The following is a 144,179-nucleotide window of genomic DNA, read 5'->3' as shown; positions in this document are numbered from 1 at the left end:
TAATGTTATTTATAGAAAACTCTAAAGAGATAACCAAATAGCCATTACAACTAATAAATTCAGTAAGTTGCAGAATACAAAATCAATGCACAAAAATCTGTTGTTTCTATATACTAATAATGAAGTATCAGAAAGAGAAATTTTAAAAAAATTCCAGCCAGCTGGAGTGGCTCAGTTGGTTGATCATCCTCTTGTCCACCAAAAGACTGCCCATTCAATTCCTGGTCAGGGAGCATACCTGGGTGGCAGGTTCCATCCCTGGTCAAGGCATGTACACAAGGCAACCAATCAATGTTTCTCTCTTACATCAGTGTTTCTCTCTCTCTCCCTTCTCTCTAAGCATATACTCAGGTGAGGATTAAAAAAAAATTTTTTTTTAAAAAAAGGAAAAACAATCCCATTTACAACCGCATCAAAGAGAATAAAATACCTGGAAATAAATTTAAGGAGGTGAAAAACCTGTATATTAAAAAAACTCTAAGACATTAATGAAATAAATTGGAGGCACAAATAAATGAAAAGATATTCCATGCTCATGGATTAAAAGAATATTGTTAAAATGTCCATATTACCCAAAGCAATCTACAGATTCAATGTAATCCTTATCTAAATTCCAATGGCATTTTTCAATGAAATAGAACTAATAATCCTAAAATTTGTATGAAACCACATAAAAGCCCAAATAACCAAAAAAATCTTGAGAAAGAAAGGAGAACAAAGCTGAAAGCATGATCCTTGATTTCAAACTATATTACAAAGCTATAGTAATTAAAACAGCATGATATTGGCATAAAAAGAGACACATAGGTCAATGGAACAGGACAGAGAGCCCCAAAATAAACCCATGCTTATATGGTCAATTAATATATGATAAGGGAGGCAAGAATACACAATGGGGAAACAACAGTCTCTTCAGTAATTGATGTTGAGAAAACAGGACAGCCACATGCAAAAGAATGAACCTGAAATACTATCTTACACCATACACAAAAATTAACTTGAAATGGGTAAGCAGGACTACATCATACTAAAAACTTCTGCAAAGAAAAGGAAATCATCAACAAAATGAAAAGACAACTTACTGAATGGAAGAAAATATTTGCAAATCTATCTGATAAGGGGTTAGTATCCAAAATATATAAGTAACAACTCAATAGCAAAAAGCAAACAATCCAATTAAAAATGGGCAGAGATATGAATAGACATTTTTAAAAAAAAATATATCTTTATTGATTTCAGAGAGAGGAAGGGAGAGGGAGAGAGAGAGATAGAAACATCAATGATGAGAGAGTCATTGATCAGCTGCAGCCCGCAACCCGGGCATGTGCCCTGACCGGGAATCGAACCCTGATCGCCTGGATCCTAGGTCGATGCTCAACTGTTGAGCCACGCCCGGCCGGGCATGAATAGAATTTTTCCAAAGAATATATACAAATGACCCATAGACACATGAAAAAATGCTTGACATCTTTCATCATCAGGGAAATGCAAAAATAAATAAATAGCTCACCAGAAAAACACACACAAGGCAAATCAAAACTCATTCACAACTGTTAGAATGGCTATTCTAAAAAATACAAGAAGTAACAAGTGCTGGTGAGGACGTGGAGAAGAGGGAACCTTTATATGCTATTGGTGGGAATGTATATTGCTGCAGCCACTATGGAAAATAGTATGGAGGCTCCTCAAAAAATTAAAAATAGAACTACCATATGATCCAGCAATTTCACTTTGGATGTTTATCTGAAGAGTTGAAAAGATATCTGCCCCCTCTACCCCCCCGTTCATTGCAACATTATTTACAATAGCCAAGATGTGGGAAAAAACCTAATATATATATGTATATATACACATACATATGTGTGTATATATATGTGTGTATATATATATTTGTGTGTATATATATATACTTGTGGCATTTCTACAACTTGCACATTTATATATATATATTATTCAGCCACAAAAAAAGAATGAAACCTTGCCATTTGCAACAGCGTGGATGGACCTCAAAGGGAATTATGCTAAGTGAATTAAGTAAGAGTAAGACAAATACCATATGATCTCTCTTATATGTGGAATCTAAAAACAAACAACCCATAGATATAGAGAACAGAATGGTGATGGCCAGAGATGGGGGGTGGGGTGAGGTGAGAAATGGGTAAAGGTGGTATACATTTATTTTTAAAAAAGAATCTAACTGCTACAAATGTATAACATAACTTCACCAAAGGAAGTGGGAAAAAATTACCTACTGAGGAAATGAGTAGGGACTATAAGACTAAGTACTAAAGGAACTGTACATAAGCACTGTACTGTAGTTAAAAAAAATTGTTTCTCATTAAAGTACAGGTTAACAATTCTGATGCCACTGTATATGTATTCTGGGACTGAGCAAATGAGCAAATAGATAATGGATAGTTATATTAAAAAAGAGATAAAATTTAAAAATTAAAATATGTATACTTTGAATAAAATACTAAGAGTAACTTAAAACTGCAAAGTGCAACATAGGAAAATAGTATTTTTTAAAAATAAGGTCATGTAGCCCAATGTTACAGTCAAACATGCATATATTTAAATATGTATACAGATATGAATGTATAAAATAGTTATATCAATATATAAACCTATCATGTGGCATTTCTACAACTTGCACATGTATATGGTTAATTTACATGTATATTTTGTATGGGTGGGTCTTTTGCAGCATGTTTTTGAGGTCCACAGCGGCAGGGGATGGGAAAGGGCAGGCGGCCACAGCCCGACTGTGTATTTCAGATGGTCTGTGGTGCTGCTGGTGCCATCCCTCTTAGACAAACCCCCTACCTGGTCTGCCAGCCTGCCAGCCTTCTGAGGCCCATGCTTGCTTTGCTGAGGGTTCTCCATGAGGCCCATGACCCTTAGGCCCCATAACAACCTGAAGAGGTGACTCAAGCTTTGCCTCTGTTGTGCTCCTGCGTGGTGGATAATGGTGTGTCAGGTAATAAAGCCGAGACCGTCATGTTGGTGGTCACAGTGCGCAGGGCTGACTCAGACCGATTCGGTAAGAGTGTGCAGGGGAAGAATAGCCCCTCTCCCCACTCCCATCCACAGCACTCAGCTTGTTCAAGCCAGAGGGGCTGAGGGGCTTCTGCTTCTATCCCCTAGAAACAGAAGGGGTCGAGGGGGGAGGGAGGAGGCCTGCTCTAGTCAGGGGGACGTGGTCAGCAGGGGACCTCCTTCTTGTAGGAGGTCTCTGTGTGCCTGGAGATTCTCGTCTGCCAGGCAGATAAGCCTCGGTTCATTTGAACTATAATAAGTAGGCTGTGTAATATGTGTGTGGTGTGCACACATGCATGTATGAAAGTAATTCTTTGGGAATATAACCTGATCTGTTTACATGGAATATGATTAATTTTGCCTCTGACTTTTAAATACATTTCCAGGAAATCAAACATGGAAGAAAATATTTGCAAATCTATCTGATAAGGGGTTAGATCCAAAATATATAAGTAGCAACTCAACAGCAAAAAAACAAACAATCCAATTAAAAAATGGGCAGAGGACTCGAATAGACATTTCTCCAAAGAATACATACAAATGACCCACAGACATATGAAAAGATACTCGACATCTTTCATCATCAGGGAAATGCAAAGATAAATAAATAAATTGCACACCAAGACACATACATATTACACTTAGAGGACTTCCTGGATATGCATAGAGAAAAACAAAAACAAAAAAAACCTGAAGGGATATATAGTAAAATGCAATAGTTTGTTTCTGAGCATTATAAATGCTTATGATTATTTTTTCTTTCTTTTACTCTTTCTGGTTTTCCAAATATAAAATAAATAATCCTCAAGTATTATTTTTATAGTAAGTCTATTTGTGCTGGGATCTGTGGCCTCTAGTCTGCAATACCTAGTAACTAATTGATTTTGTAGTAGCAATAATAATTATGAGAAAAACTAGAGCTTTAACCAACCATTACTAAGATTTGTTTCGCTAATCTCCTTTAACTAGTCACTTGCTGAATTTTTGCAGGATTTGTTTTTAAAATAAAAATTTTACAGTCAAATACTTTGGGTATTGCTCAGTCAGAACACTTTATTCCATCAAACACTCAAGCTGTTAACCAAAGAATGAAATCACGATGAGATCATTAATAAAGGCAATTTGGCGCTTTAGAAACCATTCCACACACTATTTTAAAAAGACTCTTATCGATGCCAGTGAAATAACAATGACTAATAGTTTTAACATTGATATGATTATGATGCATTAAAGTCCCTATCTAGTTATAATATGTCAACATTTGAGCATGATTTACAAACTCTATCTTGTCAGAGAATTTATTGTCTTCATTTACTAGAATAAGAAAAATAAAGAAAGTTAAATGATTTACCCAAAGATCACATCATCATTCTAAACGTCGGCAAATGGAAATTTGTTCCCTGACATCTAATTAAGTGCTCTATTTATTAGTGAGCATTTCCCATCAGTGATGCCATTCTCAGTAAATAATCCTTATAGAATCAACTTATTTACCAATATGCTCTGTGAATAGTAACAGTAATTTGGCTTTATATGTACACTTCAGTTTGAATTTTGAAAATTATCCAAATATTTTTTTGGAGGGGTCATAATAAGAGAAATTTGGAGTATGGAGAGATATCATATAATGCTAAGAAATAAATGTAAAACTGTTTGAAATAAAACTTTCATTATAAGATTTTTTTCTCAAAGTTCAATTCCATCTAAATCTAATTCCTCAAATTTTGTAGCAAGTGAGGCAGATACAGAGGACCTTTCTCCCAGGCCTTTCCCATTTGCTTCCGATTTGAGCTGTCAGTGCTGCAAACTTTCTGCCTTACAATTTTTTGTTTCCTTTTGTTTTAGTCCTCTTGAAACCATGAGGGAAGTAAAAAAAAATAGAATATTTTAATATTTTTAATTTGGGGGGTAAAGTTTGGGCTACATGGAAGTCTCATTTTATTTTTGGTTTGAGTTACTTTGTTCTCTTTTAGTTTTAATAAAATGTGAAACAAGACAAACTCTCTAGTGTATAAGCTTGTTTATTTTATTGTGCTCTGTTTAGTTATTCAAGAAAAAAAAGTTACAAAAGTGTAATCGTTGCCATCTGTTGTATTTGAAGTAGAATCTAACCCAAAAGTCAAAAAAGTCATAGCAACAACTTATAAAAACAACTGCAATAATATCAACTCACTATGGTTACTGGTGAAACTTTATTTTTCTCCCAAATGAAGTAAGTTTCCTTAGAGGATTATTCTAACATTTGATTTATATCATTATTAAATTTGCCTCCAAAATCATCAAAGTCTCTAATAACACTGTTTTTTAACTCTGCCTGATAGGAGATTAGTAGATTTTTTTTGTCACTCTGACTCAAGGCTCATCAGAATTCCCTCTTTGGAGACTATTATTTTTAAGAACTTCGTAGGATACGATTTTAAGGAGCAATGTTTGTACATATGTGTGTACATTTTCCCATAGTAGTAAATGGCTACTGTTACTAGCTAATACCAAAGCATGCAAATTTGGTCAAGTGTAGGATTTGCATTATGGCTGAAGATATTTGTTCATGTGATGGTACAGCCTTAGGCCATGTTTGTATGTGTGTGGTTTTTTTGTGGTTTTCTTTTTTAGAAATTGTAGTTATAGAACACGGTGTGGTCTTTAAGGTAAACATGTCTTATACATACAATATTGCTATCTCTTGAGAGAATAAAGGCTTAATAAGGCATCGATTGGTTTCTTTTGAAGTCAGCAGAGCTAATATTTAATGCTACTCATTGGACTCGCCAGTGTACCTACTTGCTTTTTTATCTTTCAAAAGGGAACTCTAATCACTCCATCAAAGGAAAGGAGGACCTTCCACTGTGTGTATACATATAGCTTTTAAAGTCATAGATTTAATACCTCTACATATTTTTCAAAGGAAGCATAATCCAAATTAATGTGGACATTCAAGAACATAACATACTTTACAGAAATTAGCACAAAACAGTGTCAAATTATTTAATTTTTTCTCTACTTCAATTTCAGGAGTAAAATAACTATTATATAAATAAATAAAATAATTAAAATGGCCAATACCAAATTTTCATTTGTAATATAAAATTTACAATCAGTATACTTTTACTATCTAAGAAAAGTATTGTGAATTATACATAAGAAAATAAATTTAAATGTCCTCTGAATTTTTTCAGGACAAAATTTTTAAAAATCCTATTGTTGCAATTTCTACATGAGTAAAATTTGAATTAATGTGATGTACGGTGTTGGCAGGGTTTGTGCATGTGTGTGAGTGTTTGGTAGAAAAGAAAATGGGTAGAAGAAAAAAGTATTCACTTATTTAATATGTACCATGCTTAACTGTTATGTATTAGGTATTATGTGGGATTCATCACAGCTTTGAGGAGTTTACAGGCTAGGGTAGCTGGGGAAAATCACATGCATTCATATCACTGCCTGCCACCCATTACTCGTACAATCTTAATGCCAGGCCACATGAGCTTGGAAATAAATGTAGATCATATTTTTCATAACAAACCTTATTCCTTTGGCTGTATTCCCCATCACTAAACTATTTTCCCTAGCTATTTTTAGGATTCCTTAGATGGCACTCATATGTGTTTAGGGTATGGTGTTTTGGCTACAGTAACCACGTGCCATTTTTTCTTTTAAATTTTTTCTTTTTCTTCTGAAAAGATTTGGCTATATGTGGTCCAGAATGTTGGTAGGCAACTTACATGAGCCGCTGCATGCCATCCAAAGCTTTATTTGTGTGTGTGTGTGTGTGAGTGTATGTGTGCACGTGTGCGAGTGCACCCTATTGCCTCGTTTCATTTTCAAAGGCACCAGAGTCAGTTCTACAGGGTTTTTCTTGGGCCTGCCAAACTTGCTATTTAACCACCTACTGAAAACTTAGTGTCAAAGAGATGTCATGGCTAAAGCTGAACTGTGTGGAAGGCCCCCACTGCTGGGAGAGTTGACGGTCCTCAGGCTCTGTAGCTGGGATATACAACTAAAATAAGAGAAATTCTTTCTCTTTACCATTTATGGTATGGACACCAGCGATATTCAGAATTTTAGTGAAGCAATCATTCATTTTTGCTTGCTGGTCACTCCTTCTCTCCATGGGAATCAGACATAAATTCGTAGAGACAGGGAAGGAAGGTCGTACCCAAATCACACAATCCTCTAATGAAAAGGAGGTTGTAATTGGGCCCATCTTGTGTGCCTACCCCTGTTTCCCTTAAAGTTTTCCCCACAGTCTATTGTCTATTTGCAAATATACTACTTGTGTCTACCTCACCTGTCCTAAACTTGTCTAAATGCTGAACACAATTTATATGCATAGCTGGGATTCCTGTAGCATAAGAATGAGCAAACAAGGAGTTATAGGGCTTCTGAGAAGGAAAAGAAAACCTTTATTAAGACGATTTTATAAATTAACACTTGAGCCGATATTTGCACAGTTGAGGAGATATGCCCGATATGCAGAGTTAAGAAAATTCAAGTTGTACATGGGAACTAACAACAACAACAAAAAATCCAGTTATATGGCAACTTTTAAGCATAAAGGATTCAACATAGGGGAATCAGGGCTTATGAATTCATGGAAGGAGCGGAGGACTGTTGGTCCTTCAGGAAAATCTCTCAGAGCATCACAGAACTGACACCAGAATCTCCTCGTGCTTCACGAGGCTGCTATGGGTTTTGTTACGTTTATGAACATCCCAGAGGCGTTGCTGTCCAGGGATTAGAAAGCAGTGCCTGCTGCCGCCACAGTAGACACTGGGCATCCAGCTACCTGGAGAGGGAACAGTGAAATGATTCGCAGGGACATGTCACTTTCTTACAACTTTGCTTTCCCGCAGAGAAAATTAGCCTCTGGTTCAGTTTTCCCATTCTAAGTATTATGCAAATGCATCTGATTGGAGAAATTTTTTTTTTTTTTCCAGCTGAAAGATGGAAAAATTTACACCATAGAATTTGGGCAAACAATACACACAGGGCTCTCCCCTCCCCTCCCCCTACAGAACTGGTTTTTAAACATTAATTAGCACATCACTGGCACATTGACTCAATCCACAGACTCTTCCGTGTTTTGATCAAGATAGGTAATATATAAATAAAAGTGTGAAATAAGATTAGAATTTTCATAAAATATTTGATGTTGACAATTATAAAGCCATTTCTTTTGTTATTTATTTATATTTTTTTTTGGTAAAAGTTTCTCACAAATGAAAGCACAGGACCTCATAATACCACTCTGACATCATATATTAAGGAACTAGAGAGAAGTAAAGTAAAAGCTGGTACTGTTAGCCTACTCACATTTATTAAAATATTGATTCTATGGTTTCTGTCCTGACCCAATTTTACAGTTCAAAGCTGTCTAGATATGAAGATACCTTTTAGATGTCACATGATATAATGACTCATTTTTTTCTACTATCCAAACATCATAGATATTATGTCCAATTGGAATAAAAAATATCACTAACAACTGAGATAGTTCATTTGCATCAGTATAAATATTTTCAGTTTATATCAAAATGAAAATCAATATCAATCTTTTTAAAAAGTTGTATGTAAGTTGGAAGAAAAGATTTCAATATACCCTTGACTTTTTCTTGATAATAGTAATCACATTCATTTTGATTCAAGCCAGAGTAGTCCTTTTTGTTTTTCTTTTAAATTTCTAAATGTTCCTAAGTGCCATACTGGTATAAACAGAAGAAAAATCTAAATTCTTAGTTGTCATAGAATCAAAGTTAGACCTTGGATGGGAATATATTCTACCTTCTTAAACCGCATATAATGACACTAAGAAGGTATAACTTTTAAGAAGTTTTAAGAAGAATGGAATTAACTATGTCTTATGTAAAATTAACAACAGGAAGTAGTTGTGATTATGTGGGCTCTGTATGTTTACTGAGCACTCAAAAGGAGTCTGATATTATAGTAGATTCTACAGCTACACAGATGAAAATGTTACACAATTTTGAGGAGATTACATTTGTCTTTTTGGGTCTAAAGGTGACTGACACAACTGCTAAAAATTGAGCTTCCCTCAGATAGGAGCAGCCTTTATGGATTATGATGAGAAATGTTTGAATTAAAGGAAAAATGGCTCATTTGTCAATAAAGATCTGAGGTTACTTTTAAATCTAAAGGAGAACATTCTGGATGTCAGTCGTAGGATCAGCCTAAGTGACAGGAGTGCAGGCAGTCTTCCTGCTGGATACACAGTGGTGAGCAGGCCCTATGAGAAGGGACTTAGCGCTGCACATTTTTATACCAGGAAATAAAGTGAGCCCTACAAGAGAAGGTTCTGTAGCCAAAGACTGTATGTGACTTTGGGGACCTTACTTCCCTTTTCACCAGTGAAAGCAGAGAGACTTGCCTGTCAAATGTTAATACATATTTGCTTGGCTTGTTCTTGTTACCATCACGCCAAATGGGAGAGATGGAGCTTGTTTAGATGGGCTGATTTCCCAAGTTTCCCAAGTGAGAACCTTAGCCAAGACAGGACTGATACCCCTAAAAATAACAAATTCTTGGTGACATTGTCCTTTTTTGATGCTAGTGTTACAAGAATAAGCAAAATAGACCATTGTCAGTGACATGAAATCCCCATAAAATTAATTTTACTTTTCCCTGCTTTTAAAATGTTTCATTGAAAATCTGTTTGAAGGACTATCCAATGAAATGATTCCCTGAACACTAACTTTTAGCTTCCCCTATTACATTCTGATTGTAATGACAAAATAACTACAGCAAATTTACAGCAATTTCTCCTAGTTGCCAGCATTAATTCTGGGTTTCTCTATTATTTTGTTCACTACAAGTAGTTAATTACATAAAGTCTCTGCTCTTAAAAAAAATCCTTCACTCTTCACTCCTGACAGGTTAAACATTCTTGCACAGAGCCCAAGATTATCTACATCTTGGCATTGTCCAATTTTCCTGCCTGCCTTTTCCTCTACTCTTCAGAACAGGCCCAGCAATTTAGCTGCTCAACATTTCTAGGGGCACAAAGTGAATTCCCTTGTCTTCTACTTTTGTGCAAGTGCTGGGAACTCCTTCCCATACCTGCTTTACCTTTTCAAATTCTTACTGATCATTTTTGATAGACAGGAAAACTAGTCTGCAGAATCTGTTGTGGCAATTCCTTTATCTCAGTGATTTTCAACCCATGTGCCCCAAGAATTTACAAAACATGCAATACCTGACATTTAGTCAGGGGCGCTGACCTCTTTTCCCTTAGATTGCCGAATAAAAAAGTGACAACAGCCCACACAACAGTAGCTGTCCGGTGTGAGTGAATCAAAATTATACCTATTTTTTTGGTCCACTCAGCAAAAAATATAGTGTGTTTTGGTGTGCTGCAGAATTTTAGCAATTAGCTTATGAGTGCCATGAGATGAAAAAAGTTGAAAATCGCTGCTGTATCTAATGGTTAAGTTGATTTATTGGTTATCCTCCCCGTTTCAATTGTAGCTGAAGCTCAAGGATGACGTGAGTGACCTTTTCAGCTACAGGAAGACCATTCCATAATAAAGAATAAGGTCATCCTTGAGGATCCAGATCAGATGTCACCATGTCCAAAATCGTCTCAAGTTCACCCTTCCATCCCTTGGTCCCATGCACAGTCTGTCCTTACCATACATTTTCCTCCCGCTTGTGCCAATGCCAATGATGAATAGGTAATATTATATTATCTGATTGCACTGCTTACAAATTCTATCCCTGCTCTTTGGCCTGGTGAGGATTCCTTCTGTGCATGTTAGTGATGATTAAAATGAGGGAAATAATTTTTGAAGTGAAGTTAATGAAGAAAAATATAAACTTGAGTTCCTGGAGGAGGCAGAGACAAAGATTTTAAGTAAGGAAACAAAAATAGCGTCATTCCCCCTTTTTACCCTTCTTGTAACCGGATACTAGGAAAATTTATTAATGATATATTTGAGTTCCAACAATCATTGGTGTGGTATTGGCTTCCTTTTTAACACATGAATGAAACAACACAAAGAAAGTGTTCTCCAAATTTCATCCCCCCCCCCCCACAAAAGGTAACAGAACAGAAAAAAACAGAGAATCTAGAGAAGAGTTGAAATGTACCTGCTTTTTCATATTAGCCATGACCCTATAGACCTGGGTTGCTCCCAAGGTCATTGCCCTTCATTAGTTCATGGAGACTAATTGAGCCCCAGACTGGGATTTTTCTAAGGGAGAAAAAAAAGAATAGGTTTTTGGCATTGGTAAGATGTTTAAATTTTTCTTTGTAAATAAATTATTTCTATATCTGTGGGAAATACTCTATTTCCAATTTCGGTTGGCACATGATTAACTAAATAAGAAATCATCTCCTTTAGGTTCTTTAATAAATTGCTTTTAAAAATTAACGCTGGGTAAACTGTTTTAATTTTATCACAATTCCTTATGAACTAGACATTAAAGGAACGTGTCCTAAAATCAGAAGTGTTGGCGTCATCCCTTCATTAATTATACTTATTTTCTGACTCTCATTTGCTTGCCCTTCTGCAGATAGATACTTTGTTTTAAAACTTCATTTTTATTGTTGACACTATTACAGATGCCCCCGTTTTCCCACCTTTGCCCACCTCCACCCAGACCCTGTCTTCCTTCCCCTTGGCCATCACCACACTGTTTTCCGTGTGCATGGGCTATGCATGTATGTTCTTTGGCTAATCCCTTCACCTTCTTTCACCCAGTCCCACTCCCCCCTGCCTCCTTTCCCTTTCCCTCTGACAGCTGTTGTCAGTCTGTAGAGTAGCGTGGCGATATAGCTTTGCTTTTGTCCTGTGGCTTTCCTTTTTTTTTAATTACCTCAAGAGACCACAAATATTTTTATCTTAAATACTGTTTATTTTGGTTTATGTACTTTTAAAACTTGAATCTTAATATTTTTTCACAGAAAGTTGAATACTCAAGTTTGGTTTCTGTCTAGTCAGGAAATAAGACTGTCCTTCTCTGCTATTATAGGCTTCCTGAGTTATTAGTAACAATTCTGAATTACTACTTGGTTGATAATTCAAGCTCTCTTTGCCATCAGAATCTCGAACCTGGCTCTTCTGATCTAATAGACACTTGCTTCCATATCTCTTCAAAAGCCTGACCCAGCCTGGGCCCCCCTTCCACTGCGCGCTTCTCAAGGGTGCTCCTGTCCCATTATCTGTTTGGAACTCGACCTCTTTCTCTGAAAAAATGAGTCACATTTATCTAAACCTTACCTTTCAATTCTTTTTTTTTGCTTATGTTTGGGGCCTCTGGAAATCTGAGCCTGGGGAAAAGAAAAACAAATACTCCTAACTTTTCCCTCCTCAGAATGCCTTGGCTCTTACCCTTTCTGTGTCTCTGCAGCAGACACAGAGCCTCTGTATCCATTTCACATAGATTCGTCTCCCCAGAGCTCTTTTATTCCAAAGTCAAGCGAAGAATTTATAGTCATCTGGTGAATTCCAACACAGTAATTCAATTTTTTAAATAGAAATTTTACTGCTTGATATTTTGCTAAGGCTTATCTTATGAATCAATAATATGAATTATATTAGTAATAATGACCAGTATCAACTGATTGTTTTTTCATGTGCCTAATATTGAGCTAAGAAATTTATAGACATAGTTATATAACAAATCTAGATTTATCAAATAACAATTACCCCTTCACTTTGTCAATATTGTGTTTTATGATCCATGCTGCAGACAGTCAATAAAACATGTTTAGGATCATGGTCCTTGGATCAGAGATCTGGGTTCAATTTTGTGTCTGCCAAGTAGCACCTGTATAACTTTGTATAAGTTATTAAACATTGTTTTATCCAACAAATATTTTTGAAAATATATGTCATTTATTTTAAATTAATTTCCTATTGAATTTATTGGGGTGACATTGGTTAATAAAGTCATACAGGTTTCAAGTGTACAACTCAATAAAACATCATCTGCATTCGCTCACCACCCAAAGTAAATTTTTAAATTAATTTTAAAATTCAAAATTATTTGTTGAATATATATATTTCATAACCAAAGCCACACCATTAATAAAAATGAAAAAAATATCTAGCTCATAGGGTTTTGTGAGGAATAAATAAGGCATATTTGCAAAAAAACTTAGCCTAGTGCTTGGTGCATTCCAGTAGTCAATCAACTGTATCTGTCTGCCCTACTCCAGTGGTTTTTAAGCTGCTAACTTGTGAATTTCTGGGGCCAGAAGTTGGTCATGATCTCATTCTTTATTTGTGTAAAACAATATTTTATAACAATTTCTAGGATTAAGCTGGCTAGGATAGAAATAATGTAAAGTTATAATGAAATGAAAAATTATAATTTAAATGTATACTCAATCCATTTTAAAACAACTAAAATTTTACACTTTACCATTTTATTTCCCAGATAAAATTATTATTTCTTCTAGGGAATAAGTGGTTAATCTTGGGCCTGGTTCTGTCCTCTCAGATAAAATTTAAAAGGCAAAGGCACTGAGAATGGGATATAGCTATTTACATTCTTAGAACACAATAGAAGACCAGTACAATACATCAATACAAGATGATTCATAATGATATTAGGCATCCCTAATCTGTCAAAGGACAAAGATAAAGAAACAGTTCTATTTTTTTTTTTTTTTTCACTTCTTACATATAATTATCAAAGTCAGGTCGAAACACCTAAGCACTGAAATTCAAATTTCCAGCCTGTTTCTCTATATTTTCCCATGTAGCACATCCAGGCTGGACCACTTGCTCCTCTGTGAATATATTATGCAAATTGATGCTTTTGAAACTTTGTTCTTGTGATATACTTGGCAGGAGTTTTCCCTCTCCCACCCTACCCCAGTTCTCCTCTGTGAACATTCCACTCATCTTTCAGATTTCAGGTCAGGGCCTACAACCTCTTCTTTCCCATTTCTCCTCTGCAGTCTTGATCTTGATATCCCCATAGCAGTTAGATCTGCATCTTCAGTATGACATTTATTTGAGTCTCTCTCTTCTTATGATTTTTTAAGTAGAAAATTTGGGTGCTATATAATATTTATGGAAATCGAATTATATTAGTTAATCTCCCCATTGTGTTGAGAATCTTTTCCTACCCCAGTCTCCCTATGGATAGCAAATGTCTACAACTGTGTTTTGTAATATGGTAGCAACTATGTACAGGTGGCTATTCAGCACTTGAAATGTGGCTAGTCTGCATTGAAATGCACTGTAAGCATAAAATACTACACTGTTTTTCAAAGATTTAATGTAAAAAAATTCAAAATATCTTAATTTTTGATGACATTGCGATGTTAATATGTTGACCATATTGGGTTAAATGAGTATATTATTAAAGTTAATTTTACTAGTTTCATTCTACCTTTTAAAATTGTGGCTACTAGAAAATTTAATATTTCATATGTGGCTTATTGAGTTGCATTATATTTATACTAGACACTTCTGGTCTAAGTTAAATTCAAGTTGAAGGGTATTAGTCCCAAATGGGAGGCGTGGAGACGGCACAAATGCTGGTAGGGTGGGTCCATCTGGCTCTTCCTTTGTAGGGGCTGCAGCTATCATGCCTGAGCTCTACAGAGTGAAAGGCCGGGGCTGGAGGCTGAAGGCACAGGAGGTGTCCAATGGGCGATTGCAGGTTTTTGTGTGTGGAGGCTGAGGTGCTGCCACCATGGCTGCCTCAGATGGGCGCCAGATGGGGACTGTGATCCCTGGCGACTGCTGTGGACATCTTATGTTTGGTGCCGGGCCTTTGAGGCTGGAGCAGTAATCTCCTGCTATTAACACCTTTCTGTCACTCTCATTGGGCTATAAGATTCTTGAGAAGGTCCTGCATCTTATCATCTACTTCACACAATGTTAACCCAAGTGTTTAGTACATAAAAGACACTTCAAATCTTAGCTGAATCAAATTAGAATTATTTCTTAGTTCAAAACGTTTCATGGGACTATATTCTTAGTGTTCTTGATTCACTACTGCACTTTTCAAGACAATGAACAAACATAGGACCCTTTCTTTAGCTCCCCAGCACTTCCCAAGAGGCATAGGATCCTGTCACAGTGCAGTTCCATGGTGTGTTTAATGTATGCTATTAGTATCATCATTATTTGTGTGTATTGAATTCATTTTTAAACCGATTTATCACAACCCTAATTAAGAAGGCTTTGTACATATTATGACGCATATAATAATAACGGAGGCATTTGAATGTCTTAGTTACTGAACAGTAAGTCATTTTGTCTCAGTCTTTTACACCGGTTCTTTTTCTTGACTCTTTTGCACTAACATTGTTGAATTCACATATTTACTGGTGTTATCGGACATCTACTATATAAAGCTGCACGAGGGCTGAGATACACTAGACATTCTCTGTCTTCCAGCTGTTTGCTTTCTCATAGGAGAGTTAAACACACAACTTTTGCACACAGCGTGTAAAAAGTGTGACAGAAGCCTTCAAAATGGACTGTCAGATTGCTCAGGAAAGGGTAATGATCTCTTCTACTTAAGATCAAAGCCAACAGCATTGTTGAGATGACATCTGAACTGAGTCTGAGATGGTAAGTGGAATTTGGATAAGTGGAGAAAGCGAAGAGGGTATCTGTCGGCAGAAACAAGGACATGAAAAATGGTATACTTTTAGAAAAATGGAGTTTATTTGAGCTGAGCAACAATTTCGAGGTACTTTTCTCTTTGTAAATAAAAGTAGTGTTTGCTTTATTTGTTAGACAGTAGAGAAGGACTGAAAAATGTGACGGTGTGTGACATGATCAAGGCAACACTTTGGTAAGATAATGTAAAATTGTGGTGGGTGACTTACGGAGTTTAAGTTTATTTCAGTGGAGTGGCCATAGGAGAATGAAAGAAACAAGTGGGACAAACAGGAAAACTACTACCCTGAAAGAATCCACATCATTTAGAAAATGATTTTGATATTGGTGAGGTAGAGAGTGAAGAGAAGATTATAACCACAGATCTGATACTAATAAACGGTGAAAAAATTGTTTTTCAATTCTAACTGTGGCCAAGTTTCCAAACATATTTCAACACTGATTTTACCTTTAGTGGGAAACCTCTTTCTCTTTCTCTCCTTCCTTTTCCGAGTTTTTGTAAAATAGTTGTCTTCATTTATTATTTCCATTATTTCGCTTTCCATACGCTTCAAAATATGGTTTCCATCAAGGCTACACCATCAAAAATTTTAGGTAAAGATCTTTGATGATCTCTCTGTGGCTTAATAAGGAAGACAATTCCTGTTTCTTACCTTCCTTGACCTCACTGAGCTATTTGAGAATGATAATTAGCTCACGCTTTGGAACTGTCCCCTATCTTGGTTTCTGTGGCACTCTTCTCTCTTTGTTTCTTTTTTCCTACACTGGCTCTTTCAAGAACAGCGCTTCCTTAACTAGTTTCACACATGTTTCCTAACCTGTTTTCAGCCATTATATATCATTATTCTATATCTGTATTCCCATGGTTCAACCATCATTTCTAAAATGGTTTCTTTCTTTTGGACAAGTATTTATTGAGCACCCATCTTTGCCAGAAATGTGTTGATGCCCCAAATCACCATCTCCAGCTCAGCTCTTTCTTCTGAGCGCCAAATCCCAGACGCCCATCTGCCTGCTTGTGTTAATCTCCTGATTGGCTCCCGGGCCCTGCAAAGATAGCATCTCCATTCTGACCCCTGTTCTTATTCTTCTACCTTTCATTTTAGTGAATGGTAATATCATCCACCCAGTTGACCTAATTAGAATCTCAGGAGCCTTGCTTGACTCTGCATTTAAGTAGATGACAGCAAAAACTAATACCAATGGCCACAGACCAGAGGCCTTCCTTTCATGGCATGGAGTTAAATAACTCCTGAGGAGAAAGGGGAGTGGAAGGAAAGAAATTTTTAAGTAGAAAGCATTTAAATTAGGAAGAATCATTTTCTATAGAATTGACTGAAGTATAATAATGGAGATTAAAAATTGATATTGAAGTGAATTTCAGAAAAAGAATGTTACATTTTTGCTTAACTGAATTAAACTTATGACTTAAATTTGTTGAATTACAATATAATTCTTTTTTTATTAAGCTTATTGGGATGACATTCGTTACTAAAATTATATAGGTTTCATGTGTACAGTTCTATGATACATCATCTGTATATTACATTGTGTGCCCACCACCCAAAGTCAAATCTTCTGTCACTATATATTTGGCCCCCTTTACACTTTACTACCCTCCCACCTCCCTTCCCTCTGGTAAGCACTAGTCTGTGTCTGTGAATTTTTGTTTGTTTATTTTTCTTGTATGTTCATTTGTTGCTTTCAGTTTTATATCCCACATATAACTGAAATTGTATGGTTCTTAACTTTTTCTGGCTGGCTTACTTTGCATAGCATTATATTCTTAAGGTCCATCCATGTTGTCACAAATGGCAGTATTTTATCTTTCTTATGACTGAGTAGTAGTCCATTGTGTATACATACCACGTCTTCTTTATCCAATCACCTACCAAAGGACACTTCAGTTGTTTCCATGTCTTGGCCATTGTGAATAATGCTGCAATGAACACAGGGGTGCATATATCTTTGCAAATAAGTGTTTTTTAAAATTTTGGGTAGATGTCCAGAAGAGGGATTTTTGGGTCATATGGTAACTCTATTCTCAATTTTTTTAAGGAACCTCCCTACTGTTTTCCACAGTGGCTGTACCAGTCTACATTCCCATCAGCAGTGAATGAGGGTTCCTTTTTCTCCACAACCTCTCCATCATCTGTTATTACTTGTCTTGTTGATCATAGCCATTTTAACAGGTGTGAGGTGGTCCTTAATATACTTCTAAACATTTTTCAGAGGTTTCTCCTAACATTTAGAATAATGTCTCAGAACCAAAGAGATCCAAAACCCTTTGTGCTTACCTCTCCAGCTTTATCCCTATATTCAATCATCCTTTCATCCTACCCTTAAGTACACATGCTTTTTCTGACCTTCAGGACCATATATTTGCTCTTATATTTTCCTAGAATATTCCTTAGCCAGTGTTCATTGTGTTAATTTCTATTAATTAATTCATAATCATTTATAAGATATCTAACCTTGTGCCTAGCATTATCTAGCACTGAAGTCCTATAGATGAAAAAGCAAAAATCCCTACTTTTAAGTATTACATTATGTTTTGAGGTTCAGCAGAAGAGATAAGTGTATTGAAAGAGAGGACATTGATAGAGAAACATAATAGGTGGTGTTTCAGGAATTGAGGGGAAGGCCTGGGTAGACTTATTTGAAGAGGGCACATATAAGAGCAGCCCATGGCATTTTCCCAAGTTTTAATGATCAGCAAGTGTTTTCTGCATACACAAAGGGAAGGAGAATCAGTGCCATATATTCAGGAGAAGAAAAATTTCATAGTGAAATAATGGGTTGACCTTGATAAATATTGGAACTACAGTGTCAAATGCTGTTGGAATATATAAAAAAGTCAAGAATGGGAATAATTTATTTTATAATATAATTAGGATATCAGACTTGATATGTAAGAGAACAGTTTCAGCTAAAGTGGTTAAGACAAAATCTTAATACTAGTAGTTGACAAATGCATAGTGATAAAATGATGGAAGTTTGAGTAGGAGAAAGATGTAATAATAATTTGCCAGAATGGCAGGCAAAACCAGATAGTTTGTGATTTTCAGACTAATGTGTATTTGGAAAAAAATGTATCTTTATTTCAGATGACTGACAATAACACATGGTAGGAAACATTAAAAAAGGAGAGTGCTGGAGGCTGATCTTGGGCAAAGTGGAGCTGTATGAAATCCTTGCAAGTGTAAGAGATTGGAGAGATTCAAGGCATCTTTTTGTATGGCATAGAGGAGAAAAAAAATAAATGAGGATGCCGAATAATTTTTAGGTAGAAAGGGAATTAATTTAAAGTTTGTTAAATGATCCCCATAAATTCTAGAATAAGCTGAAGATGGGTAAAGTGAGTATAGAATTGGAGTGGGAGGTTGAAATGACTAGGCTAGGTTGGAGGAGCCACTGTAAAGATATTAAATACAGAGCCAACAAAGGAGTAATAATAATAAATGACTTGTGGTGCAGTGATGAGGGCCCAGCTGATCCAGTGTGACTATGAACAGCAGCGGAAAATAGTCAATGGGAAGCAGCTTGGTTAGGTGGGAATGTTCAAAATCTAAGGAGATGTGGAATTCAGAGACCTGACGAAGGGAGGCACTGAATTAAGTAATAATTTAGACTATGATGAGGAAGTCATCAGTGAGTGAATGAATTGAGAAGTATGGTATAGGGATCAATGGCAAATATAGGAATAAAAACAAGCTTAGTAGCTGTGAGGGTAACAGTAAAAAATAGAATGAAGGCAATTATAGTTAGTGAAAAAAGAGTACCTTTATTATCTGGTATTTTTCCACATTTTTGTTTCTCTAATGGCCCATATGAAAGTTGTATCATTAGATTCTCTGTGATTCTCAGACTTCTGGATTTCATAAGCCAATAAAATTTCAATTTTTTTTTAGCTTTATAGTTTATTATTTATCTTTGACAATTAACAACAATAAAAGAAAGAACTGCCGTCTGCTATCACTATAATATGCTAACATAAAATGCATTTAAATATTAAAGAGCAAGAAAGGCAAAATCTCAGAATAAAAAAAAGAAAAATATTTTCCAAAAAAGCACAGCCTGCAATTATATTAGTGCTTGAGCTTAAATTTATATATACATGCATATGCATTGATCTATCCATCTGTTCATCTTTATTATTGTATCATTATTACTATAACTTATTTTTGCTTATTTTATCATAAAAGCTTTGCCACGGATGGATAACTAGCATTTGGGTACTGCCCCCAGAGCCTTCAGAGAGAGCATGGCCCTGCTGACACCTTAATTTCAGATCTCCAGCACCTAGGACTGTGCTGTGTGTTGTGGTCATTTGTTACAGCAGCCTTAGGAGACTAATGCAGGGAGGTAAAAGCGCAGACTGTTTCTTATTTGCACATTTTCATGTGCTTGCTTTGTATTCTCTTGGCCCATAGATGTTCAACACTGACCCTTTCGTAAAGTACTTATGTGGATTCTTTGGACCCACTGCTGCTTTCCACCATTAAGGACCTCGCATGTATTGTCTTGATGTAGGTAATATATTCCCTTGTAGTTGATTGATTTGGGGGCTCTAGGAATCCAGAGGGTGCTTTTAACTTCTCTCTACTGCAGCCAGTTCACTCTTTAGATAGCCTTTGTGGGCAAGGCCCTAACATGACTCAACATACTGACTTTTTAAATTTGTGGTCCAAATCTGGTCTCTGGAAAGTCCTCAGGTGTCCTTTGCTTTACTAAATTCTGGAACGACAGGCCCGTCTCAACTATGCCACCTCCCTTGACCCACCATCAGAGCGATTAGCCTAAGGTTTTATGCCTGTAACATTTTCTAGGTGGGAGTAAAACACTGTCCATTGCAGCTCCCAACTTTAGGGTGCATGGGTCAGGTTCTCTGCAGAGACTTGTTGAAACCCTTGTCATTAAGTTTGATGTTAGAGGCAGACACCCTCCCCAAACTCTTTCCTCTGAAAACAAGGAGGGACTCACAACACATCAGCAGTATTCTCTACTTTCGATCTCTTTCTACTCAAGAGGTAAAGGACTTATGTATTGTTTAATTGGTTTTTATAAATCCCCTTTGAAAATTTTTATATTTGTCTAGCATTTCACTTTGACATCTGATACCTGACGTTTTGGGGTATTGGTTCAAGCTTTCACCTACTTGGTATCAGTCGTTTAATATTTTCTTCTTCCCTAGATGTTACTTCTATGAAAGCAGAGATACTTTTTTTCCCTAATAAATGTATTCCCAATATTATTCTAAATGCCTAATTTATGATAAGCCAATAAATATTTATGGAATGAATGAATGAATGAAATTGCAGAAGAAACATGTTTCCCTGGTACTGAGTTTTAAAATAAAAATTTCATGTGATGCTTTAAGAGGGATATATTTAGAGATGGATAATAGTCTCAACATCAGTACTTTAGAAAAGCTAATATAGCTCATTTCTCATCCTTAGATCAAGTTTTTCAAGCAGTGCGTGGATGGTATGTCCATTACATTATCTTTTCTGCATCGCTTCTCAGCCATGTTTTTTTAAAAATCAGAAACAGATTTTGATATTCATTTACTCTGATGAGTAAAAACTGTTGATATCTGTAAATGTACTTGATGGCAGGTCCATATTTAGCAACTGGACTGTCTGGTGATATTCTTTTTTCTTCTTTTTTTAATATATTTTTATTGATTTCAGAGAGAGAGGAAGGGAGAGGGAAAGAGAGGGAGAAACATTAATGATGAGAGAGAGCCACTGATGGGCTACCTCCTGCACGCCCCCTGCTGGTGATCCATCCAGCAAGCCCGACGTGCCCTGCCCGGGAATCGAACCTCGATCTTCTGGATCATAGGTAGATGCTCAACAGCTGAGCCACACCGGCAGGACTCCTGTGATATTTTTTAACATTCCATTATGAATGTTGAGATACTGAAACCAATAATTATCCTGAATTAAAGGACAACTTACTCTTGTAAAAAACTTTCCATTATTGCATGACAAGTAACCACCAAACTTAGAAGCTTAAAACAACAAACATTTATTATTTCCTGCTTTCTGTGGGCCAAGGACCTGGCCCCAGAATAAATAGATGCCTGTGGCTCAAGATCTCCCATGAGACTACAGTGAAGCTGTTCACTGTGGCCGTGGTAGCATCGGATGGTGTGATAAGGGTGCATGGGGGGAGAGATTTGCTTGCAAGTTCACTTATGTGGCTGTTAACAGGTCTCAGAAGATCTGCTTCTGAGTTCACTTATGGGGTTGCTAGTAGGCCTCAGGTCCTTACCTGTGGGCCTGTCTATAGGCTGTTGGAATGTCCTCACAGCAGGACAGCTGGTGACTCAAAAGAGAGAGCCAGCCAAGCTGAGCATAGCTCAGTCATTGAGCGTCAACCTAGGATCTGGGGATCATGATTCGATTCCCGGTCAGGGCAAATGCCTGGGTTGCGGGCTCGATCCCCAGTCGGGGGCGTGCAGGAGGCAGCTGATCAATGATGACTCTCTCATCATTGATATTTCTCTTTCTTCTTCTCTTTGAAATCAACAGATATATTAAAAACAAAAGAGAGAAAGAGTAAAAAAGAGAAAGCATCTGAGATGGAAGCCTTTTTATAACCTAAATTAGAATTAATATCTTGTTACTGCTGTATTTTCCCCCGTTGGAATACTAGATAGACCCTAGGTTGTTGAAGTGATGTTGTTTGTTTAATTAGTTTAGGATTAGTTTTTCATTTCTAGGCTTAGAGATTCTACTGTTATCCTGAAAGACAGTATAGTGTCATGCAGACTTTTAATTAAAAAAAAAGAATTTTATGTTTTCCACTTGGATTCTCAGGCCACATCAAATATCCTTCTTAATCCCCCAGACTTTCCCAAGTAGAGTGATTTTATCCCCTCTGTCACTCAGGTCACTTCTCATTCTTCTAGTTCTCTATGCGGACCTCAGGTTTTACATATAAACTCATATATGTCCAAGGTCACCTTCATATGACAAATGGACATTTAATCTGCAGCCTCTAGAAACAGGGCTTTACCTGAATCTGATAAGCCCCTGAACATCTACCGAGTCACTTTACAAATCTCTGTTTTTTTACATTTCTTCTTGGTTGCCAGCACCTAGGAATTACTCTCTCTTTTCTTTAAGTTCATCTATGTATTTTTTCTTATTTCATTTTGATTATATATTATTTACTGTTTCTCTACTTTTATAGCTACAGGGGCTCTTTGTTAGGATAATCGGCCAGGTTGCAGGAACTGAACTGGAAAAAAAAAAATAGTGTAATTTGCTGTTCGACCAGTTCCTTTATTTACCTTACTTATTAATGCTTATCTACTCTCCCATTCTTACTTAGCCTTATTTTGTTTTATTCCTATGCTTAGGCAGCCTCATAATTTCAGGTTCTGTCCTAAATAAAATCTCTGTCTATATTTAGCCCATTATTTCTCCTCACACTCCAATTAGTCTCTGTATGTACGTAGGCACCTACTGTGTCATTTCTTTTGCCCTATGATTTAAAATTGTATACATAAAACACTTAGGAGTGAGAAGGCATAAATCCTTCCAGCTGAAAGAAATGCAATTAGTACTTTGGGGAATTTGAGTGTGTCATTGCAAAATACTGTTCTGTAGGGTAGTGGCATGGTTTGGTATAAAGGGAAGTCATAGAAAGGCTCCTAACAGAGCCCAGGATATAAAAGTCCTTTGTGTTTTTCATTACTAGGTCATTACTTGCCATTCTTTACAAAATAAACAGGAAGAATCATTTCCAGGTTCTAAAGTTCAAGAGTTTGGCGACAAACTTGCAAAATGGAAACTGAAATACTTAAAAATAAAGGACTACAACTGAGAAACAAAACTTAAGATGGGTACTTTCGTGTCAACAGAGATAGGATTCCTGTTTCTAAAAGCTGAAAGTATGTCTACACATTTTCATTCAAAAAGGCTACATACACTTTGCAACTTTACATGTTGTGTAACCAAAAGGTGGCAGTGTTCCATTGGATTTCCTTTGGAACCTAATTTTCTAGAGCTAAAATTTTCAGATGTATTCTGCCTCTAATTTACTTTTAAAACAAATACTAAGCAATATTACTATTGTCGCATGTGCCAAAAGATAATAAGGATTGAAAATAAAAACTTTTGACAATAGGAGCTTTAATGCTTTGATCCGAACAGCCAAAAGAAATACATTTTCAAGATCAGCATATGGGTGTTTCACATCTAAGATGTTTTATGTTTTATTAGATGATCTCTTTGGTGTTCTACTCTGTCTTGAATATTGATTGAGTCATTTTATAGTACTATGCAAACAGTGATTTATTTTCAGGTCTAACTAGTAAAATGAGGAAAACAGTTTGGCTTTTGTGTTCATAGCAGACAATATATTTTCATCAGTCTGATTAAAAATTTTCTTCAAGAAGCAAATAATAAATATTTATGACCATTGATGAGTAGGTTGAACATATAGGCAAATATGTTAAGCTACTGGCATTATAATGAAAGCAACAAAAATAAATAATTGAAAAGGATTCCATCCCAAATCCTAACTCTGTTCCAAAATCTTAAACGAAAGCTCACTTGAGGCAAAAATTCTTTTTTACAAGTATATCCTGGCAAGAATTGACCTAACAGCCAATTATTATAAACAAAGTCCAGGTTTCTTAATTAAAATACAAAATATTGGCTCTCCTACTTAGCCTGAAATAAGTTATGTCTTAAGGAGACTGCAATTATGGTGGCGCCTTCTAATGCCACTGATGGTCAGAGCCTGTCAGTGTTTGTATAAAACCCCATTTTTTTTAGAGCTTTGCAACAGTGCTGCAGATTGTTACTTCATTAGCTAAGGCTTGGCATCGAAATTCTAAAACAGAAGTTCAGGAATTTTGTTTTGAGTTTGGTCGGAACACCAGAAGACTCATTTTCATTCTCATAAATGTGGGAAAAAGTAAACTCTTCCATTTATTATGGTTACATATTTGGACTTGGGAATTTTATCTCTGTCCATCTACTATATATAAATGTTATAATTGGCAATATTTGGCAAGTAATACCAAATAGAAATTAATGAATCTTTCATAGCCCTTCTTAAACAACTTCTAAAGAAAGCCTTTATTGAATGATAGTTGTTTTCCTTTGGTGAAGCAAAATTAGTTTTATAACTGATTTTATCAAAATGAATAAACATTTATTTTCAGTTATCTGTGTTAGTTAGTGACAAAGTCCTTTTAAATGCTTTTACTCATTATTTTAAAACTTTTTTACCACCTAACCTAAGAAAAATTTCTAGGACAGAGCAGATTTGACTAGTTTTAATATTATCTTTCTTCTCCTTCCTTGCCACCCTATTGAAAGAACGAAAATGACAGTGAAATAGTCTATACTTGGTCAGTGAGAGGAAGTGAAACAGTAATCATGAGCTGATTTTTATACCTTGGACTCATACTATGTTCACTTCTATGTAGTATTTCTCAAGGTATTTATATAATTTGAAAAAGTGACAGTGTATCATTTCAGCTCAAGAAAGCTACTGTTAAAACCCTTTTTTTTAAAGACTTTTAAATTAATTTTAGATAGAGAGGAAGGGAGAGGAAGAGAGAGAGACACATTGATGTGAGAAAGAAACATCGATCAGCTGCCTCCTGCACCCCCAGACCTGGGGTGGGCCTGCAACTGGGGCATGTGCCCTGACCGGGAATCGAACCAGCAACTTTTCCATGCACGGGATGACACCCACCGACTGAGCCGCACCGGCCAGGGCAAAAGCACATATTCTTTTATTCTTATTTGTTATAGTTCATCAGGTGTACTTGGCTAAGTTATAGGTCACATTGACATAAGAAAACACTTTTTAGGAGATAAGCATTTTGACCTTTCTGCGTATTAAATTGCAGGATGCACTTTGTTGAGCTGTGTTATCAATGTGATAGCAGTTTATATGGACCAGTCACAATCATGACCTCCATTTCTTTAGGCTTGAATGCTATCTTAGTAATTTAAGATGTGTCAATACTTATTAATGTATGTTTAATAATTGCTACTATTTAGCTACAGGTAGATGCTTAGTAGATATTTTTAAACAAATTCATTCCATTGGGCATCTGTGTGCCAAACACTGCTAGGCATGAGGATCTAGTGATATGTAAGAAGGTCCTGTCCTCCAGGAATTGGTCATCAAGTAGTGAACTCTCATAGTACCTGACATTTATTATTATGTGCCAGGCTCTGTGCTAAGTCTTTTTACATTTATTAGTTCATTTAATCCTCATAAAACCCTATGTGGTAGGAACTGCTATTACCCCCATTTACTAAGCAGGAAACTGAGGCAGAGTAGGGTTACACAGCTGTGAAACAATGGAGCCAGGATTGAAATTCAGTCTGGTTCATGAACATAGACTTTTAATCACCATTTTATGTTGCTGCTTCAATCATAACAAGACACAGATTCATTCTTTCCCAAAATGTGCTGGGTAAAAACCAATCCTAGGATGTGTTGTGCAAAACAGCCATCAGCTTCTTAAATAAATGACTTTCTGGTAAAATTTTTTTTGGAAAATACGGCGTACTATAACTGCCCTTCATCACCACCACCATCAAAGTATCTTTGTTTATTCTAAATGTACACTAGTATCCTAAATGCTTTGGGCAGTCTCTCTATAAAGGTATGGAAATTACTCAGTACACGTCTCAACGAAAGGGTGCTGAATAATAAATGTGGCAAATGCTCTCGTAATGATTGCTTTACACTTAGGAAAGAATGTTCACAAATTGTGTCATTTAAGAATCATAACGGTCCTCTAAAATAAATATTATTAATATCCCATTTTTTTAAGGTGAAGAAATTGAGGCAAAGGTGTTAAGTAACCTTTCTCGTGTGTAATAAAGTAGTCAGTACCAGAACCACTACTTGACTCAGTTCTTCTAATACGAAACCAACGCTGTAAACTGTGTAGTATAAATGTCTCAGTTTGGGGAAACCACATCTTTGCAGGCATGTTTTGGATAATTCTCGTTCCCGGCCCTTAGTCATAGGTTGCTTACTTGAGTCAAAGCTGAGCAACCATCGCTTCCTCTCCTTCACTCACCAGGTTCGGAAGCAGACTGTCTCCTTAACACTAATGGAAAGCCCTCGGGCTAGATACGCATTTGACATTTTCTCCCTGGTGTGGTAGAGAAGCAGTTACTCAAACCTAGGATAAAAATAAGCGATTTGAGATGGGCCGATAGAACAGGGAGGGGTATCACCGAGGAGAGAGGTGCTTTATGTCCTTCAAGATGTTAGGAGATTGTGCATAAAGATAACAGCGTACAATCCCTGGCTTTGTCTAACTTTGTCCGTCTGTAGACATAACAGCCTTCTTTTGAAGAATGATCTTTTCATAGTAATTCTCAAATGTTTTTTCTCTCCATCAAGTGATTAAATAGGAATACAAACATTGAGTCCAAGTCATCATTGTGCATTAAACGATGGAAAAGCTTACAATAATCTGAATTCTACCGGGCCACGTGCCCATGACAGTAAGTTATGAAACGCATTGCCTATTATGAAGCATTTTCTCATACACTCTCTCATTTTAATGGGTTCAGCAACCCCATGGTGAGGTATTGTTTTTTTTCCCTTCCACTTCACAGATAAAGAAACTAAGGTGACCCCTTCCTATTACTCTCTATTTATGTGATTCCACGGTGACTTCTCCAAGGTCGTTCAGACAGTAAGTAGCAAAAGCAAAGATAAATCTAGCTCCCTGGCTGACGTTCTTGAACACATGTTAAGTAATGAGAAGTAGTGAGTACCTATCAGAAGATTTAAGCATCCAACATCATTTGGATACTTACAAAGAAAATAGAATACATATGCTAAGGCAATGACTTTTAAGCTATAGTTATTAATTTTAGTTATTAATTTTATAGTTATTAATTTTATAATTATTAATTTTATAGTTATTAATCTTATCCTAAATTCTGATTCCATTGTTTATGAATGATTCAGTGGTTCTGTTTGGTAGAGGTATCATGACAGAATATTTTGGATTTATAATTGTAGAACCAAGCACCCATCAGCATCTGTAGATTTAGAACAGAAATAGCTCAGAAAAATCGAACTGCTCCAGAGTTCCATGGAAATAACTTTTGCCACCTAGAGGTTGCTTGAATGCTTGACCAGTTGTGAATGTCGGCATTTAAACCATCCTAAGAGACATTAGCAAATCGTCTTTGTCTCATGATAATGAGTGAGTCTTTCTCATGGATTTAAGAAGCATGTCTGAAAATATATGTCAGTGAGTAGGATACCTCAGTATGAGGAATTCCTGGATTACGTTAGAAACTGTAGACACTGTGGCTTAATTTATTCCTTAAAAATGGTTGGAAGATAACACACAATTAATAAGCATTATATCCAGGGAATTTTTTAGGAAAAGTCTAAAAGGACCCTTTAGAAGACTGTGTTGAATGATATTGCATATTGGATAAGAACCTCCTTATAAGGGATATACCTGATGTCAAAATATAAAAATATTGAGAGTAAGTCATTATGCTAGGTGTGGACTGTCGTCAGGATTTAATTTCAGTAGCTATTTAGATTATTTCATTGTATTTGAACTGTAGTCTGTATATCTCATTAAAATGCAGTGATTATTGCTGTTATTATTAAAAGTTGTGGGTGTTTCAAAAGGATTTATAACTGCCTTTGAAAACACTGCCCTGGAGCTCGGTTGGTAGGCTCCAAAATTTGCATCCCTCTCTACAGAAGCAGCTTCAGGGTAAAATGCATTTATCAGAAAAATATTATTATACTGCAAGTTGATGGTATCACCGCCTTGCTAATGAACATGCAATTATAGAAAATACAACACTTCTAGAAGGAAGAAGAAAGAACTAGAGATTAGGGGGGCAGAAGGGTAGGATTACCCTGCAGGAAGAGAGGGGTGGTGAAAGGTGAGAGATAAAGAAAACAGCTACACACTTGAAAGAGAGTTCTAGATAAGAACACGAGGAGGGATAAAGCTTTTAAAAACGGAGACGGCTAGATAAAGAGTTTATTGTGAAATGGAGGGACAGGAGATATCAAGAGAATGCCAGGCTTGAGAAGAGAAAATCAATAGCTTTTAAATATAGAAAGTAACTGGGAAAGGAAGATGGAACTTCAGAAACGCGTGTACATCTGAGGAATGTATGTGCGTGTAACCCCCACACATATACACAGTCACACACACACACGTCTAAAAACCATGAAGGCAGAAAAATTTCAGAACTGAACACATCTAGTGTAGGCATAAAGAGAACCTGTTATGTGAATTTCAATGACTATTTTTTTAATTGAATTTTAAAGAGTGATGTCACGGAGCAGGCCTTGTGATTCACATTATATTATAATCAAAGAAAGAACTACAAAGGAGGGTCAAGAAGACTGTGTGATAAACAGATGCCATTTTGAGTAACATATTCTTAATTATTCTGCGATACAATAGCATTTTGGTTATTTTAAAAACTGCATTTTAACCTCTGCATTCAAATACAAATCTCTAAGGAAATCCTTGGAGAATTGTTCTAGAAATAACTGACCTCTAAATTTGGGAAGAGCTGGGCCTATCTGCTTTATTTATTGCTATAGCAGGTGTTGAATAAGCTGTATTTAGTATATAAATGGGTACAAAAGGTTTTCTGGATGCAAGCATTGTGTACTTGTTTAAACAACAATATACTATATACCAAATAAGGTCTTGTAATTTGGAAACTCTATTTTGATACTGGAACATACTCTTATTATGTGTGTAGTGGTTTAGATACTGTCAAGAATATTTGTTAGGGCTCTCAACTTTGGTTACCTATTAATGAGTATTTAAAAATACTAATGTCTGGGCTCCTTCTCAAGAGTTCTGATCTAGCCCGGAGGTGTGGCTCAGTTGGTTGAGTGTCCTCCCAGGCACCAAGCTGATTCCAGGGCACATGCCCGGGATTCAGGCTCAATCCCCAGTAGGAGGCACGCAGGGGGCAGCTGATCCATGTTCCTATCTCTCCCTCTCCCTTCCTCTCTCAATAAAAACATATTTTAAAATTATCTTAAAGAGTTATGATTTAATTGGTCTTTGGTGTGGTCCAATCATTTGTGTTTCTTTAAAGTTCTCCCTGTTCCCCATTTGTGATTATAATGCACAACATGATTGGAGAAACTTTGGGTTAGTGTAATATTATGTGCTTACAGCTAGAATATTATTAATAATTATTGTCCGTCATCTTCATCGTTAGTTGTATTTGGCCAGGGTATTATGTATTAGGATACAGAATTCATATCATCCATGTCATGTCACAGGGCATTAGTGGGTCTTGAGTGACATATACACATGTTTTTCTTCTGTTGCTGATGGACAATTTTTGTGATATAGTTGGGGCTAATTTGTTAGGCTTTAAACTTATCCTAAAGCATTTGATGATGATTCTATGAAATATTGAATGTTTCCTGAGGGGAAAAAAAGTGCTATGGAAAAGTAGGGCCATTTAATTAAAGCATTACAGGTAATACTATGCCTGCTACTGAGGCAATTTTGCATTAGGTAATTTTTAAATTTCTTTCAAATTGTCTCATTATGAGCGTATCATGATTAGTATTGTGTATAGATTTTATTTTCCACTGAGACTTAACTTGCTGTTCATGGGAATTTGGGATAAATTAGCAGTTTTTGTCTTTCACTGAATTATAACATTTCTATAGATTTTTGAATTGGTCAACATGCTGGTAAAATAACTTGTAGAGTCTTCTATCTGCAAAAGTGTGAAGTATAAAAAGTGTGGTTTAAAGGCTTTTACTTTGACTCTCCAACTTGCCTCACCTAGTACCTTTCCCCCCACTTTAGGCATTTTCAGACCTCACTTCATCCCTGTGTTTACTGTGTATCTCAACTCTGTATACAGTAGTCCCCCTTATCTGTGGTTTCACTTTCCACATTTTCAGTTACACACAGTCAGCCACGATTGAAAAATGGAAAATTCCAGAAATAAGCAAATCATGAGTTTTAAATTGTGCACCGTTCTGATTAGCATGATAAAATCTCATGTTTTCCTTTTCCATCCTGCCTGGGACATGAATCATCCCTTTGTCCAGCGTGTCCACACTGTATATGTTAGCGGCCTCTCAGTGACTTAGTAGCTGTCTCCATTATCAGGTCCACTGATGTGACATCATTGTGTGCTTGTGTTCAAGTAACCCTTATTTTTCTTAGTAATGGTCCCAAAGTACACGAGTAGTGATGCTGGCAATTCAGACATGCCAAAGAGAAGCTGTAAGTGCTTCTTTTAAGCGAAAAGTTGAGTACAGTACAAGATATTTGGAGAGAGACCACATTCATATAACCTCTATTATGGTATATTTTTATGATTGCTCTATTTTAATATTAGTTATCCTCTTACTGTGCCTAATTTATAATTAAGCTTTACCATAGGAAAAATATAGTATATATAGGGTTCAGTACTGTCTGTGGCTATAGACATCCACTGAGGGTCTTGGAACAAAGCCCCACAGAGAACAGGGGACTACTGTCTACCTGCAGGAGCCTTAGCAGGTATGGTGTTAATTGCTATTGTTTGTTAAACAAAGAGTGGTCACTTTCAGGGCTTCTTGCATTGTAATATGGGCCATAAAAACAGCACCAAAAACATAAAAACAAAACATGTAAGCCAATCCAACTCAAAGAAATGAGGTATTAATCAATTAGAACAGAAGTTGCTCTTTTGGGTCAAGAACCACTTTAATTCTTTAGGCAGTCACCTAATCAGCTTTCCCTATAATGATAGACTAACGTATTTTGCAAGTGCTAATCTGATTCATTACATGATACTTTTCCTTCTAGGTCATTATAATTATCTAGTAATGACCAAATTTAGTGCTTGGGTTCGTAACTGTGGGATTAGGCATGCAATAGGCAAATTTCCTTGTAAAAAGAAGGCAAAGTGAGCCAACCTAATAAGAAATACAGCAATTCATCAACTAGTGTGCCTAAAGAATCTTTACAGCCATGCATTCAGAGAGTACTGACCTTAAAAAAAAAAATCTTTGGAGTTTTGTTCATCTTTGTTAAGAAAATCGATTGTTCACCAAATATTAATTGAGCTGCTAATATGACCTGTTTGACACTGGTGAACAAAATAAACTCACCTTCTACTTTTATGCTGTTTGCATTCTCGCTAATCTCTCAAGAAAAAAGTAGAACTATCTCAATTATAACCACGTTTAAATAATTTTATAATCATATATATAAACACTATAAGGACAAGAGCCTTATTTGAATTTTTTGTTGTATCTAAAGCATATAAACATAGTAGTTCCGTAGCAGGTATTCAATAAATATTTGTTAATTGAATAAATATTTCTAAGGGCTCAATTGTTGTGAATGAGTTTTTAAAATTATAAGCTGCTCTACAAATGAAGAATTTCTTTCATGGTTAACGACACGATGGCTTAAGGGTCAACCTACCTATTTAAAATATTCTATCAATTTGGATGATGATAAAGCATCTGCTCTAATAATCTCACTAACCAAATGTTTTGAGTTCAGATAACTGGAATCTATTTTTCAAATACAATCCTTAGACTGGTAATTTATTAACGGAATTTGATTTTTAATGATTAAATGTTGCTTTATTCTCCCTTAAGTAACTATTAGAATACCCACTCTCTTGAAATAATATGAAACAATCTTAGGAACATATAATAATACAAAACATATTGAAAAATCCTCTGTTCCTTAAAAATATTCAATAATGTCATCATTCATTAAAAATAATACCAAACATTTCAAAAGAATTCTGGCGACTGTATTTTGTTATTCATTTCTTAGTTTTCCTTAACAAGTATTAATTAGATAAACAAAAAATGCAGACTGCTTATGATTGCAATCCCTTTCAGGTTACGGCAGGCAAATTTAAGTCAGATGGTGGTGTTATAGCACCACTCTGCTCTGCTTGGGACCACTACTGCGCACACCACATTCTCTATGCTATGTTTTGGCTCAAAAAAAAAAAAAAAAAAAAGTGAACTGAAGGCAATTTAATATCACAGATGCTGCTCTGTTCTGCACTTGTGCATGTACTCACCAAAAAGATTCTAGACAGAGATGACTTCCCTCGCTTTTCCCTCTACCGCCAGCCTCTTCAGTTTCCCAACTGGTCCCCTTCCTACCCTTTTCCCTGACTCCCTCCAACACAATCTCACATAGCTTTTGCCTAGGAAGGGTACGATCATATATTCAAGTGATTTGGGATTGTTTTCCAAGCTTGAGAGGTGATTTAGGAGTGCAGATACCATTTATGTTGGACATCTGCCTTTCACTGCCGTCACATCTTTCCATGAGAAATTGTGTTTTGTGAAGAAACCAATGTAACAACAGAAAAAAAATACACCCTAGAAATGAAACAGGCAGACCCAGAACAACAGATTTGCAAATGCTGCAACTTTCTGTTGAACAAGTTTTAAAAGAAACTTTTGCAGCCTTGAAAGGCTAGGAAAAAATGAAGTCAGTCTATTGGACATAGCGAGGTTACATACTCATGGGCTAAGTGTGTCAAATTTTAGGAAGGAAAAGACAAAAATGAATAGAAAAAATGACAGTGGAGAAATATTTCTACTTGGATTCAATTGTTCTTTTCCTCTCCAAAAGGTCACTTATTTTAGTATAGACCCGAGTCAAACGGTACATTCTGTGAATTAAGTTCTTACTGAAATGTACTTCTATTTAGAAACAATTCTTGCGATGCCCTGGATGCTTCTCCTTTCTCAGCTTCTTCCTCAGCAGATATTTACTCGGCATGTTCAATGACTTCCACACCTTTAAATACATGCTCTGAAATTTAAAATGTTTATAACACACGGTTGCAAAATACTTTATCTTTCAAACCGCTCTCCTATACTTAGATACAAATCTACCTGGGAAGCCAAATGATGTGGTAAAATACATTTATTTTTAATTGAAAAATGAATCTGACTTTTCCTTTGGTGCTTAGCATTTCCTCTTTATTCCTGGCAGGTTTTTGTCTTCCTTATTTTCTTTCTCTCATTGCACATGTTGATCCTTTTGAAAAATGAATGTTTGCCAAATCTAGTCTGAGTTGGAAGGGAAGGTAGGGGGCGGGTGGATACTAAAAATTCTGACCAAGATTATTAACAACTGATTTCCAATATAGAGGTAGGCTATGTGCCTGATTAAGTAATTAAACTACAATCACAATGGTTCATATTATGAATCATGCTTTGGGAAAATGAGTTTTTGAGACTCGTGACACTTAGACTCACTTTATTTTTCACTTGTACCTTAAGGGAAAAAGAAGCACATGTGGAAGATGATAAGAGTTGCTCCTTCCTCTAGTGTGGCCAGTTCCTACTTGTCACTCTATGCTGTGTTCTAGAGACAGAAAGCAAATTCACCACCTGGATAACTTATTTTAACATGGAGAAGAAAACGACCATATATTTTATCGGGGATGTGTTTTATAAATGCCGAGGAGAAGCTTTTTGTCTCAAACTGCTTGATTTGAATTTGCACCAATGCCCAAAAAACTTCATTTGGTTTGGATCTGAAATAAACAATTTCAAGAATTTTCGTGGTTTAAACCATATCTTATTGAAATGTATTTCTCCCCTTACTTCCAAAATGTACTGCTATTTACATGATGCCAATTTTGTAGAAGTGTTCCCTGTATGTCAGTGTTTGGCTCTGCTACTGTGGCATCCTCCATGGATTTAACAAAGGGCTTTCAGTAAGGCAGATAGTAAACAGCACCCTCAAATCTTAGTGCCGTGAGTTTGTGGAAGGAAAAAAAATGACACGTACAATAAGACCCTGCAAGCCTTTTCAGTACCTTGCCTTTACCCATAAACTGAAGACTTGTAAGAAATATGGCTTTGATTTAGACACACACAGGAAATATTTTAAAAGACATTAAACAAGAAAGCGGGTGCTTCTAGGCAGAGTAAAGGAAAAACATTAAAATTTCATAATGGTTCTAGAATTTGCTTGATAAATCAACACTGGTATCAGAGTACTATTCCGGACAATGAAAGTACTGTGAGCCCTAAGGTTAAGTAGGAGCTTGTAAGGAAAATTATCGCTGCACAAAAACACTGTAGACTTCCAAATTTTAAAGGCATTAAACATTAAGGATAAACACGTACTTTGCTCATTTCCTCGGATTAAGCATGGTATTTTAGAAAGGTGTGCACTTTCCCCGTTATACCCATCAACTTTTAAAAAGGCAAATTTCGATCTGCACGTGGTCATGAGGAATATTTCACTTGGTCCTATTTGCATGGGTTAAAACCAATCAAAGTCCTGAGCACAATTAATGGGAAGTACCTGATTTGTAAGTCTGTTTGCATTTCAACTAAAAGGACTTAAGAATTATGACACTACATCTTAGGGTTTTTGTATTTCAGCTGTACTGACTTAATGAGAGAGATATGAATATACTTTTCTGCTTTAAATTTTGATATTTAAAGACCATTAAAGCTGGGCTATTTAATTACCATTATTGAATTATTATAACTACTGCTTTGATACCTAAAATATAATTGCCTGTGATTAATTCTCTACTGTATTTTATTCGAAAAAGATCTGGCTGTAATTAAGAAACAACAAATTAACCTCAATTTCCAACCCCTCCTCTTATTTTCTAAGAAGTGAACTTTAATAACTTATAAAAGCCAGAACTAAGCTCAAATACAGAGCTGAAACATATCATGTTAATTTAGCCACAACCTGAGACTTAACATAGAAGTGTATTAAATGCGTACTATTAAAAGAAGGATCTAAAAGAGTACTATATAAAATTGGTGGCAACATTTTCAACGTGCTGCTTGAAAATTTGGCTTCTTTCCCCCCCTAGAATTTATATGCCACATTCATCACTGCTCTGTGTTAGATGCGTGGCTATAAAATTGCGAAAATGGAGGCTTTTCTGGTAGCCAAAGGGTTAAGTTCTTTTTGCTTTACCAGTTTCAAATTACAATGAGAAGCCTCTTCTTTCCCAGCAGGGTTGTGCTTACATTACTCTTTAGATCTCCCTTGAAGAGGGCTGGTATATTTGTGCCTGCTGGAGGTGGAATTAACAGTCAGAAGGAGAAAGCAATTGAATGGACTTACAGCAAGGTTTTCAAGTAAATACAGGGACACACATTTACTTGAACAGTACAACCTTGAGTTGTACTTTACACTAAGACGACACAAAAGATGTTAAAGTTATCACCAAGCTGCCGGACAAATATATATTCCAACACCAAGGTGCAGATCAGCCTAGATCTGTGACTCAGGAATCAGGATCTGCCTTGGAAAGAGCCTCAGGGTTGAGAAGAACTGAAGAGCAAGTGAAGATAACTTTGGGAACTGCAGCTTATCAGAAGATCAGCTTCCGTTCACTCAGATACCAACAGGCCTGATTATCATAAATTCATATAGGAATGCCTAGGTCATCTGATCAAATCATATTAGCCGTCTCCTGCTACATCAATGCAGCAAAAACTCTTAACAACTGTGGATAATTGGAAATTTGCGTTTCAGCTTTCTTAGAAATAACTACTCCTGACATATTCCAAAATATTTAAAATAGGGCAGGAAAATCAGTGAGGGTGTTGTGTTCAGAAGTGTCACTGTCATGAAGAATAGGTAAATTTGTTCTTTCTGCTACTGGGAAATTGTACCTCCTAGAAACTTAGATTTTTTTTTTTTTTTTTTTTTTAAGAGGACAAGAAGAGCTAAAAACATCAACTTTGCTTTTGGACAAAAATGCATCTGAGTGTATTTTTATTTAGGGGTATTGTGGGTTTCCTCTGGAGCTGCTGGGTTCTACTGGGTTATGCCAAAGGAGGTCTGGGAGACAATCATGTTCACTCCAGTTTTATTTATAGAAGACTACGGAACCATGAAAGACGGGAAATACAGAGGGAGATCCTCTCTATCTTGGGGCTGCCTCACAGACCCAGGCCATTCTCCCCTGGAAAACAAGCTTCCTCTGCACCCCTCTTTATGCTCGACCTGTACAACGCTATGGCCAGTGAAGACAACCCCGAGGAGCCGGAGTACTCGGCGAGGGCATCCCTGGCAGGGGAGGCCAGGGCGGCGAGGAAGGGCTACCCGGCCTCTCCCAATGGGTACCCTCGCCGCATCCAGCTCTCGCGGACGGCTCCCCTCACCACCCAGAGCCCCCCTCTCGCCAGCCTGCACGACACCAACTTTCTCAATGATGCTGACATGGTCATGAGCTTTGTCAACTTAGGTATGTTGGTCGTTTATTTGTTAATCTGTGTTATTACAGGGTGGAAGTTTTTCTAATGGTAAAGTAGCTGCCTGGTAGGTGGTCATGTTTATATAAAGTCATTTTCTATAACTCTCCTCTCCAGCTCCTGTTTCCTTTCTTTCATTGGTGCAGTGTAAGGTTTTTGCCTTAGGCAACGAAGTCGTATATAGCTTTTATTTTTAATACATAAAAGCTAAAATGAAACAATTATGGTTGCGGTAGATTGGGTCTTTTCAGATCTTGTTAAAATATCAACCTTGCTTCATGTATAAATGTATGAATAGCCAGGCAGTAGTCTAAAGAAAAGGAGAATTTACGAGGATAGCTGTGCTATGAGCAAACAAATAAGAATAATAAAAATATTTTTAAAAAGCATTTACGGGCAGAAAAATAAAAGTGACATTCTCAACTATTTTTTAGTTAGTAATTTAGGAAACATATAGATATATATTTATATGCTACCTAAAAGCTCTCATTCAGGGGAGGCAACTACTGCAAAAATATTGATATGAAATTAACTAAGATCAAATAATATTATAAAAGATGACTATCAAATAGCTTCAGGGAGAGATTCTGTTCTCTGGAAAATATTTTAGAAACCAAGTTTCAATCTAACTGCAATGATTAAAATATATCATAGACCTATTTGATTTTTTCTCAGAAGCAAGGGAAATGTAAATCATGCCATGATGGTCTTTATTACCTATAAAAAATTTCTTTTTATTTGAGATACAAATTAATTGCAATTCTTTAATTAGTAACATTATTATAGAATAATTTTTAAAATTATGTTTTACTGAGTGCTGATACTCTCAAGGCAGTTTTGAAAGATTGGCAATATCAAATAGTAAATTAATGCCTTATACTCTATCTTGCAGTAATATTAAAGAGTTTCCTAATTTAAAATGATTTTTACAAGTGCTGTAGTTTTATTTAAATGTTTTAATAGATATTGAAGGTGAAAATTTACTATTCTTCAGACATTCAAAATAACAAAAACATAGAATATGTTTATTTTTGAAGACTAGAAATTGTATCAACAAAATTAATCAACTTGAAAGAATTGAGAGCATTTTAATGTAAGAACTTTTAAAACTTTGTTTTAAAAATGCAATCTGCTTTGAGTTAAAATTGACATATTTGATTATACACCTAATTAAAAACTTCCCCATATATCTCAAAAATATTCTTTGAAAGGTCTGCTAGCAGCAACTCCTAATAACACATGATACTTTTATATATGTTGCTTAATGTGCTCTGCTCATTTGCTCTCAGCAGTCCTAGCATGAAGGATAAGGTGCTTCATAAATCATATGTTTCATGTTACTAGAGACAAAGCTCTCATTATTGAGTTTTACTAAGTCATCATTGGGTCCCCTAATCAGGTGTCCTGGATACCTTTTCTCTGACATATAATTAACAGGTTTCATTTGGAACTCTCAAGACATTAAAATATAGCTTAATTCTAAATAAGTTTGATTGCTTTTCCTCCTGTAAGTGGCATGCAGATGAGGCTTATGATATAGTTTTACTCTGTAGCAATTTCTAAAGCTTTTTTCAACAATTTAATGTTAATATTTTAATAGAAAATTGTCACTCTAGCACGATTTACATAATCACAAAACAAATCACTGAATAAATCAGTTCGGATCACCTCAAATCTGTCACGGAAGAATGTGTTATGTAAGGTGCTTTAAGAAACAATAGCTCAGTCAGAAATCTGTTCTAATAAGATATTTTATTATGTTTGAATATCTTGATCATTCACGAAAGAAGTGTATTTGTGTTTTGAAAAGGAATTAAATTTGATTTTGAAGCTGTATGCCGTTACTTTTTATAAATCTACATAAAATAAGAAAACCCAAAAACAACAATAAACAGTTTTATTCAGTGACTTCTAGGACCATTTTTAACATTTAAGAATGATTATACTTTTAAATCAATGAAATTTCAGTTATATTGTTTGGATTATAACAAACTAGTTCATTAACCATATCATGAAATATAATTATTCATTTTACTCTGGAGAAACAATTGGATGTAAACTTCAGAACATTTTTATTTATTTTTATCATGCTTGAACTGCTGAGTCATGATTTATCTTCAATAATAAACCATACTGGTTTTTAAAAAATGTAATATTCCAAACTAAATGTCTCACATTAAATTACAGATAAATTAATTCTCATATTGAATTTCTTCTAGTAGTCTCTGAGGAAAATTGAACCACAATTTTATTTTATTATCTTCAGACCATGCCTTCTAATATATCCAAAAGTTGCAACCTACCATTACTGAGTAAAAAGTTTCTCTGTATTTCTTCCATGATAAAATAGGTCAAAGTGTACTTAGAAAAGGTGGCACTATAATATCATTGTTAACTGCACTGAGAATTTGAGCGTCCTTAGTAACATTCACTAGCAATTATCTGCAACGTGTTTCATGTTCTTATAAGACTCAAGATAATTTAATTTAATTTTTTATTATCTTAAAATATATGTATATTGTAGGGACTAAGGACAAATGATCAAATTAGCAATAGGCAAGGGATTTATACTGAGGGAGTCACCTGGATATTTAAATATGTGAAAAGAATCTGTTGACATATCCCATAACAAGACAAATTATATTAAAAGGATCTAGTAACATCCTTTTTATGAATGCTTGCCTGTGTCATTTCGAGTCAAATAATAGATTTTCTACAATTATCTTGTCATTCAGGAAGACATTTTTTTCCAACATAAGTTTTGCTCATCAAGAACAATTAAACTTAATTCAAACCCCGAATCATATTTAACAAAATATCTATTTTTAAAATTTCAGATGAGAAAAATTTTTTGTCCATAAGTGAAAAATTGTTTAGAATTTACTAAGTGAAAAAAATAAAAATGTAAATAAACTGTGTTACGGTCAATATAAACAGCTAACTATGAAACTAAACACATTATTTTGACCTTTAAATTATTTTAGTGATTTGTTTATTTTTAAGAAACAAATGTTAATTATTTGAAGAGAAACTTTCCACTCTATTCCATTCGTTATTCTTATGCCAACATTTGTCAGTCTCATAGTACGTAGCTTTTACAGGTTGACTTCTCTGATTTGTCCTGTAAACTACTGAATATCAGTGGAATTTTTTCTTAGCCAATGCTATAGTACTTTGTTAGAAACAAAAATGTATTTCTGGTAAATTGTTTCCTTTTTAACCTTGTCTTTATCAAAAATGTTAAGGGTTACATATCAAAAACCTACGCAAATAAAAGTAGTTACTAGGTAATTTTTTTGCAATATTTAAGTATATCTCCTGTTTATATAAACATAAACATGTAGTGCATTTCTAAGATCTTTTAGTTAGAAGCCAATATTTGATTACTTGGTGGTAGTATAATTAAAGTGACACATGTTGTAGATGTTTTAGAGGAATTACAAAACACAGGAAATACAGGAAATTTACGTTTATATTATTCTTAGTCTACATGTATTTTCTGATAAAGAAGAACTTTGGGTTTATTAATGGTTTTTGATTCACTGATCATATTTGGCTTGGAGTCAAATACTTCTTAGATATATCTTAAGAATATATAGTGATTCTCAAGCAGAAAAATATATAAATGTAATGCTTATATTTATTTATGTTATAACAATATATTTAGCATGCTAAGATATGAAATAGAAAAAAAATGCTTTCAAAACTTTAAATTAAACCCTTATCTTCCTACTTCCTCAAATTATTAAACTCTCCTGGTACTAGAAGAAAAAGATTTGAAAGACATCATTGATATTTATTGTTGTTTTTGGCTGACTCAAGTGCCCAGTGGAGAGGAATTTATATACAGATCTACCTAAAGATGCCTATCTATGTAGTTTCTCCAACAGGGTTATTAACACTTGTGTAACATAAACACAACCATAAACACATGCAAGATTTTTTTCTTTTGAGGAGGGAGGAATGGGATGGGAGGAAAGATCATCTAAATCCATTATAATACATACTCATGGATTATGTCTAGAATCACAAATGCTAATACTGGGCAAAAATATTCTTTAAGACTCTTAACTTCTGAAGAAAAGAGAAGTTGATGTGGGTGGGGAGATTTCTCGCTCTTCTTCAACAACCCTTCCCATTCATAAATGTGACCAACGGGGTTCTTGTTTTCCTTTAAAGCTATTTTATTGTCCAGCAATGGGCATGGCTGCAGAGACAGTTATCATAGTTTAAGTCCAAGTTTTTTTGCAGGTTTTAATGGTCACTCACAAAGAGCCAGTTTTGAAAAGTTAATGAAAAGTAACAGCTGGAAATAGGAAGGTATGGTAACATCCTCTAGAAAGGCTTGGGACTACTTCACCCACCTCTTTCAATCCTTCCCTTTTATTCTCCCCTTTTTAAAAATATCATCTTCCTTTCCCCTCCCCCTTCTCCCCCTCCCCTTTTTTGGCCTTTCCTCTTTAGTTCTGTGGTCCCTCTAGCCCCAGGCTCTCTTGGCACCCTTCTTCTCACTGCCCCCACCCTTCCCGGGGTCTGCCTTTGGTCCTAGTTTCTTCATAGCTGGAGGCTTAGATTAGCTGAAAATCAATTAGTTACAGCGTGATCAGTTAGGTACAGTCTCCTGTTTTCTCTTTAGTTGAGAAGGAAAAGGTCATGATGTGCCAATTACAGCCTCCACCCATCAGGAGAAAAGCTCCCCAGGGCAGCAGAACCTGCTCTGTCGCCATCCCTTGAAACTGTGGCCTCCACCTTTGCCTCCTCACTGCTCCCTGAGGACCCCACTGACAGAATTTAATTGTTTTTGCCTTTACTATTTTATAACATAAATTAACATTTAAAATGGGGGGGGGGGAGATTTAAGTGAAAGTAAAAAAAAAAAAAAAAAAGGGTGTGTGTGTGTGGAAATGCGACATTAATCAAAAATTCCAAAACAAAAACCCTAATCACAAATGTGATTCTCTTTTAGTTGTTAAAGCACTTTTGCTTATATTATTTTCATTTAACATTCATGTCCCTTCTGTGAAGAAACTGCCTTTTCTCAAGTGGAGAAGAGATGGTGAGAAGGATAGAGGGATCAAGAGTAGCAGGCAGAGCACAGTGAGAAGGAGACAGAGACAGAAATGAGTATTTTTGAAAAAGCCCTTGGAAGAGAGACACTGAAGGCAAGTGGTTAGAGGCCGGCCTTGGGGCGCGCAGGTGGAGGATGGCTGGGAACCCCTCAGTCTACCTCATCCTGACACAGCAGCTCATTCAACATCCCCGCCACGTCAGCTCCAGGGAAAACCCTTTCATCCTTCCACCCAAAATACCGGCGTGGGGAGGAGGGAGGGGGCTCCCAGTGTCTGTGTACAAGGAGCCTACAGACGGGCCGCTCGCATCTACAGTCATAAATAATGTAGTAGCTCAGCTTGAAAAAACCACAGGTTAAAGGAAGAGGCTTTCCTGACGCACAGAGAGGGGCTGAGATCACAGGAACCACTGCGAGGGTTGGCTCCAAACAATGAGTCCCTTGTCCTAAGCAATGTTTATGAGTGCTTCTTTGCACCTCAAGTTCATATTTTATTGGCTCAGCTGTGGGGTTTCCCCATTTGCTCATCTCTTAAAATAATGCCCTTGGCCAAGATATCCTTCAAAGCACACCAGTCAGCCCTGACAACCGGCTCATTTATTTGGGAGGAGAAGGGATCCGTTGTGATTCTGATGTCACATTGGGATGTTTAAGATTCAGTTATGGATCTTGACATTATGACAGTAAGCTAAAAACAACAGTGGGAGTATTCACCTGCTTTTTTAGAGATGTTTACAAGGATCCATGTAACCAAATGGTAGCCCCCGAGTTGTCTGTCTTGTCTAAATGGTTGTGGTAAATCATAATCTACAAAGGTGGAAACATAGTTAAAGTGTGGAATGTTTAAAATGAGGGAAAACCATTTGTAGATTGGTAAGAAGGACTGTTAGTAGTTTGGGGAGAAAAGAAAACAACAACAAACTCTCGTAACTAAAAAAGTGAATATCTTCTACTTGGAAGGCAGTGAATTGCATAAAACTTAGAAACCAAGACGTTGTGTGATGTTAAATAGTTTGGTATAAAAATTAAACTAGGGTATATGTTATTTTAAAATGTCTAAGACGATGAAGACCTCTGTCTTCACAATGATGTGCCCTTTCATTTTTCTTTTCACAAACAATGGAGTATAGTGCTTGCATTAGAAGAAACGACTGTGTATTTTAAACATGAGTGAATATAATTAGATTATCTCTTAGATATTTTTGTTTATTTATCTTCTTCCTGCAGGCAAATGACAACTTTATTTTTGTTCTTGCTGTTGAAAAGCTTTCCTGGAGTTGTTAGGAATAAAGAAAAAAAACGGTTTAAAGTGTTAGGATTAACACAAATAAATCTCATTTAGATTTTATTCAAGACTATGGGGCAGTCAAAATCAAGATTCATTATCATTCACAAACACCTTTGGCCATTCTCATGCTGTCATGATATGAGAAATTCAATATTATTTGTTTTGCACAGATTTTCTGTCCTTATTGGAACTGTGGTTAGCCTTTCGATATAGGGCACAGAATATTTTCAGAATTTTAAGTCCCTGCTGTAATACTGCTCAAGTGGCTTTAAGGTTTAATTATAAATTAAACCTAATGGTTTTTCTTTCTGTGCATCCCTCAGAGAAGCATAGAGGAAGCCAGAATGTCTGAATTGGAATCCCATATTCTCTGCTTTCTAGCGTTGTGATCTTTGGGAAGTGACCTCAATTTTCTCTGTGCCTCTGGTTCCTTATCTAAAAAGTGCCAATAATAATAGCACCCTCCTCATTGAGTGCTGAAAGAATTAAATGAGTTAATATGCACACAGTTTTAAGAACAGTATTTGGAACAGAGTGAGACCTCAATAAATAGCCATTTTTGTTGTAAGAGTTGCATTTGTGTCCAACATCTGTACCATATTTGCAGGAGTGGCTAAGTAATTTGTGAAGCCTGATGCAAAATGAAAATGTGGGGCCCCTTGTTCAGAAATTATCAAGACTTCCAAGGTGATGGCAGCAGAACATTCGACCAAGCACGGGCCCTTCGGAGTGTAGGGCTTTGTGTAGCTGCAGGGAGGGCAGCCTGCATATTTGATTACAGGTTGCGAGGGCAGGAACCATGACCTATTCATCTTTTTTAATCCCCCAGTGGTGTATCAGGGTCCCAGAAGGAAAGAGACAGCATGAGTAAAATGAATAATTTGAAGAGGGTTTAACTAATGTAATTTTTTAAACATTGTGGGCAGGGTTTTCTGGCAAAGTGAGATAATGCAGCACCTGGAGCAGCAGGGAAGCCTTCCTTCCCCACTCCTGCGCAAGGGGGCCGAGAACTCCCAGGAGAGCCTTATGAAGAAGGTCCTGGACGGGAACTGTGGCCTTTCTGAGGGAGACGCCACGCAGCCAACCCCTAGATACTCAGCAGGGAGGGAGATTGAGGAATAAATACCTGGGCCTTATTTTTCTGTCATGTTTCCCATTGGAGAGAGAATTCCAGAGATAATGATAAGTTAATGTGAGCGTTAATTCACGTGTTGGTGAAATAAAGTGGCAAAAGCACATATGGCATGCTGAAAAAAAATGTTAAATTGTATATCGCTCAGTAATTTCATAGGATATATTAAAACTATTTTAGAGCAAACTGAACTCTAAAACAAAAACCTGGAGAAGTAGCACTCTCAGATTACAGCACCAACAGTAGACTGCAATTGCCAATCAAAAAACTCAATATGGAAAGCACTAGAGTGTATGCAAATGTGTAGAGCAAACACAAAGAGCAATATATTTTCTATAATCTTTACTCCTGTTTATTCTCAATCCTATGCCATTCTTTCTGCAGTGACCCATGACTATGTGTTAAAAGTTTTGGAGTTCTGCTTGGAATCACATGAGATTCTCCACAGTTAATGTGGCCTGCAGAAATAATGTTAGGATGAGGTAAATTGAGATTATTATCTTTGTTCTCGTTACCTTTCCTCTCCTCTGGCAGAGTTCCTGGGATTTACAGAGGCAGAATTTAGTGGAGGAGCAGGTATGTCTGCTATTTAGTTCTCATAAATAACCAACCACTAAGCCTTGAGGCCAGAGCCATGCCCCAGCCCTTTAATCACAGACAGCATTGAATAGAGCAGCCCCTTTCCAGTGGAGTCTATGTTCCCTTTCAAAGCCACTAAGGATGGTAATTTTAAACTGATTTTACTTCTATAATTATCAAAAGCAGAGGGAGGGAGGATTCAACTTGGAAACTGTATAGGCTCTGCTACAAATAATCTTGATGCAGGCACCAAAGGTTTATTTAGTAGAGAAGAAGTGAAGGTCATCAATTAAATAACTTTTATAGTTAATGTGTTTTTAGTAGTAAACATATTTTTTTAATTTTTAAATTACAGTTGATGTACAATATTATATTAGTTTCAGGCATACAACTTAGTGATTAGACATTTATATAACTTATGAAGTGATCACTCTGATAAATCTAGTACCCATCTGACACCACACATAGTTATCACATCATTGGCTATATTCCCTATACTGCATTTTACATCCCCATGACTGTTCTGTAACTACCAATTTGTACTTTTAAATCCCTTCACTTTTTTACCCATCCCCCTCTCCCCCTCCCATCTGGCAACCATCAAAATGTTCTCTGTATCTATGAGTCTGTTTCTGTTCTGCTTGTTCATTTATTTTGTTTTTTAGATTTCACATATAAGTGAAATCATCTGGCATTTGTCTTTCTCTGTCAGACTTGTTTCACTTAGCATAACACCCTCTAGGTCCATTCATGTTTTTTGCAGATGGCAAGATTTCATTCTTTTTTATGGCTGAATCATATTCCACTGTGTATATGCTCAGGTTCTTCTTTATCCATCCATTTATTGATAGACACTTAGGTTGCTTCCATATCTTGGCTATTGTAAACAGTGCTGCAATAAATATATGAATGTATATATCTTTTCAATTTAGTGTTTCATTTTCTTCAGATACATAACCAGAAGTGGAGTTACTGAGCCCTTCTTTGTCCCTTGTTACAGCCTTGGTTTTAAAGTCTATTTTGTCTGGTATAAGTATTACTACCCCAGCTGTGTTTGTTTGTTCATTTCCATTTTCATGAAATGTCTTTTTCCATCCCTTTAGTTTCATTCTCTGTGTGTCTTTTGACATGAAATGAGTCTCTTGTAGACAGAATATGTGAAGGTCTTGTTTTGTTATCCATTTAGTCACCATATTTTTAATTGGAACATTTAATCCATTTTCATTTAAAGTAATTATTGATAAATACATATTTATTATAATTTTATTATTCATATTTTTTATCTGTTTTTTCTTCTGGTTCTTAAAAAAGACCCTTTAACATTTCTTGTAATACTGATTTGGTGGTGATAAACTCCTTTAGCTTTTTCTTGTCTGGGAAAATCTTGACCTGTTCTTTGATTCTAAATGATAACTTTGCTGGTTAGAGTAATCTTGGATGTAGGTCCTTGCCTTGTATCACTTTGAATAATTTCATGCCCATCCCTTCTGGCTGCAAAGTTTCTGTTAAGAAATCAGGTGATAGTCTTATGGGAGCTCCCTTGTAGGTAAACAACTGCTTTTCCTTTGCTGGTTTTAAGATTCTCTCTTTGTCTTTAACCTTTGGCATTTTAATTATGATGCGTCTTGGTGTGGGCCTTTTTGGATTTATCTTGTTTGGGACTCTGTGGTTTCTGGACTTGTATGTCTATTTCCTTCACCAAGTTAGTGAAGTTCTCCTTCATTTTTTTCAGATAGGTTTTCAATTTCTTGCTCTCTCTTCTCCTCTCAGTACTCCCATGATGCAAATATTGGTTTGGCTGATGTTGTCCTAGAGGCCCCTTAACCAATCCTAACCAATCCTCATTTTTAAAAAATTCTTTTTGCTGTTCTGATTGGGGTTTCCATGTCATTTTTTATGCTGTTGAGGTTCTCATGAAGTTTCTTGAATATCCTTGTAACCATTTTTTTTAACTCTATATCTGGTAGTTTGCTTGCCTCCATTTAATTTCATTCTTCTTCTGAAGAGTCCTCCTGTTCTTTCACTTGGGACCTATTTTTTTATCTCCTCATTTTGGCTGTGTTTGTTTTTACATATTAGGTAGAACTGCTATATCTCCTGGTCTTGGTAGAGTGGCCTTATGTAGTAGGTGTCCTGTAGGGTCCAGTGGCATAGCTTCTCTAGCCACCAAAGCCAGGTGCTCCAGGTGTGCCCTCCTGTGTGGGCTGTGTGTACCCTCCTGTTGTAGTTGAGCCTTGATTACTGTTGGCTTGTCACTCGGAGGGATTTACCCCCAGACCAACTGGCTAGGAGGATTGGCTGTAACTAAAGTGGAGGAGATGCTGTGCAGGGGCTGGCTCAATGGAACAAGGCTCGTTTCACTGGGGCTTTGGTGCCTACCATCTATCCCTTGAGTGTGTCCCTTGTGGAGGTGATTGGGTGGTGCTTTGATGTGGTCTGAAGTGATCCACTGGATGTACTGGCTTTGGTGCCTCCTGGAAAGTAGACCAAGGTCAGCCACAACCTATATGCCGCCCACGGCCATCCAGCATGAACTACAGAGTGATCTGCAGATGGCCACAATTTGTGCTGGGTTTGGAGGTGTCCAGGTGAGGCTAAGCTTTGAACCAAGGCTGGCTGCCACTATTACCTGGCCTGGGCCACTTAGCAAGAGCCAGGTGCTGCTTGTTGGAGAGATTTTAGGACAGTCCAAAGCATGAGCCAAGAGAGGAGGTTTGTATGGAGAAGCTACTGGAAAAGGCTTGGGTGGGCCCGCCAGTTAACTGGGGCAGGGTCTCAGGGAATCACCAGGGTGGGGTGAACAGTGTTAGCCAGGTCTCAGATATGGTGCTCGCCTGCCAGCTCTATAGACGAGGGCTCAGCAAAGGAACAATGGCTTCTTCCAGCACTTCCTTCTTAGAGAAAGCTGCCCCTGCAGCCCTCATCCTGAAGCCAGACAATTCAGTTCCTCCCCATATGTCCCTGGCATTTTTCAAGCTGTTGTCCCAGAGCTGGAGCTCAGAATGAGTGAATCCAAGTAAGTCAGTGTGTGAGCCCTTTAAGAGGCACCCCTGGAACTCTAGGAGCACTCCAGGAGCACTCCATCTCACTCAGCCACAATCTCTGTTGATTTTCACCGTCAAAAGTTATGGGAACTTCTCTTCCTAGCACTGGAAACTTGGGCTAGAGGTTCTGGTGTGAGGTTTGGACTTGTGGCTCCTCAGGGGGGATCTCCACAGCAGAGATCTTCCTCCCAATTTTTAACCACCACACATAGCATGGGAACAGCCCCTTTCAGTCTTTGCCCCTCCTACCAGTCTTACTGTGGCTTCTTCTTTGTATCCTTAGTTATAGGACTTCTGTTCAGCTAGATTTCAGGCAGTTCTGAATGAAGGTTGTTGTACAGTTTAATTGTCATTTTGATGTGGTTATGAGAAGCTTTGAGTATTGCATTCAACTACAATGTTTTCTTGCATGGAAGTTCGTATGGTTGATGTTCTGTAGATGTTTTCCTTGTTCAGAGAGTGAAGGAATTAATTTTTAAAATTTAATTACAGTTGACATACAATGTTATCATAGTTTCAGGTGTGTAGCAAAGTGATTCAATATTTTTCTGCATTGCCAAGTGATAACCACAATAAGTCTAGTTATCATTAATCATTACACATTTATTACAATATTATTGACTATATTTCCTTTTCTGTACATTAAATATTTGTGACTCTTTTTTTTATAACTGAAAGTTTGTCGCTCTTAATCCCCTTTATCTATTTTTACCCATTCCCCATGCCCTCCACTCTGGAAACCATCAGTTTGTTCTTTCTGTCTGAGTTTGTTTTTGTTTCTTAGACTCCACATATAAGGGAATCATGCTGTATTTGCTTTCTCTGTCTGACTTGTTTCTCAGTATGATACCCTCAGGTTCTTCCATGTTGCTGCAAATGGTAAGACTTCATTCTTTTTTATGGCTGATTAATTTTTTATTGTATATATGTACCAGGTTTTCTTTATCCATTTATTTACCAATGGACACTTAGGTTGCTTCTGTATCATGGCCACTGTAAATAATACTGCAATGAACATAGAAGTGCAGATATCTTTTTGAATTTGTGTTTTTGCTTTCTTTAGATAATATACCCAGCAGTGGAATTGCTGGATCATATAGTAGTTCTATTTTTAATTTTTTGAGGAATTTTCTTACTATTTTCCATAATGACTCCACAGATGTATATTTTCACCAACAATGCACGAGGGTTCCATTTCTCCATATTCTCACTAACACTTGTTATTTGTTGTCCTTTTGATAATAGCCATTCTGACAAGTGTGAGGTGGTATCTCCTTGCGGTTTTAATTTTCATTTTCCTGATGATTAGTGATGTTGAGCATCTTTTCTTATGCCTGTTGGTCATCTTTATATCTTTAAAAAAATGTCTAGTCAGGTTTTCTGTTCATTTTTTAATCAGATTATTTTTTGATATTAAGTTGTTTGAGTTCTTTATATATTATGGAAATCTACCTCTTATTTAACATATCATTTGCAAATATCTTCTCTCATTTAGTAGGATTCCTTTTCATTTTGTTGATGGTTTCCTTTACTGTGTAAAAGCTTTTAATTTGATATAGTACCATTCATTTGTTTTTGCTTTTGTTGCCCTTCCCTTGGGAAACATATTCAAAAAAAGATTGTTAAGATCAATGTTCAAGAGTTTTTGCCTATGTTTTCTTTTAGGAGTTTATGGTTTGGGGTATTATATTTAAATCTTTAATACATTATGAGTTTATTTTTTATTATGCTGTAGGAAAGCGGTCCAGTTTTATTCTTTTGCCTGCAATTGTCTGGTTTTTCCCAGCACCATTTATTTAAGAGACTGTCTTTTCCCCATTGTGTATTTTTGCCTCCTTTGTCATAGGTTAATTGGCCATATAAACATGGGTTTATTTCTGGAATCTCTATTCTTTTACATTGATCTGTGTTTTTGTGTCAGTACTATGCTGTTTTGATTACTATAGCTTTGTGATACATTTTGAAATCAGGTAGTGTGATATCTAGAGCTTTGTTCTTCTTTCTCAAAATGTCTTTGGTTGTTCGGGGTCTTTCATATAAATTTTAGAATTATTTGTTGTAGATCTTTGAAAAACACCATTAGAATTTTGATAGGGATTGCATTTAATCTATAGGTTGCTTGGGATAGTGTGGACATGCTACCATACTCAACAGTAAAAAGCTTTTTCTCTAAGATCAGGAACAAGACAAGGATGCTCACTCTCACCACTTTTATTTGACATAGCATTAGGAGTCCTAGCTACAAAATTAGGCATCAAAAAGTAGTAAAACATCCAAATCGCAAAGAAAAAGTAAAACTCTCACTATTTGCAGATGACATGGCACTCTATATAGTAAATCCTAAAGACTCTACCAAAAAATTCTATTAGTACTAATAAATTAACTCAGTAATGTGCAGAATATAAAATTAATATACACAAATCTGTTGCATTTCTATATACTATTAATGAACTATATCAGAAAGAGAAATTAAGAAAACATTTTCATTTTCAATTGCATAAAAAAAGAATAAAATATTCAGGAATAAGTTTAAGCAGGTAAAAGATCTGTACACTGGAAACTCTAAGGCGAGGAATTATTTGGTTCTTTATCTCAGTAAGGTTTAAGTATAAGGGCTGTGGAGTCACACTGGTTTGAATAACAACTTTGAATTAACAGCTGCATATTCTCCAGCAAATTATTTCACTTCATTGAAACTGTTTTCTTATCTGTAAGGAAAACATAATAGAGAATTGTAGTTAGGAATTACTAAGGTAAGATTATAGGCCTTTAAATCATCATGAGAAAGGTACTCAGTGGTTTCTAGAGCTACTATAACTACTTCTACCAGAGTCTAATCTATGGCATTCTAATGTTAGAGGAGAGCCATACCCAGTCAGTCCCCCAGGCTTTGTCAAATCCATGCCTTTGCTAATATTGTGGAAAATTAACACATGACTTTTTCTTTTTCCAAAATTAAATGAACCCTTGGATTTCATTGACTCTGTCTTCAAGTTGGATTGTTGATGGACTGTATGTATTTCCCCATCAGGGTGTCCTGGAAAAAGTCAGTCTATAACGGAGCCTTCAGGAGACTGCGGGGCTTCCATTTGAGCACCCAAAGGCAACATTTTCTGTGATTGCTGCTGAAAGGTGCTATTCATATTACATTTGGTCAGATTCCTAGAACGAACCCATGGTTTCACTTTAGTTCCAGATATTACCAATTCCATTTCCTTGCTTGTTATGGAGAAGGGAAACTGATTGCAGGCCAAAGTAATAATATACAATTAGAAAATATTTGGTTGTGAAGACATGGGCACTCTCTAAAAGACCCTTTGAATGAAGGGGAAAATGTGGAAGAATTTTAATACTTATTTTCATAAGCCAACTTGTTTTTTTTGAGTTTTAATTTTTTTAAGAATTGATTCATGATGAAAATCTTGGTGAATAAACTCCTGAATTCTAAATAGGACAGCCACTCTGTTCAAATAATCATTCAATCTTGGGCTTTTGTATTGTATGCAACTTAAATCATGTTTAAGCTTATGATTTCCCAATTTGTAGCTATTCTCATTACTATTGGTATTATTAATTATAATTCTGTTTCTATTTAATGCCATTCAACCTTAAGTATTTTGACTTTCCTAGACTATTTGTTTGGGCTGCAGTTTTTTTTTTGTTTTTTGTTTTTTTTTTCAGATGACAGGCTTTTTTTGTTAATTTTCTTTGAATTGCTTTCTGTTATAATATTTTGAAGCAGGATGAGAATTATAGGTTTGATTCAAAAAGTCACACAAAAGGCCATACATGCACTGTGGACATCTTCTATTTATAGTATCCATATTGTAAAGTATTGACTTTTGATACTTCATAATCTATTGAGTGGGGAAATATGAATTTATTGGTTTTTAATTATTTAATAACATGCTGAAAGATAATTCATTAAGTTGATCTTTGCTAAATTTTTAATTATGTTGAGTAAAGTTTGTAAAATATAGATTCCAACTATATATATTGACATAGTCAAATGAATATTTAAGATTTTTCTCTTTTATACTGCTGTGTCAAAACAGTTATTATTTTACAGTTATTTACTTTGTGGAAGAATTTGTCAGAATTAAGTGAAACATTATTTTTGTGTGTATGTGATACTTTTAAAGTATATGACATTGTCAGGTGTATATAATCTTAAATTATAGTATATTTGTAGCTGTCGTAATTAAAGCAACCCTAAAAACAATACATATAATTCCTGTGCTAGAAACTGGACTAAGTGATTTGCATGCATCATTTCAATTAATTTGTGTCTCATTTGTATGAGTATTTTTAAATTCCCATTTTATTGATGTGGAAATTGAGGCTTATCAGAGGTTAAATAACTTACAAAGATCACCCAACTGGTAAGTGGCAGACAGAGTCAGTCCTGGATCCATGCATGGTCTGTCTGGACACAGATTTTTTTTGTTGTTCTTTGCCACTACTATAACTTGGTAATCCATTTTTGAAAAACAGGTTAAAATGTGCAAGTTTTAACAATAATAATGATTAATACTTTTTGAAAGCATCTTTATGTGCATTACATGCTTTCATCTACATTACTGCAATATATTGCACTCAAGGAAGTAAATATGGTTCCACAGTATACATCTGTGGATACTCGAAGTCCGAAAGGTCATTCATTCAGTCATTTGACAAATATAGGTTGATTACCTACTATTGGGCCAGGCACTGTGCAAAAGACTGTGCCTGTTTTACTGCCAAAATTACAGCGCAAGAAGAGCCAAGCCTAGGCCCAGTATCCCTGATTCTTGTGCCAGGATTTTTCTTGCTCAATATCCCATACTTTTCAGAAATCACACAAAAATTCCAGCACCAAATAAAATTAAAAGTATTAACAAACATTATATAAAATAACTTGGCCTTTTGTTATTTAAATAACCAGGTAAGATTAATGTCCTGTGTATAGAGAAAATGTTTTTCAAGCCTCAATCCCTTAAAAAAAAATCATGTTACCAGTAAATAGAAGCTAAGGAAGCCATTTATCCCAAAGTAAAACCCAGCTTTAGCAAATCTTAGGGCCTCTGTTGGAAACCTGCTTGTGTAGCTGTAGGGCCTTACTGATATGGAGGCTCCAGTGGTTTTAAAGGAAATATCTACAGAGAAGCTTTCCATTGTACGCTGGACACCTACTGCACATTCCAGAGCATAAGTGTGGCTTGAACACTCATTATTTATTTGTGTTGTACTCAGGAAATAAGGGTAAGAGGTCATACAATTTTTCAAAATTAAGTTGTTTGATCTGTCTAAATATTGACCCCTGACCCTGTCTTCCTTCTTCAATTGTGTGCTAACAAGGTTGTGTTCAGGGTTTACTTTGTTCCTGTGCACACTGAACATGATGTGGATACAGGTTATAATAAGAGTCAATAGAGACACATTTTACAACGTGGAAAATAACAGGGAACTCCAAGAAATGGAATAAAGAGCCCTTTGATACAGTGCTTCGAATCTACTCAGGATATTAGGCATTAAGCAATTATTCCTTCAAGTTGATTGTTGAGAAAAATTGACCAATATTTTACAGCTGCTTTGCTTTTTACCAACAATCTGCTGTGATTGTGAAATGAATATTACAGCAAAAGGTGGATCTAAGTCTCCTGGTTCATCACCACATTTATTCATGTTTACCTATCAAGTTATATCAACAAAACACCAAACTGTCAAAGTGAACTAATAAAAGTAAAAGAATTTAAGACTTGTAATGATTGCTCTACTGGAAATTCACTATCTTCCACAGCTGGCATGTATTCAGTGCTTATGAAGTACACGATAGTGTGCTAACAGCATTTCAAGTGCCAACTTATTTAATTCTCACGAAGTGACCCTATTTTACAGATGAGCAAAATGAGACCCAGAGATGTCAGGTCATTTCATCTTGTAAGAGGAGGAATTGGATTAAGGGAAGGAACTGGATTAGGCCAGGCTATTCACTGCTGCGCTAGGGAGTCTTTGTAAATGCTATTGGGAAAGTGGTCATTGGACATTGTTTGGACTTTTTGTAAAGTTCTCTATATTTTTCCAATATTTTATGTATTGGATTTGGAATGTTTTCACCTCATCAGTAATGCTTTGCATTTTAGAAAAACATCTCTATTAATGGGTAACCAAGAGCCTTACCTTTGGAGTTGGGCTCTTATAAGCCTTCTGAATTGCGATGCTGTGGCTTTTTGAAGGAGGCAAATATAATACTCATAAGGCAGAGGGAAAGAAGCACTTTACAGACACTAAGGGTAATGACCTTTGTGCCGTGCAACCTAACTGGTCATTAATGAGGAATGTAAAGGTGACTTGTGCTGATTTTACCTTAAAAGACTTGGCATGAACAGGAGTAACCTTTGGCAAAATAGAAAAGAGGAAGACCATCAGAGCTGCAAACAGTAGAAGGCCTCAAAGGCTGTGATTAGAGATTGGAACAAATAGTGAGTTCATTTAGATACTGGAAAACTACCAACCTGCTGGCCAGTATAGAAGGCCACACAAGCAGGCAGGGCCGCCCTGCAGTTAAATATGAGTCCTTGCCCCAGCTTTCCTGACCCAGCTCGGGACTGACCGGTGAATCTCATGAGAAACCTACTAAAGTGGAAGTTTGGGCTGCAGGACCATCTACAACCTACAAGTTAGAAAATTCCTGCTGCTGCAGATAAAACGTCTGGCAGATAGCCTCTGCTCCATCCTGTTAGTTATGGTTGAAATCTCCTCTGTGTTCTGTATAACACTGAACACTCCACATTTAATACACATCTCGTGATTTGTAGCAGCTACAGCCCTAATCTCTTGCATGTGTAAAGTGAGTTCCTTTCGTATGGCTCACTCTTTGCTCCTATACCACACAAGCTAAATATATTATTGCTGTTCCTTCAGTATCTTATGAATTGAAGGCTAAGGCCTTTGGAAAATTCTTTTTTTTTTTTTCCCCAAAAGAAAATATTTCTGAGACGACAATATTTCTTAAAGCAAAAAGCTCAAGTACATGAGGACAATTCAATTTCAACTCCCAACTGCTTCAAAATCAAGCAAGGGGACTCAAAAGAGGTGTTGTAAAAAGTAGGTATTATTGTTAAAATACCAACCTTTAGCTAACCACCTGAGGACAAATGTCTGCTTTGGAAAGCAAGCTAAGAGGTAGCTGCAGAACAAAGTAAGCATTGAGGATGTCACCTGTGGCTTTTTAAAAATTCTACTTTTTTATCTTTCTTTTCTTTATCTAAACTCTCCTACACAGTCTACCTACAGGCCAACTATAATCTAAAGAGAAAAGTAAACAATCTCAGTAACTGATTTCTAATTATTTAGACTGAAATCTACCTAGGAAGTCAGATGATAAAATTATTATTTACAAATAGGTCAAAAATTATATTTAATTTTAATTCCACTAACTTCATGGACGTACAGTAACCAAAGCACATGCTGAATCATAATTATTTAAATCTCTCGGGCACTGTCAATCATTTACTTTTTTTACTCAGAGTTCTCTGTCATTATTTCCTAACTTGTATTTCATTGGAAGCATTTCTACGTCCTTTTAAGAGGTGTTATCTGAAATTTTGTAGTCAAATAAACCTGAACACCGCAGTGAGCAGTAATGAAATAGGTTTTAATATTTCCAAGACGAGACTTCTCAGTATCTTTATTATGCAGATGGGCATCGTGAATCCCTGCAAGGAGGAATATTTCATATGGTTTCACATGCACATTGGGTCTGGAACTCTCCGAACAGAGCACCGCAGGTACCTAGTGTTACAGGAAACTCACTCTGCGAATCATTCTTCCATGTGGACAGACTATTTTATAAGCGTCACGTTGGAAACATTGCAAGCAGAGCATAATCTAATTTGTTGACATTGTGGTCTCTTTGTATCCAAAATTAAAAGGAAGCAGGAAATCAAGTTTTAATTCCATTTTCTAGAACCAACCATTGTTGATATTTTTATATATTCTCTTCCGGACTTTTAAAAATATACTTTTTCATAGAGTTTAGCAATGTTCATGCACTGTCGTCTCCTTATATTGTTTTTTACTTTTTAGTGTATGACTTTTCTCATTTGTTCATTTGCTCTTTGGGAAAACATTTTTAATGACAATACTATTTCAGTTGAATAATTAATTAATCATTTAGTTAAACATTCTCTTATTGTGGGGCATGCAATTTTTCCAGTTTTTACCCTTATATACTCTGTTTCAATGGATATCTTTATGCATAAGTATTTGTACAAATTTCTGACAATTTCCTTAGAATCTGTTCTTTGAAAACTAATTAGGGTAAAAGGTATGATTGTTTTTTAAATCTGGAAAATATTGCTAAATTGTTTTTCACTAAAGTTTTAATTTTTATTTGCACCAAAGTAAATGCTAGTGCTATTTTATCATACTGAAATATAAAATAAATGTAAATACATAGTCTTGAGAATCAAAACTTTATTTTTTTTAGATGTGTATTTCTTCTGAAATTGATATTTTTATGCATCTATTGGCCACATATTTTCTCTTTGGGAAGTTTTATGTTGATGTTTTTTGTTCTTTTTTTCTGTTTGCCTTATTTCATTGTTGCTTATTATAAATTCCTCTCAGGACTAGATATTTAATAATTATTCACGCCTATCTTTTTCCATTTTTACTTTGATTTTTTTTTTTTTTTTTACTTTAACAGCCATGAGAAAACACTTTCAGATATTTAAGAGTTTCGAAAAACACCAGCCATATCCCATTTTAGAAAGAATGCTAAAAGATGCAGTGTTGCTGGGTTAAAAATTAAGATGAATGAGGAATTCAGAGCCTTCAACGAGCCACAGGCTTAGAATTCAAGTCAAGTGAGGGAATGGTTTTGGGCTAAATAACCTTATGCCCAGGTGATCTTCTGTAATTTGATTACAAAACGTAAATTTACATATGAACTAAAAAAAGTTGGGGTGGGATAGGTTTAATGAACATCACAATTACTATACTACTTAAAGGTGGCATTTTCACATTGGAGGAGAGAACACTAAGTAAATAAGCGCATTATTTTTTAATTGACGAGCAATTGTTAACATTTACCCACAACTTACATACTTTCTAGTTTAGTATCAAGTTTGATTTTTGAATCTAAGCCCTTTTTCACAGAATCCCAGGATATTTTGGAATTACTTTTTGTCATCAGCAGTTATTTAATCACTGTGAAGCGGAGTATTAACAACTCACTTTCATCACCGTGATCTCTAGGCACCTTCTAGGTTGATAGCTGCATCTGAGATTATGGGAGAGTACCAGGCTACACACTGTTTTTTTTTGTTTGTTTTTTTAAAATATGTCTTTATTGATTTCAGAGAGATGAAGGGAGAGGGAGAGAGAGAGACAGAAACATCAATGATGAGAGAGTCATTGATCGGCTGCCTCTTGCACGCCCCCTACAGGGGATCGAGCCTGACTGGGAATTGAACTGTGATCTGGATCATGAGTCAACGTTCAACTGCTGAGCCACACCAGCCGGGCAGGCTATACATTTTTGTTTTGGCTAAATGGAGTCTCTAAATCTTGGTTTTTCCTTATACATGTTCATCATTGTATCAACCTGTCTTAGCTTTGAAAAGTTTTGAATCATGCATAACTTTTTGAGTTTCAATACTATATCATAGTGTAATTTTATGAAAAAACACTTAAATAAAAGTTAGAAACCCACGTTTTAGTATAATAGCGTACTAACTGCAAAAATAACTCAAGTGAAATAATCAAATAATTCAATAAATTCTGAATCAAGGAGTAAGGTATTTCAGGACAATACAAGCAAAAAAAAGCATGAGTCAGAATTTTATTAGTCTAGGATTTGAGGGAAAATAAATGATATGGAACAGAACAAGTCCCTATGCTCATGAACTATTTAAAACTCAGCAAAGCTCCAGCATTGCTAACTCCTTGTATGGAAGGTAGTAAGTCAAAATGCATAAAACAAAAATTAAGAGCGTAAATAAAAATTGGTAGAAATAAAATTATAGTATGAAATCTTATTATAATTAAAACTACATAATAGAGCCCCCCAAATGTAATGTACTTAAATGATACAATTAATAAAGTTGAATTATTTGACACATCTCAAGATCATACTTTGAAATATATTGACATGAATCAGATTGCATAGAGAATATGTATATATATTTTTTGAGATTGTGGAACATTTAAATGCTAATCAGATGATATATAAATTTTAAAATCTTATGCAAGATGTAGGTAGTCAACAAGCAAATAAAACCATGTTCAACATTATCAATCGGTCTTCATTCCTACTTGATCAAAAAATAATTTTTAAAAGTTTTAATTTCAAGAAATTCTTTTCATGTACAGCAATAGATATACTAAGTAGTTAAGGAAAGTCTTAAATATAAGGATAAATTAGTTTGAGATTCATAAAAATTTTATTTTACCGTTCCAGACTTTGAAATACTGCCTGTCTGTGTTTCTTTGAATTACTTCTAATGGCTTTCAAGAGTTTTAATATTTGAAAAATTTCTGCTAAAATGCCCTTACCACAAAACTTATAATGAAATTATGTTACATTTGGTAAAAACTTCTGAAGTTCACAAGGGTTAGGAATTTTTCCAGCCTGCTCTGGGTGCTATTTGTGTCTCCAAGTCATGTGGTACTACATACATATTCCTGCATTTAAACAGTAGATTTGGTATAAATAATGATAGCACAGTGATTGTTAAGAAAAAAATATTGGCTAAAGTTCCTACTGGGTTTGTGCACTGGGGTTGAATGTAAAACCATCAGTTCTCCATGTTAACTTCCAACTAATGCAATGGTTATTACAGGATAACTAATAAAAATGTGCTAATTTGAAACTTACATATGTATTATGAAAATATGACCATAACAACAGTATAATTTTGAACTTTGTTTAACAACATTTTTTTTTCTGGGAGGAGGATTTTTGTCATGGACACTATTTAGAATGGCTGAGACATAGTAATGATAAAAGGCAGAATAAATTTATAGTTGGTTTTGTTACTGGCCTTAATGAATCCCTTTCTTTCCTGGACCTAGCCTGGATTGCTCAAACTGCCTGCTATTTGTACACCAACAATCTTGATAAAATTTAATAGCATATAATAAAACTCAATTCCTGATCCTGTGAGGGGGTGGGGAGGAGAGAGAGGGAGTAGAAGACGGAGAGAGAGAAAACTAGGAATAGAAAGCTATTTCACTCACACTGTAAAAACTTTCATAAATCCACAGCAAACATTTCAACACTAAAAACCTATATATTAAAAATAAATAAATAAAAGAAAAAGAACAAACTAAACAACAAAATCATAACAGCAAAAACAAGTGTGCTGATCATCACCATCAGGAATTGACATAGGTCTGGAAATTCTGAAAAGTGCAACAAATATTAACTATACACAGTTAATATTATTGTTTATTTGAGGAATCAACTGTAAAGGTACTAAAATAAATTGGTTTGGCTAAATGAACAAAAACAAAAACATAGATTTCTTGAATATAAAAAACAACCAGCTAGAAACTGTGATAAAAAAATTACATCCCAATGACAGTAGAAGCAAAATGAAACACCAGTATAATAGTGTAAAATGTTAATTGGACCCCTAGCAAGAATGTACAACCTTTAGGACGAAACTTTATATAAATAAAAGATAAATTCGGAGATAAACCAATCTGAACGAAAAGAGATGTAAAATATTATCTTTCTAAATGAATTTACTATTCCAATTAAAACTCTTAATTGTATCTCTATTGGATCTTGACAAATATATAAAAATTCATTTTGAAATAAAACTTAGTTTAGGTCTAGTTGAACAGGAAGTTTAGAAATCTTTCTACCAAATCTTATTGTACATGGTAAAGCCCTACCAAGTATTATAACATATTACAAGGCTATAACAGTAGAAGCAGTATAGTATTTGTATATATGGTAGTCCTCCCTCATCTGCATGGGATAGATTTCAAGACCCCAGTGGAGGCCTGAAATAGCAGATGGTACCAAACCACATATATACTATGTTTTTACCTATGTATATATACTTTTTCACTTAAAGGAAGAATTTTACTTCTCTTTGGCATATCTGAATTGCCCAGCATCACTAGTCTAGCATTTTGGGGCAATTATTAAGTAAAATAAGGGTGACTTGAGCACAAGCACTGAGTGACTGTGACAGTCAATCTGATAACCAACATGGCTTCTAAGTGGCTAACAGGTGGGCCTGCAGCATTTTTAATGTTGATAAACTGGACAAAGGGATAATTCATGTGCTGGGTGAGATAGAGCAGGATGGCATTAGATTTCATCAGGCTCCTTAGAATGGTGTGTACTTTAAAACAGATAAATTGTTTATTTCTAGAATTTTCCATTTAATATTTTTGGACCACAGTTGACCATGAATAACTGAAACTGTGGAAAGCAAAACCTCAGATAAGCGGGAACTGCTATAACAGGGTATATATCCATGAATCAGGAGAGCTAAGAAAGAAATACTACCATATATGATAATTTAATGTACACTAAATGCATACTTACAAATCAGAATGAAATTAATATTTATTAGTTAATTAACTTATTAATGTTTGTTTATTTTTGACATATCGGTTTTAGTTTTAAAACATAATAATGTGATATATGTATATATTGTAAAATGATTACCATAATACATTTAGTTAATATCCATCACCCCACATAGTTATAAAATTTTTTTCTTGTGATGAGAACTTTTAAGATCTATTCTCTTAGCAACTTTCAAATATATAATAGAGTGCTGTTAACTGCAGTCATCGTGCTGTACATATTCATGTTGATTTTGATGCAGTCATTGGGGGAAGACATTCTGCTATCAGTGAAAATGGAAAAAAGCTTAGAAAAAAATAGCTAGATTTAACTATATCACATATGAGCAATTAGTTTCTCCACCTAAGAAAAGGAGAATAGAATTGGAACAACAATTAATTGGATAAAAAATTAAAATAAATATAAAATATAAACATTACATTCTAAATGTATAATGATTTTCTGTAAATTACATAAGCCCTAAGATTCTACAAGATAAAAAGAATAGGGACTATAATACAGATATGGGCCAAACTCCTGTTGAGGAATATACAACTACTTATGCATTTGTTTTGAAAATGTATCTGAAAATGCCTGAGAAGAAATGTACCAACCTACTAATTAGCTTAATATTTGGGAACTAAATTTATAGTAATTTTATAATTTTATTCTTTACTTTCTGAATTTTATATAAGTTGCAAAGTTTTCTGCTTGACCTTCTTCCTGTTTTTCTTTTTTATTAGCACCTGTTATTTGTAAGACAAGTTTTTTTATAGCACACTCCCTGAATTGGATCAATTTCAATATAGTGAGGGCAGATAGATATATCAACAGAAATACTTCCTAAAATTTTTAATAAGAAATGCTTGGTACACACAAAAAAGGTTTATCTTTAAAATTTTTTTTGGTAATGAGAGGCATGAAATTTTGGGTCAATGCCATTTTCCCCCCTGAATTTACTGGAAAATTATAGAACCTTTAACTCTCTTGTCGACTCACACACTCATGATATTTTTGCAATGAATATACTTCTTAAAATCTAACAACCCAAACTTACGGAAGGCTTTTTATACTTTTGAAGGCATATTTTTGTCATTTACTAGAGGAAACAGGTAGATTTCTTCTTATCAAACGCTTCCTGTGATATTTGATCTGAGCACTGACACAATAGCCGTGACAAGTACTTTTTGTAGTATTTCATTCTTTAAGATTGATTTTTATTTGTATCAAAATTATACATGTACTTGTTAAAAAGAAAAACTATGCTCTATTTTCCAAATTCACAGATTCCTTTAAAGTCCAGTGACTCTGCCGCCCGTCTCCCTCTCCAGAAATATTCCATTAATATTCCCTAGGATTGGAAGCCCACTTTCCATACCCCTCCAGCGGTACCGCCATTCTCTCCCTCCGTGAAGGAACTGGCCTGGCCCCCTCCTTTTCCCAGGGTCTCGGGAAGCCTTTCTGCTCTTGCTACTCCTCCCTCCTGCTCCCCCTCAAAAGTGTTAGCCTCTCCCTCCTCAGCCCCGACAGGCCTGGCACAATCCCCTCAATGACACTAACTTAGAGGCCAGGGGGGAAGGTTGCCTGCAGGCACCCTCTGGTTTCTGTCATGAAACACCATCATCCCCGGAAGGAAAGGTAGCACAGAGGCCTGTCTAGCTGCTTGGCATGGGGAAAGGGAAATTCTCTAAGGGAAGAAAATTATAAACAGCTTTCCTTTCCTTATTCTATTATACTAGTGAACGATGCGAACAAAACACAACACTGACAGTTCACGCCACTGTGCTCTGCGCCCTGAGAACTATAAGGGAGACTGGGACACGAAACCGCCTTCAGGCTTAGAGTCTGTTAGAAAGGCCCAAGCAACAACTTTGTGATAACAACTGTTATCATGTACCTGCTTCGCAATTCACAAATACCAGATGCTGTACATATATTTTATCATTAAACCACCCTATACCCTGCAAGTTTATCATATATAATTAAAATTTTATACACACACACACACTTATACTGTTTGTTATATCCCATTTGCAAACGAGGATGTTGAAACTTAGGGAGGTACAATAAAATGCACAAAGTCACACAACTAATAAGTTAAGAAGATGAGGTTGGAACTTAATCCACTAACCACCATGCCAAACAGCCTACAGATATAGGTTTAGGAGATGCTAAGTCAGTATCTGATGAAAGAATTTATAAGAACAAATACATAGCTTATAATATATGACAGGGCTGCTGTCAAATAAGTATCACGAGTGCTTTTGTTGGAAAACAGCACCATCTCTGTGAATAGAGGGAGAAGGGGACGTGGAAATGTGAACAGAATAAGGCTTGGGCTGCGTAAGGTTTATACTGGATGGCACTTGGGACAGGAGCGCCCAGGGACAGGATAATGACTTGAGAGTAGAGATGTAGGAGTATGCATGCGTCACTCGGGCCCAGCACCCCTAGTGAGGAATTTGCAGTGTTAAATATACATATAAAATCAATAATGTATATAAGTGATGTATAAATGTTTGTAAAAATATGTATGTATAGGCTTCATGTCAGATGAAAATAGTTTACTTTTAGATACTGCTTTCCATTCACCAGGCATATTCTAAATAATTTGTATCTATTATCTCATTTAATCCTCAACAACAAAATATTTATAATGTAAATATTATTATTAACCCCCATTTACAGGTAAATAAAATGAAAGACAGAAAAGTTAACTAATTGGTCAAGGTCACACAACTAATAAATGGCAGCTGGGATTTGAGAAAAGATGGTATGTTAGAGAGAAACTTTGTTCCAGGTCAGAAACAAGAAGAGTAATACAGCACTGACATGACAGCACTGACATGAGTCTTGACAGTTACCATGTGTGCTGTGGAAAACTCCAAAATGTTCTTTGACTATAATTTTAAGAGAAAACAAATTGATAGGCCTACCAATAAATGTAATGCAAATGTAGATTTTATTATTAGAGGAGATCATCAAGAGTAGGGTGGAAACAGTCCTATTGTAATTGTTGATCAGACAAATCTAGGATACTTTTCATTAACTTCTGGTCCCCGTGATTTAAATGACATGTAGATAAAAATTGACTAAGTTCATAGGAGGTGAATACAGGTTCTGAGGTTATTCTAAATCATTTAATTCATTCAGAAGTATTTGAAGAAAACCTCAAAGCTTTCCATCACACAGAAAAAAATTCAAACTTTTTATTCTGTTCTACAAGGCCCTAAATAATCTAGTTTCCACAAACTCTCCTGCATTTTTCCTTAACTCCTCCTGCAGCTCACTGGACTGTAGATTGCTTATCTTACTTGTTAAACAGGCCAAACACCATCCTGTTCCAAGGCCTTTGCATCAGCCATCCACACTGCCTAAATGTTCCTTCCAAATACACAAGGTTGTGCAAAAGTCAGTTTACAGTTGGAAAATAATATAATAATTAATAAATACAAATACAAGACAAACTGTTTCTCGTACTCACGACTGTAAAACTCCTTTTGCCAACCCTGTATGAATGTGGCTTACTCTCATTTTTCTAAATTTCACTTTCAGAGAGAGCCTCTCCTTAGCTATCTTATCTAAAATAGCACCCTTATTACTCTCTATCCTCTTATCCTGATATGAACACATGCATGTATGCATGCATATATGAATATACTTAGGCATGTACATACATAAGATGGCAGTTACCATCTGATATTATTTATCTATGTGTAAATTCTTAGTTATTGTTATTTTAGTTTTCACCAGTAGAATATAAACCCCATAAGGACAGGGACTTTGTCAATTTTGTTCATTGCGATGCACCCAATCCCCAGAACTGTGGCTGGTACACAGTAGGCTCACGATAAATATTTATTAGCCTGGAGAAGGGAAAAATGTAGTGAGGCTAATCATTATCCTCAAATATTTGAATTGCATTTACACAGAGGTGTGATTAGGAAGAATCTGGAATAGCGCTAAATTATTGGTAATCACATCTGAGCTCAAGATGAGGAAGGATTTTGTGACAGTCCCAGCTGTTCAAAATGAAGTGGACTGTTGCAGGTAATTCCCTATTACCAAAGATATTTAAGCAGTGTCCACATTATGTCTCAGTTACAACTTAGAGGGGATCATGCTCAGACTGGATTAAGAGCTGATTTAACTCTGCACTCTTTTATGATTAAAAAGGAGAAAAAAATGACTCCTGCAGGATCTTTTTTCACATTTGGTAGCATGGCTCACATTTAGAATCACAACACTTTAGAGCTGAGAAATGAGATCTTCTAGAAAATGAAGTTGAAAACTAGAAAAATACTATTATCCCCTTCAATGAAGCCCTCTGTGGACATTCACAGAGCACAGCATAAAGTCTCAGCTCTTCAGTTATCAACAAGTATTTATATTTATATTAAGCTCCAGTTCTGTACCAGGCACTGTTGTCAACCCTGGGTTACATCAGGACATGAGATAAACAAGGAATTTCTTCTCGCTGTGATTCTATCCATCATCTGAGAGCTGGACTTTCACATATATATTTATATATTGACTTTTTGAATAGCATGAATATATTGAATTATGAGCAGTATACCAATCAGCTAAGCTTTGTGTGTTATTTCTAAATGACAAAGATAGAGAATAAAATGCAGTGACAGGGATGCAGTGTTTCCTTTGTTTAAAACTTTGCATTCTTTTGGCCTTTGAATGATTACACAAAGTGCCAGCAACTGGTCAACCAGAACCAGGACTCAGCCAATTATTTGCAGGATATTTATTCCTACATTAGGGTGGCCTTCCAGGAAACAGAACCACAAACAGAACATTTTACAAGCACTGTTATAGAAATATACACAAAGAACCATTCTGGTTGAAAGTAGAAACTTTGGGCCTCACACAGGGAAGTCTACATGTAAGTTAGGCTACACCAGCAGTTTTGATAAAGGTAAGTAAATTGGAGTCTTTTAAAAGTTGTTTTTAAAATAATGGCTTAAGAGTTAAACTGCATATGTTAGAATCATTTATCCTTCTGAGGAAAATTAACTGTAATCGAATTAAAAATCACTCTCACTGAGAATATTAGTGAGCTCTATGAAAAAACTACAGGAGTGATGTGATTTGCCCTAAAAGTCCCTTTTGAACTGTTGGAGTGCAGTCTTTATTTTCACAATCTTGAAATATATCACTGATATTTTGTACATGGGGTGCTAGACACCCTATAATAATGGACATTCTACATAAAGAATTTTCTGTTTCTTTCACAAATTTCTAATCCACTATTGAGCATTCAATAGGTGAAAAATAAAAATCTAGATTATAAACCCAGTTCACCTAAAAAGACAAAATATTTTTACATTTTTATCTACATTGATTTCTCCATTAATGTATCTATCTTGTAAGCTAAAGGATGATTGTACTGTTTGTATTTGCGTGGGATTTTAAAAAGCACCATTTTCTATTTTTTCCCCCCCACAGCAAAGATTTAAAAGTTTTCTTTTTTTTAACACAACAAATTTTTATGAAAGACAATATACAATTATACTGAAAAGCACACTAATCTTAAGTGTACAAATCAAAAATCTGTCTTTCCCATATTAATACACCATTTTCCATTTTTATAAATAATATGGCTGATGGCCATGCAACTGTATCATCCTACAGTTGAGGCTTTTGTGTTCTTGGTGGTGTAACATTCTGACTGTTTCTACTGTACCTATACATTACTTTATAATAATGATTTTATATTAATGTTTTGGAAATTATGAGGATAGGTAGTATACATTAAGAGTTTTATTTCATAATAGAAAAAGGACACATTACAAAATATTTAACATGACAGGAAGTGTGGGGTCTGCCTGGGCTGAGAATGAAAGAATGAGATGAGAATTCATAGATTTCACCTTGGGTCTGGCACAGATAACCAGAGAGTGTTCAGTGTACTTTTAGAATGCATTGACTTTGAATCTCAGTTCCACTACTTTCTAGCTGCACAAACTTGAGTAAGTAAATCTCATGGAACATCAGATTCCACCTGTATAAAATAGGAACTGTAATTCCCACTATATGAGATAATGGAATTGTGGGTCTATAATGCTTGAGACAGGTCTGGTCCACAGTTAGCCCTCCATGGTTACTACCTTCTCTTGCCTTACAGCTGTGATTTCATATTGAAATGATCTTTAACTATAAACATTTACTTTCTGAAATGAAAGTCATGAAAAATCTAATCTACTTATATATAATTATAAAATATGAGCTATTGCTTAAATGTAATATAAAGGAAGAATAAAAAGAACAACTTATTTTTAAACATTACATATTTAAATGTATAAATACTTGGGTTTTACTTCAGTAGATGAAACAATAAGATAAGTGCTCATACCTACTAGAAATAAAAATATTTGAATTTAAGAAATGTGATGTAGGAAGCCATTCTGTTAAAAAACGCATTGAAAGAGCAGACAGTCAGGGAAATATATAAAGTAGTGTTAGGATAAGTACTAAGAAACTGGGCCATTTGCACATGATAAGAGAAAGAGAATATCAATAAGTGTATGAATAAAAGTGCAAGTTTAATTGAAGGCAGGATGCCTGCCAAATAAATGATCAACTATTGAAGTGGAAAAACTGAGGGACTAGTATAGTTTCTCAAATGAGGGTGTAAATAATACTATCACAACCCCTTCAGGGTGCCATTCTTCTAAAACTATTTTGGGCACCATTTCTCTCTAATATGTAAAGAGAACCATCCCAAGCAACTACCATGTGTTTCAGTAATAATAAGTAAAATACTAACAAAATGAAAATTATCCAATCAGTACTGGCATTTCCCTTTCCATTTTATTTACTATTGGCACATGGCATTTACAATCTACATTGACTCTAGTATAGAGTAGCAAGTAAATCATTCAACAATTTCAAGAGAATGCCTTTGTTCCACTTAAACTTCCCCCTCCCTGTTGAGTTTTGCTGAACTACTGGTACTTCATGTAAATTCTTGTAAAAATTCTTCAGTATTATTACAATGTACTAAAGAATGACCAGTTTATATTTATGGAGGTTTTGTCTGGTGGCTACTCAAAGGCAATATGTGGCCCCAGACAACTCTTCCCTGAGGGGGATTCTTGTGTTGCTTTTCCTGCTGAATATCAAGGCTCTGTGAATTTGCAAAACACTCTCTAGGGACCACATTTGGGGTGAGGGGTGGGGTTCAGGAGAAGAGGAAATTGGATTTGGTGTCCTTCTCTCCAAATACTTTGTTCTATAAAAATATGAGAATCGGGAGCTAAAATAGCTGCCTAAAGGTATAATATGTGTTTTCCAAGAAGATGACACAGGGAAATTTGAAAAAGCCCGGAGTTCTCATGGCATACTCTCCAAAACACTGAGGGACAGAACACCAGAGCCTCTCGTGTATGAGAGGAAACCAATTCCCACCTCCCTGTGTTTCTCTGAAAGGCTTCTTTGCTGTGGTTTAATGAGAGTTCAACCTCATATTTTAACCCAGTTAAGTATATTGACTATTCAAGTAATTTTAAATTAACAGTACAGCCATCCTCTGTATTTTGGGATGGGGGGGGGGATTAGTTTCAGGACCCCCGCACCTCCATAATACCAGAATCCACACATGCAGATGCTCAAGTCTGTTAGTAGTGTTTGCATATAACTAGTGCATGTCCTCCCTTACAGTTCATATCATTTCTAGATTACTCATGAAACCTAATACAATGCAAATGCTACGTGAATAGTGGGGGATGGGGTCAGGGAGAAGAGGAAATTGGATTTGGTGTCCTTTCCAAATACTTTATATTGTACTGTTTAAGAAGGAATATGACAAGAAAAATAGTCTGTATGTGTTCAGTGCAGACTCAGCCATCCCGGGCTTAACTATATAGCATACGTCAGCAACAAAGTAACATTTAAAAATATATATTTTTTCAACCCATGTCCCTTGAATGGGAGAAAACGAGAATACAGGGGGCCCACTGTACATTATTGCTACCACCCATAGATCTGTATAATAAGTAAAAAAAAATCTTAAAGCTAGTAGGAGACACTCACTTTTACAATAAATGAAGTGTTGCACATTCACACATTCTGTGGAAATCCCTGCACCTTCTGATTATATCACTACCACAAATCACCCAGACATGATTTTGTTTCAAGAGTTACTCCACAGATCTATTTTAGGTTTCAGGTGAACTTGCTACAGTGATTTAGTTACTTGCAGATGTCAAGTAATTTGAATGGTAAAATCATATCTTGGAATAGTTCATAAAGTTCCATGTTTATTTTTCATTGTCTCAGCATATCTGATTCGTAGTGAAACTCGAATTTCTGGGCAAAAATATAAATCTCATTATAAACGTAGAATGAAGTAAATATGACAGCTCTGTTTCCTATTATGTGCATGTGCAGTGTAAAGATATTAGCCATGAAATTTGGTGAATGTCCTCTAGGGGATTTCAAACTTTAGTATGTTTCAAATAACTTGTAGAATAGCATTTGTTTATGATTTTTCATGTGTGTAGGAAATAATAAATACAACTGACAGTCATGTACATGGTGAATTAAACTGAAGCTATATGATATATACAAGGTGTCATTTTTTTTGCTTTTGAAATGAACTTAAAATGAATTGAACATGTCAAAGTCAATATTTCAAAATGTACATTTTTAGCTAAACATCTAAAAATATTTAGATGTTTTTTAGAAAATATTTTGGTAGGTGTTATGCAGAATTATTACTTTTTTCTTAGATAAGTTTATGTCTTGAATATTTCATTTGGTATGAAAACCTAACTGTTCCTCTCTAGAATTTCAAAATTACTTACAGCAAGAGTTAAACTGTACATTTACTAGATTTTGAAGGGCAAGAATCAAGTTTTTAGTAGACCATGTGATTTATAAAATTATTCATAAAAGTTTTGGTATTTTTTTTATTGAATACTCATTGAATTTTAATTTTAAAGACCTGCTGTGAGTCTGAAGTTTGGGAAACAATGTAACCTGCTTATTTGTAGAACTCAAAAAATAGCTCTCAAGGAAAAAAGTATATTATAAAAAGAAATTTACTTCTAGTTTAAACATAACATTAAAAATGAGTTCACAAATACGTATGATCTCTTGTAGCTATAAAATTGTGTAACTTCATGATAATATATCTCCTCTCTGCTGATAGCTTTTATTTTTAATTTAAAAAAATGTTTGCTGTCTTTAGATTGATGTTGAAGAAAAGAAAACCTGACAATATTTTTATTCAGCTATCACAATTAAAATTGGATTAATGAGGCATGATGACAGGATGACAGCAGTACAGTTTTAAAAATTGATAAATTATAAGTGGACCATCTCCAAACTCTGCCTGCTACTCCTCTGCAGAATACAATATCTTAGTGGGGGAAAAGGCTTAATTGAGAAGATAGAACAACCAAATCCTAGGCTCCAGCTGTGCTCTCATAAATAATACGATGCTTTATCCAGAGAATGGTGGGTGAAGACATCATAATCTCACTTTTAAAATTATCTTTAAAATTTGTTTCTTTGCAGAATATTAAAGGATGTTGCTCAGAGTAGGTAATTAAAAGCACCAATTTTATAGTCAGACAGAGAAGCCTGCATCCGAATCTTGCTCAGGCAGTATTGGGAAGCTTGTTTGTTTATTCAACATCCACTTATTACGTGAATTCTGTTTCAAAATTGCATTTGATTTGATAGCATACCATATAAGTCTTTTCTGCTTTTTCAGATTAGTTATTTTTTCTCTCTGAATATCAAATTACTCCACTGTACAGTGTGAAGAATAATTTCTCCATTTTATTATGTAAATACTTATATAAAGCCGGGCCTCAAAAGACAGTGTGCAAGTTTTTGAAGTTTTTGCTCCAAATGTTATCATACAGATGTATGTTTATGCTTTAGTTGGTGATATTTCTTGACTTCGGAAAAGTATTAATTTGCATAGTTTAGAAAATGCTTAAATATTTAAAGGTAACTTGTTAAAATTTTATACTTGTACCAAACAATCTAATGAACAAACCAGTCTGCTTTAAAAGCTAGTCATTTATCAGTAAGTGTAAAAATCATATATCCTAATGGGTGATACTTAGAAAATAAAAACGTATTTTTACATGGCGGAATGTAGCCATGCAAATTGCATTTTTGTTTGATAAGCCTATGGAAAAAGGAAATTTAGAAAAGCTTTATTTATTTATTTTGGCCTTACAGTTTTCATAAGACTCAGCATCAATGGCCAGGGATAGATTTAACGATGTTTATTCTTAGGAGACTTCCTCTGGTCCAGGCAAGCAATTAGTTTATTTTTAGTTTCATAGCAAAGAAGAAGTCAGTAGATGAGTGAGGGAAAATATTTCTTTAAAGTTGATATATATTATTTTAGCTCAAACATTTAAGTAATATATAAATAATATTTTTCTTCTGATCATGGCAGACTAATTAACTGCCTTAGGCTTGTATATTTAATGTTAAAAAACACAATAGAACCAAACAAAATAGCTATGAAAGTGGGAAATATATATGAGGCAGTTTTTTTAGGCATTGAACAGTAGGCAGTGAAAGCTTACAATTTTTAATAGAAAGTGAGACCCATACTTGCCCAGATTTTCTGGATGGAGTGATTTTGGGGGGGCCACAATGCAAGAGGTGGATCTAAGCTGAGAGCACTAGGCACTTCTGAGGCAGCTGGAATTTTCAGGGAAAGGTACTGTAAGAGAGAACTCGGTTAAAGGTTGGACTCTCCATGTGCAGGCTGAGACACTGTGAGGCCTAGCAAAGAGCAGGTACCACAGGGATGACTACTGAGTCATGGTAAACGTGGGAAATCTAGCCCGCCAGAGTGCCCAGGGTGGAGAGGCCTTGCTGACTCCTTGGACTTTCAATTAGAACATCAGAAAGACTGTCACTCAGGAATAAGGATACCTAGGTTAGGGCTGATAATCTAGAACTGAAGACAAACTAAAATAGGTCTACACAAAGAAATCACAATTTCATTATAATAAAACCTAGCAGGATTAAGAGGATTCATGACAATTTAATTGCCTATCAAAATAAAACTCGACAGCTTTTAAAGAATGAAACTGTACAGACTCTCTACAAGATATTATTCACAGTGGTGGCTAAAATAATGATGTATTTTAGGTAAAAGAAAGTGGAGATATTTCAAAGGAAAGCAACCTGCATTCTAAGAAATGCTAGAAGAAAATTTTCAGTTTCAGGCAAATACATCAGTATTATAAAAGACATCTGCCTAAACTCTACAGTTAACGTTACACTGAAAGGTGAAATGTCAAATGGTTTCCCTCTAAGATCAGAAATAATGTAAATATATATCTGCTTATCATGTCTATTCAACATTATAGGGGAGTTCTTAGCCAGTAAAGTAGTCAGGAGGAATAAAAGGCATGAAGATTAAAAAAAGAAGTAATAAAAGACAATTACAAATTGAAAAATTAGAGGCTTTAGCAAACTCACTGATACAAAGTCAATATAAACAGTAATTGCAATTTTATATCCTGGCATCAAACAATTAGAAAATAAAAATTTAAAACACTATTTGCTATAGCATCAAAATAAATTTAAGAAAGGATATTTAAGACATCTATACTGAAAATTATAAAACATAGCTGGGATAAATTAAAGAAATTTAAACAAATGGAGGAATAAATTGACGTCATGGATTGGAAAGCTCAATATTGTTAAGATGACAGTCTTCTCTAACTTGATTTATACATCAATGTTATGACAATTTAAATACCAATGGTCTTTTTAAAAAATCTAAATTACAAGAGACCTAGAAGAGCCAAACTAATCTTGAAAAAAAAACAAAACAAAATAGGAAGACTTGTACTGTCTATTTTCAGAATTTAGTGTAATGTTACAATGATCAAGACAATGTGATATTGGAGAAAGAACAGACACATAGATCAAGGAGAGTGCTGAAATAAACCCACAGAATTACACTCAAAGAATTTTTGACAAAGTTCCCAAGAAGGAAAGAAATTCAATGGAAAAGGATTGTCTTCTCAACAAATGGTGATGAAACAATGGTTAAACATATAGGAAAAAATGAACCTTAACTTCTACCTCATACTGTACACATACTAATGCATCACTAGAGATGGATCATATAATTAAATGAAAAAGTTAAAATTATAATGCTAAAAGACAAAAATAGGATAACATCTTCTGAAAGAACTAAGTAACTCCCTTTCTCTGTCTTCATAGATAATTGAACTTCATTAAATGAAAAATTTCTGTTCATAACACACAATTAAGAAAATGCTAAGTTATTATTTACAATAGTCCAGACATGGAAACAACCCAACTGTCTTTCAATGGATGGTTAGATAAAGAAGTAGGACATATGTACTATGGAATACTACTCAACCATAAAAAGATGAAATACTGCCATTTGAGACAGCATGGAAGGATCTTGAGAATATTAGGCTAACTGAAATAACCAACAAAACCCAACAAGAACCATATAATTTCACTCATGTGTTTTATAAAACAAAAAGCAACAAATGAACAAACAAAACAAAAAACTCATAAAGAAAACAATGGTGATTCTGAAATGGAAAGGGCATTTGGGGAGTGTGAAGAAGGTAAAGGGGCTCAAATATATGACGATGGAAGAAAATTAGGCTTCAGGTGGTGGGCAAACAATAGAGTGAAAATGGTACAACTACTTTGGAACACAATATGGCTGTTTTCCAAAAAATTAAAAGTACGTGTATCCTATGACCCAGCACTTATGCTCCTACGTACTTATTCAAGAGACTTTAAAAATCTGTGGTCACAAAAAGACTTTTACTGGACTATTTGTAGGAGCTTTATTCACAATATCTCCAAATTTGAAATGACCTAACAATCCATCAATATTTTTGTTCATTCTAGGTATGTTATGGTATATTTACAAAATAAAATAACACATAGTATACTTAGAGAATGAACACTGATAGATACAAAAATATAAATGACTCTCCAAAAACATTCTTGTTGAGTGAAAGAAGTCAGAAATTCAATGATAAGAAAAAGGAAGCTTTTAAGCTAAAAATAAGAATAGTTGTTTATAGTGGTTGAGATTGACTGGAGAGGGACATGGGGGAACTTTCTGAGGTGATGTGAATTATATCTTGATTTGGATGTTGGCTATATGAGTCCAAATTCACCAAATATTATAATTGTACATTAAGACCTCTGCATTTAATGTATATCAATTTTATATCTTTTAAGAAAAAGCCCCATTAAAAAAATGAAATATATGAATTTGAGCAATTAACTCCATGTTTTTTTTTACATGAATGCAAAAGTAATGCTTTAATTATAAAATGCTTTGATATAGCATTTATAATAGGCATAGTATGTCAGAACATACTTTTGTTCCGTGGCAACTGAGACCACACAGAATAGCACAAAGTGAGGACACAGCCCCAATATGTACAAATTTCAGTTAACATGGTAACATGGTAACATTAGAAAGTGAGCCTGTCTTCCAGTGTGTGTGTGTATATATGTGTGTGGGTGTGTTGAGAGTGAGAGGAGCTTCTAGTGGGTTGTCATTTTACTGTATTCTGAGTTGGCTGGAATATCAACAATTTTTACCGAAAATCACTTCTAGTCTCCTGTCCCTTTTTTGGCCTCTGTCAACATTTCAATTGATTATGAAGCTTCAGGAAGATACTTAGGGGACTGCCCAAGAAATAAAAAAGTAAATGTATCTCTTACAAAATATGTGATACTCAAAATGTCCTAACGGTCATCTAGGAACTAGAATAGACAGAAAATAGAGCATGTATGTATTAGTGATCAAGTATAAAAACAAAACATCATTCCCTCCAAGGTTTAATATTTTCCATATTTTTTGTTTTAGAAATATTTAAAACAGTCTAATTTAGAAAATACATTAAAAATAAAATAATAATTATTAAAGGATCTCTAGTGAACAAATTACATTGGGAAAATTAGTCAAATTGTATTCCCATAAATATCATGGTATTAATATCTACTAGAAAAGATTACTAACATTTTATCTATTAATGCATTTTAAAAAAATAGTTCAATAGAATAGGTCTCTAAGACTTGCTTTTTCTTTGGCTTCAGTATATATACCTATTTGTTAAAGCTTTTCTTGAGTTGTATGGAATTACAAAATAAATACAATTAAGGACAAGAGATGCTGAACATATTTTTATTAATTTATAACTTTCCACAGAAGCCTGATAGCAAACACATCATGAAACTGTGGGATTCTATAGATGTTTCTGTGGGGTAATAATAGGATAGAGAAATGTTTTTTAATAATATATAAATAACTTGGAGAAGGTCTAGATCTGCAGAACACCCCCTAGGAGTTTTTAAAGTGGTATTTAATGAAACAGCTTAAAAAGACTGCAATGATTTATCCAATAGTGAACTACCTCCTGTCATCTATCATCTATCTATCATCTATCTATCTATCATCTATCTATCTATCATCTATCTATCTATCATCTATCTATCTATCATCTATCTATCTATCATCTATCTATCTATCTATCTATCTATCTATCTATCTATCTATCTATCTATCTATCTATCTATCATCATCTATCTATCATCTATCTATCATCTATCTATCTATCTATCTATCTATCTATCATCTATCTATCTATCTATCTATCTATCTATCTATCTATCTATCTATCATCTATCTATCTATCTATCTATCTATCTATCTATATCTATCTATATCTATCTATCATCTATCTATCATCTATATCTATCTATCTATCTATCTATCTATCTATCTATCTATCTATCATCTATCATCTATATCTATATCTATCTATCATCTATCTATCATCATCTATCTCTATCTATCTATCTATCTATCTATCTATCTATCTATCTATCATCTATCTATCTATCTATCTATCTATCTATCTATCTATCTATCATCTATCTATCATCTATCTATATCATCTATATCTATCTATCATCTCTCATCTATCTAAATTAGTTATAGAAGATATAAACAAATCTTTTGAAACTTGTCCTAGTTATACAATTTTCAGCAGTTCTTTCCATACTTTCAACACTAAAATAAGCACTGTATTATGTCACAAATTTGAAGAACTTTGCTTATAATTAATTGTCCACAATATTCCTTCTGATTTTAATTTTTATATGCTTCAAGTTCAATATAAAAAATATTTTAAATTGTAGTGTGAAAGAGCATTTAAATCGATTTATGAAACTTTTAATACTGATATTTTACACAGGAACAAGAAATTACAAAAGTACTGCTATGTGAGTTCAGAATTGATAGTGTTCTCTGAAATATGTTAGTTGGCACCAGTCTGGAGGAAGGGAGGGCAAACGAGATAATCTGGAAGGTCTCCCAGTGATACCTACTTATGTGTGTGTGTGGGTGTATGTGGGATGCGTGTTAAGGTCTCTACAATCTAGAATGTGTCAACTGGGAATCTATATTGTCAGTAGACAAAAATCTCATTCTTACTACAATTCATCACATAACTTGGTTCACCAAGACATATCAAGTTGTTTTTATATTGGACAATGGAACTATTACTTCTAGACATAAAGTCCTTTAGAGCGATAGAGGAAGGTTTTTGTTTGGTTTTGCTTTTAAAATATGCTCTCTAGTCTTTGCAAAATATTTCTATGTCTGTACATGTTCTAGGAATTGGTTAATGTTTACTACTTTTTTTGAATTTTAAATGTATCTTTATTGTTGAAAGTATTACAGTTGTCCCCCTTTTTCCCCATTGACCCCTTCTACCTCGCATCTACCCCCTACCCCAGGCCTTCACCACACTCTTGTCTCTGTCCATGGGTTATGCATATATGTATATAAATTCTTTGGTTAATCTCTTCTTAATGCTAACAATTTTGTTACAGTAATTTAATAACAATCACTTTTAAAGTTATTTTTAATTTTTAGTTATAGATATTTATATAATATTTCATAAAAATGTATCTTAATTTATCGTATGGCATACTTTAAATGCTCAGTAAACACCAACTGTAATTCTAATAATTATTCACTTTCTGATATTTTTATTAGCATTTTTAGATATTTTAATCAAGTTCACGAGTGTGTTAATTTGTTTAGTTTAGTTTTTATTGGGGAAATTGAGCAGCCTACACACTTAATAATAAAATGGTGTTATGATTCCATTTAATATTTAAGAAAGAAAACAAATTCAGTACTTTATTTGTTAAATCAAAACATTAAATGCATATCAGCAGTGGTGTATATTATATGCCTATTCTTTAGTTCTAAATTAGTATTGTTTAACTTTAAATTTCTCTCTCACTTTGGTTTTAAATTTAAATTGAAACCTTTGTAACACTTTCCCCAAATAGTTTCTGACAGAAAATTCCTTTCTTAGTCCCTTGCCACTGAAGTGTTTTTTATGTACTGCAAATCTGCTCTATCTATTGCTTTTTCTCTTGAACACAATGGAGACTATAGTTGGAATTCTAGAAAGAAAAAAAAAAAAAAAGGGTTAATGGAAATTGGACAGAATCCAAGCCTCAGACAGAAAATAGAACTATATACCCCTGAGCTCTAAGTAATGTAGTTTGGTCTTAAGTACAAAAGTAATGTCTATAGTTTGTATTCTGCTCCCCTCTCCCCCCACAGCTTCAAACTGAGTACCTTGTACAAAATAGGTACTCACCACCTCAGAGAGCAGTTTTCTGCAGGAAGATAACATTTGGCTCCCTATCTCCCTCTCCTCTGTGCTCCATCTTCTCTGCCTAAAGTAGTGGCTAAATAATAAACATTCAGTAAATCCAGCTAAATATGTTTTTGTTCTCTCACTAAATACATATTGTATTAAGTAAGATTATACGCATTTTTAACATAATGTCATAAATGCTAGTAGGTATAATTTTATGGCAATAATTATTACTATTATTATTACTCACATTATAGGACTTGTAAATATGTATCCAAGCTTCATAAATTCATTAGGATTCTGTGATTGAATGTGGAATATCTTGTATGATTTTGAATAAGAAGGGAAACACTATAGCTTCTAATTTCTTTTTTTTAATATCTTACAATTTTTGTTTTTTGGTAAAGTGTACCTCAATGAAGCTGGAGAAAAAATAAATTCACAATCAACTCAATAAAAATGGTACAGAAAATATGAACAGACACTTCAACAAATAAGATATAAAGATGACCAACAAGCTCATGAGAAAATTATAGCTTCTAGTTTCTGTTCCGTCATCACTATTGCTAATTATGTAGGTTTTGCTTCATTCTGCTGAGGTGGTTGTCCCGTCTACATGTTCCGCGACACCCCTTGCTTGAATTTATGGGGCGATGGGTGTTAACGAGCTTTACTCACCCCTACTCTCTCAGGTGCGTTCAGTTTCCCTTCCAGAAATTTTCCTTATCCATTTCCATTAACATTGTCAGCTCTCTTCTGTTTAATAATAATTTACTTGACTGTTTTCAGCTTTTGCTGGTTTCCTTCAAAAGCAGAAAAGAAAACTAGTTATAACTGGGACTATGCTTTGAGATGACTTTTGCTTTCACTCTGTGTCAAGTGCGATGTGCAGTAGGCTCCTACGTGCTTCCAGGGCTATGCTTCGTTGCCCTTGTGAACACACATGGGGGGGGAGAAAATAAAAACGAAGCTTCAAGGGTTATTTTCTGTTTATATATAAGAGCAATGTACTGGGACCCATGAGGATAACTAAAAATGCTCCCTAGCCCTGGCCGGTGTGGCTCAGTTGGTTGGAGCATCATCTATGCACCGAAAGGTTGCCAGGTCCAGTCCCAGTCAGGGCTTATATCTAGGTTGCGGGTTCGATCCCCAGTACAGGAGACAAGCAATCGCTGTTTTTCTCACAAGAGCGTTTCTCTCTCTCTCTCTCTCTCCCCCCCTTCCCCTCAGTAAAAACATATCCTCTGGTGAGGATAAATAAATAAATAAATAAATAAATAAGAGTGCTCCCTAGTGTGCGATATTTCTAATCACTCTAAAATTATTTGTAAAGGAAAGGTGTACAAAGAAAAAGTAAGAAACAGGACAATTTTTGAATTAGCCTATGCAGTGAGGCAGAACATAAAGATAAAATTCAAAAAGAACTTTAGTAGCCTCTTGGAACATTTCTGAAGAGGCGGTGATGTGGTCAACCCTAGATTTGAAACCATGCTTCATGGATTACTATCGATATCAACTTGGAGAAGTTATATTTCTTTGCCCCAATTATATTTTTTAATATTTTATCAGATATATTTCACATAGGAGTAAATATAAAACAAATTACAGTTAAAACCAATAGGAAGCACCAAGCTGCATATTTAAGTGAGAGTGTTCAGGTGCATGCTTCCAGAATACGAGCTAAGCATAGCTACTAGATAAAATTCTGATTTACTCTGCTTGACAGTTTTTAAAGTCTCCTTTCTGGGGTAGCCTGGGGAATGTCAGGGCCGGGGTGGGGGTGGCGGCCAGGCACGGTGCAGTCCCCTGAGACAGGATGAGAGAGCTTTTCCCCAAAGGCAGCGTCTAGGCTCAGCATGGTCAGCAGCCAGCTCTGAGGGGGGCGGCAAAAGGGGAGAAAAAGGTCTCTGTGGGGAAAAGTGAGTGTTCTCAGGGGACCAGGCAGCAGGGCTTTGAGGAGACGCAGGGGCTTCATAAATACCTGTCAGACGAGCTCCTTGTAGCTGGTCAGGCTCACGTCGACTTTGTCAGGTTCAAAGGACACAGAACGAGATCTTTGTGAGGCTGGCAGTCCTGCTGAGCCACACCGTCCTGTACGGACTGTTTGCTTTCTATGACTGGAGCACAGCTCTCAGCCCAAGATCTCTCTTCATAATCATTCTGGGAATTACCTTTGTTTCTCTTGTGTTAAACTTGCTCTTTCCTATACCCATGACTTCATCTTTCAGGCTTACTTGTTTTGGTAGAACAAATTTTTCAGGAAATTCCTAAGAAATTTTGGGGGGAATCAAAGGCTTGATCCCTTCCATGTTTGAAAGTATCCTTCCTATACCTTCCTATATGAAGGATAATTTAATTGAATATGAAATTCCAGGGTAAAATAACTTTTCCTTATGATTTTGAAGGCATTGTCGCTTTGTCTTCCGGATTTCAATGTTGTTCTTGAGTCTTCTAAATCCATTTTGATTCCTGATTGCTCCCATATATGTGATTTGTAGTTTGTGTCTGGAAGCTTGTTGAAGCTTCTGGTTATCCACAGAGCAGACATTTTCAATCTTGAGACTTCTGCACTTTGATCAGTGAACTGAATTATTTCTTTGATTATCCCCTGCCCCTGCTCTTTTTCCCTTATGTCTCTTAATAGAATCACTGTTATTAGCGCTAATTCAAAATTAATCCTTCCTCCCTCTCCTCCTCCCTCCCTCCCTCCCTCCCTCCCTCCCTCCCTTCCTTCCTCCTTCCTTCCTTCCTTGCTTCCTTTTGTCTTTGTCTCGTATTTTCCACTCCTTTAAGTAATTGCTTTCTCCTTTTGAAAATTTATTCAAATTAATCTTTCAAACTGAGGTTGATTTTCAGCTTTATTTCCAAGAAATATTTTAGCACTGCATTTAAAAAAAAATTTTTTTACAGCGTCTTCTTCATGTTTCATAGGTGCAAAAACTTCTCTTAGCTCTCAAAGGACATTAAGGTAGTTTTTCAGTGGTAGTTTTTTTTCTCTCTCAAAATTGTTTCAAGTTTTTTACTTTAGAAAACCTACTCTAGTTTCTATATTTCAAAGCAGAGAATTTACTCTGATATCTGGTAATCTTTGCTTGTCTTCTCTTAATAGTGAGAATCTGAAAACCTAATTAGTAGCTTTTATCATGTGGCTAGAACTTATCAATATCATTTTCTGTGTAAGACATTCTTGCCTTGCCATTTTATGGAAACTTAGCCTCTCTTCTTGGAATGGTCATGTTTCAATGGCAGCCCTCTTTTGTTCTCTAGAAGATACAGGGCTGGCTATCAATATTCCGGGAATGAAGTGGGGAAAGGGGCCCGGGAACTCAGCATGTAGCATGAGTAGGTTTGTCTAGTTGCTCTTTTTACAGAATACTACCACTCACTGAATGGTGTCTTATGATGCCCCGTTTCCCCCTCTCCAGAAAGCTTCCAAACTGCTTTTGTGGGGAAGAGCAGTCAGAGCACAGATGTGGAGTCACCTAAGGATTTGCCTGCTCCTTAAACATCCAATGCTTAAACATCCTTTTAAACCCCTGAACTCATCCCTGCTCTTTATACTCACCTCTAGATATCACAGAGATATCACCAGTTCCTGACCATTCTGAGGTGGTTTAAATAAGATGAATACTCAGCTTTCCCTGCTGTTGCATCTAGCTCTCTATGTAATGTTCTTATGGGTTAGTTGGATGGATTATTAAATATCATTAAGAATAACAAACTTTCAGCCACAAAAGTATCAGAAAATCAACCATCTGATAATTAATATAAAATTGGGTTGGCTACTTGGGAAGTAATTAAATATGAATCTAAAATGAGATTGTCAGAAAACTTACTGTTCCAAGTGTGTATCTTAAGAAATCTGGAGGATTTGTATAGCTTGAACTCAAAACCAGATGCAGCTCAATGATTCTTAGTTAAATTTCGCTCAGAGTTTTGCGGTTGACATAAAATCCCAATACAAAGGAGAAGCCCGGGAGTGTGAAACCAGATCAACCAAAATATGAGACTATTCATCGGAATACTCCCTGTCCTGAAACCACTAAGGGTCCCTTGACTCTAATTACAATGTGGTCTCATTCACTAAATGTGGGATGATCCTGTGATATATATATATATTTTTATTGATTCTGGAAACTTTTAAATCTTTATTAAATTCAGCATGTTTCAATTATAGAAAACATCCTTTAATAAAATGTATTGATCCATCTAACTCACAATATTTTAATACTGTCTTATAAAGAAATGTTAAGCAAGTCATGGATTATGTATTCCTGTTTCTATCTATAAACATGCAGACTGATGGAATAAACTTTCACTTTCACACACCGAAAAGAAACGGTTATAATAATTTTTTCAAACAAAAAAGAAAATAACAAAAACAAAACATATTTTCGAAGAGAACAACTATTTTAATATTTTAGGATGAAGATTAAAAAATTATGAGCATGCTACCAAAGATTTTGTTATATTACATATGTTTATTGTGGAGGAATAAAATTCTTAAGTGTTTTATGTAACTAGAGAAAAATCAATGAGAATATAGGAATTTATATATTATATTCTAAAATTGCATGAATGTTTTCTATAACATATGATTCATTCTGCAAATTATTTTAAGTATAATTCTATTAATAGCCATAAAATAAGAGTAATGTTATCTAATTTTTCTATTACTTTTTAATCTTTCACCAAGAGTAATATATCCATTTGAGAATCATAAAGATTCTACTAGTCTAACATATGTTTTTAAGTAACAAAATAGCTAATAGAAACTAAAAATACATGTATGACATTAGGATTCTAAGTTATCAAGTTATCATTACTTATTTGAATTCTCTTCAAAGAAGAAAGAAAAAAATAGATGATTAGGAATACTAGTGTTTTATCACCTGTGCAGGACTCATTTAAGCATAAATGGTTGAGGGGCTCTGCTTTTGGTTGAGTTGGATTAACAGGGTCTGAGTTTCCTCTTTCTTCGGAAACAACTCAAACAAAACAAAACAAAGAATCAGAACCAGGCATGTTTTTATATTCATTAATTCCACATGGATATTTAACACCTACTGTGTGCCAGAGGTTGAGTTAGGAGCTGAGTGTACAGCAATAAGCCAAGTAAAACTATTGCTGTTGTCAAGCTTAAAATCTACTGGGGAGACAGGAAGCAAATAATTACTTCTTAGGGGAAAAAAGCCACATAGGCCACCAATAACCACTTGTGGTTTTTGCCTAAGCAGGAACAGGTAAATCAGCTACCCTTTTATTGCTATAGAGTATATATGTAATATATTCTTAGACATCACTTTATTCCTCTTCTTAAAAACCTATACAACCAAGTAATTTTGTCTCTAATAATGTTACACATCATTAAGTATAATCACATTTCTCTATGACCTCCTTCCATGTACCAGACTTCACTGATGCAACCCATTTGGCGGAAAAATGACAGATTGAACCACAGATTGCACTTGAGTGAACTCTATAAAAGTTATACTGATTTAAAATATAAAGCAGTAAATTTGAGAAAGACATTTATTTGCTCAGCTACAAAAATCTCATATCTTTTATACTATGCAAACTGTGTCCTGTATCTCCTTTTTTTCCTCCATAGAGAAATTCTAAACAAATTTAACATAATATCAAGTTTTCTATTTTTTCTTCCTTTCCATTAAACATAATTATTTTTTTGGTATAAAATGTTCCTAAAGTTCTCCAAATTGAATATTGAATACACTGAAAATGTGCTATGACAAAAATCTTTCTTTAGTATCTAATAAAAATATGCAAACCCTAACCACTTAGGGTGAGTGGCTTCACTTTCACATCCTGAGTATAAGGACATACAGGTTATCTCTAAATTATAACCAGAGGAAGTGAGAATGGATTTCAGGCTTGGGGAACAGCTATTAAGGGGATAATAGACTTTTGATGTCTGCCTTTTCACAGTAGCACAATAGCTCATTCCTGTGACTCCTGACCTTTTAGTGTCTCCTAACCAAGTATTGGCATTAATCTACTGCTTATCTGTCACCCGCCACATTTGATAGTCCCAGTCTCTGTTTTCAATTATCAGTCATTAGAGAAGGCACTGAGCAATTTCAGAAGAAAACTACGAAACCTTTGACCTGTTTTTGTCAGACAACCACAAATATTCTCTGCAGATAAACTATCATTTCATTGTATTCAATATGTAAGGGAAGGTTCTTTGCTGTATATCGATTTACTGTAACCTCTGTCACCTCCAGGTGGTTGAAATGGACTTTTTTAGTTTTTAAACTTATGGAGCAGAAGAATTTAAGGTCATTCAGTAAAATCTGGTGAGATTAGTTGACTTCTAGCTGCCAGGCAATCTATAAAACCTACAGACATATCCACTAAAGAAAACATGAGAACTAAATATTTACCAAAAGGTGATTATCAGACAGCTGTGCCTTTACATTAATTTGTTGTAGGCAAACACACTTTCCTCAAATATTTGTATATAGTATGATTAAAATCCATTTTTACATATAAATATATTTAATCATCATTAAGTAATCATTTTTTATTAAACAAAATGAATTAATCGTGTATCATCTGTATTTATTCTAAACTGATTATTAAAATTTACTATTAATATTCAACACACAAAAGTTGAATATTTGTTTTAAATTTTAATTAATAATTTTCCTATATAAAATGCCTATAACAAAAAATAATAAATTTCTTTTTTACTTCAGTATGCATTATTGTCTTCATGGATAAAATAACTAAGTGACTTCAGATTTGTTTAAGGAAGGGTTGTGTCAGAATCAGCAAATTTCACTGAACTGGTGGGCAATATATAAATGCCAAAGTACGTGCTCTTATGTTCTCTGCCTTGTAGATGTGAAATATCTAAACAAGGTATCTAATTATTTTCTATCTCTCTATTATTGTGGAAATCTAGGCTGAAGATTTTTTAACTTCACTATAATAATTATTTTTTAAAAACTAACAACATTAATCCCCTTTAATAAACCTATATTTTAGATAAATAAATTGACATTTGATAATCAAAATGCCATGTTTTAGACCAGGTAGCATTTACTATACAAAAAGTCCTCTTTGAGGTATGTGCAGAAATACAAAGATAAAAATCACATTCAACAAAAACATGGACATTTCTCTGAGTTATCTTATTTATGGGGTAAATATAAGGTGGTGTAATAATTATAATGCAAGTGGAAAGTAATTAATATGCTAGGTACTGCTTTTGGAGAATTCGCTGTGTTCCAGACCCTATGCTAAGATTCTCTCTCTCAAAACAAATATCACTTAACCTTTATAACACATTGCAAAGTAGGCCTTTTATCATCTACTTTCATTTTAAAGATGTAGAAATAAAGACAGAGAGATAATGAGGAGATTTCCTAATACTGTACCACACTCTTTATTCAGTTAGGGAACTAAGATTGAATTCCAGTTTTCCTCACTTCAAATTCGGGACTCTTAACTCTGGGACACATCATCTCCATTATCAAAAGGGGAGACACAGAAAAAGTGCTGTTGGGTTCCCAGCAGGAAAATTCATTTGGATGGGAATTGTCAAAGTTGTCTTTGTGGGCTTAGAACTAGAAATATTAAGTAGAGGTGGAAATTAGATCTCTGAAAATGAGGAAAACATTTTAGTTACAGGAAAGGGTGAGCAAAACTATCAGGTTAGGAAAAGGAGATAATTATTGAGGAATCAATTCATTCTACTTTCTTTCAAAACGATTTGAGCGTTGACTATGTGCTTGCCTGTGCTAGGTAATGCTGATTTTAAAAAAATAAGTTCCTGTCATTAGTTTCTATGGAATGTATCAATGAGATGGGAATACTGGAAAATATTGGTCAATTCCCAGAAAATTCTTACTATACCCCATATTCCACCTGACCACCTAATCCCACAATGTGCATTGACAAAGAGCTATTTATTATTTACTATTTTGGCCATAAGCTACCACTGTTCTATCTATATGAACTCTTTTCTATACCTGGGGTCATTCTTTAATACCAAGTTCAAAATGATCTCCTTTTGAAGCGTCCTGCGTAATGTTTTGCTCTATTTTATCCTGTCTTACATTACGCATATCCCTCATAAGCCTCCCCACAATTATATCATACCTGTATTTTTCTGTGTCTGTTTTTCTTATCCTGAGCTCCTATCTTTTTCCTTCTTATATCTCCTTAACTATTAGGATTTGGACCAGTTAGCAAATAAATATTTTGGGATGGAATAAATGTAGAAGTAGCAAAGGAGCTGTTTTAGGATGATCAAGATTAGTATATACGGAAGGAGAGAAAGAGAAAAGAGCCTCCTGACAGACAGGAGATGGACTGAACCTGTCCTCCAGGCTTGGAGTTGCTAGGAGCTGGCCCAGCGCTCGCAGTTCTGTGGAACATACTGGACAAGACCGCTCTGTGACCAGAAGGGCGAAGTCAGTAATAGGAACATTTCAATATGATCTGAGCACAGATTAAAAACAGCACTGTTCGAATCTTGAAAATGACCTTTTCCCGGATAATATTAGTGACTGTTTCTGCTTTGCCAATTCTACTTCTTTATTCCGCTTCTCTTCTTCCTGATTCATGGAAAAATGTATTAAAATACCAATTTTTACCTTTGCTGTCTGACAGCACCCAGTTCCAGAGCAAAACCCTGCCTCTTTGAATCTTTGTCCAAATCACACTACATAATCCCAATGAATTCTAACACCCCTTACCCAGGACCTTTATGTTGAAACAAGTCAATCCCGACTGTGTTCATCTATAGGTGTGTTTCCAGTGTTCAATTGTCCAGAGCACTGAAACAAGCTAGAGAGAGAAATTGAACGCACGGGAGGAACATTTGTAAGAATGAGCACAGGAAATTGAGACCAAGGCTCAAGTGGAAACCCTGGCCTTGGAATGAAAGAGGAAAACTTTTGCCCTGAGACAGAAGTAGCAGTCATTAATAGTTGAAATTCTGGTGCACGGAACATTACATTTGGAGTCATAAGACCTACATACTATTCCTGGCTTTGTAGTTAACTTACTATGTGGCATTGAGGAAGTTTTTTAAAATTTTAATCTGTGTTATGGAGAAGATAATGGAGGATCTACCTTATTGCATCAAATAAAGGAGAAGAAACAAAAATTTGAACTAAATTAATTTTATGAAATCAACAGTTTTATTGTTATCATTTATTAACTTAATAATTAAATATATCAATTTTCATACCAATGTTTGATACATATAGGTGTTCTCATTATAGTATTCTAAATAACCATTAAGGGCTGAGTGCTGAAACCATCCAATCTAAGGAGGTAAGACCATGAGACACGGTCATTCCAATTCCAAAGCTCTCTTTATACAAGACTTCACTTTTTTGTGTCCCTAAATTGGTTATATTTTTTATTTATTTATGTTTTAATCCTCACCTGAGGATATGTTTTTAATGATTTGAGAGAGAGAGAGAGAAACAGAGAGAGAGAGAGAGAGACATCGATGTGAGAAACATCAACTGGTTGACTCTCGTACATGCCCCAACCAGGACTGAACCTGTAACCTGGTTATGTGTCCTCACTGGAATGCGAATCTGCGACCCTTTGGTACATGGGATGACTCTCCAACCAACTGAGCCACAGCAGCCAGGGTGAAATTGGTTATATTTAAAAATATATATATTGGATCTTTAATTACATTTTGTAAATTTCAAATTATATGCACTGTATTTTAAATTGATTCAAAAATTAATTTGTTTCTCCTATTACAATATTTAAATTATTTAACCATTTCACCTTTTGAGATTTTCCTTCTGTATAAAACTGTATTCATGAAGCATTTATGAGTATAAGTAAGAGTATTTTAACTATAGAACATTTGAAAGTCCACTAACATTGTTCTTTGAAACAAAACATTCATGGGGATGATTGCTCCCCTCCAGGTCACACTTTGCTATGGTGTTTAGAGGCTGTTAGGGGTCCCTGGAATCTGGAGTTTACCACACTCTCTGGAATGGTTATCCCTTCAAAGAAACATGTAATGTGCATTTGCTGACCAATGAATAGATCTTTATAGGACCAAGTTTATGTTTCTCAGTGGGCTAGTTGGTGAAGATGTCTTGTGAAGTGACACATTTTGGCAGATACATGATATATTTGCTTTTTTTCTTTTACTTTAAAATGCAACAGAGATAAGTAATAATTCTATGAATAATCTCTTAATGATTTTTTGCACTCAGCAGCAAACAATGATGTGTATTCTTTCAACAGCTGGTGAGGCTCCTGGGAGAATGCTATCTTTGCCTTGCAGCTACTGCTTCTATTTGTGTCTTCCAAGTTGCAGCCCTGTGTGGGAGATTAAGATTGATTGCCCATGAATGCATCTCCTAAAAAATGCAGATAAATCACTAAAGAGATAAAACTGCAATCCTCTGTTAATTACTTTCACTCTTCAGATATTGTGGACATAAAAATATTTAGTCCTGACATTTCTATCCCATTTCTATTAATGATAAAGTCATTCAGAGAGGTGTTTGTTTAGAAATAAGAGAGACTGCAATCAGTCATTAACTTCTGTTAAGCTATATCGCAACAATAAAAGGCTTCAGTGTATGTTTTTAACCACAAGAAGCTTAATCTTTGCAGAACTTTGGCAATTTAGAGCACTTAGAGTGTAGTTTGATGCTTATATAAAGGGAATCCTGTTTCTTTTCACTGCCAGCCCATTAATCATGGAATGTGAGTCTTTTGATTCATATTTTATCTCTTGTATGCTTTGATGTTGCCACTTTTAAAAAACCAAAATACAATAATAAATTCATCCTCTGGTTCTGTCAGTGTAGGTGAGCTTTCCGTTGTTTTAGGTAGTTCACATGGATGGGAAAGCTTGGAATACACAGAAACCTGCTTCCTAGAAGGAAAAGGAAGTATATTCACCACCATGGCTATGACTGTTTTGAGCGGTGAGCTGAATGAATAATGCTGAATTTTTGATGGTTTATTTTCAGTGAGGCTGGGTGTATGTATATGCTGTAGTGACTCTTTTTAATTTTTGTAGAGGGCACTCTTGGCAATCATCAACTCAAATAATTAAGCAACCTTATGTCGATGAGCTTATTTTATTTTAATGGTGATATCATTGGTGTACACTTAAAATAAGCATGTATCATATATGACAATGGGAGAAGAACATGCGGCATTAAGTATCATGTATGTGCGGCTGTTTGGCAAAATATAGCCTTTTGATCGTGTTAGATATGTAAGCAGATATGAAAATGGCAGTCTAGTCTGGTCATTGTGTACTCTTTTTAATACAATTTTCATAGGTGAATTGATTGGAACAGGATGTGTGTTGTAAATCTAGTTATATTTGTTCCTAAACTCTCTTTTCCACTTCACATGAGGGAAATGGTGTCTGTGGCATGGGATAAGCAAATGGCCTCCACTAGAGATAAGCATTAACCTTCTGATCATAGTATGTTTTAACACTTTTTCACTCTATCTCTCTGACAAGTCCAGGTTCTCCCTTGAATGAGCTAACTCTCCTGCTGTCTTGTTTTATTTGTTTTTCATCATTTTGTCCAGGAATTAAGAGAGTCTTTTCTCCCACCAAATAGGAATGCAATTGTGGTTTTTATGGGTTCTTTCACATTTTCATCTAGTAATATTATTAGAAATGATAGTAAATATTTTTTAGGAACCTCATGGTGGTTAGTTGATATAACATGTAAATTATAGAGTGAATTGAAAGGACCAAATATTTAACACAATATGAATTTAAAAACCAAGAATAGTAGACATTAAATTTTATTAATGCTTTTAAGCTTCCCAAGACATTTACAATTGCAGTGGGTTAGAGCACACTGTAATATACAGAGAAAGAGAATACTTAATACTGACCCTAATCATTACAATATAAAGAAGGCATGGGTAGCTCCTATAAAAAGCTTGCACTTAAGGAATACAAAATATGTGTGTATATATTTTTTTCATCTGTTTTAGGAGTGTTGTTTTTGGTAGTGTGTATGGTAGGGAAAAGGTTGAAGTATGAAGGGTTCCAGATGGTGAATTACAATTATTTTAAAATATGGTTGTAGTAAAAGAATGACCTCACACACTAGTATAAATATTAGATAATATTAACTCAAGTTATGAATACAATCATTGTTTATTCATAAAAATTTTCTTAGATAAGATATAGAATTAATATTAAATAAGTAAATACAGTACAACATTTGCTAAGACTGTCTGGAAGGAGTGAGTTCTAGAAGAATGAGAAGAGTTCAGAGAGTATGGCATCTACAGTAGGAGCATCATAGAGGCAAATGAAAGTATTAGAAGAAGACCAACTTTCCTGAGTGATAATTAGCTAAAACTAACTAACTAACTAAACTAAATCCAGGGAAAACAAACAAGCAAAGTGCTGTGATGTCCAGGACTTAGGAATGGAAATCTTGATCCTGGGATCAAACCTGTTCTCTCCAAATTATACATTGTGGTTTCTTGGGCACGCTATAGAATCTTATGGACATAAGTTAGGTTGTGTGGATTAAACCAAATATGCGCCAAATAAATGAGAGTTAAATAAATTATTATGTCTTTAGTCAATGGGGAAAGCAGCAAAGATGCTGAGTAAAGAGACAGAACCTGATTTGATCCATTTACACAGTTTTTCTCTCAACCAATATTGATTAGGAGACATCTTTGAATTAGGCAATATATTGTGTTAGATGTTAATTATATAATGATGATCAAACCCCTGATTTTCCACCCTATTTGCCACTTTTTTTGTGTACTGCTGAGAAACATTGCTTAAATACACTAACAATGAACTAGTCTCTAAGTACAGAACAGCAGGATGTCATGATGTAGGTGGTATGGACATTGAACAAAGATTTATAATGAGCTTTAGAAGACAGACATCTGTTCCCACCTAGCTGTCATCACCCAATTTCTTATTCTTAAATCAGGGGTGTTAATATTTGGCCCTCCCTAGCATGACTCTTTGAGGTAACTGAGATTGCCTTGTGAATATTTGTGAGCATCATTAGGAGCTCAAGGTTCTAGAAATACAAGTTTTATTCCATGACTCACTCCAACATGTCCCATGAAATTTACTAGTGAAATTATAATTCAAAGCAGTAGGATATAGGATTTTGAATCACTGGACAAATCTGCACTGCAACTTTATTCTGTGTGGTATATTTAATATAAATTTTTATGAAACTCTTTGAAAATTTGCCCCCTTAAGGGGTTAGGTTAAATAGCCTGGATTATAAAACTGAAATTTTATAATAACAGTTGAAATTCTAGCTTTCCACTTTATTACACTAACATCTCACAGGGGATTCCAGAACAGTAGATGACTTTACATAATATGAATTCAAAACTCATCTGCATTATCCAGGTGCATGCTTTAGATTGGATCCCAACAAACTCATGCCTCAGCCCTTATTTCTAGAACTATAGTTATTTTGGTCCTAATTTCAAATATAAAATTGATTGCTAATGAAAAATTAGATAATGGTTGTTACCACTTAGAATTTTCAATATTGACTTTCAGAATAGAGAAAATATATTTCTGAATGGCTGGTTGGCGTACGTGCCATAAAGTGTGGAACTCCTCAAGCAGAGCTGGGACAGTGCCACCTCGTCGCACAAATGAACATTTCTGGAGCAAAGCAATAAATATTCATATTAAAGTGGAATAAATAGAAACTTGAAATGACCTCAAATCGGTTAATTTCCAGCTTTTCTGCCAAATGAACTTGAAGCCAAACTCTGCGTTTTCAGAGCTTTCTGGATTTTGAACTTGTGAATGTGACGTTTTAGATCTTTATTAAAGCATAAATACTTCATAAATTAGGACAAAGTAATAAATAGTCTTTAAGCAGAAGCGGTATATTTGGCATTTAAGATCCACAGCCTGGTGGCATCGAAAGCTTGGGTTCAACTCTTTGGCAAGGAGTTTACCCTCTATGCCTCCTCGGTTTCTTCATCTTCAAAATGAGGATAATGGTGGAACCTACCTCAGAGGTTGTCATGAAGTGTGATATGTTAATGTTTAAAAGTACTTAGGACAGTGCCTGGCATCTAAATAAGTGCTATTTAAAGCTGTTTCATGTAAAACATGATTGTTTCATAATGTCATCTACTTTAAGTTAAGATCAGAAAAGAACAAGTTTACATCGAATTAAATTTAGTTCCCTGTAAACAAAAGCTGTGGCTGGTTTTAATATTCATACATGTGCTTTCAGACTAGATGCCCAGTTTCTAGGTATTTTCTACCCTTACACGTTCCCTCACAAATGGCTCAATCAGGAGAATGGACAAATGGAAAGAAGGGGCCAAGTTCATAGCCATCTCCACTGTTGCCAGCAGAAGTTTAGCGCAAAAAAGAGGTTTAAATTATGGACCAAAATAGGATTCTAAAAATGAGGGTATCATCCCTATTTAAGGAAAAGTGTTTTAAATAATCTCCCTGGGAATAGACCTCTCTTAGGACTAAGATAACGATATTTTTAGAAAACAGAACTTTTTGAATCCTGTGAGGAGTGTTAGTGTGAGCCAGGCAGCCCAAGAGAGCACCGCCCTGGTCAAGCTCCACAGGGCAAAATGCCTCCAGGCATAGCTTATATTTTCCCTTCGCCGCCTCAGGTGTCTGTGGGGGGGCGGGATGAGCTCCTGGTTCTAACCACTGCCTACTCTTCTGGGAGAAGTAAACCAGAGGTTATTTTGGGTGCTGAAGGCAAAGGATCGCGGGTGCCTTTGTCAGGAGCTTCCTCTCAGATGTGGAACCCGCCGGGCACCGGGACGCCGATGCCTAGCAGCCTCCCTCCCAGTCAGTCCTGGGTGGCAGTGACCTTCGCCTTCTTAAGCTTAGCCCCTTCTCTAGTCAAGGATCCCTAGTTTCTCATATCTATAGCAATGTTGACATAATTTCAATTAAACTCCTAAAGATATTTTTGTATTTTAATCCAATTTTTGAACCTGGTGAATGTATTTATACAACTTATACATTTTTTTATTTTCTTGAAACACAGTTTTAGCAATGAGACATGTCACTGAACATTTAAAACATCACTGTAGGCTGTAATTGTGAGACACCGCGCACGCAGTGTTTTGCAGTGGACTTTCTGTTATCCTGTTCTGTATTATCCTACATAACTGAGATTCTGAGAAACTTACCAACACTGAGAAACTTAACTCCATCAAATGTATCACATCACTGCAAATGAACCCTTGGAGGTTTTGTAAGAAAGTTTTTGGTACCCAGTAGATACAGACTGTATCAAATAATAAACTTCTTTACAAAGCCAGATTAATAATATACAGGACACCTACTCTGCGAAATTCTTCAACATCCCTTAACATCCCTAAAGGCAATGTCCTCTGACTTTATTTGAAGGGAAGGTTGCTGAATGGGGGAAATATATTCCCCCCTCAATTCTGAGGAAGAGCAGAAAGAGGTGTTTGGGGGGGCTTTGTGCAGTATACAGGTAAAGAGGTTGCACTAAACAACCTATGAGAACTAATGGAAGAGCATTTAAAAAAAACACATTTCATTTGCTGAAAGGGGAAGACATTTTAGAAATCATCTTTATTCTGAAAATGAATTTGGTCTGTGTACTTCACCTCTAAAGCGTCATCAACACTGTCCTTATGTGCCCACGATTTCTCATTCTTTCTTCTTATTTTCCTCCCTTGGCTGTGCTAAATATCACCACCAACTTCCCCTGGAGCTCTGGAAGGTTCTATAACATATTCCTAGATCCTGTATGAACCCTCTGTGTTCTGGTACTTGATACATACTAGTAATCACTTCACAACCTTCACTTTTAAGAGACATTTTTGGATAGCCTTTCCATTTAGGATCCAGGCATTTGTACAAAACCACAGAAGTTATATTGCTTTTGAACTAAAGGTTGTTGGTTTGTGGAGTTTCTCTCAACTGGAAACACGTATGAGTCTGTGGTTTTAGTGTTTTCCCAGTTTTATAATATCCTGCGTGTTTGTTTTAATTGCAAAGCTGGAGAATTTACCGTTAATTTCCATATTTTATAAAGGGCTCACTTTTTCCTCTCCTTTCTTCTTTTCCTTTTCAGTTGAAAGAGACAAAGATTTTTCTCACCAGCGAAGGCATTACAAAGAATTCCGCTTTGATCTTACCCAGATCCCTCACGGAGAAGCCGTCACAGCAGCTGAATTCCGGATATACAAGGACCGGAGCAACAATCGATTTGAAAATGAAACAATTAAGATTAGCATATATCAGATCATTAAGGAATACGCAAATAGGTATGGGCTTTATATCTAACTTATTTTAGCAAACAAATGTGATCTATCAAATCACTTTTTGGGGTGTAATGGCCAGGTACAGGCACATTAAGAGCAACAGATCTGAAAAGTGTCTTCTACATTCCCCAGCTTTTCCCTACTCCTGACACCAATCTCTGTGCACTACATGGTCCCTTGCTTGCCCACATGTGCTTTCCAGGCCTCATGTCATTTTGTAGATGAGAAAACTTCCATTTTATTTTGCACACAGGAACTTCATAATCATATGATTTAAATCATTTGGTGTTTTTTAAATTGGAGAAGAGCGACTTTGGTTTTCATTGGCATTAAGTGTAAATTGTGTCATTATGTGTATTTTTTAAATTAAATGTATTGGGGTAACATTAGTTAATAAAATTAATAGGGCTTAAGTGTACAATTCTGTAATACATCACCTGTATATTGCATTGTGTGTTTATCGCCCAAAGTCAAACCCTGTCATAATATATTTGACCCTTTTACTCTTTACTGTCTTCACCACACACCCCTTTTCCTCTAGTAACCACCATATTGTTGTCTGTGTTTATGAATTTTTGTTTGTTCATTGCTTTGGGTCAAAGAAGAAATAAAAGGAGAGATCAAAAGACACATAGAGACAAATAAGAATAACAATACAACATATCAAAACTTTTGGGATGCAGCAAAAGCATAATAAAAGGAAAGTTTATATCATTATAGGTCTATCTCAAGTAGCAAGAAAAATCCCAAATAAAAAAGCTGACATTACACCTTAAAAAAACTAAAAAAAGAAAAACAAATGCAACCCAACAGCAGCAGAAGGAAGAAAATAATAAAAATTAGAACAGAATTAAATAAAATAGAGAACAAAAAGACAGTACAAAAAATTAATGCACCAAAGAGCTGGTTCTTTGGAAAGATTAATAAAATTGACAAACTTCTGGCTAGACTCACTAAAGAAAGAAAGAGAAAAGATTCAAACAAAATCAGAAATAAAAGTGGAGAAATTATGATGGACACCACAGAAATACAAAAAATCATACAAGAATACTGTGAAAGACTATATGCCACCAAATTCAATAACCTAGGAGAAATGGACAAGTTCTTAGAAATATATAATCTTCCTAGACTGAATCACAAAGAACTGGAAAATCTAAATAGAACGTTGTGTGTTTTGATGTAAGACATTGTATTTACAATAGGTCTGACAGTTTACCTGTGTCTTCTATTTCTAGAATGTTTAATTCAAAATGGTGTAAAAGTGAACAGAGAATCTGAAATACTAAATGTATGGAAATCTCAGTTAATAGTTGCGGCAAATTAACCATTAAATAAAAGAGTAAAGCAGGGAGCTTAGCAGAGTTCTCAGACCATTCACTCAATGATAAAATTGCTTGGGTAACACCTTGGCAGGAGATTTGCCACCTTTGTTGGGCAGCTTTTACATTTTCTTTTAACTTTTATTGAAATGTTGTGTTGAGATGAGATCCATCTCCGGTAGCTTCTATTCATTAGATCTAGCCCTTCCCTTTGGTGAAATACTGTGTCTTTTTTTGGATAAGACAAATATTTAAAGATAGCTATCATGTCTCCTCTAAGGCCCCTTTGTCTCCTGGTTGAATATTTCTAGTTCCTGACGTTTAGATTTTTCTTGGTCTTCTGGAGTGTCAGAGTTTCCCAATGGCTGTTCCGTGGAACGTTAGCCCTCACAATAAACAGTCTAAGGTCAAGTGCATTTGAAAAGTCTACCTGTTAGACCATCCTCTAGGAGACTCACAATGCATATCAGAATATTAAAGTCTTGGAAAGGCTTTATAATAAAGAAACCCAGTCTTGCTCAAATTTATTTGACTACAGAATCTTTTTCTTTGGGTGCGTAATAATATCCTGTGAAACACTGGTTCAGCAGGGCACACTTTAATAAATACTGATCTATATACACTATTATTTTTAAGAGCAGTAATTCCAAGGCAGAAAGTTCTATGGTCCTTTATCAGTTGTAACACTTACTAGTTATTTGTCTGTGGGTGAGGTTTTTGTTGCTGTTTTTTTTTTAAATCTCAATCCAGTGGTTCCATTTATAAAATGGGGACACTAATTTGTTTTTCTCAGAGACAGGGCCTGACATATTACAATAGATTGTTTTTAATAATGAATAATGATGTCATCTTTCAAAATACAGTGACAAAAATTGAAAATAATACTCCAAATATATTTCTGTGTCTGTTTTCCCCCTTGGACTGTGAGCTCCTAAAAAAGGGATAGTGTCTTAAGTAATTTTATTTATTTATTGTTTTATCCCCACACTACAAATTTGTTTGGTATGATTTAAAGTTTTGAAATCATTATTACCCATGACTGCAGTACTACTTCTACTAACATATTCTAAAATGCTTAAATTTGCTTCATTTTTGGTCATTCACGTTATATTTTTATGCATGTTGAATTTGTACATGCTTACTTAACATACAAAGTGGGTTTTGTTTGTTTTTTTTACAAAACTATTGGTATGTCAGGTCTCTAACCTTTGGAATATATTTGCTGATTTTTTAAATCTATATACAAACTTTTACATTTATCATGAATAAAGGTCCTAACTTTTATTGAAGTCCATTGTTCTGTCTTCTCAGAATATTTTTTAATGTCATCCATTGAACTAGCTATCCCTTTGAGCTTTTCTAAGTTTGTGAATTGTATAACTTAAGACATAACAATGATGAGAGAAAGGACTAATAGAAGAGCCTATTCACAGTTATTTGTAGATTTATTGTGAATGAATCCACGCAGATTTTCATTAATAATACATTTCAGAATATTGGTGAGTATTGATCCTTAGCTTATCAGACTTCATAATATTGGGAAATTAAATTTCTCTTAAAAATGGGGCTACTATATATCTTGAAACTTTGATATTTCCAATAATACCAATTTTAAAAATATTACTCTCATTTTTTCTACAACTACATCTGCATGCTCTTTTAGTACTGTTGGGTATAATTTAGCTAAGTCTTCATATATTTAAAAAAACTTTTTTTAAGTTAAACTTATTGGGGTAATATTAGTTAATAAGATCATGTGGGTCTCAAGGACACACACAATGCAATATACAGATCATGTGTCGTAGAAATGTATTCTTCATGTATTTAAGCGTGTTTAAATCTACTCTAAGATCTAAGATTTTACTGATATTTTCCCTAATTTTTTAGAGAGAGAGAAAGGGAGAGGGAGGGAGAGAGAGAGAAACATCAATGATGAGAGAGCCATTGATCAGCTGCCTCCTGCACGCCCCCTGCTGGGATCCAGCCCACAACTTGGGCATGTGCCCTGAGGGGGAATTGAACGGGAATCTCCTGGATCATACAGGTCGATGCTCAACTGCTGAAGCACGCCAGTTGGGCTATTTTCCCTAAATTTTTGAAAAATGATTTCTAAACTCTTAAGTACATGTATATCTTCAACTGGTGTTCTCTTGCTTTGCCATTCCAAACTCTAGGGTGGCATAGATTGAATAGATTCTATCCAGTGTACAGAATATTATTTTGAAAAATTCAATTCAGTATTAATTCAAGTCCACCAAGTTCACATTTTTAAACATTTGCTATTAAATATTGTGGCTGAATTATTATTTTCATCCTTGTAAGGTTACGCTATGCCTATTGTCTTTTGTGGTGTTTGCTTTTGCTAATGTGCATGGCTTTTGTCTCCAATTATCTTGTGGCTGAATTATTATTTTCATCCTTGTAAGGTTACGCTATGCCTATTGTCTTTTGTGGTGTTTGCTTTTGCTAATGTGCATGGCTTTTGTCTCCAATTATCTTTTTCAATCTCTGAAACATACAAACTCAAACATACATACCCCACATTTCAATTTTACATACCATTGATCAGGTGAGAGAATGTCTAGCAAAATGCTTTCTTTGTCTTTGAAATAATCATTCATTCATTGCCAGGCATTCATTAATCTGCAGTGTTAAGAAAATGCAATCTGCCTATCATGCCTATAGATCTAGGATTCACTTTTTGCACTTTGTTTTCTTTTCCAAAGGAAGTTATTTAAGGGACAGAAAATATAGAAACAGCACAAATGCCTCTCTTGGAGTTTCTGTTTATAAATCTGAAAAGAATAGAAGGAAAAATAAGCATTTTAGAACAGTAAATGATATTTCCAATCTTTGGGCAGGACTAATGCTTATCACAGTGCAGAGATCATAGTTCATACTAAATACATTGGTCAATATATAGCTATATAGTTTAATAGGGCATTTATTCACTAGGGTTTAAAGTTTTGTGTGCATAGCCTAACCATAGTAGGAGATGATTATAGTAACAATAGCGAACATTTGCTGACACCTGCTTTATGTAAAGATGAAGTAAGCAAAAATGATGCCCAGTGCGTTTACTTAATGAAAAATTATATGATGTTTGATTCATTTAGAAGGAATTGCTGTGTTTTTGCATCTAATAATGAAGTTAACGCCACCCAACTTAACAGCATTACTATCGGAGCTATCTGTGAACTTGTCCCTGAAGACACGTTTTTAGATAAATAGTCAAATTCTTCTATAAAATACAGTTGACAAGGTATGAGGATTGGAGACTGCTTATCTGTAATTTATTTTACAGAAATATCAGAGATTTGGGCAGGTGAGACAAAAGTTCATGTATAAATAGTTATCCCAATATTGCTGTTTACAATTGCATAAATTGAGAACGCCAGTTTAAACAGAAGAGGAAAAGTTACACTCCAATTCCTGGAAAATTGAAATGCTATACTTTATACAGCAAGTAGAAATTGTGTTTTAAAAATATTTAGTAACCTTGGAAAATGCTCAGCCTGTAATGTTAATTGACCCAAAGCAGGAAACCTAATTATACACATTATTATATTAATTTTAAATCAATTCATGTGGAAGAATCAAGTGCTCATTACAGGCTTGTGGGAAATTTTAAATTTCAATTCTTTCCCCTTCTCTGTACTTTTAAAATTTTTATAATGAAAATTATTTTTATCATGAGAAACTTGCATAATTAAATATAGTTGAGAGAAATGATAATGAAACAACTTTTTATCGCATATCCCTTTGTAAATTAGTATTCCCATTTTCCCAGGTAGAGAGGTGCAAAAATCAAAACAAAACAAAAGTCAGAATTTAATAATAAATTGCTCTTGATTTTTCTTAAGCTATGGAAGGCTTTCTTCCCTCACAGAAAATGAATATAAATAATTACTGTTTCTTTTTTCCTTTATTCTATGGAAAAATTTTCTGTCTACTGGGAAGCTTGACTTCAATTTTCTGAAAATGAGGAGAAATAGATGAAAAATAATTCATTTTTATATCATGTGATCACAGTTAGAACTGAAAAAATTTTAATTTGAAAAAGTAATTTTAAAATCTGATTGTTCCTATTATTTGTTTAGTATTGATTATCTGTGGTTTCATATATTTCTTAATCAAGAAGTAAAATAGAGGTAAGGAGAAGGAACTAATACCTTTGGCCATTTTCAAAGCTAGGGTCACCTCTTAAAACATTTTCTTCAAACTTGTGGGTCTTATCTACTTAGTGTTTTGAATTAAACTCAGAAACAATTGAAAAGTCAGCACAGACTGTACTCTTTAATGCATTACGCTTAACAATGCATATGTGTGTGTATGTATATGCATATATTTTGAATCCTTGCAATATTTTAAACTGATTTTTTTTAGGTATAATTTATATTCAAGACATGGATCTATTAACCATCTAATCTATGAATTCTTTGACAGTGTTATGTAACCAAATAAGAGAAAACCTATGATGTCATCTTTTTTCATACTTATTTATCTTAGGGAGGCTTAAAACTCTTAAAATTATTATTTTATTTTACCATCTCCCACCTCCCCCATTTATCCTTACTCATATTTAAATGTGTGCAATTTAAAGGAGTGTTCTGATATTTATCCAAATCTTTATTTTTCTTGGTCAAAAGTTAACACACTTTGCATCATTTCACTTATTTAATCTTTTCATAAAGGCTGACAGCCTGAAATTCTATATGGAAGGCATTGCTCTTCAGTCACACCTCATATATCTGGCATTATTGGGAAATGAGGTTTCCACATGATTGAATTTTCCAGATAATTCAGCTGAGTTCGGCATGCTTTGCTGAGTGCCTACCATGTGGCAAAGCACAGGGGCATAAGGCCTAGTAAATAAGATCTCCAAAGCTCATAGCCTGAGGGCTGGGGCTGTGGTAGGCCTGCTGCACACACACGTTAATAACTATAATACAATGTGCTAAGCACTATGATGTAAGCATGCACTAAGTGTTGTGGAAACACAAATGAAGGGAAAATTAGTTCTTCATGTGGGAGGGTAAGGGACCTTAGGGGAAGCCACTGAGAGGGGTTCACCCTTGAGTTGGGTCTTTCTAGATGAGTAAGAACTGCTGAGAGAGAGAGCGTTGTACCCTAGAAGAAATATTCCAAAGTGTTAAAATGTTTAAATGCATAAAATAATTAAATAATTCAAATAAAATGATCAATGCCAGTAATACTACTACAAAGTCTAGCAGCCAGCACTTATCCATTTAACGGGCACTCACCATGTGTCTGGCACTGTGCTAAGTGCTTTACTTGAATTAATTTTTTCACAAATATATGTACTTACATATTCCCCAAAGAAAATCTGCTATGTATAATTCAACCTTTTCCTAATGTTCTGCTATGAATATAAATTTCTGTACTCCATTGTAAAAACATTTTAAGCTAGCTTGCTCGATGTCATTAGCCACCTCTGCTGCTTGGATATATTTAGCTAAGCTGTCATCATTCCAGTTCACAGTCAGCTTCATATTTACATCATCTCCCCCTTCCCTGCTTCTCTAAGATTTGTGATTCTTCTGTGGACATGCTTCAGAATGTACACTGACAATTTCTACTCAGCAAAATTTCATGGGCTCTGGAGAGCAGTGCAGCAGAGCAGGACACTCCGATGGTCGATGACATTGGCTCTAAGCACACAGCGCGGCTCGCAAGCACGGCTGGCATTTCTTCAGTGTGCTGGGAGCGTGCTCTATTCAGTGGCTCTCAACTGGGGTGTCTTGGCCCCCAGAAGACATTTTACAGTCTCTGGAGACATTTTTGGTTGTCACAATTGCTGATTCTAACACTGTTAAGCTAAAGCTGCTCATGAGAGAAGCTTTTGACGTTATAAACTCCGGAGAATATCATTTATTAATTTGTATTCCCTGGTTACTGTGTTCCGTGATAGAGCTATAATCGAGTTCCTTAAGTGGTGTGGTGGTATTTATGTCAAAGACCCAGAGAAAGATGTATGCTTTCTCCTTGGGTGGCCATCATTACATTTTTACTAGACTTAATAAGCTCTTAGAAGACAAAAGGAGATGGAAGGAGGTGAAATAGTTATAATAGTAGAAATTTTGGGAATAGTGGAGATGTCACTATAGACTGTAAGACTCATTTCTAATGAAAATGGAAGAGTACAATTTTTCCTCTAAAATTTATCCATGTATCTTCCACACAATTTCCCAAGGTTTTTCTTGGCAATGTTTACATAATGGTTTTACCTTCTTTCTCTCTCTCTCTTCATATATAGGGTGTCCCAAAAAATGCATACACACACTTTGAATAAGTATAAAGGCATTGTTAATTAAAATACATTTCTTTTTCAAAATTGATCTATCAACTGTTAAAATGGGTATACATTTTTTGGGGACACTGTGTATATATATACATATATATAATGTGTTTGTGCATACAAACATGCATACATATAATAGAAAACTATAACAATCTGAAGAATATTTCTCTTTATCTTTTATTATTATGTAAACAATCTTACTTCTTTCTGATAAGTTTTCAATTTAATTTTTTCTTCTATTGAATTTAGAGAGAAAGTTTTATGGATCATATGTATCAATAAATGTTACTAAAGTTAAAGAAAATGAATGAATTCCTATATCCCAAATTTATAAGTATAGATTATTAAAGACTTTTAACTGTAATAATTGCATAAATCATTTCTGACCCTAATTTTGCATCAAGCATACTGCATACAACTTATTATATACACTTTTAGATGCCATAAATGTGTTTTGGTAAGAAAGTTGCAATTATAGTAATTTGCATAGCATTTTTATTTTGTATCCTCTTATCCCTACCATAGACTTATGAGGTAGATATTATTTTAATATTCATTTAAAGAAGAAACAAAAGCTCAGGAAAGTGTCTTAATTATTTTTTCTAATATCAAGCAATTCATTGTTAAAATTAAATAAATACCACCTCCAACTATAACTATGATTCTTTGCTTTATGAAGGTAAACTTATAATGAGGCTCTTCAAGGATCCATGAGTCTTATACCTTCTGCTCAAGCAATAAGATACCAATGAAAATTTTTTGCTAATCATATTTAGAAACAAGCAAGATAATATATGTGCCACAAAATATATGTACCCTTGATAAAACGGATTTCAGCAAAAGATGAATGGGGTTCTGTCCAAGGGCAATCCAATGCATGTTAGTTTATCCAATTCCCTTGCCAAGAAGTGATTTAATTTATAAAGAATTTTTACATGTGAACTACAAGGATAGTGTAATGAGAGGTAACAAAGCATATACTTATTTTGGACCATTTAGTATTGTCTATGCACATTTCTTCTTGTGTTGAAACAATGCAAAATGTTTTATTTTATAAATATGAATTTAAGTGTGTCCTGTAAATGTCCTCATGTTTCTTGCATTAACTCAAAGGCCCTCTGCCTGCTTCTGTTTTCTCCTACCACCTCAAATTCCACAGTTTTTTGCTTCTTTATGTCTGAGACAGTCTGGAGGCTCAAAGTCCCAAATGAAGGCACTTGTAGGGACTTACTCCCTCCACAACCTGTAAGCGAGAATCCGTTTTTGCTTCTTTCATCTTCAAGGAAGCACAGAAGTTCCTTGGCTGTGTCAACATAATTACCATCTCTGCCTTATGTCCATATGGCTGTCTCCCACTGTGTGTTTCTCTCTCTCTGCCTCTTCTCCTTCTAAGGACAGCAGCCCTAATGACCTTGTCTTAACTTGATTACAACTGTGAAGACCCTATTTCCAAACAAGATCTCATTCACAGAAATTAGGACTTCCACATATCTTTTTGGAGGACGCAATACAACACATTCCAGGGAGCTTGTGGGTCAGTGTTTGATGAGAAAGATAGAGCGATTATGGATGAAAAGGCTTTATTACAGTGATTTGACTTTTCTACAATTGTGGGATCGCGTTAAACAGTTTATGTAAGTCTCCTGCTTTTGCAAGTGGTGATGGTGTTAAGGTTTGGAGCACAAACTATTTTCCCTTAGAAAAAGGGAAAACTTGGACACAGAGACACACACATAGAGGGAAGATGATATGAAGACACAGGGAGAAGACAGCCGAATATAAGCCAAAGAGAGAGGCCTGGAACTGATCATTCCCTCAGAGTCCTCAAAGCAACCAACCATGCCAACACCTTGATTGTGGACTTCTAGCCTCCAGAGCTGAGACAATAAATTTCTGTTGCTTAACCCAACCAATCTGTGACACTTTGTTAAGGCAGCCTTGGGAAAGTAATGAAATATTTGCTTAACACATCCATGTAAATGGACTTTTTTTATTGGCTAGAATGCAGGCTTTAATTTTAGTTTTATTATTATCAGTGCACAAAATATAAAGAAATTATATTATGGGTTTATTTTTGCTGTAAGTGAATATATTTTTCTACATATATATTTTCTCTCTACTGCATTCCTTTTAAATGAATTAATAGTTTTTCTTTTTCTTATTTTACCCTAATTTTATTTTTTATTTTATTATTATTATTGTCTTTTATTATTTTTTTATTTTCAATTACAGTTGATGTACATTATTATGTTAGTTTCAGGTGTACACGCCAGTGATTAGACATATAACTTTCCAAGTGATCATCCTGATAAATCTTGTACCCATCTGGCACCATACATAATTATTAAAATATTATTGACTATATTCCCTATGCTATACTTTACATCCCCATGACTATTATGTAACAATCAATTTGTACTTCTTAACCCCTTCGCTTTTTTACCCATCCCTCAACCTCCCTCCCCTCTCTTTAAAAAAGTCAGGTAAAAATGGTAAGACAGGGCAACTTTAACAAGTTTACTTTATATTGTTCATAGGAAATATTTAGTATATTCTACTGTTTCCAGTGAGATGAGTGATATTCCTTAGTGGAGTAATTTTATACTTCAGAAGGAAAAACATCTATGGAATGGGTGAAGATTTATTTTTAAGATGCTGTATGCAAGTTTCTATATGAGTGAAAATTGTAGAATTATTACCATTGTGCTTATTAAAAATAGATTTGGTTCTCCCAAAGCATATTCTCTTGTCTTTAGGTAAATCAGAAGGGCTTCTTATATAAGAAAGGAGAAATTAAAGAATACATGTTATCAAAAATAAAAAATTTTTAAGGTAAAAAATAGTGTAACTTCGGTCAAGAATAGGAAACCATGAAAGCAATTGACCCTTCATAACTTTTCAGAGGTGAATTAGAAATATATGAATTTTTCAAAGCATACTCTTTGCCTAGATTTATCTTCCAATGAATTGGGATTTGCATCACTGAAATTCATATATTTAGGGCTACCTTTAATCCTTCGGTTAGTGTCTTTTCTAAATATATCTATTAAAACTGGAATCATTTTCCCCATAGACATACTTGACAGTTTTGAGACTTGAACATGGATTAATTTTGGGATCATTTTTTCTAGAAAAATAGAACAATTTAAAAATAATAGAAAATATAGAATGTGTTAACTAGTTGAAACTATTATCAAAATTTACCTCTTTGTTCTGTTTTGTTTTTCAAGGGTTTACTTATATCTTGCCAATAGATGTTATTATAAGCTTTGCGGGATTTATTAGAATATTTTCCCCATGTTTCAAATGAAACAGGCTTGAAATAGGGTAGCACTTAGGTATTTCCCAAGATACAGGATGGTTCTTTTGTTTAAGAAGCTAATAGTTTGATTAAATTAATATTCTAAGATTATAGTCTCAAAGATATTTACTAAATATCTCAAAATTATAATGATAAGCTTTTCTTGGAGCTTGTTTATTTGGTGGGTTTTCTAAGTTAGGACGAAGAGGGGGAATCTGACATTCTATTATTCTGTGAATTTTCATGGGTTCTTAAAATTCAAGTGAGAACTGTTTGCAACTTTTCATTGCCTTGTGGTATATGCTTGTCCTATGTCTGTGGTATCTCAAACTTAGTCACATTTTGGATACAAAAAGTGCAACCCTCCTTTGGGAAGAGCTATGATTAAAATTGTGAAGGAAATTGAAAGTTCCATAGTTCAGAGTAGTTTAGCTGACAATTTAATCGATCATAATACATTTATTTTATCTTCTCTAGGTTAATGGAGGAAGGGCGTAAATCAAGTTGAAATAAAGAAATGAATGTGTAGCTTTGAAAATATTGACTCAGATTCTTCACTTCTATTAAAAATAGTTTAATTTTTAACTATAGAGCATTTTATCTAAAGATAAAATGTGCATGATTTAATTTTATTCAAAATTTGCTTTTTCCATTTCATAAGCCACTTTTGAAATGACTTCTATGATGCAGATAGATGGTCAGTGTAGTAAACCAATATTTAATGTAGCTTATTATGACATAGTTCTGATTTTCCTCATATAAATAATAAGCTCTTTAACAGAATCAGCACAGTAAAAAAGGTCATAAAATGCATAATAGTGTATTTCTATATTGCTTTGAAGAAGTTCCAATATTTTACCATTAGTCTATCTGAGTTTCATTTTCATCAATATAAAAGAGCTGCTGTAAAGATTAAATGTCAGAAATATGTGTCATTTAGCTCAGAGACTGCCTATAGTAAGAAAATAATAAATAAAATAATCATAATTCAACAAGTATTCATACATTTGTAAACTTAAAGCTAAAGTTAAGATTGATAAATGCTAATAACAGTAACATTGTGGAGTTTTTTCTAAAACATTCAAGTTCATACTCAGTTATTACTGTCCCCGGGGACTTAGGCTTGCAGAAGATGTTAAAGAAAGTCAGGGTAGATTTTTTACCCCCCTCAATCAATGGAATTTACCCCTGAATCAACTAGTGCACTCTCTGACCCTCTCTTAGACCTTGGGTATCCATAATATAATTTATATAAAAATGGAAAATGAAATAAAAATATGTAGAGCAAAATGGAAAAACATATAATGAAAATAGAAACAAACGGAGAGCTGTCTCTGTGCTCTGTTCCTTTGGGAACCCACATTCATCCAAACCGGAGGGGCTACTTTCACTCCTGTCTCTACTCAGTTTAATCCTTGCCTGTGAACTTGCCAGTGAGAGCTACTTACAGATAGTGGTTTCGGGGAACACTGATTATCAGGGACCAAATCAAGCTCCCTGAGTTAGTTTGTAAAGGCCAATGAAGAGCAGGAAAATGAAAATTACTTTCAGATATTACTAATCTGCACCAGGTTTGGGTTAGGAGTCGAGCAATAAAAAAGGTTCTGTATCTTATTACCCATCACTTGAGTCTCTTGTTTCCCTTGTTCTTTAATTAACTCCTGTTATTTTAAAAAGTGCTTTGGTAATGTTTTCACTTAAGTATAGGAAATGATGGTCTTTGTTCAAACCTTTAACTTTTTTTTTATTGTTGTTCTTTTTCTCCTCAGGGATGCAGATCTGTTTTTGTTAGACACAAGAAAGGCCCAGGCTTTAGATGTGGGTTGGCTTGTCTTTGATATCACTGTGACCAGCAATCATTGGGTGATTAATCCACAGAACAATTTGGGCTTACAGCTCTGTGCAGAAACAGGAGATGGTAAGCACTGAATTTCATGTATTTTTTTGTGGTGCTGGTTTTGACACATTGAGAGTTACAGCTTTTTGTTCAGTTTAACTAATATGTGCTTTATACTTCCAACGTGCAAGGTAGCATATTCCATAGGATAGCTCACTACTATATGAATTAGTTAACTGGTTTATGAACACATTTACTCAACATACATTTATTTTCAAGCTCTGTAGTAGGGGTGGAGAGATAAAGAAGTAGGTACTGTTCTTGCTCTCAAGGAGTTTTTAATCCTGTATGAAAACCCGTATGCAAACAAACAGAAATAATCTAACCTAACAACACCAAAATTAAAGTATATACAAAGTACTATAGATCTTGCTCTTGATTGTGGTGGTGGTTACAAAACTATATAATTTGTAGACATGAACAGGACATTAAGAGTGAGTATCACCATATATAAATTATATCCCAAAATCTGACTAAAAAGGACAAAGAAATGCATATTTAAAAGATGCTAGGGAAACACACAAAAGAGCTACTATAATAATGCAAGGAGGAAGGGAAGTTGGGGATGGAACAAAGGAGTCACACACAAAACACTCAGAAAATAATTAGGTCTTAACATATTTGGTCACAGACAACAGCTCCAGAATCACTTATGGGAGTAGTCTGTAGGAAATCTTCATTTTTTAAAAAAAAACCTTTTTCTTTTAATATATCTTTATTGATTTCAGAGAGAGGAAGGGAGAGGGGGAAAGAGATGGAAACATCAATGATGAGAGAGTCACTGATCGGCTGCCTCCTGCATGCCCCTGACTGGGGATCGAGCCCGCAGCCCAGGCATGTGTCCTGACCGGGAATCGAACCCCGATCGCCTGGATGCTAGGTCAATGCTCAACCACTGACCATGCCCCACTGGGCAGAAATCTTTATTTTTAAGAAACCCCAGAAGTTATTCTTATGCTCACGAGTATCCATGGAGCAGCAGCTATGTGCCTGTGCTTGGCTAGATGCTAGAGATGAAGCGGTGAGCTAACGCGGAGATGGCTTGATGGGACACTAGGCAGTAACCACACCATAATACTGTCGAATGTGTCACTACACACCGAGAGGAGCCTGATGGACTTATGAGTATTCAACAGGGAGAGAATTCAAGCTGCAATTTTAGAGATTAGGAAGACGTGATTAGGGTAAGAAGTTGTGGAAGGGTAGCCATTTCAGACAAACTGAAAAGAATTTGCAGACTGTGGTGAGAGGGGCCTTGGCACATTCGATCCAGAGGTGAGGGGAGCCAATGCCAATTTATTCAGAGCGTTGTTGGTCTTTGATCAGTCAAAGAGTCCAAAATTTTCAATCCAAATCTGAACTCCCAGGTTATTTAAAATGATACTTGTCATAGCAGGCGGGTAAAACATAATTTATTTAATGGTGTGTTAGCTTGATTAGTAATTTTTAAATATTCAGAAGTATACCAAGTGGGCTTACATTGTGTTCCTGCCCTAGGGAGGGTAGTTTTCAAAAGGTTTATAACTAGAGAACACGCCTTATTAAGTTTTACTGCCTTTAGTTCTTCACAGGATCACACAATAGATACACTAGTTGTAGTTGTCTCACTCATTTCTCCTTGCCTGGTTTAGTGAACTACAGTTAAGCATAAGGTGTGTCTGTCTTGGGTCTCTTTCAAGGGGGTTTATCACTGTGAGCAATTGGACTTGACTTTACACGGCATTGTTTTACCTATAAGCAAATTCACAGCCTAAGAATAACACCATAACCAATGTTGTCATTCCAAGGTTTTGTATATGGAATGGGGTTGACCGCCGTAAATTAAGTATATTCTGCAGTTAGTCTAGTGAAGGTTTCATGTGCCTCAGATCTTGACTGAGAAACAGAATGTTTTTGCTGAAAGTGTTATAGACAAGCTTCAGACGCCCCTCACCCAGACTTTCCATAGATTTTAATTACAATGCTGAATTTTTTAATTAACAACTTAAATATTTTGAATTATAGGTTATTTTTCAATTATGGTTTTGAGATTAGTGTTAAGGATTTTCAGTATTCAAGCATTATAAATGTGGACTGAGAAAAACACACATTTAAATAATCTTCCAAAAATTCTTACAGTGTTAAACTACTGTACATTTATGGTCAGAAATGTGACTGGGAAATCAGCAGTGTGGGGGTGAGCCAGTTGTTTCTTCCCTGGTATGCTGCCCAAACAAAAAAAATTAAATTAGTGGTATGTGCTTCTCCCAGTCTTTTCCTTGGGGATAAGCTTGAAATGTCTAACTAAACAACTCAAGAGATCTGTGAAATATGATCAGCCTGTTTCCTTTTAATTCCCTCCCCCCACCCACTTGAAAATTCTGAAATTTCTCTTTTGTTTTTTCACTCCTCTTATACTGATTTGCTTTCCTTTACTATTTATGTAATTTAGCTTCTATCTGCTTTCAATTTATCTTTTTCTCCATCAGAACTACTTTACATTTTGAATTTCTCTCTTCCCTTAATTTATTTCTCTTATATATTTAAGGGAAAATTTACTTTAAATTACTTTTGTATTTTTTATGGCATTTTTAAGACCCTAAAATAAATAAACATTTCACTTTTTTCAAAGGTTTCCAAATTCTCTGTTTAAGAGTTAGGTTTGATTCATACAGCATTTTGTTGCTTTTCTTTGTCTCTTTAATATGAAAATATTAAAATGGTTAAATGTGCTAGGCTTTTTGTATTTAAACAATACTTAAAACAGATTTTAACCAGAGGCAGAGCATATATGGCCGTAGGAAAGCAAGTGACCCTCCCACTACCTTAATTTTATTAACTTCAACCTCATGGAGAATATACATGTGATATTTCTCTATAAATATGGATAACCAGATGCTTCCACTTATTACTGTTCCATTCATTGCTACTGCTGATGTTCTCAACATAATATTGTGATATTGCTTCAAATGGAGCAGACAAACCATCTTTTATTTGCAATGATAGATTCTGAATATATTTACTTCTTAGCAAAAGTAACTAGAAGTTATGAAAGAATGATACTCAGAACAGTCTGCTTTCAAAGTCATTTGTTTACTATTATTCATTTATTTATTTATTCAACATAAAATTATTGAGTGCCTGTAACATGACAGACAAAATGTTAAAGGACAATATAACTTGGGAGCAGACATATGTAGCTAATCTTAGAAAGAATACGGCACCATAAATGCTAAAAGTAGTGATGTAATCAACACGCTAAAAGAAAACAGGAAAGAGATGGTTGAGTCCAAATGGGACAGGGACAGAAGGACCATGGTTCAGGTGGCTTTTAAACTAGGTCAGCTGGGTAAGATTTCAAGAAATGGAGATGGGGAGGGAGGTGAGGGAGTTATGGGGGTAAATGAAATGGTGGTGAGACCAGGAGGAGAGAATTCATTTCTGAATGAGAAAACAATGGGAGTAAATACATAGAATGGGAAAATGGCATGGTATATTCTGGAAAAAGTCAATAGTCACGTTGTTTAGAACAACTTTCATGTGTAAATATGATTGCAAGATGCTATTAGGGAAGTGATTTGGAGACAAATCATGGAAGGAACATGAAATTTAACTTATGTATAATATATTCTTGTAGCTTGCTCACACTTCATAAAAGAGCTAGACTTGCTGCTTTAATCAATCACAGCAACACCGTCGTGATTACATGTTGGAATGAATATCAGTTTCATGAGGTCATGGGATGTGTATTTCTTGTTCACAATCACACCCTCGGTGCTTGGTACAATGCAAGTTGTAGGCATTAAAAACATGCCTTGAATGGTCATTGAATGAGTTTGTGATTTAAAAGGCTCTTTTAGACCACCTGACACTGAACATGTTACTCTTAAAAAGACATTCCAAACTGTAAATTTTGGGTGATTATTAACCAAACCAGTTTGGTGTAACACAGGAGAAGAATTTTGTACCGCAAACCACAGTGCAGTAGTTAAAATAGTTTCAATCATAAGGTGAGGAGAAAGTCAGCTATGAATATTATTAAATTTTGTTTATGCTGCTCCTGCAAAGAAAAAAATCACAGAGGCCTAAATATATTTTGGAAATCAAAAGACTGTTGAAATCAAAAGTAGCATTATGATTTCTCAGAGGACCTGTGGAAAATACGTCAGTCTGTGAAATATTCTTTTTAGAAATCTGACAAATGAACTGCCATGGATTTGGCAGGAGAGTTTAAGAATATTATATTGATTTTTTTTTTTTCTTTTCATGCAGAATAGATGATTCTCTGAGTTTCATAGGTCTGTTTCAGCAAAATAAAGCAAATGTGAGCAAGTAAACAAACTAACAAAAATATTTGCTGCTTTTTAATGGACAAATATAGAGATTCCAGACAAGTGGTTGTATCCAATTGTGCAAAATCAGTTTCCAAGTTCTCAAGCGCTCTCATAGTGATTAACAAACAACCATGAGAGAATATGTACTCTCTTTTAATAACAAATTAGGCTTAGGTCAGTCTTATAATTTATTATTAGATTTTCAATTCCCTAAGTTATAAAATATATATTAATTATATGACTTATTAGGACTTTATTAAAATGGTTATTAAATCTATGGTAATTATTACCCTTTACACATATATGCACACAGGGTTTATTACACAGAAGTTTAATCTAGCTTTTAAGATGGAGTTTTCAACCTAAATACTATAATTTTCCATTGTTTGATGCTTATATAATTTAAACCTTCCAAGTAAATTAATTCTTTTTTTAAACTTGGGTTTATAGAATAAATTAGAGATGGAAAAACAAAGATAGTATTTTTGAGATCATTAGAATGTCTTTTAAAAAAACTCCTATGTTTTCAGACATTTTAGGTTTGGCAATACTCGAATTGAATTTTGCCAATGACTTTTTTCCTCTCTATTCAAACCCACTTATACGTCAAGGAAAATTCAATCCGTATGTTTCTGATTCATTTGTATTCAAGTCATCAAAATGTTGTTTTGTAAAGGTATTGTTTAATGTCCAAGAAACATTACAAGGTTCTTTTTTTAATAAGTCTCTAAAATCCATTTTTCTTCAAAGCTGTGGCATGATTTCCAAGGGTATCGAGGTAAAAATTCAGGTTTAAAGTCAGAGATTTCAAAGTTTTATTAGATTTTGTAGTAGGATCAAGAAAAGAAGATTTCAGCCCTGGCTGGTGTTACCCAGTGGTTAGAGCGTGGGCCCTCACCCCTAAGGGTCAAGGGTTCGATTCCCTGTCAAGGGCAAATACCTGAGTTGCAGGTTCGATCCCTGCCCAGGTTGGAGTGTGTTCAGGAGGCAACCAATCCATGTGTCTCTTTCTTGTCAGTGTGTTTTTTTTCCCTCTCTCCTTCCCTCCCTTCCTTCCAATCTCTCTAAAAATCAATGGAAAAAGTATCCTTGGGTGAGGATTGCCAAAAAAAGAAAAAGAAAGAAAGGAAAGAGAGAAAGAAGGAAAGAGATTTTAGAGATATTTCAGAGATATAACTGTTCAATTAAATTCCATTATAATTGATACTTATATATAATTTAAATAAATTTATAGTCATTGTTACAGATAACTTAGAACATTCGATACCTAATTTAAATAAGAAGGATAAGTAAGTAGAATAGACAGCTCCATTATGGAAATATAAATCCTAAGAAGAAATCATTAGGAAAGCTAGATTCAAATATTGGCCCTGACAGATTATTTCATATTTTAGACATAGAATCAATAAAATGAGTGTTGTAGTAATTACCCTACAAGGACAGTGCAAGGCTGTATTAGATGATAGGGTTGGAATATAATAAGACAGGAATGCAGGTCTTTATGCTTTGTCTAGAGAGTAGTTCACAGGGGCTTTTTATTTACTCTTGGTGGCACTCCTTTAACTTAGGATAATTATTTTATTGTGGAGGCTTTACAGATGTCTTAAGGAAGTTTTAGATAAATTCACAAATGATAGTCCACAAAAGAAAGGTAAGATTATTAACATATGCTCTTAAACTTTGAGTTGGCAGCACAGTACATAAGCAGTTCTGTTACTAGGCTCAAGTTTAATAACTTGGGTTGATAAAATGATTATTGATAGGAAACTTTTAAATATATTCTGATATAGGATATGAAGCCAATAGGAATGAATATGCAGAGATATGTGTCATGATCAGTTGCTTGCTTATACTCATTAGATACTCATGGACACCAGCAAATATCACATTATTAGTACTTAATGTGGTATTTTTCTTGAGTCCCAACCATTTTATCCTTAGAAAAAATAATATAGTTATTCTGGGGATAACAAATTGCATCAAAAATATAAGAAAAACAAGCTTCTTGTCACTAGATAGTATATACAGGGATAATTAATTAAAGGCTTTCCTACATAACCATCAGAAAAAAATTTTCAACTCAGAGATGCCTCAGTGTAAATTACTAGTATTTGACTAGTAAACTATTAGCAAGCCTTACACATCAACATGGCTTCTTACAAAGACTGTAGAATTACAAGCAGTATTTTAATGCTCAAAGTAGACATGGCTAAAGAAATATTAATAGTCTTTGCTAAAGAATGGGAGCCTAATAGTCCCTAATATAGTATGTTGTACTGACATTTATAGAAAATTGCATGAAATTTCCATAAAAGAATCAGAAAACTGAAGATATCTTATGAAATGATTGGAAGAACATCAGAGAAGACCTCCTTGAATGTCAAGGAAACAAACCATTGTAGTGGCTGTCTTCTTTTCGGACTATAACCCATGTTGATCATCAGTTATATTTATCAGACATTGCAAAGGGGTAAAGGTACAGCTTTTTTCTTGCTTGCTGGTTCACAAGAGTTTTCTCTATTCTATTTTTAGAAATTATATATATATCAGTTTTCCTAAAAGCTCCATTGATTTGATCTCCTTTTGCCCTCCAACATTATTGTGCAAACTTAGAAAAATCTTAACTATATTTATCAAGACAATGAACTTAAAAGTGAATATTTTGATACTTTATTACCCAGGGTTTTTCCATGTTTTCTGCTCTTTGACTTGTGGGATTTTGTTGTTGTTGTTCATTCCTGGAAATAGACAACTACTACATCTACATCAATAATGAGGAATTATTTATTTTTCCACAACCTTGAGGTGTTTTGATGCCTATTGTTCTTTACTATATACATTGTAAATTAACATACTGATTAAGAATTTTCTTTAAAATTGCAATATTCTGTGATATGTCCTAAATGTGCTATTTTTAAAGGAAAGTATTTGGTTAAGTAAGTTTGTTGTGTTATTGTTAGGATCCCTGAGACAGTCGTTTTTACCTCAGGGGAAATTTTCCAAAATAAGCCCTTGTGTTGTCAGATTACTATTTATCTGTGTCAAGGATCAGATGATCTATGTGGCTGGATAATCTGAATATCAGCTGACATAGTGCTAATAGGTAGCAAAAGAAACTCAGAGATCAAGGGTGATATTTTTCTTTTTGTCTTGCTGTTTTGACTATAGTTTCTCATTATTATTTATCTAAGTTCAGAAAGTTGAATTATGTCCACTTATCAGAGGATCTTTTAAACATTTTTGAGATTTGATAATATTCTCTTCCCTTATCAGAACTTTATCTTATAAAACAATTAACTCATTTTCGTTCATAAAAGCATATGGCTCCCTTCTGCTAAATTTATAGTGATGACAATTGGTTTCAAATAAATAAATGAGAGAGTCTACATCAGTGAAACGGCAAGAATCACATATCTTGCTAAATGTTCTGGAAGGAAAAAGGAACATATACTCCTACGATTTTTCTAGGTAAATATTAGTATAAAAGAAGTAGTTCTTTATGTGCTGTTTAATGTTAAGGATAATTAGAGCATACTTGCTTGACTTTTGGATGAATATTTAAGAATAAATTAGAAGGATAGATGAGGAATATTTATCTTCAAATATTTAACTAAGTAAAATAAATAAATAAAATTGAATTTTTTTCCACATAGTCCAGAAATTAAATCAATGTGCAAAAAGGGCAGATTTAAGGCACAAGAAAAAAAAGTACTTAAGAAATGGAAATTAATGGCTGTGGAATTGTTTGTACTGTGAAGGAATGAGCTACATGTGACCAGAAGAATTCAGCATTTATTTGACCTTTTGTCTAGGGATTAGCATATTGCATGAGATAATTTGCCAGGTAATCGTAATTTAGAAGCATCTAGTTATACTTTAAGCATTATACATATATAAATAGTATATCCTGAGGGGTGCAATGAATAAAAATGCACTGTTGTAAAGGAGCCTGATATTAAATACTTAACAGTTAAACTCAAACTCAAGATATTATGTAACATCAGAGATGGAGAAACTGGTAAAGGGAATCAACAAATTCCATGCACTTTCTTTCAGGATAAGTGTGTGTGTGTGTGTCTGTGTAGGGTTGGAATATCGAGGCAGAAACTTATTCACAAGTTATTGTGTGAGGTATCAGATACAAGTCCATAGTTGAAAATCTATCATTACCAAGGTTTCTAGAGAGCTCCTGTTACAGCATTTAGTAGGGTTATATTCCCTTTACTTGAAATGCCACAGAAAGTTTTTCAGTGTCATAACAGAACAAAATCTAAATTTTTCCAGAACATACTAGAATGGCTTCTATTTCACATTTCTATATAATTTCAAAACACATATGTGTCAAAAACATTAACACATAAATTAATTTATGATAATGCATTAGTTTCTAAAATTTTTGTTTTTAAAGGGCAAATACCATATGATCTCACTTATATGTGGAATTTAATCAACAAAATAATTTAACAAACAATATAGAAACAGAAGCATGGATGTATAGATCACACTGACAGATATCAGAGGGGAGGAGCTTTGGGGGCTGGGGGGAAAAAAGGTGAAGGGATTAACCCAAAACATATATACATAATGCATAGATACTATGGTGATTGCCAGAAAGAACAGGGGTGGGGAGAGGTGGAAGTGGGCAAAAGGGGCATAAATGGGGATGGAAAGAGATTTGACTGGGCGGTGAGGGCACAATGCAATGTGCACATGATGTTTTATTGAGTTGTACAAGTGAAACCTGTATGGTTTTATTAACCAATGTCGCCTGAACAAATTCAATAAATAAGTAAATAAATAAATAAATAAATCTCATGTTAAATAAATAAAAATATAGCTAAATATGCATTAGCCATTTTATGTGAATGATTCAGAAACTTGAGAATTACTGTATTTTTGTGGTTAAAAATGACTAGATTTCTACTGAAAATTATATGACATAGATTTCCCTTGGTATTTAAAATCGGCATTTGTTGATTTTCCAAACGCATGTAAGCTGTGACTTAAAGGTTTGCTAACTCATGTATTGTCTTCAAGCTCATGAAAGAACATAAATCTTCCTGTATGCTTTAGATTTTTGCTATTTCCCACTGCATAAAAATGAGCAAAATCATCAATATGCTTTTCATGGCTAGAGTAACCAAACATAAATATTGGAGCCCTGTTAAATTTCTACTTTGTTCAACCCAAGATCTTATTATCGTATTAATCATATAAGATTTTCACAAACTAGGCTTTATTTTCAAACTCACTCCATCACAACTTATTTTCTGCCTAATTGAAAATCTGCTGTTTTTATACTCTGAATTTTGTGGTACTTTTTATCAACATCAGTGATTCTTTCATGCTAATATTTCATATTTTTTTACTTTTTCATGATTGATTCCAGGTTTTACTTCCTAGGTACATCTTTAGTTCATTTGGAGTAAATATTCAAACTATGTATTTGCTATGATGTTCAATCAGGGTAATTTTAATAACAAAAGAGAGCTTACTAAATGCTAGGCACTTCGTTAAGCTCTTTAAATGGAATGTCTACTTTATCTTCACTATTATCCCATTTTGTACACGAGTAATCTTGGCCTTAGATAGTTTAAGAATCTTGCCCATGAATCTAAAAATGATTTGTTTTCAGAGCCTGCTCTTACGTGCTGTGACTCACAAATTACATGATTTGTATAAATTCTAAACTGGATAAAGAGTATTTTTATAATTTCCAAATAAAACAATGCTATTAATAATGATTGTTATGGAACAAAATTGAATTTTATGTTGGATATGTTTGGAATTACCTTTGAGTTTTCATATTTTCTGTCTGGAATTTAAACGTGATCTGACCCAAAAAAACTAACAACAGTTTTATCATACTTTTTGTTTTCTCAATTTAACTACAGTACTTCAATAGTTCTTTTAGCTCCTTAGAAAATTAAAGCTAATTAGATAAATTCATAGATTGAAAAGAAGGAAAAGTAACTTTTCTTTTGCCAGTGATTGAGTTCAATGTGTAATTAAATTTAGCTGAATTTAATTTCTTTATTTTTCATTTGATAATTAACTTCCTCCTTCCTTTGTGCCCTGCGTTTCTCACTAATGTATTTTGATAGATTTTCCTCGCTTGTTTTCTCTCCTTCTCTGCTTTACTCTCGCTTAATCTATACTCCCCACCATGGCATCCTCATATCCACCTCTCCCCACATTCTTTTCAAGTGTGAACTGGTGCTCAAGTTTTTAATTTAAACCAGGGTCCAGGAAACTCATCCTGAGGCTAGTCAAGAATGCAGTTTCCAAAAATGTATTAGTTTATTATTTAGCAAAGTCAGTATGTGATCAGTCCTTTCCCTCATCACACAATCCCTTCTCCCAGCATCAAAGCTGATAAAGCGAGTTGGTATTGTTTCAACTTTAAAGAAGTCTTGGACTACCTGAATTCTTGGGGAGCAACATATTGGGGTAAATTTTCCCCAAAAAAGAAAAAAAAGAAAAGTCTCTGGCAATGAAACACATTTTTAATTTAACAGTGTGCTTAGCTTTGCCTTTTTATTTTCCCATATAAACAAAGCTTCACTGGACAAACCAGGACAGCTTTTCTAAAAAACCTCATATTTTTAACAAAATGGTTTGAATCTTCTAATTTACAGATAGCTTAGTTCTGTTGATCTTGAAGAACCATGATTCTGATTTCTTTTTGAATGTCTATACCTATTTTTGATATATATATATTATATTTTTCTTCAGTTAGAACTCTGAAATGGGCCTCTTATAGCCTAGTTTGGTCTTGTGCAATAATTTGTAGTGAGAAAATAATTTTCCTTTATAAACAGATGTTGATTATGGAATATATTCAGTAATAAATTGTAAAACCTTTGCTTTGCTATTTTACCATGTCCATTTTATACACAGCGTTTCAAAACTAGGTTTTAAAGGCAATTTCCTTTGTTTTAATTTATAGTATAGTTTATATTTGAATGAGAGCCACATGGTAAACATAATTTGCTTATCCAAATTTTAGCATCACAACTCAAAAACATACATAAAAAGGAGTTTTGAAATCAATGATTTAAAGTAAGCAGAGACAAACAGGAGTTAGTCTTTCTTCATTATCTGGTGAAAGATGTACTTTACCATCTCTTAGATTTCCCTTAACAAAAATGGATATGGAAGTGTTTGGCTACATCTGCTTTTCTGTTTCTGATTTTCCCTAATTCAGAACAGTAACCATGGAGCACCAGTCTTGCCCAACAAATGCCAATGTCAGGAACATAGTCCAGTTTTTGTTGTTTGTTATATGCCTTATTCTAGACTCTAACCCTGGTTTAAGTAATGAACTGAGGGGTAAATATTTTCGTGGTTATATCAATTTAGGGCCATGGAGAATATGAAATTCTCCTTATTTTTGTCATACACTAGCGTTAACTCTGTCTTTTCCGTTGTTCTTTCCACTGTAAGTTTAACTTATTGCTGGTACATGTTTCTTAGAGACAGATTGCAAAAATAGCAGTGTTGGTTTCGAATCACAAGCAGGGAGCACAATGGGAAGAGGAGAGAACCTTTAGTCAGTGTAAAGTGTGAGGAGTTCCTGCGGCCCTGTGCTGCTGAGAGTTAAAATTCAGCACAACTGGGTCAAGCTCACAGGGGATGAAGGAAAACCAAAACAGAAACAAAAGCATCTAATAACCAAACCCAATTGTATATAGTGCAAGTGGTGATCAAAATTTGAAATTAGAGGCACATTTCTTTTGTAGGGGAATTATATATCCCAGGCCCTTCAAAACGTACACTAATTCCTCTGTGATGTGACAAGTTTCAATTTGAGTGAAATAGAAACGGGAGACCACCTGCCCTTTCATGGCTGGCAAGGAGTGTTCAGGGCTTATCTTCCCACTTCCTAAGGAAAGTCCAGTTTTGACCTTAGCAAAACAGGCAGCTATAACACTGTTCTTGGCAGACAGTTTGTGGGTCACTGACAGACCTATGAGATGGATGGTTTTCTTCCAGTCTTCTCAAGGGCAAAAGCAGAGACCTAAGATGAAAGCATCAGCCCTAAACAATCCCTAACAAAGGGGAACACTGTGTATTTAAAGGAATAGCATACTACTCTAGGGTTGGCAGGGTGGAGTTAAATACCTGAGCCCTCTTGAGTCTTACTTTATTCATTTTTGAAATGTAGTCATTGTTTTGCTACAAGGAGTAAATAAGATGATATATGTAATCAGCTGGTAAAATACCTACCTTTCATACATGGCAGCTGCTGTTCTCTCTTAACTTCAGAAGTATTAAATTTGCTAACCTCCTCAATTCCCAGTTTCTCTGATCCTTTTGGGTACCAGCTATATCTACATTTGCAGATAATCACATGATTTTTCTTTGAAGTAATACAACTGATAGATATATGAAAGTTCTAGTTATACTATGAGATCAGATGATGCCATGACCCAGGTTGACCAAAAGGTAAACACTCTGGAAATCCAACTATTATGTTATATATAGACAGCTCTGAAGGATGTTTTTGTTCTGGGGGCCACCATGGAATCAAGGTGGCGTGAGATCTCACCTTAGGTATGGTCTGTATATGGGGCAGGCCAGTTGACATTCTTGCCATAATCAAAGACATGAGAAATTGAAGAAAAGGTCTCCTTCTCTTCACTCAAAAACTATTTTGTTGTCCAATTTTCATATGTATAAGAAATAATTAAACACCAAATGCCTTTTTTTTTAAAGTAACAAAAGTTTATTTTTTATTTATGCTGTGTATCTACCAGGGGTCAACTGAGGCTCTGTTTCTTGTCATCATTGGACCCACACTGGAGGAGCAGTCACTATGCATAACATTGTCCAAATGTTTTCATTCCATTTTCTTTTGGCAAAAGTAGACACTTATCATATCAGTTTTTTACTGCATATTTGGGAAAATACCTTGTACTCTTTCTCTTTATTACGTGTCAAAATAATGTCTCTCTCTTTCATTTTGGTAGTACTGGCCTACTGCAAAGATCCTAGAAGTAGCCTGTGGTCATTTCACAGGTTCATGTGTCAAATTGAAAGGAAAGGTCAAACATTTAAGGAACCATGCTTTTCTATATGAAAAAAAAATTTTTTTGACTAATATATCATATAAGGTGGTAAAAAAGGATGTTTTCTTTAGACACTCATAAATTTCCCAAGCAGCTGCATTAAGTTCATTTTGAAGACCTCTTTCCCTCACTATCGATAAAATGTAGCGTATGAAATTGATTTCACTGCTATGAAACAAACTAAAATGAATTTGAAGTCTGAAATTTTTTCCTCATTGATATATTAAGACATAAAAATAGTTTTTAAAGATCCTCTTGGTTGATTTCTGCTGAAAATCTGCATCATTATAGTTTCATTTAAATCTCATGATTTTAAAGAAAAGAAGTATGTGTGCGTGTATACTTTTTATTTTCACATAATAACTGGAAAAAAGACTAAAAATAATTCACTTTTCCCATGGTTTTGTGAAAAGAATGTTTCTGCTTTCTTAAAATAAATGAGGGCTGTGAGACCAACTGCTAACCAGTCTTTTGAGGCATGTAACAGATGATGTCTGTAAAGCTCGCAGGGCCTCAGGGGAAAGGCATTATATACAGGGTGGAGCAAAAGCAGGTTTACAGTTGGTCATATGGAAAAAAGTACAATAATTAATAAATAATAAACTGTGTGTCACCTACTCACAACTGGAAACCCACTTTTGCCCCACCTTGTATAAAGAGAAGAGCTATTGAAAAGTAAGTGCTTGCGTGAAGGTAGAGTGAAATTCTTAGTTTGAGATTCATATTCAACTATCTGAAGCAGGGTCCGAGTAAGCATTTGTTGGGGTTGTCATGCCTGAGACAGTACACCTCCTCATTTCAGGCCGATGTCCCTTGGAAAGAGACTAATTGTTTTCCACCGCCTCGGTCCCCCCCTCAGTGCAATGAAACATTGGGGTGTTCTGCACCGCTTCCACAGCTAGGCACACAGCTCTGGCCTTGCTGCTGTATGGTTCCCAGCCTTTCTTTCCTCAGGCCCTTGCTCCTGGAGTCTCATGAGCTTCAGTTCTATGTGTATTTTTCCTCCATCACGCCTCTAGTCAGCATGTTGATGTTTCTGACCAAGTATCCACTTTTCCAGTCCCCACCATACTTTCAAACTGGAGGGTATTACTGTCCTGTTTGCAAAAATTTTAGAAAGAATTTAAACCAAAAAAAAAATAGCTTCCTTCTTTAAACTTATCTCTCTCTCACATATTTGAATTGTAGAGGAAAATGGATTCCTTCTACTGTCATATTACCAGGAATTATAACCGTATTTCTTATCTGCAGGTAACTCTCAACTCACATTTCATGTCAGTGCGTGGTTGCCCTCTGTGGATCGCACACCTCCAATGTGTCTTTACTTTAACGTCGGCTGCAGAATCTAGCTTTATTCACATATATTATTACATTTGTTCTTTCTTTTGTTTCTGATCCTTTTCAATACTGAATATAGAGTTAATTGTACATATGTAATATTTAACATATAATACTTAATATATAATAAAGTGGTTATTTTTAATTTACTCTTTTAAATGTCAGTATAAAGAAGAGAGTGGGGGGCTCTAGAAAGGCATTGTATGAAGAGCCGGGTCTGTTGGACAGAACCCCAGAATTGCTATGCAGACTCACTCAAAAATCTCACTACCTTTCACTATCATCTCAATAAGTTAAATTTAAAAATGTTTTAAATACTACTTAACTGCACGTTTCTAGTATCACTGAAATAGTCTACTATACCAGCCTTTCTTTGTTTTTGAGTTTATGAGGCAATGTAAACCATCTTAAAAACAAGAAAGTTCTGAACACAAATGTAAAATTCTATTTGCGATTTATCAAATCCATGTGCTTATTTCTGACAATAAGCTTATGCTTTTAATATAAAACTTGAAGCTATGCAAATTTTTCATCAAATTATAACAGAGTAGAAATTCAGAGCTGCATTGCAACGTGCTTAATTTAAGGTTACACTGAGTTAAAGTGTATATGGAATTTAAGTAGACAAAATTGTATCTTCTCTACATTCCTTAAAATATGATATAAAATGATTTTAGTCTGTATGCTGGGTAGAGAATTCTGCACATTTAAAATCCTCTGCTTCTGGAAGGGTTAAAATTCCAGCATAATTTTGAGTTACAGAAACTATAATTTAAGAGCCCCAGAATCAAATTTAATCACAGATTGAAAATAAGTAAGGATCAGGAGGATCTGTGAACGAGAAACAATGCATCAGTTTGTTTTCTATGAAAGCGTTCATGAAGGATGCTACAGGAACTTTTTTTGAAATGAAGGAAAGATAATTTGTGCACAAGTTCCCATCACAGGTGTTTTGGGTTAAGCAGTCAATTACTGTGGGTTTATAGGAGAAAAAACAAACTGGGATTTATGCTAACATCATAGAGCGATATGGACGTTTAGACTCTGATAAATCCTCAGATGAATGTTTTTCAAACTGTGTATTCTGGAGGGAAACTAAATGCTCCTATTTGGAACCACTTATCCCTGTAACATCAACATGTCTCTAAAGAGCTGTTTTATGTCAGAGTCTCCTTTAATAACCCCGTTTTTAAAGAAATAAACATTTTTGAAAGTCACATTTTCCAAAAAGAATGGCCTGAAATACAAAACCAGTGAGTTTGGGATGGACCTTTGCTGTGCCAGCTTACCTTCTCTCTGACTCTGAATGTGAAATAGTGTGTCCTCAGACAGATGTGGAGACAGCGCCTGGACCCCGGCGCTCATGCAAAGTCCTAAGGGTCAGAGTCGCAGACCTGGAAGCCTTGAATCTCCAGCTTCAGTTAAGGCAAAATTTAGTAGGATGAGCCCCAGCCTCCCCAGCATCCCTCTTGATTGCTGTGTGAGGAGAGCAACTGTTTCTTTTAGAAGATATGGTCCTAGCCCTATCTTTATTCACTCTGTACTTAACTCAACCGAGAAATTACATAGCCAGACATTTGCTGCTAAAATTGTTTCTCTTCCCTTGGAGTTTGTATGGTCATTTTGAGAGGAAATAACAGAAACGAGGTTTGAAAAGTTCTAAAAATTTTTTACATGCAAAGATTTAATGAGTATTCTTTTTCTAAACACATAAGACAAACACTTCTGCCAATACCAAACTCTGGACTTCCATTTTTGTTCTCATCACCCCTTTCATTTAATAATCCAAGAATTCTGTGATACACAAACCTGGATAATTGAGCACAAACAACGTTTCTTTGAGGGTAGCTGCCATGAAATCAGTGGAATGCCGGTGTGTTCTTCATAAGCCTTTCCTATCTCCTCTCTTCTCCCATTTGAGTAGGAGACCCCAAGTGTATTTAAGCTTGAACGACTCCCATCAGCCAAATTCTTCTCCCTCTTGCTGTCACTCTACCCACTAAACAGATCACATCCCTTCCATCTGCCTAGTGCGCAACATTAGGGCCTGGGTATAAGACAAGGGAAGTGACTTCCCGATGTAACAGGCACTTCATGCGTCACCGGCACTGGCTCTTGCTTTGGCAAAGGTGTCGGTGCCCCTTCAAAGTCCCAATGCTCTGCTCACCTTTGAACCGCTCATGCTCATGCCGAAGCTCATGCTCATGCTGACGCTGGCACAGAAGATAATCTTGGACCTACATCCTGTCATCCTGCACCGGTGAGGAGATGCTCGGCAACCACTCTCCAAAGTGGTGATGCCTTGCCTTCCTGGCATTTTCCAGGGACTTCAGATAAAAACAGATTTTCTTGAATTCTCGGTTCTTTAGGAGTTAGTCATGCAACCTTATTGGAGCTGCACAGACTTAAAATCACTGCTCCCTTATTCTCACTGGGACATTGTTTTGAATCTATGAGTTAGGGATTCACCTTTTCCTCAGGATGACCTGCCCATGAGGTTGCTCCATCCAAATTCAAAACTGTGGCTAGTGAATTATGCCTGCCAGTGTCCTAGCTATGCCTGGACATGTCTGAGTCCCAAGGTGACTAAGCTTGGGCTCCAGCTGATGTCCTTACCGCCCTTTTCATTTAATACTCTTTTCATTATTTCACCCCATTTTTATTTTCACTGTATATTCAGTGATTAATCTTTATATATTTTCTATCTATCATTCTGTGTATTTTAAACTAGAAATAAAAAATAAAGATCAGCTTTCAAAAGTAAATCCATGGTGATAGACACCTACATATAGTTTTCCCAAATCCAAATGTTTTGGGTAGGCTTCTTTATTTATATATTGGCCATATCTAAAACATACTGTACATTTAATAATAAAATTAAGCATGTTCAAGTAAATTTTATGAAAGATTCACTCTCTTCAATACATGTAATAGAGTCTGGGTTCCCATTAGTACTTCTAACAAAAACAACTGTTCAGGCATTCAAAAGGTTTAGTCTACACAACCAATGCAGGTATATTGTGTCTGAAGGAGTAGGTCAAATAGTTAAGCTATGGTGTAGCTCAAGACCAAGAGTAACTGAGCAAGCATTAACTTATGGAATCTTAATAGTCACCTCATTGCTGAAGTAAAAAGGAAACCAAGAGGAAACTTAATAATATCAAAAGTTATTTTAAAGGGAGTTCACATTGGTTTGAAGGGTACTTTGCTTCACACACAATATCCACCTTTGTAAAGCCCAAGAAACCCATATTTGTAACATACACACATCTTTACAGTTTTCAGAACATAAATCTTTAGAGCAGTATTATTTCTCCACAGATAAAAATTAAAATATTGAAAGTCTTTAGAAAAATAATAAAAGAACCCCTCCTGCAAACCAAAGGAAACTTGGAACTTTGTGTTAAGTGCTTATTTAACTATAAAAGGGTCTGTGTGTGTTGTAATGAATGGAAAACCGATTTTACTGTATTCCATTTGTGAACATCTTGCAGCAACCTATTTCAGTATTAGAAAGATCATATATTAAAAATGGTTTCTGCAGTCATCAATGTATACAAGTAAAAATTTAGTTTCTGTTAAATTAACACTTCATTAAAAAATCAAAATAAAAGCTCAACAAATATTTTTTATGTTGCACTCCAAGACAGGGGGGGAAAAATCAAAAATTTGAAGAACAGATTGCCAGTTATTCTATTCCATAACAGTTAAGTTTCTCAGTTCTTTTTTTCTTTTTTTTCTTTTGCTGAGCTCTCTGTCACTGGAAACATCTTAAACCAATTTCAAGTGCTACACCTGAATAAACATGTTGTAAAAGTGTTTATGTATTGAAGTGGGTCAGTTCAAGGTATGGTATTTGGCTGGAACTTCTAATTTCTCTTTTTACAGCAAAAGGGCTGCCAGAAGGAGGAAGTCTGAGCTGAATTAATACATTTGTTACAGTGGAAGTAGAATGGAAACTGCTCTGACCACAAATCAAACTGCCTCTTTCATTTATGCCAGTGATAGAGTTTTTCTAAGAAATATAGACTCTGGCATAAGGCCACTGTAAGTTTGCATTTAAAAGAGAAATCTATATGCTTATTTGTTTAAGGTTTACTGCTTTGATTATTTGTAAGTTCTCTCTTTGGTAGGACTGAGTATAGTGGCTTTTGTGAGGTGGAATGCCATTTTGATACTTGTAGGAACTGCACAGGCTTTGCCAATATGTTGTAGAACAATTGTTGAGGACCCCGATGCTGCCTGGATTGGTGCACACTTTTTTTTTTTTTTTTTTTTTTAACCAATACCTCCACATTTAAAGGACCTCTGTGTCTGTCCCAACAGCTGCACAGACTCACATGACACAGTCTCATTTTCTGACGGTAGAAGGTCTCTGCACAATACAAGTATACACAAAAGTGTTTATGCTGCCAAAATAAATTTTGTTAAGAGCAAGAGTTTATTTGCTAAAATGCCATTGATGCCGTTTCAGGGACTTGTTTTCCTTTTCTTTCTTCTAAGGTGGGTCAGGCCTTATAATGGACTGAGGTTGCTCCACAGTCTTTACTGAATAAATATTTTAAGAAAACATGCACATCTCCCATGGGGCAAAGCACAGTCAGTCATGCACATATTTCAAACCACATTATATATTACTCTTCAAAGATTGGTCATTTCTGTATGTCAAGTAGAAAATTTGCATGAGTTCTGAGTAATTCTCAACTAAATTTACAACGTAAGATTACACAGTTTCATTCCCTTGCATGATTTTCATGGACCGAGATATCAGCCAATGGTTTGCCTCATATATATTATAGTATTAATATATATTATTATATATTTATATTATATATAATATTTTCAGTGATTATTTTAAACTGGAGAGGATAGTAAGAGTAAATTGTAAAAAGGGGAAATAGTAATATGTAACTCCTAGAGTATTTATGGAATCAAATAACACATGGAAAACAGTAAAATGCCTAGCACATACTTAGCAAGTGCTGCAAAACATTTGGCATTATTATAATTATAAATATTATCATTACTACCCCAATGGGAGAGGCACTTTATTAACATCTACTTCTAGTGTCCAGGACACCCGAACTTCTAACTCACTCCTGCGCAGGCCCTTTCCTGACACACAGCCGCACCAAGTGGCTCAGAAAGGTCTGGGGTGCAGGCTGGTTTGGGGACGAAGGTCAGTCTCCATGCCCACCTGGCATTTTTCTCCTTTCTGAAAGTCTCCAGGCTTGGTTTGCATCTTCTGAAATCCTTTCAGTAAACATTCAGTCGTGTCAAAACTCAGAAGGGGAGGAATTCTGAAATTTTCATGTTTACTTCAAATCGAGAAAAAACTGGCGCTTAAAGCAAGTCCCCATCCTCAGCAGGGCTTCTGGAATGACCTTTGAAGAGCTTGAAGCAGAGCCCAGCTCTGTAAAGGCTGCTGGGCCCAGGCCAGAGGTGAGCGGGGGAGGCTATCAGCACTAATTAATGCTTGAAAGGCTTGAAAGAAGCTGGAGAAAGTAGCAACATCCAGGCGGCCATTCAAGCTTTTATCACTTAGAGGAAAATTATAGGGAACTTAATACAGAAGAGCCCATAGCTAATATTTTTGAAATTGTTACTCAGTGTGACTTTCCAGGCTGATGGTCGTCAAGCCTTCCCACGTACAGCATTGCTCACTTCCAGGCCTGCGAACTCTCCATTAGCAGAGGCGGCCCGGGGCTGTTCTGCGGTGGAAGAAAGACGCAAAATGCAAAACCAAGCATGGATAATTGTCTGTAATAGTAAACTCTCGATGTTTGTAAGAATATGTGGCCTGCAGAGAAAAGATTCTAATAATGTTTTCAAACTTTTCTCCCCCAGAGTGTCCTCAGAATTCATTCATAGCAGGTAAACGCGATCTTTTTCTCATGAGCCGAATGCTTGTGCCTTGTGTCCTAGGACGCAGCATCAACGTCAAATCTGCTGGTCTGGTGGGGAGACACGGGCCTCAGTCAAAACAGCCGTTCATGGTGGCTTTCTTCAAGGCGAGTGAGGTGCTGCTTCGATCTGTGAGAGCAGCCAGCAAACGGAAAAACCAAAACCGCAGTAAATCCAGCTCTCATCAGGACTCCTCCAGAATGGCCAGTGTCGGAGGTAAGGCCAAACCAGAGCAGAAGTTGTGCGCAGAGAGTTATGGGGTCACATGTTGCAAATCAAGTAGCCGCAATAAATTTACCCTCTGGATATACCTTTATTTGGTTTATTAAATCATCCAGCAATGTTTCTAGCATCCCCAGAATGTTTCATCGGTGAATCAGTCGGTAATTCATTTTAAAATAAGTATGGCTCGCCTTGCTATGCTGAAAGATTCAGTTCAAATTAAAATCAAGCTGGCAGTAATAAAATTATGAAATGGTTACATCAACAAAGTCTGGCCAAAACTGAATTGCACAGCTTGCTGAACTGACTTCCCCAGGGCCTCTAGATATGGATGGGTAACCAGGTAAATTCAACATGAAAATATTTCTTTAGTACTTAAAACAATACATGTGAGTCAGCGTAAGTTTTTTCCAACAATAGAAGCAGAAATTAAGATAATTATGATTATATTTCCATTAATTATTTGGAGGGCCATTATCTAGATAATCTGCTTTAAGCGTGTGTACACACACATGTATATATAAAATCTAACAACAAAATATTACAAACCCACAATTGATCCCAATGAGCTTGCAATTTAATCTATTGATTGATAAAAAGGAGATAAAAGTACAGTTGATCTAAACACATCTAGCTGCCAAAATCTGAAGTGATTGCATCATATTATTTATGCCAATAAGTGCCTTGTTCAGTCCAGGCTACAGACAGATTTTTATATGCTGTCCTTAGATAAAAATGATGGCTATTTTATTCCAAGAAATTATCTTTATCTATAAAAAAATTAGTCTATTTGAAGAGGAAAAGTTACACTAGAACATCTCAACCTTGTGTAACATGCTGGTTCATTTGTAAAATACGTGTTCTTTCATGCTAATGGTCACCACATGCGAGGCACAATAGATGAGCTGGCAGATAAAACAGACATAATCCTGGCATATGGTTTTTCAGCAAATTAGAATGTTTCACTCTTTCAAAAAGACACATTCAGACAGTGTTTGCCATTATTCCCGAAATCGTCATGTTTTCTCCACATCACTTGAAACTGATAAATCATATAAGAACACAGAAGTTTTATTTAGTTTTGCTTTTTGCATCTGGGGCTCTCAACAAAAATACTAAGTGGAATTCACTGGAAACGTCCTAAACCATGGGCGCCAGGCGAGTACTCTTAGAAAGAAATCTATTTGGTGATTTAGCAGCAGAAGGAAGGGGGAAGATTTCTATATGGAAATACATTATACTGAATTGCATGCTATGTACGGAGGGATGCTTTTTTGTGTTTTTGTTTTCAGTCCTCACCCAAGGACATGCTTATTGATTTTGGAGAGAGAGAAAAATCAGTTGGATGCCTTCCCATAGGCACCCCAATCAAGGATTGAACCCACAACCTAGGCATGTACCCGGACCGGGAATCCAACCCACAACCTTCGGGTGTATGGGACGACAATCCAACCAACTGAGCAACACCAGCCAGGACTAGAGCAATGTAGAGCAATGTTTTAAAATAATTTTCCAGCAAATAAATTTAACCATCTTTTTCATTTGAAAATAAAACATGATAGTAGTGCCTTATTACCAAGCTATTTTATAAAGATCTTCACAAGATATTTAGTTTGGCAAACACTGTAATTGGTTAATATGAAAGCTGGAGAAAACTAACTTTCTAAGACCTTTCCTTCCTTGTAAATACTAGCCTGTCAAAGTTGTATATTTTTCCTTTCATGTAGAATGGCCTGAAATTGGTTGAAATGTTTTTAATTTAATGTAGCAGACTGCATTAAGAAAATAGTTTGTTAAAACTTGAACAGAATAGTAAATACTTTTTGAGAAAACTACAAAGGGAAAGGCATAAGTCGCATACTTATTACTGAGCTCATGACGACTCTGGCAGAGGCGTCCTGGAGACCGAAATCATCAAAGTCCTTTTCCCTATTGGCGAACTCTATTTATCTTCCCTTCCTGACCGCACTAACAAATGTACTTCTATAAGGAGAGATGAATAAAACATATGGAGCAGAAATCACGTAACTTTTCACCAGTTCCCTAACACCATTTGGAGTACAAAATTATTCTAATATAAACCAATATTTTCTTTTGAAAAAGTTTGTCATTGGCAACCATTTCTGTGAAATATGCGGTAGATGGTTTTGGAGCGAGTTCATATTTTGATAATGAAAAGGAAGAAAGTAGCTGGTGTGTGTCTCTGAGACTTAACCTTTCAATAGGTAGTAATCAAGCAGACGGGGAAAAAGTCTCATAGAATTTGGCCTAAAAGACAGGGCTTTAAGGAAAGGGAATGCTAATATAAACACAAAATTTGATACTTAGGAGGCTTGAAATGCCAGCGAAAATTTAAAATCATCCAAATATAAATAATAAATGTTGTAGTAGTACTAGGCTTTTACAGTAAAATACTGTGTGAAGACTCCATGGCTAAGAAAGGAGGGAGGACTGTTTTAGTAGATGTTTGTCTGATTGCTTTTTTTTTTAAATCAAATCATCAAAGGTTGAAAGTCTCAGTTAGTGCAGGAGAATTAAAACCCAGGTTATCCTTGGTGTCTTTACCTCATTTCTTTTCTATTTAAAAGATCCTTGCCTTCTGAGTTCTTAATACCCCTTTATCTTTCCATTCTCCTTTGGGAGAGCTGAGGACCTTGTCTAGCATAAAAGGGGAGCCACCAAAATGCTTGTTATTCAATGTGTCAACTGTATGGGAAAAACGAACCTCATTCAGGTGGAAATACACTGAACCACAGCTCCCAGGCTTTCTACAGAAACTGTCCCTCTTTGCTCCTCTTCAGCCTTTTGGCAAAACGGTTGAGCAGATATGTTGTGGGAGAAGTTGCCTTTTTCATGAGGCTGTACGGTGGCTGTTTATTTCAATTTGGGTTTGAGGAGAAGAAAATGGAGGCAATAGCTAAATTTTAGGTTAGCCACTCTTTAAGATATAATGGCACTGGGTCGATAAACATTTTAAAGAATCTACTGAGAGCAAGGTGCTGTCCTATATCAGTGTCGACAAAAATAAAGCATTAAGAATCTGGAAAAACTGAAAGGGCAAATGGCAAGTCCTGGTTCACTGCAGAACTGCTTGGAAAGATTACTTATTGTGTGCTTCCTACTAGAGATCTTTGAGGGCAAATCCAGTCATTGGTGGACCTGCCTGAAACAATGGCGATTTCTTAGGACAAATCTTTCAAAAAGTCATTATAACAAAGGTATTGTGCACTTATTCTCAGTTCCAATACGCATTATCTCTTGCCTAATGGATACAGTGTAAAGGAATGCCTCTTGGACAAACATACAGGGTGTCCCAAAAAATGTATACACACTTTGAACAATTATTAATTCCAATGGGTTAAATCTGAGAAGAAAGAAACATCAATTGAGCTATCAAAAAAATGTATATGTATACAGTTTGGGGGGGTTACCCTATATTAATCAAAACCAGAAAGAACAATTAATTGGCATTAATTGTTTAAAAAGTTTATATTATTCAATTAATGTACATTTTCATTATTTAAAAGTAAGTCATAAATAAGGCTAAAATTTTCCTTTTAAAAAAAATATATATAGTTTTATTGATTTCAAAGAAAGGAAGGGGGGGAGAGAGATAGAAACATCAATGATGAGTCATTGATCAGCTGCCTCCTGCACACCCCCTGTTGAGGATCGAGCCTGAAACCCAGGCATGTGCCCTGACCTGGAATCGAACTGCGATCTCCTGGATCATAGATCGATGCTCACCTGCTGAGCTACACTGGCTGGGCTAAAATTCTCCTATGATCAATTAACATTTTTGAGATGGGTCACCCTGATACAGATGTCAGCAGGGTGTACTTATACTTCCAAACCTTTTCTTCCGCATATAGTTTCTTGGAGAATATATTTTTATCTTTTAAACTACACAATTGATATATTTTATGTATTTTTAAAGACTATTTTCAGAGCAGTTTTAGGTTCACAACAAAATTGAGAGGAAGGTACAGATTTCCCATGTACTCCTTTTTCCCACTCACGCATAACCTCTCCCATCATCAACATCACTCACCAGAATGGTACACTTGTTACCAAAGATGAACCCACATTGATACGTCATAATCACCTAAAGTCTATAGTTTATCTTAGGGTTCACTCCTGGTGTTGTACTTTCTATAGTTTTGGACAAATGTATAATGATGCATATCCATTGTTATTATATAGAGTATTTTCACTGCCCTAAGAATCCTGTGTCCTCTATCGATTCAACCCTCCCTCCCCCCTGCAATGACCAATCTTCTTATTTCCCCATAGTTTTGCCTTTTTCAGAATGCTATATAGTTGATTTTATCTATTTTTTTAAACAATATGTCTCCACCATCTTTCAAATTGGTGACCTCATTCTCGGTGACCTCTGCCGCAATATATTTAATAGTGCTTGTTTCACAGTTTATTTAATCATATCACTCTTAAAAGGCATTTGGTTGTTTCTAAATAGGGGCTCTCATAATCAGTGTTGCAATGAAAATCTTGCAAGGCTGCACATAAAATAATGTTTTTAATCCCCATGATTCCTACAGCAATTAACACTAAAAGCTGATTATCTTTGCAAAATTTTGGAAATCCCCCCCAAAACAACGATTATTTTGGTGCATATAATATCTAGCTCACTCTATATACCTAGCTACCTATCTATACTCTTATCTATCTATTATCTATATATCATTGTATCATTTAATCCTGGGTCCACTACTTACTAGTTGTATAATTGTAAACAATATATGTCACCTCTCTCTGCCTCTGTGTCTTCATAGATAAATTGAGAATATTAATAGTACCTGCCCCATCAGGTAAGATTACATGGGTTGTGAGGATTAAATGAGTTAATATGTATAAACTCATGCAATATGAGGACCATGGTACATACTTACTATAGTGTTAGTCATTATCATTGTTACATATGGTTTTGTTTTTCAGAACTGGTACTGAAAGAATTCAGGCTCTTACATCAGAGAAAACTAGACATACTTTCCCTCCCTCTCTCTCTCTCTCTCTCTCTCTCATAAGTACCCATACCTTGGTCACTTATTGGGATTTCTTGGCCCTTGAGAATTCAGAAGTAAGAGGTATCTTGGAATCTTTAATCAAATTTGGCAAATCTATCTGAGCATTAATTATATAGTATAAAATAAACTTGTCAATAGACATTAATGCGTTATTTATATTATCAAGTCTCTGTCTAAAAATAATCCACAGAAAGAATATAACTGAGCACAATTTTATTATAAAGTAATGTTTATTCAATATTACATAAGCACCCACTATGTGGCAAGCAGAGTATTAACTGCATGTTAACAAAAGATGGATAGCATAAGAACTTTGCTTCTTAAAAACCACTCTCATAGACAGTGGGAAAGACTTGCACATTAGTAATTATTGAGAGATCAATTCTATTATAGTAGGTATAAGGTAATGTGAGAGTGGTAAGGAGAGAGAACCTAAGCAAGTGCCCTAGTACAGCCCAGAAGACTTCATGAGGCACTTATGTGACAATAGACATTTTCTGGAAATGGAGGGGTGGTGGGTGAGGCCATTTCAGAATGAGATGCACAGTTACAGAGCCAAGTACCAGTGTCAAATGGCTCGGTATGCAAGTATCCCCGTGTGAGAAGAGTGTTATATCAGCAAGAAAATTATGAAGAATCCAAGTCATAAGAGTAGGCATGTGATGTAATGAGCTATGGTGTTTTCATATAGGCAATTAAAGAAGGAGATTCATAATCAGACATGCATTTTTAAAAGTTGAATTTGGCTCAGAGTGAAGGATGGAACGCCAAGGGAGGAAGCTGAAATTCCAAATATGATTAGGGGCTTAGTAGTCCAACAACTCAAGCAATAAAGATTATAGATTGGAGAGAGTGGAAGTGGAAACCAAAACTTGTGGAATGAGGCCAGACGGGGCCCAGTGAAAACGGGACTCTGGAGATGGGAGTGTCAAGGATAAGTGGAAGGTGGAGGAAAAGATTTAGATATGAGGCCAAATTGTTCGATGAAGCCCAAGACTTCACAATGCCCTAGGAAACAAAAGCAGAGAGCCTCAAGGATAGAGCCTGCAGTGGGAACATCAACACGTCCAGTATCCGATAGGGGGAAAAGCAATCCTATGAGAGGGACCCCAGACGATAGGGACGCAGGAGAGCAGGGAGGAAGTGTTACCTAGATTAAATTATCAGAAGAGGACTCTGAAGTATGAGGCAACCACTTGTGCGAAGGGCTCCCAACAGGTTAACTAGTCTAGAAAAGGGTCAGTTTAGCAAGGCTTCTTGGGCCGATGGAATGAAGGATATGAGGGAGAAAGAAAGAAAATAAAAAAACTTACTACATTTTCTGGCTTGAGCCACTAGATTACTGGTGATCCTGTTAATCAAAATAGTAAATATCAAAGGAGTGAAGTCAGAGGTAAAAATAGTGAGTAGGAGGCATCTGGGAAACTCGCATTTAGAGCTGTCTGGAAGGCAGTTTAAAGCTCCCATTTGTGGGCAGGCTCTTATGTCAATAAGCTCTAAGGTGAGAAGCTGGATCGGCCACATAGATGCTTTGCTAAGCAGAGTTAAGCAAACACACTAGATAGCTATTATTTTGTGGTGTCTGCTTTGCATCACACATTCATACAGAGAAAAACATAGTTATCCTTACACAAATAAATAACACTAATTCCTCCTGGGTTGTGCATAAATTCAAGTGAGGAGTTCACTGGATTTTGAAACCCCTCCTCTTTGGGGGGGATTGGTATTGTTTTGGGTTCACTGTGACTTTCTCTACTCCAAAGGCCAAATCAAAACTGACCATCTCTGCTTCTTTACCTCTCCTTGTATCTTCATTCTCTTGTCATTTCTATTTTCTATAAATTAATTAAAACCCTGATGCTGTAGATGCTGGCTGACTTTTCCTTTTGGGAACTAAGCATGAGAATGCTAACATCTTGTTTTTTGCTTGGAAACACAATATCTCACCATATTTGGCTTAAGCGATGGGTGTGCTTAAATGTTAAATTCTATTTGGAATGTTTTTTCTGTGTTTTATTATTATTATTATCACAGATTTATCTATATTTTATCCCTTAAAGAAGATAATACTAAATTTTAAAGAAAAAGAAACCCATATTGGTATCTAGAGTTTTTTGGACTTGATTTTCTTTTGTACCCTTCATAAATAGGCTAGCCTATGTTTATTTATTTGGTTGCTTTTTTCAGGGATGAGTAGACAGGTCATTGAACTTCTATGTAGATCTCAAGTTTTTCTTTTTAAGCTATTTTTAATCTCCATGTGTTCTATTTTGATTTTTTGCAATGTTGTGTTTTTTTTTTTCCTAGAAAAAATAATTTTAAAAAATCAAACTAAGGGGGAAAAAAGTATGTTTTCTCTTTTCAGAAATTGACCATAAAGAAACTGGCATATAAAGTATTCAACAATACTTTCAATATTTTGGCACTGATTTCCCAATATCATTACCATAAAGAGACAAACCAGAGAAATGCTGTATTTATGATATCTGCATTGTGGTTCAGGAATGTTAGCAAATTTTTCTAGTGTTGGCTGTGGCACCAGAACGTTTTTGTAATTTCTGGCACGACTCTTCATTTGTGGGTAGGTTCATCAACAGTAGCATTATGTTCGTTTTATTTTAATATCTGAAAGGCTGCCAATCAATATTTTTTAAAGATATAAATCTAATTTCCCTGCCCTTCCTCCCACAGTTTATTCAGCCAACCATTTATAGTAAACCTAACTGCAGACGTTGCTGGTTTGGGTACAACATTTACTTCACTCAGTATCCATTAATTTTTATTTCTGACAGAATAAGCATATGGTCCTAACGCTCTATGAAATCAGACTCTTGGAACCAGATTCTGTTATAAATTTCATTGCTCGTTACCTTTATGCGATGTTACATTATATACATCACTTAGCCTGCATGAAAAGCTGCATAGATGGAACAGATATATTTTGACATTTAAGTTTTACTTTCTTTTTTTTATAAACATGGAATTCAAGTAACCACATACATAGTTTATGGATTTTTACATGTACTTGTGTGTGTTATTTGCTACAATGTCTTTATTCATATCCCGTGTTTTTAATTAAGACAAGAATAAAAGAATAAATATTTCCCTATTGTCTAATGCAGTAGTTGGCAAAGTAAGGTCCAAGAGCCAAATTCAGCCCATTGCCTGTTTTTGTATGGCCCAATTGCTAAGAATGTTTTTTACATTTTTAAACGTTTGAGAAAGACTCCAAAGAAGAATACTTTGCTTCATGTAAAATTCATATAAAATTCAAATTTTAGTATCTAGAAGTCAAGTTTTATTGGAATATAGCCATATCCATTCATTTACATACTGTCTACGGTGCCTTCATGTTACAGCAGCAGTGAGGGGTTGTTGCAAGGGAGGCCCCAGAGCCTGAAATATTGACTATCTGTCTTTTTAAAGAAAATGTTTGTTGACCCCTGGTCTAAGGCATAGCTGACTTTTTTTTTTAATCCCAAATATCAAAAAGTTCATGCAATCAAACTAACACAATAACTGATTTTTTCTTTTCCCTAAAAATGATATAGGAAACGTATCCACTTTGTGTTGTATGTAGTGTTAAAGTTTGCCTCTCCACTGCCTAAACAAAGTCACCCTGTGCTGCTCTGATTAAGAGAGTTTACCCAAAGAACAAGAGTGCCGAGTTTCAGATGAGTTCTCTTTCCTCCACCTTCCATCACTATCAACATATTGACTTTGTTTTAATGAAGGTAATTGCACAGTAGGAGTAACTCTGAACTAGAAGGCAAAATGTCTCTAGGTTCAAAACTTAATCATCTTATTTCCCAGACTGACATTAAATAAATAATGAGTTGAAGTAACTGTGGAAGGAGACGACAGGGCCACTAAGACAGGCTCCTTGGATCTTTGATGTGCCTACATTTTCTTTCGAGGTTGAGGATAATTAAACCGAAAGGTGATCTCTTATGACGGGCTGCTCTGCATAGGAAACTTCTACACTGATTTACCAGAGATGACTGTCAGTGTGAATGTAGCATTTATTTCTAGGAGAAACACTTAGCTGTCATCTTTGAAAATAAATTATTTTCCTGGCTCCTTTACCCACAGTGTTTCCCTCTTTCATATTTCGTATTGGCAATAATCAAAATGGGTTCGCTTTTAAAATACTATTGGTACAAAAAGTGAACAAACTTTTAGACAATACAGAAAGATTTTCTGTAAACTTTTCTGTTTCTTCAGCATTTTATTTTATTCCAGGAACAAGATGGGGCTGTCCGTTTATCCTTAAATCTTTTAAACAATTATAAAAAGTTATGGGTTTTTTCAGATTATATTTCAAAAGATCTAAGGGAAATAATGTATTTCCTTTGTTTCAAATCATTTGTGGAATACTCTGAGGAATTCATTCATTAATGCCTCAAATGCCTCAAATATTTAGTGAGTACCTACTGTGTGCCAGTCACTGTTCCTGACACTTGAGATATACCAGTGAACCAAACAGAACCAAATGAGATTTTTGCCCTTGTGCAGTTGACATTTTAGTAGGAGGAAATAGACAAGAACCAATGTACATAATAAATGAGTAAATGGCATAGCATATTATAGAGGTTAAGTGAAGTAGAAAAAAATTCAGAGCAGAGGGAGGGAGATCAAGAATATCAGGGTGGTTTGAGGTGGTCAGTGAAGCCTCATTGACAAGATGATGCTTAAGTGAAGAGCTGAAGAAGCTATGGGCATTATATATATATATATAGCCAAGGCACGAGCATTTCTGGGAGAAGGAATGGTGAGAGTGAAGGTCCTTGAGTGAGAGCTGACCTGTGTACGAAACAGCCAGGAGGTGTCATGGCTGAGCGGAGTGAAGGACAGGAGGAGCGGGCGTAGGAAATGAGTCAGGGAAGTAGTGGGGCCAAATCACATAGCCTTGTAAGCCACTGAGAGGATATTCCATTCTCATGAGCGCGGGGAACCATCACAGGGCTTTTGCTGGGGAGTGACATAACTCAGTTGACTTATTGAAAGGTCTACTTGGCTGTTTTATTGTGGGGGAGTCAGGCAGAAGCAGGGAACATATGAATGAGGAAATTGCAATAATTCAGGCGAAAGATGATCATGGCTTGTATAAGGACAAATGAAGGTGGTGGGAGTGGGTGGATTTGGGATGTGTTTGAAGGTAAATGTGTAGGATTTCCTGAAAGATTGGATGTGGGAGAGAAAAAAAAGAAGTATTTTTTTACTCTAAATTGTTGTTTGTTTTATATATATTTTTTTAAACTGGGAACCTGCCATCTGTCAAGAATGGAGAGGTCCACAGGTGGAGGGACATGTTTTGGGAGGACCATCAAAAGGTCAACTTCGGGTATCCTGAGTTTAAAATATTTATTAAAATAAAATAAATAAATAAATAAAATAAAATAAACTCAATATGATCCTAGTTGGTACTTTCCCAGTGTCTACCTCATGGAAGATGTTGAAAAATATTGTATAAATATTTAATATATGTAAATATATTAAGTGCCACTATAGTGTGCACAAATTAATGAATGAGCATTCATTGAACAGTGAGCACTCAATGAGTGGCAGCCAGCAGGCTATGCACCACCACATAAGGGGTCTAACCAAATCCTTGTCAGAACCCCAAAAGGTAAATGGTATTGTCTACATTTTACAGAAGGAGAAACTCAGGATAAGTGATTTACATGAAGTTCACATGGTTAGTAAGTTGCTCTAGCTTTAAGATTCAAACTCACATTTTATAACTTCAAACACTGCCTCTTTTTTTTAAAATCAATGACCCCACAAAAGAAATAGTAGTATACCTGGTAAGCTGCCATTTGTTTAAAATCTGATTTTTATCTTCAGATTATAATACAAGCGAACAAAAACAAGCCTGTAAGAAGCATGAACTCTACGTGAGTTTCCGGGATCTGGGATGGCAGGTAAGAATGATCAGTCAATTCAGGTGCTTCTTTTCTGCTTTATGGTAAATCCTGAGTTACTTGTAATCTTTGTCCATGATTTTTCCAGTACAGTAACCAACCTGACTATTCAGTATATGGATTATCCACATCATTTTTATTTCTCCATTATTCTTTCACCATTGAAACATAATTATTGGATTTTACAGTAAAAAGAAAAACTGTTGAAAAAGAAATGATATTTATAATATTTAGAAAGTGAAAAGGGTGCTGTTGTTTAAATATTCCAAATTTTTAATTTTAATAGTATTTTTTCATATTAACTTGAGCAATTCCCTTTTCCCGCAATGGTCCCAAACTTTCAGTCTTAAGAAATAGAATTCTTGACTATACTGCCTCTGTCATAAAAAATAAAAAAATCAGACAAAATGTTTTTTCCTGCACTTCAAACTTATTGCCATCTTTCACATATGCTTCATAAACATATGATCAGCTTCATAAAGAGGGTGAGAAGAACTTAACCAAGGCAGTTTAAAAACACACACATACACACAAACAGTTTTTAATAGCTTTATGTAGTAATCATTTAAATTGAAGTTTTTAGATTATATTATCCTATTACAATGATTCTCAGAGTATGAGCTATTTTATTGAAAGTTATTATTAAAATGTGAACATTTTCAAATTTTACATTTGGGCCAAGATTTTTACCTCTTTGGGGAAAAAAAAAAAATGAGGACAATCATTACATATGCCAATTTTTTAACTTCCTAAAATTTTTCATGTGCCGTTTTCAGGAATTTTCTCCAATTCATTTCTTCTAAAGAGTCTATAAAGTTAATGCACGAATGAAAGGAAAAAGAGTCCAAGAGACAAATATTAAAGCTTTAGGAGGTTGTCAAGCTTCTAAAACCAGGAATGAGTTATTAAGAAGTAATGAGAATTATCTCAAGTTCATACTTTTTTTGGTGTGGTTCACTTGAACTTTCCAGAGTTCATCATTTCCTGTTTAAAGAATATTTAGAATGCTATTTCATGATTATGGTTTTATTCATGAATGCATGGATTTATACATACTATGAATATTGTACATAGCAACCTCTTGGGAGAAATTACAGAGGACATTTTCTTGTGAAAATATTTATATATTTTTTTGTAAACTTCAACTTAAAAATAAATCAAAGGCTTGGGGGAGGCTATCCTATTAGACTAATTGTTGGACCAAGAAGAGAAAGAAACTTATCCAGGTTTATATATATTTGAGTATTTTTAAGAATTATTTTTTAATGATATTACCTTTTTATTCTTTTTTGTGCATTTTAGGACTGGATTATAGCGCCAGAAGGATATGCTGCGTTTTATTGTGATGGAGAATGTTCTTTTCCACTCAATGCCCATATGAATGCCACCAACCATGCCATAGTTCAAACTCTGGTATGCTTTGTTTTTGTAAGATAGAAACTGGTTTAAGATGCAAGCTTCATATAGTTATTTTACAGGAAAGCATGCATTTGCAGTTATCAATGCATTATCTACTCTTCTCAAATTCCTTTGGCACTTTTTAGAGCCAAAGTAACAAATTATAGTCAGGAAAGTCAGGCTGGTTTAAAAAATAATCCTGATTCCAGATTGGGGAAGGATTCAGCTAGGAAAGTTGGAGTAATCACATGATGTGGTCATTCTACCCTGATTTCTACACAATGCGATGTAACTGACCACACAGGTTCCCAATGACTGTTTCTAACCAGCAATTCATTAGTACTCATTGCAAAAACATTGAATAGCTGTAGTGAATTTCATCTCAGGGCTTTTACTCTAATTCTTTAAGGATGTTTCATAACACACGATGGCATTATGAAAGTTCTTCAATATAGAATATAAGTAGAAGACACATTTCTATTTCTTAATACCTTTTTTTTTGAATCTTTAATCTGGAAATTAATCTTCTTTTTTTTTCCCTTTCCAGACTCAGGAAGTTAGTAGTGCTTTAATCTATAATAGGCTTATTTTTTGAAAAAGATAATGAAATGTTGATTTCATGGCCTCTAAGTGGCTGTACTGTATTTAATGAGCTCATGAAACCTCTTGAGAACCTGACATACCTGCCTTATGGTGTGTGACTTATTGATGAGGCAGAAGGACAGCCTTTGGAAGACTAAGTGAGAGGCTCTTAGAAGGTGCAGTAGATTATGTGATATAATTCCAAATTAATGTTTGGGTTAATATGAAAATTTAACTATTGTAATTAGGAGAGAAGAAAAGGAACAAATTATTTTAGACTCCAGACTTAATGATGGGAATGGGGTTATTTGGTGGATGGCAGTAAGAGAGCAATAGCTATTGGGGAAGAAAAAGCATTTAAAAAATCTGTCTTTGTGGATGAGGGTTGTTTATGACCAAAAAAAGAGTAACTATCAGAATTTGTGAGAAGTTGACTCTTCAGGAGGTTACCTTTTTTCCCACAATTAATTTAAAATTTAAAGTTGATGAAAAGAGTATCTCAGTTTCCTTCTGAATAAGGAATTATATATATAATATATATAAAATTCTTGAATGCCCGTGTTTTGCTGGCATCTTCACTGACTTAGTAGGTACTACAAAATAGCTAGACACCAAAGACACAACTATGACAGCTAGAGCAGCTAGGAATTGTAAAAAGCTGAAAAAGAAGCTGTGGTTTAAGAGAAACAGAGAAATAAAACAAATATGTATTTTGAAAGGTACTCATTTATAAATTTTCTTTTTATTTTCTGAGTCTTGACCAAAGAGATTGCCTACTTCTGTGCCATATAGAAAGTATAGAGAAAATTCCTGGAGGAATTTTAAGGTTTGATATGCCTTCATCTTTGCTATCTGTAAAGATAAGTGGTTTATACAGGATAACCTTTCTGGGGAGTGGGGAGCAGGTATGCTCTGCAAGGATGGGTGTTTGTATTCCAACTTCCACTGGTAAAAGAAAAAACAATCTTTATGAAGTCTAGCCTTTTATCAGTGTCTACGAGAATTCACCTTGACTGAAACCTGATCATACAGAGAACAATGCTGGTTTCATGCCTTGAGGGGACAGCCATGACCACTGTCTTTCTGTAGGGTCACAGAGGAACAGCCACCATCAGCTTATTGAAAATGACACTTAATTCCCAGAAACTTCTTTGCCTCTTTTTACTGTCATTCCAATGACTCAGAAACTAGACTTTTGCTTCCTGAGATATGTATCTAACTTATCAATGTTTCCCTCAGGCTAAGCAATGCTTAATTATTGAAAAAAATTGTCAAATGTTACCCTTTCTCTCATTTTTCTCTTTCTTCTTATAAATATATAATTACATATTGTCAGCTTTTAGGGCTGTAGTATAGAAGGCAGTGTCGAAAAATAAACATTTGAAAAAAACCTGACGTGCACTTGGAACAAGGCCCCGCTCTGCATCAGTGTCCCGGGATGTGGGACATAAGTCATCACAGATCTTGAAGTGTACATGGGAAGTTAGATTTCTTTTCCTGGCATTGTGCTCGCTCTACATTTGTTCTGTGAAAAACATGAAACAAGAAGACAGGCATGTTTGTTGTTAAAGGAGAGCTTGTTTGTGACTAATATGTTTGAGAAACCATTCAAGAACAATCCATTTCTTTTCGAAGCGACTGCTCCATGAGGCTGCCAAGCTCCATTGAAACAGGGTGATCAATCATGTGTGCATGTTATGGAAGATAAAAGTGATGAGGGACACAAGCTGCATCTGAAATTTGAAGAAACTCTCCAACTTTTAGTTTTGTGAGGTCTTAGGAAATTTCAAGTTCAGATCAGATCACCTCATTTTTTTCTGCTGTTTCTGTCCACATGCAGGGCTCTTATATCATCTCAGCCAGGACATTGTACAGCCAAACTCTAAGAGGCTATATTTGATTTTGTAGATCCCTTAGGACTCATCAATGGGACTTCCCATAAACTGCTCTGAGGGAAGCACTAGGGTAGATGGGTGGGAACTGGGGAACCAGGTTCTGGCTCCCTGCTCAAGCCGTAGGCAGCCTGCCAGTCTGATCAAGAGGAGACTAGACCCTTTATTTAAGCATTTCACTTTCCATGTAAAACCACCTTTTTAGGCTTTGGGGGGAGATGGGTATTCAATTTGTAAAATATCTAGGTTCTTTACTTCTGATTTAACTTAGCCTGCTTTTTGGAGTTTGTCTAGGGGAGAAAGAAAGTAAAAAGATCTTTTTTTTTTTTTTTTTAAATATAACTTTATTGATTTCAGAGAGAGAAAAGGGGAGGGAGAGAGAGAGAGAGAAACATCAATGATGAGAATCATTGATCGGCTGCCTCCTGCATGCCCCCAACTGGGGATTGAGCCCGCAACCTGGGCATGTGCCCTGACTGGGAATCGAACCCCGATCACCTGGATCATAGGTCAACGGTCAACCGCTGAGCCACGCCCGGCCGGGCAAAAGTAAAAAGATCTTAAACTCCAGCCAACCTGCTAAATAATTCTGTGGAGAAGAGCTGAAATCATTGCTTTAAAGCAAGTATTGGATTATACCTGGAGTTTATCTTGCTATGATATTTAAGTTTCCTTTTACCATGGAAAATTAAGAGTTGGTATAACTTTTATGACTTATTGTTTACTTATCCTTATAAAAATAATTCTTAGATCCAGAATATTTCTACAGTGCAATCTTGTGGCTTTATTGATTTGCATTTATACTTTCTGTATTTCTCATGAAGTGAATAGAAGTCATTTGAACAAAAAGCAACTCAGTGCTAGTTGCCATGTCCTTTTTCCCAGGAAAATTTTCACCGATTTTTCCATAAAGGATATTTTCCTTACTTGTTTGAATATTTTTCAAGACCCCCAAAACATAATTAGAACTGCTGGGTTGATTCTAGGTGCTAGTGCTTAAGAATACTTGCTTTACTACCAGTCCCCACCCCACTCCAGCCACTGAACATAAGGAGAATAGTGGTCAGCTGAAGGGTGCCTGATGGTGAGTCATAAGACAAGCATATTATTTTAAAGCTACAGACAAAATATCTACCTTATTTCTTAAAAGAACAAAACGTTTTGTCTTTCCCAGGTTCATCTGATGTTTCCTGACCACGTACCAAAGCCTTGTTGTGCTCCAACCAAATTAAATGCCATCTCTGTGCTATACTTCGATGACAGCTCCAATGTCATTTTGAAAAAATACAGAAATATGGTAGTGCGCTCGTGTGGCTGTCACTAATATTAAATAATAATAGGAATGAGAAAAAGACCTGTATTAAGGATTATGAATACAATAAAAAGTATACTTTCAGACAAAAGGAGAATTTCATAAAATTAGTCTGGCTCATTTCATCTCTATCATGTACAATATCATGTATATAGTCACTTTTATTTATTTAAAGGTATATATTCTCCTTTGCGGATGCCTTATCAAATAAAAGCTATTTTATAAGTCACTACAGTATACAATAGATTGTCCAGTCTAACTTTCAATGAGATATGCAAAGTCCAATTCAATTCCATTTCAACATTTTTTTCTAATACAATTTTTTATATAACTTTTTGAAATTAGAGCTCCTTTTACCTTTAAATATTATTGAAGGAAACCGAATGCATTGGTTATGTTGTGCCAATAAAAACTATGATAGGATATTTATTTAGAAGTAAAATTTTAAAAAAATAACAACCCAAACAAAAATGCTTGGATAAACACAATTTTTCTTTTAGAGTTTCTGCTTCATTAGACAAAGTGAAAATGTTGAACTGGATTTGAATAAATAAATGGTAGGCAGAACATAGAATCTGAAAGATTGCACATAATTGTTACAACTGTTTGCTTTAACAGAATTGGTGTAACTGTAGGAGCATGTTCCTTCTTGGCTTGTGGATTGCAGATTTTGCAAAGAGCTCAAAGCTTCAGGAACTCTGTGGAGACAGGCTTGAGCCTGTGTCCATAACTTTCCAAGTTAACACTAAAAAATGGCAGTACAACCTTCTTACCTCAAATAAATCATGT

At 35.2% G+C, this 144,179-nt stretch overlaps 1 protein-coding gene across 2 annotated transcripts; it reads left to right on the top strand.

The window, feature by feature from the left end:
• The first annotated feature begins 35,652 nt into the window (after positions 1-35,652).
• BMP5 (bone morphogenetic protein 5) lies at positions 35,653-143,497 on the top strand. 2 transcript variants are annotated; one of them, XM_016198036.2, is made up of 7 exons: positions 35,653-36,889; positions 93,361-93,553; positions 106,262-106,410; positions 127,037-127,231; positions 138,130-138,206; positions 139,509-139,619; positions 143,253-143,497. In XM_016198036.2, exons 1-7 carry the CDS (start codon positions 36,400-36,402, stop codon positions 143,400-143,402), a joined length of 1,365 nt encoding a protein of 454 aa, XP_016053522.1. In that variant the 5' UTR covers positions 35,653-36,399; the 3' UTR covers positions 143,403-143,497. The 2 variants fall into 2 exon arrangements, with proteins under 2 accessions (XP_016053522.1, XP_016053523.1); XM_016198037.2 differs by lacking the exon at positions 127,037-127,231 and having other exon boundaries at positions 35,654-36,889.
• The last annotated feature ends 682 nt before the right edge of the window (positions 143,498-144,179 follow it).

The sequence above is a fragment of the Miniopterus natalensis genome, chromosome 5 (genome assembly GCF_054644295.1).
Source record: "Miniopterus natalensis isolate mMinNat1 chromosome 5, mMinNat1.hap1, whole genome shotgun sequence".
NCBI lineage: Eukaryota > Metazoa > Chordata > Mammalia > Chiroptera > Miniopteridae > Miniopterus > Miniopterus natalensis.
This window is presented reverse-complemented; position numbering and strand designations above follow the sequence as displayed.

What these genes read in the sequence shown, in the direction of transcription:
- BMP5 (XM_016198036.2), top strand. Translation starts at nt 36,400, where the DNA reads ATGCATCTGAGTGTATTTTTATTTAGGGGTATTGTGGGTTTCCTCTGG. An exon ending in CATGAGCTTTGTCAACTTAG is followed by an intron (nt 36,890 to 93,360) that starts GTATGTTGGTCG and finishes TTTCCTTTTCAG; the next exon opens with TTGAAAGAGACAAAGATTTT. An exon ending in TCCGGGATCTGGGATGGCAG is followed by an intron (nt 138,207 to 139,508) that starts GTAAGAATGATC and finishes TGTGCATTTTAG; the next exon opens with GACTGGATTATAGCGCCAGA.